At 44.4% G+C, this 120,867-nt stretch overlaps 1 protein-coding gene across 6 annotated transcripts; it reads left to right on the plus strand.

Annotated features, from left to right (window-relative positions):
* Window positions 1-55,804: 55,804 nt before the first annotated feature.
* PRDM11 (PR/SET domain 11) lies at window positions 55,805-108,448 on the plus strand. 6 transcript variants are annotated; one of them, XM_050955254.1, is made up of 8 exons: window positions 55,805-56,056; window positions 75,316-75,434; window positions 76,134-76,237; window positions 77,506-77,768; window positions 80,550-80,617; window positions 100,245-100,432; window positions 103,799-104,449; window positions 105,209-108,448. In XM_050955254.1, exons 2-8 carry the CDS (start codon window positions 75,319-75,321, stop codon window positions 107,371-107,373), a joined length of 3,555 nt encoding a protein of 1,184 aa, XP_050811211.1. In that variant the 5' UTR covers window positions 55,805-56,056; window positions 75,316-75,318; the 3' UTR covers window positions 107,374-108,448. The 6 variants fall into 6 exon arrangements, with proteins under 6 accessions (XP_050811211.1, XP_050811214.1, XP_050811217.1 ...); XM_050955255.1 differs by lacking the exon at window positions 55,805-56,056 and adding an exon at window positions 56,210-56,242; XM_050955257.1 differs by lacking the exon at window positions 103,799-104,449 and having other exon boundaries at window positions 55,806-56,056.
* The last annotated feature ends 12,419 nt before the right edge of the window (window positions 108,449-120,867 follow it).

The raw sequence follows: 120,867 nt of genomic DNA on the forward strand, positions 1-120,867 counted from the left end.
TGGAGGTCACACCCTCAGCCAAAGGAGAAAATGGGAACTCCTTGTACTACTCAATAGCAGTCCTTCTGGACAATTAATAAATGGAGCTGGCAGGTTGAAAGGAAGTTCTGACCAGTCCTTCTGGCTGGGGAGGATGAGAGATGGAAAGCAAAGCTTTAGGATTGGAAGTAAGGACAGGCAAGGAAGGGGAGATCTTGGTGGGGTGGTGAGCAGAGGCCAGTCCAGGGGGACAGTTCAAGACAGAAGGCAGCCATGGTGCCCACACACACTACATTAGGATTTTTTCGGTCTTTTGATTGCTTCTAATTGCAGCACTTGCACTCTCAAGCATCTCTGCCCTCTTATCTGCTTTGTGCATCAAAGCCTGGACGTGGGATCCAAAATCGCAGTGCTCAGCACAGGAAATAGAAGGCACAACACCAGGACCAGACTTCCAACAGCTCATTAGCAAAGAGTTTAGTGTAAAAACCCTGGCAGATCCCCATGAGCAGCTGGCTATATTGAGAGGCCCAGGATGTATCCTGCTATTACATGGGGAGCAAACACAGTATTGCTGCAGAGATAAAGAGCTCCTTGGCACTGACAGAAGGAGACATGTACAGTCGGGTTTCAGAGCTGAGCTGTTTCATCCAGCCAGAGAGCTGCTGTTCTCTTTGAGGGACCTGGTGACACAGGGGATGGCCGAGGGCAGCAAGGCTTTTGAGTGTATAATTGCTTTGGGTTCTCTCTGATGCCAAACTCTGTCACACTTACAGATAAGGCTCAGAGACAGACAGACACTCAGGTTGCACAGTAGGCCTGAGGGCTCCACTGCTAAGAGTATTAACTACAGTATTCTCTCTGTTCCTAGAGCCATATGTAAGGGAGGAACTCAGCTCTGCAATACATGCTCTCTCTATCCTCTGAGTGTACCCTCTGTGTAGACTGAGGTTATGTCCCTACATGCCCCTGGAAGGAAACTGTGAAAGCCAATGTTGCCTCCACAAAAGGCACAGTATGACCCCCTTGATGAAGAATATTTATCTATCTGGGTGCCAGGTAGCTGACTGTTCATACAGGCAGGAGTTGCCCATGTATGGGACAACATATGGACAGTTAGCAGGAGACTGCACCTGCAGGCCAGGTCTATGTCCCCACAACTGTGCGCAGGCTGAAGCCATCTGGCTCAGGGACATAGCCCAGGCCCCTGGTGGGAAGAACATTGCTCCAGAACAGTGCAGCAGAGTGACTGACCTTGCGTGAAAGCCAAGTAGCTCTTGATGCAGCAGAAGATACACACATTTTGGTGGCTGTCTTTATATGGCAGCAAGGAAGATGCAGAGATCAAATCTCAGGTTTGCTCCATCTCTGAGATAGCATTTTCCAGAGTGACGGATTCATGAGCGCTCAATTTGTGCATACAGCTCCGCCTGGAGTATCTATTTAATTGTTCAATATACCATAACACTCACTGGTTCCTGTGTTATCCACTCATCCCAGTACTGAAGCTGCCACCCTCCCAGAACAGTCTTTTCATTAAATGAATTTCCTTTCTCTGATTACCTCTTTACGCAATTAGTATTTTCTGTGCAGATCACAGAGCATTTTGCTACCACGATACCTAAAGGAATTAATAAGCCTCATCTGGCAGCAGTAGCAGACTGAGTCTGAAGAAAGGGATCTCATTGCTCAATCATTTCTCTTCTGTCACTGGCTAGCTGATCCTTCAGGCTACAGATACCGTCTCATCCACTCCCATCACTGTACTGCATCAGCAGCCATTACCCTACTGTGCATAAGGTTTGGCATACTGTATACCAGATGGGATTGGTTCCTCCTGGTCCCACCTCTTCCTGTGAAGGACAAGGATTTGAAACATAACATCATAGGATCATGGAAGAGAGAGATGAGAAAGATTGGTTGGATCGATGAGTCCACTCTACAGCGAGCATAGGGAGAAATTTTGATGATTTTTTCCCCTTCCTCTTTTCTCCCCTCTCTATTCCCACTATGGGGCAAAAAGAGAGTGAAACTCAGGCTGCATGGCAGCCCTGTCCCTGGTCTAGAAATGGAATGATTGTGCATTCTCACCAATGTGAGCTCTGTGGATAGGAAGAACCCACGCTTTGTGGAAAATGAAAAAAAAAAAAAAAACATTTTTGTTTGACCCTAAAAGAGCCAAGTATTTGCATTTCAATTCATTTAAATGAAAAAAATTCATGTAACCCTTTCAGGCCCTGAACAGCTTAGCTCTCAGATCTCCTGATCTCCATACACACAGCTTATGCCCCAATATTGACATCAGTATCACCACCCCATTTTTCCCACCGTCTGCCACTCTTCATGCTTTCCTCCAGGCTGCCCCCTGTGCATAGAATGAGCTTCCCATCTTAGTGTGCCAGATCCCCATCCTCATTCAGACCCACTAACCGATGTCAGCCAATTGGCCTCTGTACCCCAACATTAGGGTAACATAGCATAGAACGTTGGGTCAGAGCTAGACGAACACTCCAACAAGAGTGAAATGCAAACATCCAATGCAAGTGTAGGGCTCTCTTGAAGCTGGAGGGCTTGCAGACAGTTATCACCGAAGCTGTGTGACTCACGTTGTAGGTATTGAACATGAGCAACACCTGTGCCTTGACAGCTTTCAGAGAATGCCTGTTCCTGACTGTCAGAGGGCCCCTCTGCAAGTTTTGTCCTGAAACCAACAGTTCTGATTTAAAAGTGATATTCTCAAGTGCTGTCAAATGCACATGCACTATTTGAGATTAGAATTATTGTCAAGGAAATTAGCATTAATTAATTAAATAGAGGGAAGATTAAAGACACTAGTCTAGAAACTTGTAGATTCTATTCAACCTCTACATAGCTTTTACAGATCCCTGTCCCATAAAATACTGACAGTTGAGTGAAGTGAGGCACTACCAGCAATGGGGCTGCCATGTGCTCAGGACAGAATAGAAAATTTGAACACAGAGTGAATATCATACGATGAATGAATGAAGATTTGACTTCAACTTCTTCTTTATCATCACTAGTGGCACGACCCAATCTTTATGCTATGTTTCCTGGGATAAAAGAAGTAGGAATTCATCTCTTGCTACTCCCAGTCACAACTACAGTTGAGTGTTCTTTTTCATCGTTGAATAGAATTTTGTGTTCTGAAAGAAGTCACCTTCTGCCTGATCAGGTGAATGAACTAATGAGCATATCTATTGAAGGAATGGAAGTACTGGACACATGAGAAGCCACCAAAGATGAACGTGTTGCATTCAAGAAGTTCATTAACAGAGTGGTGCAAAATTATAACAAGAAACCAAGAAGGATGTAGATGTTGTGCTTCGTAGAATGTTTTAGTAGTCAACTTTAATTTGTGTGATGATTTCAAAACATGAATTTTGAATCTAAGAAAATCTAATAAAATGGTCATGAAACAGTTTTCAGTTTTTACTATGGTGCCATACAGCCCACCTTCACCCTCATGGTCTCACCCGTCATCAGCCCTGACACATACACACACACACCCCATAAATTCAAACACCCCCCCTAATTTCAATTCCTGGGGAAAACACTGCTGGGAACAGAGCACATCAGCACTGGAGGACCAAGGCATTCTGCCTACAAGAACACATGGGTCTTTCAGTTCTCTATATTGTGCCTGCTTGTGAACACTTCAGGACAAAGACTTCCTCTTGGACTGAGCATGCTTTGCCTGCTGTAAAGTGTCAGGATGGCTCCAGTGCTATACAAAGTCATCACATTTAGAGCTCAGCAGTCCCAGTGTCTTTGCACCAGCCACCAGCTCTTTGGCTTCATGTGTTGAGGGAATCAGAAGTGTGTTTCCATCCAGATTCCTGCTCTTATCACTTTGGGTTTGTGGATTTCTCCTGACAGCTGGAATGTCAGAGGATGAGAAGGGAGCCTTCGCCTCCTTGTCCTATAACTGGCAGTCTCCAGGTTTCCTGCAATATTCCATTGATTTAAAGCCTTGCTAAAGTTTCAGTCAATAAGCGGTTTGCTGCATGTGCTTCAATGTGTTACCAGTGAGGTTGAGAAAAAAAAGCCATGAGTTCCTCTGGCAGGCTGCTTGAGTTTTTAAATTGATCACAACGGCCCCAGACTATGTTAAGGGATTATCTGCATCGCCCAGTGTGAGTTGCTGATAGAGATAAGTGAAGCTGATGATACTGTAAATAGCCCAGACAGTGCAAGGGACAGGGAGTCTGTTCTCCCTGTGGAAGCTTGCAAGAGGAATACGATCACAGGGCTAACTTATGGCTTTAAGCAGCTGGCCGTATTGAAGGGGCTTAAAGTGAGCCATGCAACAGCCATAGTCTAAGAGGAATTCTAGCTGATTTTGGAGCTCTGACAACTTTTGACAAGTACAGCCATGTGGTGTGGTGTGGTGGGTGGGGGTGGTCATGGCACTCCCTTGCCCCCTTTGGGAGATCTAGCAGTGGCTCTAGCCTAGTATAATACAGTCCCTACTCTGCTGGCTCCTCTCCATGGGTATAAGGAGTAGAATCCTTTCACAGTCTTTCTACTCAACTCGCGCACCCACAGGGCCATCCGCCTTCTGGCCCTGAGTCTCAGTGATGGCATGAGATGCCAGGAGATTTGCTCTTTGCATGTAGGGCTGTTACAGGAAGTGACAGATGAACTAGTTTGGGATAGACTAAGTTCTTTCCTCTTTCCTGCTGAAATTAAATCAAACCTAAATCTGCAGTCATTGTTGGGGAGGGAAAATTTGGTCAATTTTGTTAATGTTTTCCCCGTCTCTGCATTGCCTGCTCCTGTCCAGGACCAGAAGCACCAGTGTGTTGAGAGAGGCTGCTGTTGCAGTATTTATCACCCAACAGGAAATACCAGAAGAGCCTCTTCTTGTGAGCCCAATTTTGCAGACCCACTAGTCTGAGACAGTCCACTGAAGGTTCTGAGATGTCTCTCTCAGAGTCTGGGCTACTCGATGTTCAGCCCTTACTAATTATAGGACTGATTCTCTTCCCCGAGCACCATCACACCCCATGCTTCCTGACTGAAAACCAGCTGCTTTAGTCCGGAGAGGTTGTCTTGTTTGGCTATCACTGCCCCAGCCAAGAGAGTCTTGCCTACAGTAGGGAGTACACTGTAGAAATAACCATAAGGCATAAGCCAATCTGCATTCTCAGTACTTGGATGTCATTCTCAGCCTCACTTTCAAGGAGCACTTCCTGGAGTGCTAAATAGTAATATGGTCTTACTCTAGATTCATAGACTTAAGGTCAGAAGGGATCATTATAGTCATCTAGTCTGACCTCCTGCCACAGAATCTCACCCACTCACTCCTGTAACAACCCCTAACCTATGTCTGAGTTACTGAAGTCCTTAAATTGTGGTTTGAAGTCCTCAAGGTGCAGAGAATTCTCCAGCAAGTGACCTGTGCCCCATGCTGCAGAGGAAGACAAAAAACCTCTGGGGCCTCTGACAATCTTCCCTGGAGGAAAATTCCTTCCTGACCCCAAATATGGTGATCAGTTAAACCCTGAGCATGTGGGCAAGACTCATCAGCCAGCACCCAGGAAAGAATTTTCTGTAGTATCTCAGATCCCACCCCATCTAACATCCCATCACAGACCACTGGGCATACTTACCTACTGATAATCAAAGATCAATTAATTGCCAAAATTAGGCTATCCCATCATACCATCCTCTCCATAAACTTATGACGCTTAGTCTTGAAGCCAGATATGTCGTTTGCCCCCACTACTCCCCTTGGAAGGCTGTTCCAGAACTTCACTCCTCTAATGGTTAGATACCTTCATCTAATTTCAAGTCTAAAGTTCCTAGTGTCCAGTTTATATCCATTTGTTCTTGTGTTCACATTGGTACTAAGCTTAAATAATTCCTCTCCCTCCCTGATATTTATCCCTCTGATATATTTATAAAGAGCAATCATATCTCCCCATAGCCTTCTTTTGGCTAGGCTAAACAAGACAGGCTCTTTCAGTCTCCTTTCATAAGACAGGTTTTCCATTCTTCGGATCATCTTAGTAGCCCTTCTCTGTACCTGTTCCAGTTTGAATTCATCCTTCTTAAACATGGGAGACCAGAACTGCACACAATATTCCAGATGAGATCTCACCAGTGCCTTGTATAACGATACTAACACCTCCTTATCTTTACTGGAAATACCTCAGCTGATGCATCCCAAGACCGCATTAGCTTTTTTAACAGCCATATCACATTGGCGGCTCATAGTCATCCTGTGATCAACCAATATTCCAATGTCCTTCTCATCCTCTGTTACTTCCAACTGATGTGTCCCCAGTTTATAACCAAAATTCTTGTTATTAATCCCTAAATGCATGACCCTGAACCATTTGTGTTGATGGCAAGCAAAGTAACACACAAGCCACTCTGGCTCCCAGGCTTGAGGATGTGGTTTCACCTCCCAACTTCTAGAAGTTGGTCCAATAAAAGATATTATCTAACCCAACTTGTCTCTCAGTGTATGGCTTTGCATTTCTGAGGATTCAGCTCTCTTGAATGGTGGAAAGGAGCTCCCACACATTACTGATATTTACCTACCCCCACCCCCATATGCCTCCTCTACCCTTACATCAGCTTCTCACATAAACTTCTCTGCCTCATCTTTCACACAGGGTCTTTTTGGTCAGTTGTATAAGGAAGTATCAAGATTTCTCTCTGTCCATGATTCAGAGATGGGGTCTCCTTTTACTGTGTAGTTCCATTCCTGACACTCATGATGCAGGGGTGAGATCCCTGAGCACAGTGAATTGCAACATCTTGACTTTGAGATGCAAGGTTAAGCTCATAATGCTACCCAAACTCTTCCCTCAAACACTCGCTCACACACCATCCCACTTAAATGGTCATTAAAGGCACCACCCAATGGCTAGTCATTGAATAGGTAAGATAGCAGCAGGGCCAGTGCAAGGATATTTTGCGCCCTAGGTGAAACTGCCATCTTGCGCGCCCCCTGCCCTTCCCGCCTGCACATCGGTTCATTGAGGAGCAAATCCCAATGAGCCTTTATAGATCCAGGGGCCAGCCATGCCCAGGAGCTGCTCCCCAGAACAGGTTCCTTCCTCCCTGCCCCCTAAATTCCCCTGGAGGGTGCACAGCTCCTCCACGAGCCCTTCCAACCCCACCCCGGCGGACCCCGCCCCGAGTCCACTCACTGTCTTTGCCAGGGTTGGGCCACTGCAGCAGCTCGGCAGGGAGGAGCTGCCATCCAGAGGCACTGGAGAGCCAGAGCATCCTGTTTGCGGCGGCAGCGAGCCCCAGCCATGGAGGAGCCAGTGCAGCACAGGGGGACAGCCGCCCTGCAAAGGGGGCAGCGCGGCTAGTGGGGAGCAACCGTGCCCCTTGGCTCTCCTGCCTAGGCTGTGGCACAGTGCCCCCACCCCGGGGGGCTCCTGCAGCTGCAGTGGAGGCATACAGGGGCCGGCCTCCCATATGCCCTCGGCTCCCCCCTCGCCACACTCAGGCTCTGTGGCTCCCGGGTGTGTGAGCTGCTGCTGGGGCGCAGGGCCCTGAGCCTGTTCCAGGAGGGGCAGTGGCGGCTCACAAGCCCAGGAGCTGCAGAACCCGAGAGCGGTGAGGGGAAAGCTGGGGAATGTGCCTGCCCAGGCTGCGACCCTCCCGGCTCCCCACCCCGGGGGGCTCCTGCAGTGGATGCATGTGGTTGGCAGTCCCATGTGCCCCCTGGCTCACCCCTGCCGCACTTGGGCTCTGCGGCTCCTGGGAGTGTGAGCCACCACCTCTGCTGCCCCTCCCAGAGCAGGCTCCGGGCCCCGCGCCCCGGTGGCAGCTCACATGCCTAGGAGCCACAGAGCCTAGGGGGAGCCAGGGGGCTCATGGGGCTGCCGCCTGCATGCATCTGCTGCAGCCTGCAGCAGCCCCCGGGGGGGCGCACTGGGCCACAACCTGGGCAAGGGGGAGGGGTTCGTGGCTTTTCCCTGCTAGCAGTGCCACTGCCTTTGCAGGGCTGCTGCCCCCCTGCGCCATGCCAGCTCCTTCATGGCTGGGGCTCGCCGCCCCTGCAAGTGGGACGCTCTGGCTCTCCAATGCCTCCGGAAGGCAGCTCCTCCCTTCCAAGCCAGGGCACCACTTTTTTAGGATTACCATATTTCAACAATCAAAAAAGAGGCTGGGGGGGAGTCCCTCCCAAGTCCTACCCCCATCCACTCCCTCCCACTTCCCACCCCCCTCAGGACACCGCCCCCACTCTTTGTCCCCTGACTGCCCCCTCCTGGGACTCCTGCCCCTAACTGCCCCCAGGACCCCACCCCCTACATAAGCCTCTCTGCTCCTTGTCCCCTGACTACCCCTTCCTGAGACACCCCCACCCTGACTGCCCCCCTAGAACCCTACCCCCTACCTGTCCCCTGGCTGCCCCAACCCTTATCCACACCCCCACCCCCAGACAGACCCCCGGGACTCCCATGTCCCATCCAACTACTCCCCACCCTCTAACAGACCCCCCCCCAGAACTCTCGATCCATCTAACTCCCCTGCTCCCTGTCCCCTGACTGCTCAGATCCCTTTCCACACACCCCGACAGTGCCCCCCCAGAACTCCCGACCTATCCAACCCTCCCCCTGCTCCCTGACTGCCCCCCGGGACTCCCCTTACCACGATGCTGCTCGAGCCGGAGGCTCCATGTGGAGCCAAACCAAACAAGCCGCGGAGCACACGGCCCCTCCCCCACAGAGTGCTGGCGATGCTATGCTGAGCCAGGGACAGGTGGAGTCAGGGGAGGGGCTTTGCCTGCTGGAGGCCAATGGGAGCAGCTAAATCAGACCCAGGCATCCAATCAGCCGTGCCACACTCTGCGTGATGGGAAAGGAGGGGAGGGAGGAAAAATCCCAGACGCCCCCAACCACTTGGCGTCCTAGGCGACCGCCTAGTTCGCCTAGTGGTTGCACCAGCCCCGGATAGCAGATGAAACAGATACTGATCAGAAGGCTCATTGTTACTGCCGGGTTGGAGGTAATTCTTGCACCTCTTACAATCCTGTTTTTGCAGATGGATTATCTGCCCAAATCAGAAACCACATGGAGGGACTGCTCACTGCTGCACCCAATAGCTTTGCACGCACAAGTTTTCTGCCTGATCACACCCAGGAAGACTCCAGTCCCTACTGGTAAATTAAAGCAGATTCACAAACTAATTGTAAGCAATAAAGGACCTTGTCTGCTGAGAATAAAATGTATAGAATGGACATTGCAGTTCACAGATCCAAACTTATTACACAATTACACAATTATTACAAAAAGGTAATGAGACATTTTATAGTAGTGGGCACATGGTGGACCTAGTGTACTGGATAAGAAACCTCCACAGAGCATTCAGGAACAAATCTCATTTCCGGGAATGTTACTGCTTTTCATAAGTATCTCACTGAACAATTTTCAGCCCATCATTTCTTTGCAACTGTTTGCTTCAGCTCTTCACTGTGATTGTTCATGTGTGATTGGCCAGCTAAATCAAAAGGTGGTGTTTCATCTCACTGAATGGATGTCTGAACCTTCTAGAACTACATATAATGACTTGCAGAGAGGTGAATATTTAATCTCACACTGGATATACATTTTCAGACACATAACTAACTATTCGATTTGTGCTGAATAGTGTGAAACTAGGCGTTTCTGAACATTTTCACCAAATTCAACTCAAAAGTAGAGCTGCCTGCAATTTTTTGAAGCTTCCAAATTTCAATGATTTTTTTTCATGAAAAATGAAAAACTTTCAGTAATTTTCAACCTGCCCTGTTCCAAAGGTTGGCTTGTTTAAAATCACCAACTTAAAGTGTTTTCAAACTTAACTGTAGCAGAAGCTTCCCAGAACCCTCTTCTCTCTATATGTGTGTGTGCATTTAGAGATAATGTGGGGAATGGGAAAGAGTGAGAGGATTAGCCAATAAGGGTTCTGGATCATGTGCAGAGATCCAGCACAACCACATAGCTCAGGACACATTCAGGACTTGGAGAAATATCTGCTTTCCTTAGAAGTCACTTGTTGTTACATTAGCCTTATGCCTCAAAACCCAGCCACAGTGGGTGCAAGGTGAGCTCTATAGAGACTAGGGCATGTAATCATATGCATAGGTGATGTGAGACCTTTCAGAGGAGACCCCTATAGAAACAGATCCCTGGAACAAAAGGCAGTTTCCTGTTATATGGAGCCTGTTCCCTAATATACCTCAGCAGTTTTGCCTGAAGGAAAGGTTACCAAGTTTCCCATGGCAACATATTAGCATTTAATAACATGCAGCAAGAGCACCAGCTGCTCTTGATAACTCCAGTGAAAGGTCAGGCTGGGAGGAAAGATCGGCTTGGCTCGTCATCGATCTGCTTCTCCTCGGTCTCCCGTTTGCTTTTACATCAGACTTTGGTCTGACTCTGTCTCTGGGTTCAGCTCCTCACCCCCGCCCTTCCCTCCCCAGGCTACCAAGGCTTGGGGTTCAATGGAATCAACCTGCTCAGTCCCCTGGGGAGGGCAGTATTTCTCAGTGCTCATCAGCAGCCCAAGCTGACAGGAGCTGGCCGAGCTGTAGAGCCATATCTTAGAGCAGAGGCTCCCAAACTGTGGTACACTTACCTCTGATGGTCCAGGAGCTTGTTGGAAGATCTAAAAAAGTCTCTCTGTTTCCAACAACCAGTTGTCACATGCACTGCAGTGTGCCAGAAAATGCCTGAGAAGCAAGATGTGCTCTCCTGGCCACTGTCGGCCATAATGGTGAAGGACATAATGGTGTTGTGCACTGTGGTTGTACAGTTGTATTTTCATCAGGTGCACAGCCAGATGGCTTTCTGCAAGGCCTAGCCTTCAGCCTTCACTGAGCCATATAGCTTGGGCACTGAGGGAACTCACCAAGTTCCATATCACTCCACCAGAGCTCCTCTCCTCTGAAAAGATACATGCATATGGGCTGGGTCACAGTGACTTCAAAACCTGCAGCCTCAGGGAGTCCTGAAACCAAAGCTCCCCCCAACCCCCTAAGAAGATGTTGCAGAGCAGAAACTCCCCCTGCACTCCCTGCTCCACTGTGGCTACATCCTGGCTCCTACAGGACCGAGAGGCAGGAGGCACCTAAGGAATTCTCTCCTGTATCTACATGGAAATTGGAGGGAGGGGGGCGGGGGGATCAGTTGGATCCAGTGAATAAAAGCCTGGCTATAGGGCTAAGGAGAACCACCTGGCCCTTCAGTAGCAGAGCAGTGACTGACTGCAATCCTAGCCTCTTCCCAGCTGGGGGGGATGACGGGCGGACCCTGTGTAACTGGCCCAGCATTACAACCATTCGGGGAATCTGCTTGGGAGAGGGACAGAGGTGCTGAGGAGCAAGAGGCCTCCTGTAGCTGAAGCTGCCTGATGCCCTGGTAAAAACCCCCACTTCCAGCCAAGGCTCCCACACCTCTCTACCATCCACTTCTGATCCTCTCTACAGTCCTTACACAGAGAGACATGCCCCAGAGCCTGCACTCATTAGAACTACTACCCTCCAGCCCCACATCCTCCTACCCATACTCCTCCAGCCAAGCTCCATTCTAATTTTCCCCACACAAATCTCCACCAGCCAGGCCACCTTTAGCCAGGCAGGCATATTCCCCGGATATGGCTCAGTCCTTGACTCAACACAAGGAGTATGTGTGTGCTCAGAAATCCTCATCCCCCTTCAGCCTGCTCATCTGAATACTTTGGTACCACTTGTTTCAGGTTGCACATGATTGTGAAAGTTCTGTATTTGTGAATGTAACTGTGAATTCAGCTACAGTAACTCCTCACTTAACGTCCTCCCGCTTAACGTTGTTTCGAAGTTATGTCGCTGCTCCATTAGGGAACATACTTGTTTAAAGTTGTGCAATGCTCCCTTATAACGTCGTTTGGCTGACTTTACAAGGGAGCATCGCACAAGTTCCTCTTCTCCGCCACCTCCTCCTCCCTTCTTCCCTCCCTCCCAGTGCTTCCCCCTGCCACCAAATAGCTGTTTGGCGGCGCTTAGGACTTTCTGGGAGGGAGGGAGGGAGGGAGTGAGCAGGGAAGCTGCACTCCTCCTCCCCCGACAGGCAAGGCCACCCAGAACGCAGGGGCTTTAGGGGCTGAAGGGCCCTGGGCTAAGGGGGCCCCAGGGCCCTGGCCTGCAGCTCTAAAGCCCCTTTCAGAATGTGGCCTTGCAAGCATGGGCCGGAAGACTCAGGAGGAGCAGTCACAGCCATGTAGCCAGTGGCCAGAGAGAAGCAGTGCTTTCCCCTTCAAAGCGTCGCTTCTCTCCAGCCGGCTTTGTAGGAGAAAGTGCCACTTCTCTCCGGCCGCTGGCTACGTGGCTGCCCCTGCTCCTTCTGAGTCTTCCGGCCCATGCTCCTAAGGCCGCATTCTGAAAGGGACTTTAGAGCTGCAGGCCAGGTCCCCGGGGCCCCCTTAGCCCGTGGCCCTGCAGTCCCTAAAGCCCCTGCATTCTGGGTGGCCCTGCCTACCCGGGGGTTGGGGGGGAGAATCGCGGCCATGGGGGCAGTGCTGCGCTGTGCAGAGCCACCTGCACACCCACTGCACCAAAAAGGAGCTGCCCCAGGTAAGTGCTCTGCACCTCCTGCCTGCCCCAGCCCTGAGCCTCCTCCCGCACCCCCACCCTGAGCACCCTCCCGCACCCTAACTCCCTCCCAGACAGTGCACCCCCAGCCCTGAGCCCCAGGGGTAAACCAGAGGCACCTCCCCACCACAGTACAGTACAGTACTGTACAGTATATAATGCCTTTTGTCTGCCCCAAAAAAATTTCCTTGGAACCTAACCCCCTTCATTTACATTAAATCTTATGGGGAAATTGGATTTGTTTAACATCGTTTCACTTAAAGTTGCATTTTTCCGGAACATAACTACAACGCTAAGTGAGGAGTTACTGTACAGATAAGTGGCTAACTAGGGGTAGCTTCAAAAGGAAACAGAGAAAAATGCAATGAAGACCTCTTGATGAAATATGCAGTAGTGTGAATCCTCTGCCATTGTGCAGCGGAAAGTAGCGTGGGCCAAGGGATGTGCTGGCTGCCGCTTCCCTCCATCGCCATTGGCCTGGAGCAGTGAACTGGGGCCAGTGGGAGCCACGATCGGCTGGACCTGTGGACACGGCAGGTAAACAAATTGGCCCAGCACACCAGGGTTCTTACCCTGGCAGGCCACATGCCAAAGGTTGCCAATCCCTGGCATAGATGAAAGTACTGATATCACAAATTTTGCTCAGCTTCACATATATATATAAGGATTGAATCAGAAATGACAGTTAAAGAAATGTTCTTGTTTTAGGAGGTTCTATCAAGGTGCACAATGGCAGAGGAAATTTTGAATGAGCTTATCTCAGCAAATTGTGTGGAGTGGCAAATCTGCATTGGTGTGAGCTCTGACAGATCATGCACAACGAAAGGGAAATGTGGAGGTGTTTTAGCAAAAATTTAAGTGGTGGTGGTGCCTAATGCTACATTCTCTCTCTGCAATATTCATTTCAAGGCATTGATTTAAAAAAAGAAGAAACCTATTAATCTAAACGTCATTCTGGATCAGACTATAGAGGTGGTCAGTTCTATTTAAGCACAAGCATTGAACTCAGGCTTGTTTTCCATTTTGTGCAATGAAATGGGCAGTGATCATCAAGCACTTTTTCTCCATGTAGAAGTGAGAAGGCAATCATGTGGGACAAGGGGTCATTTGTTATGGGACAAAGGGCAGTTGCCCCCCTCAGACTTTGGTTCCCCCTCACTGAGTTTTCATAGGTCTGCATGCTCCATTATGTCTTCTACATTTTCTGCTGCCTTTTCAGGGCATAATATAATCACATATAACATCCTATATGCTGACACATTTTCGCCCAACCCCCATATTTTTCTGAGATGACATCCCTGATGTGGGAAGGTGTTGACTTGTCTCTTTGAACAGCTGTTTTGAGGTACAAGTTTTCCTTAGTGATTTTAGTTTTGACAGTGCTGACTGCTTTGCGGGTGTGCTATGGTTGTCAAGACTAGCCTGTTTCGCTGATTTGTTCACACTTTTCAATGAACTGAATGTCGGTTTACAGGGACTGACAACTACACCTTTTAATGTTCTTGACAAAACAAGGGCAACGATAAAGAAACTGCAGTTTTGTAGCTCAGAAAGAAGAAAAGGGAAATTGCCAAATCACTCCCAACCTCAGAGTTTCCTCGCTGGAAATGAATTGAAAATTCATCTTGATCTCATTGCTGACATAAAAGAACATTGCCTGAATTTGGTTCCCTATTTTCCATAGAAGACACCCTGCCAAATGACTTCTCGGCAAAGGGAAAGGAAGAGGTGATTGAACTGTCATGTGATGGTGAAACCAAGTGTGAATTTGACAAAATGCAACTCTGTGACTTTTGGTTAAGAAAAGAGGAGTTTAGCCTAATACTGGACAGAGCTTTGAAATTTTTTGTGCCCTTCAGCACTACATACCTCGGCTAGACTGATTTTCCTGCCTTGATTGCCATTAGAAACAAATGGAATCATAGAAATGTAGGGCTGGAAAGCACCTCAACCGGTCATCTACTCCATCCCCCCACTCCGAGGAAGGATTAAATATACCTAGACCATCCCTGACAGGAGTCCTTTCAATGTCATTTCTAGTTTGAGGTCTGAGGAGGAAATCCATAGCTGGGTCTGTTGATCAGAGTTCCCTGCTGTTCACTGGATGGGGAGAAGGATGTCAGATTAGCAGCATTCACTTGGCAGGTAAAAGTTTTAGAAGATCTCATTACCTGAAGCTACTCCTGCAGGAGTGTCACAGGATGGCCGAACCCTTTAAATGGAGATCCAGTGCCCCTGTGCCAGAACAGATGCTCCCAAATTTGGACAATTAAGAAAGTGGGGCAGCCTGAGGTGATAAAGGAGCTTCTTGGTGGAAGGCAGAAGAGGGGTTTTCTGGCTGACCACCCCAAGCTGGAGGTCTGAAGGCAGGAGAGCAGCAAAGCAGTATTGGGAGTTTCCTGCTGACTTCCGAGCTGGAGCTGAGGGCTGGAAAGGGCTGAACGCCGGGGAGCAGCAGAAGGGAGGTAACACTGATGTCTCCATGCTGGTGAGCTGGAGCCAGAGGGCTGGAGAGGGCTAAGGGCCAGGAGAACAGTGAAAGGGCCAGGAGAATAGTGACCTGCCTGAGATGACAGCTGACAGAACAAGGGGAGTTATGGATGCTTCCCTAGTAAGGATGTTTCCTGCAGAGGGACTAGGGGGGTTCATGCTGAGAAGAGTGGGGTTAAATTCCAGGTGGAAGAGCTGGGGGTGGCTGTCCTAGCAGAAGGACAAGAAGAGGCCCTAAGAAGAGCCTGGATGTGGTAGAAGACACTAGAATGTGGTATCTGCTATGTCAATGTATGATATTTTAAAGGCTATATGCACTGGGGGTGACCAATGGACTATATTTTGGAACTCTTGTTATGGATTATTTGCACTTCGTTTTTGTAATAATCTGGCCACAAGGAGAGGTGTTAATGAGGTGGCCACTGACACATCCCCAGAATACTGGATATTATGCTACTCCCAGGAACAGCGTAGGCCCACCCTCACCTGCATGACCCCGCCAGCCCAACCTCCCATGCATCGTGTGCAGGAGGTCACACTGGTGGAGCAGTGCACTCTTCAAAATGGTGTCTTCCCTGTGTGATACTAGACAAAATGACGTCCGTTTGTGTCTTAATACCAGACAGGGGAAAAAATCACAGAAAGAGAGGACAGTTGGACTTAACACTGTATTAGTGAGGCAAGATAGCCTGTTGTGAAGTCCTTAGGGGCCTGAGAAGGGCAGTGGGATTGTAACCTTGGCAGTAGGGCACCCAGCTGCAAAAGGGTGCTCAGGGATGAGAAAGAATCATTCACAGGGAGACATGGGGAGGTTAAGAGATTGTGTACTGGTTGTGGGGCAGGAGGGCAGATTATGTATGGGTAGTAAAAGGGTGGCAGATTAATTGTGAGTATGGAGAGTGAAGCCAGAAAAGTATATAACTCATCCTGTGTCATTTCTTGCTGCTCCCGTACTTCCCATTTCTAATCAACACTTAATTATTGTTTTCATGTATCATCTATTTTTCTGCTAAAACCAAAACCCTGGGCTAACACTCTGACATTCAAACAACGACACAAGTTCCTGTGATTCTGTTCTCCAATCCAGATCCCCAGCATACTTTGCTAAGCACTGACAGTCCTAGCTGTAGCTAGATCTGCCTGCCATTCCTTCTTGCTGCAGAGGCAAGTTTTATTTCCACTCCATCTAACTGTGCTGGAACTTGTGCAGTGAGCATTTGTAAAAGGACAGACAGCTGCACACACACGCACATTCATCCCCTTTCCACTCTATCACTGGAAAACAGCAGCCACTCTATTTCTCAGTGAGCCACTGATGCAGACACCAAAGGTGGTAATGTGGATGTCAATGCACACAGAGAGGTGAGGGAGCAAGTAGCAGAGACCTGCTAGAAGTGGAGAAGCATCTTGTGATGGCTGTTAAATGATACTGGATAGATGTGTAATCACAGGCTCAGCAGGGTTCGATTTACCTTCATTAGCAGCCTGATTTTTTTTCCAAATCTCTTTCTGAAATTGCTAATCAATGCCCAGCCAGCACAGAATGAAATGCCACTGCCGCCACTGCCAGTCACACAAAAATGCTAATCAGATTTGAAAAAACAAAACCAGGCATGTTAAGGAACATTATTCAAAGGCTTTTTCCATTAACCACCTCCTCTTCCTCCTCCCTGAGCTGGAGGAGGTGCAGCCAGCCTTGGCACACAGTCTGAAAGCCATGTTTCCAGCCAGTGGGACTGGGTGGTTGGCTCTTATGGAAAGAGTACATCCTGTGAAAGGTGCAAACTCCACAGTGCATCCTGAGACCCCCGAGGGGATCTCAGCCTTTGGTTTCCAAAGAAAGGCTTTTCAAGGAAGTGGAAGGGTTATACTATGTAGAACTCTACTAAAGATTGATTGGTGTGAGACTGGGCTAGGATTGGAAATGGCTCATTCCAGCCCTTCGTTAGAGGAAGTCCCGCAGCTGCACCATACAATTTCCTCTGAATTGCATGTTTAAGCTAAAGCCATCCCTGGTTGAAAATCACAGATTCTAGCAATGGAAAAGCTTCTGTAGGTCCCTTCTGATCCATCTCACTGGCCACACCAGGGAGAGGATTGTCTCCTCCTGCACATTTTTCTAGTGCTTTGTCCAGTCTAATTTGGAATAGCAGCAGGGCTTCCATCCTTACCCCAAGAGACTATCCCACTGCCAAGAGGTTTTTCCTAAATTTCTCCCTTCTTAATTTCAAACCATCATCCCCTGCTATACATCCTCTCTACTTAGCTAAATGCTTTCCCTCTCTCCTTGGTGTTTGCAGACTGTTGTTATATCCTAACTTAGTCATCACTTAGACAAGCTCTTTAGCTTTCTTACTTTTCATCTAGCCTCTTAAGTCCATCTCTGAAATGTTTTTGTAGCTTTTCTCTGAACTCTCTCCAATTTGTCAATACCTTTCCGGTAATGAGGTGCCCAGAACTGAACAAAGTGGGTCTGCTTCTCCTTCCACCTACACCAGGGTAACTCTGTTGACTTCAAGGAGTTGCTCCTGATTTTCCCCAGTGCAAGGGAGAGGAGGATCTGTCCCAAAATTTTATGTGTGGTGGCAACAGGGACATATAGAATAGAGAGGAACTGGTTAATTGTTCTGATGTTGGTGGGGATATTATTGCGCTGCTGACAGCTGCCTGGGTCAATACAGCATGCAACTAACAAATCCTGTGATTAAAAAGATTAAAAGCAAAGGAGTTGAGATGGGAAAGAAATCCTTTCTAACACAAATGCAGTTCTGCTGCTTATGTGTGATCAGTACAAGAAGTTAGATGTGGGGTAGTATATATTGCATGTATCCCTCTATAGTGCCCTGATACACATACACACAGTTACAGCTTTGGGTACGAGACAAAGGTTTTGGAAGCAGTCTGTGTACGTGCATGTACACGCTTCCCACGGGGTGCTGCCTGTTAATTAGTTTTGTTAATTACTCAAATAAACCCCACAGCTGCGTATATTCAAGAGACTGATCAAGATTCTGGGATGAACAGCCTCAGTTGGTACGTGCTTGGAGATTAATCCAGCTACTGCAAGAAAGAATATATTTCAGTCTCTGAAGGACAGAAGACAGCAAGGGGGTAAACCCATAATGAGGTGGGGCTGGCCAGAGGTGCTCAGACATCAGTGAGGGGGAAACTTAGAAAAACAGAGAGAGAGGCTGGTGTATTAAGAAAGAAAAAAGTACAACGTGGCTGTTGGGGTTATAGCTGAAATGGCAGGAAGTGGGAGCTCAGAGGGTCAGGAAAAGGGAGCTTAGAGTCTTAGCGGGTGAGGCAGCTGAGAGGTCAGTGAAAGGGGGCTCTGTGGGATGCAGAGGATTCAGAAATGTGCAGCGAGGGATCTCCAGTTCCTACAGCATTCAGGCACTAGCTTGTTGCCTCTGGAGCTGTGAGTTCTAAGCCTGAAGTGAATGAATTTTCAATACTGCATAGGGCAAGACCAATGTGTGACTGAACCATGAATTGGACCCAGGTGCCAATGTGTGAGAGCCTAATGTATATTCCCTCTCTTGACCACATACACCAACTCAAAGCAGGTTATCACTGACTCGGGAAGTACAAAGGTAGCATCTGTGTACTGTGAGGGACCAAGGCCTCTCCTTGCATTGACAGGCCTGTCTTGTCAGTGGAATCCGGTGTCTCACTCAACCTCTCCCTAACATTAATATCTCAGGATGGCACAAGTGTTGGTTAATTAATGTGAAAGGTAACTATGTTCAATGTTGCCATCTGGATTCATTTCCATTTCAACAGGAGGTGGTTCCTCCCATCTGCCACTCCACTCTGAAACAATGTCCAGGCTGTTGCCAGCTGCCTGCCTGACAAAGGAAAATGACAGGACCATTTCCATGTGTATGTGATTCTCAGCCCTCAGACAGTATCTGTCATTGGGCAGCACTGCAATGTTTCATTCTATTAACCCTAAAGGAACAAGAGTAAAGGGGTTGAGGGAAGAGATGGAGGCATTTATAGAGGCAGAGAGGGTTCTATTTTCTCCACCTCTCTGCCCCTGGCAATAGCTGGGCACATAATTAATCATAAGCATTTGCCACCTTTGATCACATCACTGTGAGCCATGAGCCTGTCAGGTCTCACAAGCTAAGTAGAGTGAGACAGAGTCCACACTTAGATGGGAGACCTCTAAGGTGTGATTAGATGATACAGAAAGGGCTGTGTAGGTGACTGAGTAGGCATCGTTCCTCTGACTGAACCAACACATGGGAGGGCGATATCATGCTGGAGGTTCATCTTTCAGGTTAATTGTAAAATCTAGGACTGAGATTTTCACAGGAGTCCAGGAAATTTAGCTACACTTCTTGCAGTAGTTTTAATGGAAGATGTAGTGGCATACACACATTACACAAAGTGTGTACCATTGGCAGGAACACCAAGTCCAGGTAAGGCTGCCCAGAGAAGGAGGTAAAAGGGGCAGTTTGCCCTCAGCCCCATGTTTGAGAGGGCCCCATAACCTCTCAGCACCACTCAGGACAGGAGCTGAGCTGCTACTGCTGCATGGTGAGCGTGCCTAGCAGATGGAAGACTCCCTGCTACCGCCCCCTCCTGCTGGTTGTCCGGGAATTAGCTCCTTTCCAGCCCCGGAGCGCCCTCTGCTGGCCAGTGTCTTTCCTGCCTCAGGCTCCATGTCCCTCCCAGACCTCGTGCCCTTTACCTTGGGTTCTGCCCCAAGCAGTACCCCCACACTCTGGGTCTTCCCTCCCAAGGGAACCTCCTCCCCCTATGCCCACCTTGTCTCAGGGGCTACTGCCAGTTATCATCTAGCCCCTGTTCTCTGGGGCAGTCTGTAGTGGCCGCTCATCTCTAGCAAGGGGCTAGGACCAGCTGCTTCTGCCTATCCCCAGGCTACACCTCTTCAGCCCCAGTACCTCTTTAGGCCTTAAACAAGGACTCAGCCTGGGGAGTTGCTGGGTTGGAGCCCCCTAGCTCCTCTTGCCTTTCCTCAGAACTGCTTTTTGCCAGGCATAAGCACCGACTCCATGGGTGCTCCAGGGCTGCACCCACCAGCAGTCAAGCTCCCCTCCCCGCCCTGCCCTGCCCTGCCTCACCTCACTTCTGCCTCTGCCTCCTCCCCTGAGCATGCTGTATCCCTGCTTCTCCCTCTAAATCCCAGCAAGGCTGGAGAGTGAGAGAGAATGACCTCTGGCCCTGCAGTTCTTTTATAGGGCCTGGCTTGGCCCTGATTGGCTGCCTCCCAGCCTTTTCTTATTGGCTATGTCCTAGCCATCTCCAAGGGCTGGCCTTTTGACCCTTTCAGGGCCAGAGCGAGGTGACTGCCCCACTACAGTGTGGTTCAGTTGTGTGTACCATGGGCAAAATGTCTGGGAGTGCCCGTGGGCTGCTTTGAATATTTCAAGAAAGGTCTTGACCAATGAGTCATCAAAGACCTCATGGATTTATTTTTTGAAGCATTAGAATCCTGTCTTATTTCCAGCTCAGGGAATTGCATTCTGCTTCCACTTATAGTTTCAACTGCATACTGGATTCTTACTCACTTTCTGTTCTCAGCTATAGTTTAATGCTGTTGTGTACTGTTAAATTGCTGCTGCGTGCTGCTCCAAAGGGCTTGCATGTTAGCTGCAGCTGGTGAAATAAATTCCTATAAATCCTTTACCTGCATCTCAGAGCATCAAGACTTATTTAATTAAGGCCCAATTGTGCAACCCTCAATTCATGTTGGTAAACAGGTATTCACACATCTACTCCTGTTAGAGTCAATGAGACTACTTGTGTGGGTAAGGCTAGCACAGCTGAGCCCATAGTGAGTAAAGCACTCGGTGATCCATTGGGATGAAAGGTTCTCTGAGTGGGCAAAGCACATGGATATTCTCACTGCTATTATTTTCATCAGTTTTTGACTGCCTGCTTCCTAGTACCCGTGCTACTTTCAGCACCACAGACAGCACTACCTCTCTCCTCTTCCTCCCCACCCCCCAATTCTCACACAAAGACCCACCCAGCTCATGAGCACTAATGTCAGACTTATACCAACACTAAACCCTAGTACTTCTCAGGAGAGCAGTTAAAATCATATATGATCTCTCCGTGCATTCCTGAAACTGGACTGTATCATTGCTGACATGGTCCATCCCTGTTGTGCTTTTTTGAACCTCCTTGGCCCTGGATAGGCTCCTCATCCTATTTTTAAGGCTGGCCCCATGTTTAGTTCCTCTCCCCAGATGCATGTTATGTGACTACTCTTAGCCTAGGGCATAAGTTCAAGTATCATTATACCAAGTTCTTTTTAAAATCCAGCTATAGTGTTCGAGCCTCTGAGTACAAGTGTCATGTCGGAAATTTTTTTTGGGGGTGGAGCAAAGTTGTGTCAGAATGTAGAACATTATATGTGATTATATTATATCTTGAAAGTCAGGGGAGAAGAGAGAGTTGGACTTATACACCTACGAAAAGTCCAGGGGAGGGGAAAAGTCTGGATGGGGCAACTTCCCCGCCTTATCCCCTAGCAAATGACACCCCTGTTTATGACCCTCCCGTGAAGAGAATTGTACATGATAAGAGCATTTCTTGTTTTAATCAGCTATAAATTTTGATGAACAACCAGCAGGAAGAAATTGCTCTCTTTTTGTTATACCCTTCCTAATTTTCAATAATTCAGCCAGATTTTCTGGGCTCTGTCTTCTTTTCATGCGAAATAATCCCACTTTTTACAACTGTAACAAATCCATGGCCACATCAGAATTCTCCAGTTTCAATCTGCTTTGCAGCAGCAGCAACTCCAGTTCTCCTGCTCCAAAAGCAAAGGCACCCACCACTTGAGTAAAAGGAGAATCTCCTTTAACTGTCATCAGTAGAGCGTATGACATACAGGCGATCAAGTCTGATTCCATCCATTAGGTGGTAGCACATACGTGCAAGCATGCACACATAGCACGTTAGAAAGGATGGTCATGTAACACTGGACTAGGACTCAGTAGTTCTGGGATAAATTACCAGCTTAATCACTTAATCTCTTTGCCTCTGTTCCATATCTGTACAGTGGGGATAATAGCACTTCCCACCTTCACAGGGGGTTGTATAAATAAATGCATTAAATGTTTGCAAGGAGCTCAAATACTACAGAGATGGGGAGCCATAAAAGTAGGTAGAAAGATAGCTAGTTCACTTCTCATCATATGTATCTTCCATTCAAACCTGTAAGTACCTTCATTGCCATCCTCTGGACATTCAGCAGCATTGCTAACCATTTCACTGCACTCCATTTGAAATCAATCTATAGGTGATATTGTGCCTGTCTTTGTTCTCCACCCTTCCTAACCCAGGCCTTGTCCAATGCTGCTACCCCAACTGTACTGAGCATGTATGTTATCTCATGTTTTTGGCCTGGCTCAGCTAGTACTAACTCTACTGCACTGATTTTGAGGGCTGAGTGCTCAGAAGCAGTTGGAAGAGGATAGTAGGCTGAATAGCTCAGTTTCTTTTGGGAAAGATAGAATGGAGTCTTCTTTACAGCTGCAGAATAATAAAGGAACGTTCCTTTGAGGTCTGTGTCAGAATGTGTCTTGCTTTTTTAAAAAAAAAATCTGTAACAGGAAGCCAGGTAGGAGAGGAACAGGCAAAGGCTTTAGGACAGGTAGAAGCTCTGTTATCAAACAGAGAGCAAAGAGACAGAACAGTTTTAATGATAATAGTGTCCTTTGTCCTAATGAAATTCTTTGTTCGGTGTTAGAAAGTGCTTCGCTCTCTGTGGGTTGTCACCTTTGTCACAGGGCAGTCCCCATTTCGTGTTTACATCAACTTGCCACACGTACCACTGAAAAGCAAAAGGCTTTCTAGAGAATGAGGCAATTGTAAAACTCTTGGATTGAACTTGTCTCTTAGAGAGAAATTGATCTGCTTGCCTGCTCAGTGGAAGAACCATAAATATCAGTGAAGAAAACAGCCATTAAACACTAAGCTGCAATGGGTATAGCATTCCTATAGGGAAGCACAGGGATGATGGGAGAAGGACCAAGTCAACAACCAACATTTCTGATCTCAAGATGTCATGGACATACAGCTACAGGATTTCTTCTGCTGATGCCTGTCCTGGCATTCTTATAGAAACACCAGAATGGAGAGCCAACCACAACCACTGCACTGCCTCTCTGTAAGTCTGCCTGCTCTCCTATCCCAGTGGATGGTAGAATACAAATGTGTGCTATATGCAAGTTAACAAGTGACCTTTTTACAAACCCTGGAGATGTGAAATGAGATGGGGGTAGAGTGATGAACAGCTACATAAGGAGGGATGCATGGATGTGCAGTAACATGCAATCACACGTTTACAGGAATGTGTAGTGACATGTGGAAACACAATGATGTATGGAGATGAAGTGACACATGGACACACAGTGCCATGCAGTGACACACCAATGCACAGTGGTGTGCAGTGAAAATTTTAAAACATACAATGACATTTTAGATAAATTCTCACTATATACTAAATTAACCCCTAAAGTCTATGGAGCTGCTTCCCACAATCCAGCATCGCATTCTGTATTACCATAAAGCTACTGGGGCTGCTGCCACTTTCGCTATGTGCAGCAATGTCAGATGAATTCTGGAGTCCCTGGCCTAGGATGATGGCACTTTTGATTCATCCACCAAAAACACAGTGAAATAATGAACCTGTCACTAAGTCTCTTCATTCCTCTTTGAGAGAGAAAACTGAGCTAAAAATGGAAGAAAGTCCAGATGATAATGCTTCCTGATGCTGACACGCAGAGTGGCAGGTCCTAGAGTTTGGCTAAATCCTTCCCAAGAGAGAAATTTTTTAGCTGGCTCATTTCCTCTCTGGTGCTGGTTTAACAGGGGTGTCATAAACAGATAAGTAAGAGTTAATTGAACAAAACTGCTTCATATCTCTTTTGCCTGGAAAGGGTTAACAAGAACAGTGAGCTTGGCTGTCACCTGACCCAAGGACCAATCAGAGGACAGGATACTTTCAAATCTTGAGGGAGGGAAGTTTTTGTGTGTGCTGTTAGTTTTGGTTGTTGTTCACTCTGGGGGCTCAGAGGGAGCAGATGTGCAACCAGGTTTCTCTCCAATCTCTCCGATACAGGCTCTTATAAGGTCAGAATAGTAAGTACTAGGTAGATAAAGCGAGTTAGGCTTATGTTTGTTTTCTTTATTTGCAAATGTGTATTTGGCTGGGAGGAGTTCAAATTGGTATTTTGCTGAAAAGATTTTAATTTGTACTTGTATCCTTAGGCTGGGAGGGTATTCCCAGTGTCTATAGCTGAAAGACCCTGTACCTATTCCATTTTTTTTTAATTTACAAAGATAATTTTTACTGTTTTTTCTTTCTTTAATTAAAAGCTTTTCTTGTTTAAGAACCTGATTGTTTTTTATTCTGGTGAGACCCCAGGGGACTGGATCTGGACTCACCAGGGAATTGGTGGGGAGAAAGGAGGGAAGAGGGAGAGAGAGGCTGATTTCTCTCTGTGCCAGGATTACTTTCTCTCAGGAAGAGTCTGGGAGGGGGAAAAGAGAAGGAGGGAGGAAGGTGAATTGTCCTCTCTGTTTTGTGATTCAAGAAGTTTGAATCACACAGTGATCTTCCAGGGTAACCCAGGGAGGGGAAGCCTGGGAGAGGTAACGATGAGGGAAAGGGTTTACTTTCCTTGTGTTAAGATCCAGAGGGTCTGGGTCTTGGGGGTCCCCGGGCAAGGTTTTGTGGGGACCAGAGTGTACCAGGCACTGGAATTCCTGGTTGGTGGCAGCGCTACAGGTTCTAAGCTGGTAATTGAGCTTAGAGGAATTCATGCTGGTACCTCATCTTTTGGACGCTAAGGTTCAGAGTGGGGAATTGTACCATGACAAAGGGACAGGTGTTGCAAGAGCTCTTCTTTTTTTCTCCCACCCTTTGCAGTGAGCTCTGACCCTGGTCACATAACTGGAATTTAGTTTTCCACACAGAGGTCAGTGGGGTAGGCTCTGACTGTTTCTATCTGTCTATCTCACCTGGTCCCAGAGATAAAGGAATTCCTATACTTTGAAGCTAAATCTTATGGAAGCCAAGACAAAGAGAACATCCAGTTGTTTGCTGCAACTGTTTACATTTTGCCCTACTTGTGCGCACACACACAGAGAGACACAAAACAAAAAGAAAACAAAACACCATAGCAGTGAGTTTCAGAGACCGGGTCAACAAATGTGGGCTCATGTTAAAAATATCTGGAGCCCGAGCAGGAACGCTACACTGCTATTTTTAGCCCTATAGGATGAGCCCAAGTCTGTAGACCTTGGCTCTGAGACTCTGCCACAGGTGTTTTTTTGCAGTGTTACCCTACATGTTCAGACGTGAAAAGCTAAAGCATTAACTCACTGGTCCAACCAGACACTTCATCCTTTCATTGCACCCAATGTGGAGTAATTCAATATTAGACCTCAGTCTGGCAAATAAAAATGAACTGATCACTGAACTTAAAATTAGAGGCTCCTAAGTTACAAAAAATAAGCTGGTTATGTTCTTTAGGAGCAAATTCAGTATGCACACAATCAGTGAATACATATACTTGGTGATTTCAAAAGGGACAATTTCTCACAACTAAAAATAATTATGAGCAAAACTGATTGGGAGGAGGAAAAAATGGGAGTTATTTAAGAATACTTTATTAGATACCCCAAAAGCCACAATTCCTCAATCATGAAAGACTATTTGAGTTAAAAAATCATCCTGGTTAAGAAGGGATAGGAAATTTTTTTTTAAAGAAATATATACATCAAAAGGAGCAAAGGAGAGGCTGATGGCAATAAAGAAATGCAGGTAATTGATAAAGGATGCTAAAAGTTATAAAAGGAAATTCTATGGGTCGACAGAGTTAAGGAAAATAAATTGATTTTTAAAATAAGTATCAAGAACAAAAGGAAATCTAAACATATTACAGGTCTATTATTAAATGGAGATGGTAAAATTGTTCATAATGATACAGAAAAGGAAAAAATGTTCAATAAATATTTCTGTTCTATACAAATATCATGTGATGATGAAATACTTTCCATTAAAATATTAAGGAGGATGTTAAGCAGCATCTATTAAAATTAAAATTTTTTAAAATCTAGGTCCAGATAATGCTCAAAAAGTTTTAAGAGTTGTTTGAGGAATTTTTTAAAATAAATCTTGGACAACCTGGGAAGTCCCAGAAGACTGGAAGAAAGCATAGTATTGGTTAGTACTTTCAAAGTATAATTGAGGGTGATATAGGCAATTATAGGCCTATTAGTCTGACATCAATCCTGAGCAAAATAAAGGACCAGCCAGTACAAAATGAAGTCAATAAAGAACTCACAGATGGTAACATAATTCATACCAATCAGCATGGTTTCATACACCACTGTGATGTGATTTTTGGTGGCAAAAATGCCAAGTTTTGGTGGCAAAATAAAACCACCCCGATGAGAGACAAAATTTGTCAAAGTGCCAATGTAGATACCACACTTCATTTTATCATTTTAATTGGCCTCCAGGACTTGTCCCCAAATGCCCATCCTGATCACTCTGATCAGCAGTCTGAACACCACTGCTCTGCAGCCAGGAAAACAACCATCTGCCCCTCCCCCTTAGAAGCCCCAGGAATTTTCCTGTTGGCTCGGCATGAAGAAGTCTTAGTGCATCCTTCCAGGTGACCATGTTGGCTTATCTCAGCAAATGCTCTCCCACTTGGACCACTGCGGAGCTGCTGGATCTGCTCAGGATATGGGAAGAGGAGGCTGTGCAATCCCAGCCGTGCTTGAGCTATAGGAATTTTGATACCTACGGGCAGATTTCTCAAGGCTTGTGCGAAAAGGGCTATGATCAGGACACTCTGCAGTCCAGAGCAAAGATAACGGAGCTAAGGCAGGTGTACCATAAGGCAAGGGAAGTGCTGCATCTAAGACCTGCCAGTTCTATAAGGAGCTGGACTCTATCCTTGGTGGCAAACCCATTTCCACTGCTAACAGCCCATGGATACTTCGGCGGGCCTCGAGGCAGCAGAAAGAGGACTTCATTCTGAGGATGAAGTCATCGATGAAGAGGTGGAGTTAGACTAGATGGATCTTCCAGCGGGGTCACCTGGTGGGACAGGCAGCCCAAAACTATTCACTACTCCAGAGGTGTTTAGCCAGTTTCAGCAGTTGTTCTCCGGCAAGCAAGAAGCAGGAGAGGAGATGCCTGGTAAGTGGCTGTGAGTTTGGGTTCAGGGTATAGAAATTACAAGGCTGTGTTTCTGTGTGCTGGACAATTGCCTGTGCAGCTAATCAGTACAGCGGAACTGGGTGTTGATGCACGCCAAAATCTCTCAGGAATCCTCCAGAGAGATCTCCAGGAAAGTTTCATGGAGGTAATCAGTAATCCTCTGCTGAAGGTTCCTTGGCAGAGCAGCTTTGTTCCTTCCTCCATTGTAGGAAACTTTCCTGCACCATTTGGCAATCATTTGTGCAGGGACCAAAGCTGCACACAGGTGAGCAGCATAGGGACCATGGCAGAAGCCACAAGTGTGTAGTAGATGTACCCTCGTTTCCCTGCTCACCCTCAGCAGTGAGATATCTGCCACAATGATCCCTGCCTGTGGAAAAGTGTGGGAGAATTTTAGATTTTTTTCCCTAGTCAGCTACACTGCAATCCTTGCTGAATGCTCTTTTACCTCACGGAGAGCCCACAGCCAACACTCACCATGCTTTGGGTGTTCGCCCAGATGTATGCTTGCCAAGGCTCAGTAAGAAAGTGATTGTTAAATTCACACATAGCATGTATCAGAGGGGTAGCCATGTTAGTCTGGATCTGTAAAAGCAGCAAAGAATCCTGTGGCACCTTATAGACTAACAGACGTTTTGGAGCATGAGCTTTCGTGGGTGAATACTGCAAGACAAACCCAAGAAAGAAACCCAACAGGACTCCACTGGCCATCACATACAGTCCCCAGCTAAAACCCCTCCAACGCATCATCAGGGATCTACAGCCCATCCTGGATAACGATCCCACACTTTCACAGGCCTTGGGTGGCAGGCCAGTCCTCGCTCACAGGCAACCTGCCAATCTGAAACATATTCTCACCAGTAACTGCACACCGCACCATAGTAACTCTAGCTCAGGAACCAATCCATGCAACAAACCTCGATGCCAACTCTGTCCACATATCTACACCAGCGACACCATCACAGGACCTAACCAGATCAGCCCCACCATCACCAGTTCATTCACCTGCACGTCCACCAATGTAATATATGCCATCATATGCCAGCAATGCCCCTCTGCTATGTACATCGGCCAAACCAGACAGTCTCTACGGAAAAGGATAAACGGACACAAATCAGATATTAGGAATGGCAATATACAAAAACCTGTAGGAGAACACTTCAACCTCCCTGGCCACACTACAGCAGACCTTAAGGTGGCCATCCTGCAGCAAAAGAACTTCAGGACCAGACTTCAAAGAGAAACTGCTGAGCTTTAGTTCATCTGCAAATTTGACACCATCAGTTCAGGATTAAACAAAGACTGAATGGCTTGCCAACTACAAAACCAGTTTCTCCTCCCTTGGTTTTCACACCTCAACTGCTAGAACAGGGCCTCATCCTCCCTGACTGAACTAACCTCATTATCTCTAGCTTGCCTGCATATATATACCTGCCCCTGGAAATTTCCACTACATGCATCTGACGAAGTGGGTATTCACCCACGAAAGCTCATGCTCCAAAACGTCTGTTAGTATAAGGTGCCACAGGATTCTTTGCTGCTTTTACATAGCATGTAAACATTTCTGTAAAATACACCTCTGGTAATATAAGAAGCATGCTTCTGTGCATTGTTCCTTCTGCTTTGGCAGATGTGGCCTTGAGGAACACCCCACACACACCGGCCAACCATCTCCACCAGATCAGAAAGTGCTCTAGACAGAGCAAAGAAGACATGGTCTGGTAGGTACTGCACTTCTCCAATGCAGAGAAAAGGGCACACAAGGAGTGGAGGGAAGCCAAAAGGCAGGACAGAAAAGAAAATCAGGAGTGTGTTAAGGACGCCACTGAGCGGAAGATTAAACTCATGGAGGAGCAAATGAAGATGCTAAACTCCGTAATAATGCTGCAGACTGAGCAGATGCATGCCCGCACTCCCCTGCAGCACATTCAGAACTCTTTTTGGTGTTCCCCCAAAACTCTACCTGCACTGCCCTTTCTGCTTTCTGGGACTACCTGATTTCCCTTTCACTCCATCCCCTCTGACAACTTTCAGAATGATAGCTGGACCTACACACAGCTCTGAAAGTCTCCCCTTCCCTGGTATCGTCTTTCCCACCAAGCATCTTTGTGGGTGTGGATGTGGTTTCTTGTGCAATAAAAGCAAAGTTTTTGAACAGTAACTCATCTTTATTTGTTTCTACAAATTGAGATAGCAGGCACTACCAATAAATAGACAGGCAGTTTAATCATTTTCTTACTGGAATGTAAGGCCCAAAATTTCACCATTGCTTCCTAGGAAAACTATATGTAATGTAATAATTGTGCTGCAATCATAGAGATATACATTACTGGTTCTCATTTTCAGAGTGTTCCCTCAAAGCCTTTCTGATGTGAATTACCCTCCTCAAGGCCCCTCTGATAGCCCTGGTATTTGGTTGCTCAAAATCAGCAGCCAAGTGGTCTGCCTCAACTCTCCACCCCTGAGCAAACCTTTCACCTTTACCTTCACAAAGATTATGCAACATACAACGCGCAGCTGAGGTCTAACTTGCCATAAAGGCATCACCAGCGAGCCTTTAATCTGCCAAAGGCACATTCAACTGTCATACGGCACCTACTCATCCTGTTATTGAACCGCTCCTTACTGCTGTCCAGGTTTTCTGTGTAAGGTTTCATGAACCATGGCTGTAAGGGGTATGCTGGGTCTCCCAGGATCACTATGGGCATTTCAACACCCCTTACTCTAATTTTCTGGTCTGGAAAGAAAGTCCCCACTTGTAGCTTTCTATGCAGGCCAGTGTTCCTGAAGATGCATGAATCATGCACCTTTCCAGACCACCCCACATTGATGTCAGTGAAATGCCTGTGGTGATCCACAGGCACCTGCAACACCATTGAGAAGTACCCCTTCCTACTGATGTACTCAGTCACAAGCTGATCTGATGCCAAAATTGGAATGTGTGTGCCATCTATCGCTCCTCCACAGTTAGGGAAACCCATTTCTGCAAAGCTGTCCACTGTTTCATGCACATTTCCCAGAGTGACAGTCCTTCATAGAAGGATGTGATTAATTGCCCTGCACACTTGCATTAATGCAGCCCCAATGGTCAACTTCCCAACTCCAAATTGATTCGTGACCGACCACTGGCAGTCTGGAGTCGACAGCTTCCACACAGCAATTGTCACACAATTCTCTACCAGCTCTCATTCTGGTGTCCTTGTGTTGTAGTGCTGGGGCAAGCTCTGCACACAGTTCCAGGAAGGTGGCTTTCCACATCCGAAAGTTCTGTAGACACTTCTCGTCTTCCCAGAACTGCATGATGATAGGATCAGTGCTTGTTTCCCGGGCCCAAAAGCGATGGGCCACCATCTGCAGCTGTTCTGTGAATGCCAAAAGCAATCTAAAGTTGCTCCTATCCAGGAGCGGCGCCAGCGTTTCTGATGCCCTAGGCGGACGGCCATTTCGCCGCCCCCCGGGGCCCCGGTTGACCTACCACAGTAATGCCGGCAGACAGTCCGCTGCTGGAAAGACTCTGGTGGAGCTGCTGCAGTGATGCCAGCGGGTGGTCCGCTGGTCTAAAGGCTCTGGTGGACCTGCCGCAGGCATGCCTGCAGCAGGTCCACCAGAGCCTTTAGACCAGCGCACCGTTAGCTGAAATGACTGCGGCAGCTCCACCGAAGCCTTTCCAGCAGTGGACCGTCCGCCGGCATAACTGTGGTAAGTCCACCGGACCCACGTGCTGCCCCCGCCCGGCAAAATAGCACCCCCCAAAAAAATTCTGGCGCCGTAGGCCATTGCCTAGGTCGCCTAAATGGTAGCGCCGGCCTTGCTCCTATCCATATCACACAGCATGTCAGGCAACTGGGAGTTTTCTTCAGTTAAGAACTTCATGATTAACTGCACTGCCATCCATGAGGTCTTCATTACAGTGATCAGAGCATAGGAGAGCAGTGCGGGATCCATCCCTTCTCACAAAGATGCCGGGGTGCCCAGCAAACAAAGGCCATTGAAAAATACCATGAAAGAAAACCGGAAGCCCATGGAATGCTGGGACAGAAAGCAATGCATCATGGGACATTAAGCCTGGTCGCAAGATGTGCTGCAATCCACCTTCCCACTAGGTGTGTCACTAGGTGTCAAGCTGGACTGTGGGATAGGTACCCTCAATGCATTGCTCACACTGTCGATGATAGTGCCCCAACTGTGGACGTGTTCTGCCACCAGAGGGATCAAATGTGAACATGCAATACCAATTTTTATTATAACACTTTGAGTGTCGACTTAACATTTGTCAACAAAGCTCTGTAGTGTAGACAAGGCCTTAGTATTTGTACCTTTCCCCATCACATTTACTGCTCTCAGGTCCTCCACTGACTCCAGTCTTTGTGTCCCATTTGTTCCCTTCTCCCCTGAACATCTGTCCTCAAGCTTTCTTCCATGCCACATCTCCTGCCTGGAATACCTCCTGGATCTGATCCACAACCCTCCATCCCCTCTCTTCACTCAAGTTCCTCCACAAGACCCACCTCTGCCACAAGAGCTGCAACAAATTAGCTAACTAGTGCATCTATTTAGTCATGAAAAAGAAAAAGGCCCCTACTCTCATTATTCTACCATGCAGTGAAAAGCCCTTTCTGGGTAACCACATCAATTTGTTGAGAGCACTGATGTGTATGTACTCTCATACACATCAGTGTCAAAAGTGTTGATCCTGATGAGATGACAGCATTTTTCAGACATCAGAGAGGGATGCAGGTTAAATATTCTGTGCGAGTTACTATGAAAAGAGAATCCTTGCTTTCCTTATTTAGATGCTTTTGTTTCTTGCTCTTGTCAAGCTTTATATGCAGCTTTTCCTTTGAATGAAGTTTTCCATCTCTTACCTGGCCACAGATTATCTAACCATTAGATCAACTCTCCAGGCAGAGACAAATGGTCTTGGGGAAAATCTTTGCCAGCTTTTGATGAAAAGATTATATGGAAGCAGTTACTGAGCATTAGACAACAAATGCCCAGAATAACCAATTTCAGTGAGCAACAAAAATCCAGATTCTTGAAAAAAGAAAACCTCTGGCAAAGTTAGAAAGATAAGTAACTTTTAAGTAACTGTGACAATCAGCTTGATATGTGGGGAGATGAAGCTCATTCAGATATGAACCCCACTTTGTCACCATAACCCTTTCTTTGCACTGGATCTCCTCACTCAGCAATTGCTTTGGTAAATCACACATGTGGCCACAGCTCAGTAGGCTTTTGATTAAAGCCATTTCAACAGCTGGATCAGTAGGCATCTGTATGTCAGGTTGTCTCATAGTCCAGTGGCCAAGTGCTGGAGGACGGGGGGAAGAGGACAGAATGTATTCAGTATCCCCACAGATGATTAAGTCATTTAGCAGGTGGAGCCATTTCATGAAATTATTACAGTTGGATTGAGGGCAGAATCAATAGTTTCTGATAGGATATCATAGTAGGAGATTGCCACACATGTACATACAAAAAATGGTGTTCATCCCAGAGTTCTCCACTTCGGTTTCATGTGATTCAACAATTCTGATTTCAGTAATCCAAAAGAATTTTAACTGTACCCACAAAGTATGTTACTTCACTTGAGGACTCAGTTATCAGTTTATGCCACATTTTTATGACTAGCTGCCAACCTGATGCCAGCTCTCCTCCTTTTTCAACCCGACTCAGGACCAACTATGGCAGAGTGAGTGGATGAGTGGTGTAAGCAAGAAAGACCACATCAGGCCTGTGTATGTTAAAGTGTCACAGAGCGAGACTCACCATCGTGGGTCGTCCTGCTGGCCATTCTGGAATTAGCTCAAGTCCTTCCACAGGGCACCCTCTTCCGGTGGTGTCTCACTCACCATCACTCCCGCTTTGCTGTCTCCACCACTCTGTGACCTGTGTTGCTTCCCAGACCCCAGTGTCCTCTTCTGGGCATAGCCCTCCAGCTGTGCCCTGCACCACTGTCTCCCCCCCCTTTTGGGGGAACTGGCAGTCTACAGTCCAGCCACTCGCCTAAGTGGCCTGCTGCAGTCACTGGCCAGTTGAGTCCCTTGCTCCAGGGGCAAATTGCAGTCTGTGTTGGCCACTTCCTTCAGGGCATGTGGAGGCAGCCCTAGCACCTTATCTTCCCTTCCTCCAGGGCCTCAGTCTGGTAATGGTCAGCCTGAAGCTCCTTCTCTTCTACTACTCTGCCCAGCACTGGTCTAGCCAGGATACTCCTAGGCAGCCAGTCCTTCTTCCTAGCAGGCCAGGGAGGGTACGTCTACACTACAGGATAAATTCGAATTAGCTTAAACCGATTTTATAAAACAGATATTATAAAGTCGATTGTGCGCATCCACACTAGGCACATTAATTCGGTGGTGTGCGTCCATGGTCCGAGGCTAGCGTCGATTTCTGGAGCAGTGCACTGTGGGTAGGTACTGTAAAATAATGAGGCCAATAACATCGATTTGCGTCCACACTAACCCTAAATCAATATAGTAATATCCATTTTAGCGTTACTCCTCTCGTTTTGTAGGAGTACAGAAATCGATTTAAAGAGCCCTTTAAATCGATATAAAGAGCAGTGTAGTGTGGATGGGTGCAGCGTTAAATTGATTTAATGCTGTTAAAATCGGTTTAACAGCGTAGTGTGGACCAGGCCGGAGAAACTGCCCTCTGCATTATTGAGCAACCCTTTATATATGGCCTCTGATGGCCCTCATTGGTCACTGTATCAAGCCACCTCCCAACTGACTTGCTTAATGAGCCCTCCTCTAATTGGAGGGTTCTATGCATGCTTTAACCCTTCCTCCCTGTGTGGGGCAGCCACCTCACCACATAAAGGGCTTGTCTACATCAGAAAGTTGCAGCGCTGGTGAGGGAGTTACAGCGCTGCAACTTAGGAGGTGTACACATCTGCAGGGCACCACCAGCGCTGCAACTCCCTGTTTGCAGCGCTGGCCGTACTCCCGTTTTGTCTCGGGTGTAGAGGATCCAGCGCTGGTGATCCAGCGCTGGTAATCAAGTATAGACACTTACCAGCGCTTTTCTTGACCTCCGTGGAATAAGCAGGTATCCCAGCATACCTGAGGAAGCCTCTGGTAATCAAGCTGGTCTCCTTCCCCGTCTTGCTCTCGCGTTCCCCGAACCCCGAGCAAGCAGGTCTCCTTCCCTGAGGTTTGCTGGGTGGTTCCGGGAACGCAAGAGCAAACCGCGGCGAAGCTGGTCTCCTTCCCCGGTTTGCTCTCTCGTTCCCCGAACCCCGAGCAAGCAGGTCTTCCCTGCGGTTTGCAGGGTGGTTCGGGGAACGCGAGAGCAAACCGCGGCGAAGCTGGTCTCCTTTCCCGGTTTGCTCTCTCATTCCCCAAACCCCCGAGCAAGCAGGTCTCCTTCCCTGCGGTTTGCAGGGTGGTTCGGGGAACGCGAGAGCAAACCGCGGCGAAGCTGGTCTCCTTTCCCGGTTTGCTCTCGCGTTCCCCGAACCCCCCTTGAAGCCGCCCAACAGCGCTGCAGTGTGGCCACATCTAACACCATTTGCAGCGCTGGTTGCTGTAAGTGTGGCCACTCTGCAGCGCTGGCCCTATACAGCTGTACTAATACAGCTGTAACAACCAGCGCTGCAAAATTTTAGATGTAGACATGGCCAAAGACATGCTCAAAGTAACACCCCACAATGAAAATCCAAAGGCATGCAGGCTAAGATGGTTTGGCCATGTAAAGTGCAGTCCTGATAACTATGCAGGTAAGAGAAGCCAAAAGATCACGACTGAAGGAAAAGACAGAGAGGCTGACCCAAGAAGCGGTGGTGGGATGTCATAAAGAAAGACATGCTAGCATGCAGTGTGAGAGAGGATATAGAATTGAACAGAGCTCTTTAGGGGGAGGAAGACTTGTAGACTAGATCCATTTAGGGTGACCAGACAGCAAATGTGAAAAATCAGGATGGGGGTGGGCGGTAATAGGCGCCTATAGAAGAAAATGCCCCAAATATCGGGACTGTCCCTATAAAATAGGGACATCTGGTCACCCTAGATCCATTTCATGGGATTAGCACAAGGAAGAAGAAGGTACAATACATAGCTATGAAAACTGCAGTGCATCTTTTTCTAAGAACTCTGCATGAGTGCAGAGACAGCATACATTTAATCCTGAGAGTCACTCAGGATTAAACACATAACAGAGGACCCAGACACATACACTGTGCTTTCTGTCCTGGAGACTTAGCATTTGTTCTTTCTTGTGTTCTCCAGCCAAAATAAGTAATTTTAGATTGAAAGTGCAGGTTTTACTTTTGGGGCTGGGAACATAACAGTAAACAATGGGATGGCAAGTTTGTGTGGGACAGAGAGAAGGGTGAAATGAGGAAACCCCTTCCCTGTCATGAGAAAGGGCAGGTGAAGTTTATAGCTGGAGCCATTCATCAAGGCAGGCAGTGTGGTCTAATGCAGAGGTCCCCCAAAGTCTGGGGCACGCCAAATATGGCGGGGGGCAGCAAGGTCCGAGGGAGCACCACCCAGCTCCTCCCTGTCCCCAGCTCTGCTCCAGTTCTGCCCAAAGGCGCGTTCCCAGCTCCCGGCCCTGTGCCTGGCGCTGTCCACAGCCTTGCCACGGCTACACTGACAGCCCCATGCCAGCCCCCAGCCGTGGCTCCATTCCTAGCCCAGGTCCGAGGCTGGGGGCAAAGCCAGGAGTAGAGCCACACCTGTTGCAGGCCCAGCTGTTGGCCCTCGGCTGCGTCTCTGATCCCACCCCAGCCTCAGCCCCCGGCTGCGGCCCCACTCCCAGCCTTGGCACCCTTACCCCTGGCTGTGTCCTTCCTGGAGCTGCGGCCCCGCTCCCAGCTCTGGGAGGGAGGGGTGAAAACAGGGGTAAGCGGGGGGCACAATCCTCAAAAGTTTGGGGACCGCTGGTCTAATGGCTGGGGCACCAGATTGGGACTCAGGAAGAAGTCCCAGCTCTGCCACTGGCCTGCTGTGTAACTGTAGGCAAATCCCTTCACCTCTCTGTGCCTCTTTCCCCTCCACCCTTTGTCTGTCATGTCTTTTTAGGTGGTAAGTTCTTTGGAGCAGGGACTGTCTCTTACTAGGTGTTTGTACAGCTCCTGGCACAATGGTGCTACTGTAATAGAAATAACCTTCAGGAACTCTTCCTCCTTTCTCAGAATGTGTTTTGCTTCCATTATGGGAAGCAATATGTGGTGCAGAGGAGCCAGTTAGGAAAAGGCACAGTCATGCCAAGATCAGAGCAGAATTCACTCTGCCCAAAGAATGGGCACCCATTGACCACTTAGCTAAATATCTGTCATTCATGCCAAAAACTTTGCTCTCTGAAGTTTGCAGGGAATAGTGCATCTTGTTTGAAAAATAAACCAGACTACAAAGGAAGTTTCCTAGGTTTTGTGCAATTCAGCTGTTCCTTTCCCCCAATGTTTGCTGGTTCCCTTCCTTAGGGAGTACAAACTCTTAGACTCTATCTTGGATCAGAACTTTCCCAGGACTCCCTGTTATTCTCCCTATTCCCCCTACGTGAAGCTCCTCTAGAGAACACAGTGATTCTTGCACAGAGGCCCAAATTCCAGTAGTGATATAAATAGACACCTGCCAAGAAACCTGCAGTTAGCAGCAAGGATGCAGAGAAGAAATTTTCTGGCCTAATTCTGTCTCCTGGAGAATCTCAAGGATAGACCATTTTGCAGGTCCTCCACTACATGCATCACTGAAGGGATCGTAGTGCTTTTCTAAGTGGTCAGCTGGTAGCTTGCACATGCATATAATTTTCTGGTATCGGCCCCTGTATCTGTTGGGCTAAATTCATCCCTGATATAACACCACTAAAAGATCCACCCCTTAGAGTACAGAAGAAGACTGCATTTTGGACTGGTCTTGTTCAGAATATGGACACATCATATCATTGACAGCGGATATACTTGCCTGGTTGAGAGGGACTGTGGCTGTTTCCAGGTGTCTGATAGAAATCAGCCCATGGTGTGTAAAGTGAAATGAGAAATGATATAGAATCATATGTTACTTTATTGCTGGTGTTTGTAAAATTACATTGCACAGTGCACAGTTGTAGAAATCTAACATGTGAAACCATCACAAGCATCTGTGAGGGCTGTTTGTATTAACAGCAATGAAAATGTAACATTTATCTTTTTTCATTTACTCCAGATCTAAAAGCCATTTCTAGGCCAAATGGGGAGGAGCGGTTGTCCAGACAATAGTGGGTATTTATTTGATCCAAGCTGCTCACAATCACCTAGAACTGGGTACTCCTCTGAACCTCAAGAAACAGCCCTGCAAAGAATCAACGGAGCTATGAAAATGGTGAGGCAGCTATTTTCAACCAAAGGCCTCATAGACTCATAGACACCCTGCTCCTCCCTGCTCCCCAACCAAAGGCCTCCTATGCCCCTTGGTGGAGAAACAGTGCAATGATGATGCTACCAAGTCATAAATGTTGGTTCAGGACTGTGAGAAAGCAAAGTGTATCATGGGTGTATCATGGGTCTATACTCCAGTGGACAGGGGTCCTTTACTCGTAATGCATCACAAAGGACCATTTAAAATAGTATGGTCAAGGGAAAGACATCATTACTATACTTTGCCCATATGCGTTTGATGAAATACAGTATGTATTCTTAGATTTTAAAGCCAGAAGGAATCATTTATGATCATCTAGTCTGACCTGCATAATGCAGGCCATAGAGTTTCATCACACAGTTCCTGCATAGAACACGGTAACTGGGTAGAATGAGAGCACATTTTTTTAGAAAGACATCCGATCTTGGTTAGTAGTATCTGCATGTCAAACATGACAATATCAAATAATTACAGATGTAGCCGATTTCAATTATATGGTTGCCACAACTGAAGACAGATGTAGGTTCCTGGTTCACGTATTCATGGATTACTCAGAGTTTGTGTTAGTATCCATTAAAACTCAGTGAAATGTGGCAAGTCAGGTTTTCTTCACCTGGTTCTGTGTTACTTTGCTCCCTAACAGCATCCAATGCCCTCTTCATTCCCCTCTATTGCTTCTTTTCATGCTACACCGGGGTGGGCAAACTACGGCCCACGGGCCGAATCTGTCCCACAAGATTGTCACCACCATGGCACCGTGGGCCTCGCGTCACTCCCAGAAGCAGCCGGCACCACGTCCCTGCGGCTCCTGGGATTGGGGCGGGAGGAGGCAGAGGACTCCGTTCACTGCCTTGCCTGCAGGCACTGCTCCCCGCAGCCAGGGGCCTGCCCAGGCGGGGAGCCTGCCCTGGCCCCGGGGCACACCTCTGCCACCCCAGAGCCACTTCAGGTAAGCGGCACTGGCCAGGAGCCCGCACCTCAAACCCCTCCTGCACCCTAACCTCTTGCTCTGAGCCCCCAACTGGACCCCATGCCCCTCCTGTACCCGAGACCTCTGCCACACCCCAACCCCCTGCCCTGAGCCCCCTCCCACACTCCACACCCTCTCCTGCACCCCAATCCCATGCCCTGAGCCCCCTCCCGCACTCCTCCCTGCATCCCTGCCCTGAGCCCCCCTGCATTCTGCATCCCCTCCTGTACTCCAACCCCCTTCCCTGAGCCCCCTCATATGCTCCGCAACCCTCCTCTGCCCCAACTCCTTGCCCTGAGCTACTTTCTGTACACTGCACACTCTCCCACACCCCACACTTTCTCCTGCACCCCAACCCCTGCCCCAGCCCTACATTCATGGCCCTGATGCAATTTCCCCACTCAGATGTGGCCTTCGGGCCAAAAAGTTTGCCCATTCCTGTGCTACACCCTGCTCCTCCCTGCTCCCCAAGCTTCTCTCCCTTTTGTAATCTGTCCAAGCGCTTATACATTCTCCAAACTCCTGTCTCTGATGGCTCCTCCCTCTCCTCTTCAACTCGATACCTTCCTTGGCGTACAGTAAACTGAATTTAGCCTGTTGAGTAGAGCAGAGAGAGCTCCCTGCTTGGTCTGGCCACTTGTAAGGATTTATAATTAATCAGTGACCATATCTGCTGTTTAATCATCTGTACAAAAGAAGGTGTAATTAGTTGTGAGAAGACTATGCTCAGACACTACAGTGATGGGGCACCATGTAAGTGCTGAGGTAGATAAATCATAGAATCAGAAAAATGTAGGGCTGGAAGGGACCTCGAGAGACCATCTAGGCCAGGCCTCTGTGCTGAGGCAGGACAAGCACATCTCCTAGACTATCCCTGGCATGTGTTGAGAGGGGTTCTGCAGCCTCTCTTAGAAGCCTAGTCCAGAGTCTAACTAGCCTTATAGTTAGAAATGTCCTGATGTCTAACCTAAATCTTAACTTTGCCGCAGATTAAGTCCATTACTCCTTCTGCCTTCAGTGGTCATGGAGAACAATTGATCATCATTCTTAACAGCCCTTAGCATATTCGAAGACTGCTTTAGGTTTCCTCTCAGGGTATGGCTACACTTGAAACTTCAAAGCGCTGCCGCGGCAGCGCTGTGAAGTGCGAGTGTGGTCGCAGCGCCAGTGCTGGGAGAGCTCTCTCCCAGTACTGCATGTACTCCATCCACATCCTCATGTTAGCTTGCAGCGCTGGGAGCCGCGTTCCCAGTGCTGCAGCACTGTTTACACTGGCGCTTTACAGCGCTGTATCTTGCAGCGCTCAGGGGGGTGTTTTTTTCACACCCCTGAGCGAGAAAGTTGCAGCACTGTAAAGCGCCAGTGTAGCCAAGGCCTCAGTCCTCAATTCTCAGGACTAAACATGTCCAGTTTTTTTAACCTTTCCTCATAGCTCATGTTCTCTAAACCTTTGATCATTCTTGTGGCTCTCCTCTGGACTCTCCAGTTTGTCCACATCTTTCTTATCTCATCTTTTCAGCTGAGGCTTAGCCAGGATAAAGCTGGACAATTACTTCTTGTGTCTTACATATAGCACTCCTGTTAATAAACCCCACAATGATATTGTTGATTCATATTCAATTTAAGATCCACTAGAACCCCCAGATGCTTTTAGCAGCACCACCACTGTCTACCTGTTTGTCGTTGTGGATTTGATTTTTCCTTCCTAAGTATATTATGTTGCACTTGTCTTCATTGAATGTCATCTTCTTGATTCCATAGACTGATTATATTAGTGCTTTGACATGCTTTCTAAAGCCTGAAAATAGCCTATTTTATCCTGACTAGTCCTTTTCAATTTGGCAAACATGACTCCGGTTGTTTGCAATTTAATCTGTGTTCCTAATGGCACATACAGTAAGTGAACTTAGCTTTTAAAATTTCACTTCTTCCTTTATGATTTTCTGTCTGCAGCGATGGAAACAAAGTAATGCAAAGGGAATTGTTAACAAAGTTCTGCTCCTACTGCAACAGCACAAAACTAATTTCAATCTAGGTCTTGCATAAACAGTGGCTAATTAATTGTTCAATATTGTTTTATTTATTCATGCTTTTTCAATGTTAAAAGCAGCAGCATGTTTTTGAAACTGCAAATATATCAAATTTTAAAGACCAAGAGTATTCTACAAGGAATCAGTAGATTTTCCTTCTTGTCAGGTCCTTAAATAGTCAAAACACGTGTCCAGAAAATATACATGAAACAGGATTGAGGAGGAAAAGTGTAGGGGAGAAAAAGTACATCTAAATATGATGACTCACAACCCTGGCTACAAACAAACAATAATCCAAAAAGGAAATATTTAGAATCTGACAGAGATTCCTGTTCTATTAAATGTTTTAAGTCAGCAAATTTCTGAAGGTTGGGGGAGGGAGGTTGTGTCTAAGTTATTTGGTAGTATAATATGTTCCTTACATATCATAATAAGTATGTGCTAGAGATAAAGCACATCTGCAGTACAGCAGAAAAGCCACACACCCAAAATGCTGCCAGAGAATCAGAATTTTTCTCTGTGCAGTTCTGTCACAGACACACAAATGCAGAAATTAGAGAGAAATTGTGTCCATATTTTGAACCAAAAACCCCCAAACCATTCCCGTTATTTATGTAAGCTCCAACACTGTGCTGAGCATGGGACAATACAGAAGACTAACGTGTTAGAGCAGCTTCTTTGGCACAGTTCTCTGTGCCAAATGCTTGTTTGTGAAAGGCTCCTGGGATTCCCATGTGTGTTAATGGCATGTAGAGGTGAGATGCTTGTCAGGTTAACCCATTGGCTCTCCAAATAAACAAAAGCATTTATTGTATTATGAATTATGTCATAGAGATGGTAAAAGCTTGTTAGGTTGTCCTGTCCTCTTCCCATCAACCAGTGCAGTGCTTCCTTCACAAACAGGGAGACGCAGGGCCGGCGCTTCCATTTAGGCGACCGCACCAGGATTTGGGAGGGCGGCAGACTGCTCCGGTGGACCTCCCGCAGGCGTGCCTGCGGACGGTCCGCTGGTCCCGCGGCTCCGGTGGACCTCCCACAGGCACGCCTGCGGCAGGTGCACCGGAGCCACGGGACCAGCGAGCCGGCCCTGGGCCTAGGGCGCCAAAAACCCTGACACCGCTCCTGGGGAGACGTTCAAAAAGCTAGACAAATGAGAGGAGACTATATAAGCCTCAAACAGTGAGAATTATTATTCCTCATAAGAAAACATCCTGGAGATGGGCAAAGGCCCTGCAACTAATACTTTAAAAGTCAATGGATACTTGTCCAAGGACTGAGCCTCCCCCTTGAACTGATTTAGGCCTCCCTTTGCCTCCCATGCTTTGCTCTAAGTCCTACCCACAAAGCTGCTTTCAAGGAACACTCTTTGCTTGCCATTCCCCTCTGTTTTGCATGCTGGCACCTTCCCTGCATGCCAGCAGTGTAAACTATAATAACACAAATGTCCATGAGGGGAAGAAATCATTACATCCCATTGGAGTGCCTGGAATTCTGCCTATGCTCAGTTTGATTCCAACAAACATTTTGAATTTAAGCAAAGATGAACTTTCCCAAGAAACCTCATTTAAAACACACACCCTGCCCAGCATGGGCACATCTAAGGAAAGCTACAGAGAGATCCTTGGTGAAATGAGAGATGTACAACACTTGATCACAACATGCACAATGACCCAATCACACAAAGACACACCTGCAGAGGAAGTGGGAGCTTGATAACACAAAAGAGAGGCCTCGTGCCAGATGGTCAGATCCGAGGCAGAGATAAACTTAAATCAATCCCCCAGGCCCAATCATACCCCAGCTTTTGGAGTGTTTCAAATCAGGTCTGAATGCTGAGGCTTGAGCCCCTCTTGCAGGGAAGAGGAATGATATGATCTACCCAAAACCTTGAGGAAGAATTATCTGTACACTGGTACCTTTTCCTCCTGGCAGCTTGAAGAACAATCAGGGCCAGCTCCAGGCACATGTGGAGCAAGCACGTGCCTGGGGTGGCACATGCTAAGGGGTGGCATTCTGTCCATTCTTGGGGTGGCACAGTCCCAAGTGTCATTTTTGTTTTTGTTTTTTTTTTTTTTGCTTGAGGCGGCAAAGATGGTAGATCCAGCCCTGAGAACAATTGCTTCTAAGGGACATAGCCTTATATACCTGGAGTGATAAAGGGATTATCTATGGAAGAATTCACACTCTTAGGCCAGATCCTTATGTTAACATGGTTCTTGGTAGACCTATTCCTGGCCAGTAGAGTAGGCAGGGATTAACTCTGCTATAGATCGAGGATATCCTAGAGTTGGCTTACGCTAGCCATGTTTAATCAAGGACAAGGTTTTGGTTACTTCGAGCCCTGATCCTGCAACTGGGTCTGAACAGGTAGACTCTTGTGTCTGCACTGATCCCTATTGACTTGAATGGAGATTCATCCACTTGGATCTGTTTGCAAGATAGGGGCCACCGTTTGAACTCTAATGCAGAGAGGGCCTCTGTAGTTCAATGAAATATGGGAAGTTTAAATGCTAGAGAACCTCATACAGTTAAAAGAGTATAGTCAGTTTGAAATCTCCTCAGTTTTAAAAAGAGTCTAAAATAGTCCTGCACCTGCAAATGTCTGTGGTTTTGTGACCACATTTACTTATATCTTGTCACTATAATAAAAGACCTAGATGAACAGACTATACGGAGGAAACAGCAAAAATGGGTATTCGTAATGTGTTAACAAATGCACAATGTAAACTGAAAAAACATTTTTGCTCTGATTCTAGGGGTTATTTGTAAAAACATCAGACAAAAATTGTTCAGACAAGTCTGGACTTCAATTGGTGTTGCCATTTTAAAAAGAAACACAAAACATATGCAAGTATGGGGACCTTTTATTGAATCCACCACGCACTCTAAAGCAGTACCCTTTCTCCCTGGAACTGATTGGCAAATGAAAAACTATATGTGTGAAATATGTCCAAAATTTTGAAGATTTTTTTGTGCTCAAGTATTAAAAGTGAACATATTTTTCTTTTTTTCAAAACTTTTCATGAATTTTTCAATTATATTTTCAAAAAAGGTTATCAAAATGGCTATTGAAAACATTATCAGAATTTTTCATTGACCAAACACCTGGTTTTTGGTAAACAAACATTTTCAATATTTCCAATAACAAATATTTTTAAAAGCACTTTTTTTATGAAAAATTAAATAGTGCAATTTAAAGGACCATTTTTCAACCACAATACCTTTCATTTAAAAAAAATCAAATTTCTTTACCTCTTCCTCCTCTGAACATGTTTTTTGTTTGGTTTGGTTTTTGTTTTAAGATACAGGCAGACAGGGATGGCCCTAGACTAGCTGCCAGCATGTGGGGCCCTAGGCAAACCATGCAATCGGTGCCTCCACCCCCAAACACCAAGGGCAGATCTAAGCTGAGATTTTTGGTAAACTGGGAAACATTTTGCCCCTTTTTTCCTTTTAATTTTTTTTTTTTAAACAGAAGCTTAATTATTTGGTTTATCCATCCGTCCATCTGTCCAACCAATGTTTCTGAGATCAGATAAAATAGAGACACAAAATTTTCAGATTTGTACACAATAGCTAGATGATATTTCAGTCCAATTTCAAATAAAAATGCATTAAAATGTTAATTATAATTTTTATTACAAATCCAAAATCATCCATTACGCTATCCTGCTTTAACTGCCATTACCACGATATCAAATATAGAAAGAAATAAGAAAACTCTTCAATGAACTTTAACCTGTATTTACAAAACATGCCGAATAAAAAACACTCTGTGCTCTTAAAACATGACTTTTCTTGGTTTAAGTTTTGAAAATTCAGTCACTAGTTCTTTTAGATCCAGTTTTCCAGTTATTTCATGCTCTATTGACATTGTGGCAAGTCCAACAAGTCTCTCTTGCACCATGGTTGAATTCAGATATGTTTTTATCAGTTTTAACTTCGAGAAGCTATGTTCCCCACTAGCTACAGAAACTGGCAAAGTTAAAAAAATGCGTAGAGCTATAAAAATGTTTGTAAAACTGTCTGAGAGTTTATTTTCATAAACAAACTTCAGTACTTCTTCAGGAGTGGAATGTTTTTTAAGTCATCTTGAAAAAGCCTGACGCTCACTACACAAATCTGTAGCATCAATGTTTTGTGAATTTTCATGATTAAAGCCAACTCCAGTTTTATACAAAATTCTCTTATCTGTTTTGCTGTTTTCTTTTGCAAGCTGTGGAGATCATACAGAAAGCCAAATACTGACTCTAGCTGCTGCATCTGTTGAAATCTTTCGTCAACTGAGTGAATAGCAGTATCAAGGACTGCGAAGTAGAAATTCACCTTGAACCTTTGTTTTGGGTTCTGAATGGGTGTGTCTCATTCTTCATATGAAAACTGCTGTTTCTTTTGCTGAATGCGAACTGGCTCTGGTTCAAATTCTGTCAGAAAGTCTATTTCTTCAGCAAGCTCGAGAGAATCTACCAGTGTTCTTTCGAACCCTTCATCACTTCGGAATTCCTCCAGAATATTTTCAGTTTGCTGCAGTTTTTGAATAGCAGAATGTATGTTCAAGTTCTTTTCCTGAAGCTGCTTACTAGTAAGGTTAATCTCAAAAGGATATTATACCACAAAATGAGTGAAGTCACAAATTTGAACTTGGAAAGGTCATTTGCAAGAGCTTCTGCATCTGAACGTGCCGTATTGCCAGATGATCCAGTAAAGGTAGTATCATCAGAAATTTCAGTTAGGGGATCATAAATGTTTCCAAGTTCATAGCGAAGAGGCTTCAAAGCATCAGTGTGACTCTCCCATCTTGTCTGACTAACTGGTTTCACAGTTAGAGAATTCACACAGCAAGTCAGAATCTCCCAACAGCGTGTTGAGCCTGAGAAAAACACATAAACAGCTTGCACCGGGTCAAAGAAACTGCTTGCCTCCAGACAGCATCTAGCAGCATCACGGAAAACTAAATTCAGAGAATGCGCACTTCAAGGAATGAAAAAGGTCCTAGGATTGATTTCCATCATTCTCCTTTGTACAACACTGTCTTCACCCTTCATATTACTCTCATTATTATAGCCTTGGCCACATAAGTTTTCAACAGATAGTGACATTGTTTCAAGCTCTTGTAGAATAATTTCAGTAATAAATGCTCCAGTTGTCTCCTTCAGTGGTATGAAACCCAAAAAACGTTCCTTTATGAACACTTCAACATTATCTTCATCTGCAGACTTTTCCATATACACAAAATGAATGATCATTATCATTTGTTCAACATGACTCACATCTGGTGTACAGTCTAGTATTATTGAAAAGTACTTTGCAGAACGGGCAGCTTCTACATTTTCTTTTTAATGGCATTTGCTAGGATTTGAATCAGTTCATTCTGCATATTCTTACCTAAGTAATTAACCTGTGTTTCATGATCAGTTATTTTACACAGATGCTCCTTCATGACTGGATCAAACAAAGCTAGGTATTCAACAAATTTTAAAAAGTTTCCATTATTTGGAGTGTATAATTTTTCATTTCTACTGTGGCCGCAGAATGCCAAATTTTGCCCACCGAGAACTCTCGCTAAAGCAATCAGACGCTATAATATTTGTTGCCAGTATTCTTCTTTTTCCTTGATCACACGTAAATTTTCTTCATCGATAGTTTTTCCTTTTTTCTTTTTTGAATTGCAATTCAAGTTCTTTCCAATTTTGAAAACTTGTTTGTAACTTCCTCATCCTTTCTTCCTTCTACTTCACTTACTTCAATTTCTGCATGTGTCTCTGAAGGTGAATACATCTTCTCCACTTCCATATCAGTCTGATGCTGTGAGCTGCCTTCCTCTAGAAGTGAGCTTCCAAACTTCCTTCATCCGGATGCATCTTTGTTTGGATTAAAGAGAAGGTATTTCAGGAAGGATCCCTGCTGTTTTGCTCGGTCCTTTTCCTTCTCAGCCTTTCGTTTAGGATACTCAGCTCCTGAGGATTTTCTTTTTCCTCTTTCTGCCATGAGGCATTTGAATATTGTTATGTACCATGCTACCAACTGCAAGCATTATAGCATTAAGGATGGCTGACACACCCACCACGTGGTTGGCGATTTAAACCACATTGCAGCCATCCTAACACGTCTTTTCACTGCTTAAAGGTTCAATGATTAGTAATATACACTCTCTTGCCTATTAAAACAATTAGTTACAGCATTTACATGGAAACAAAATGACCTTTTTCAACGCTTTAACCCAACACTGGTTGTTTGGAAAGTAATCCCCTCCCTCACGCTTACCCACTTGGAGTGTGATGTCATCACTTTCGTAGTATATTAAGCATTAACGCTGTTACTTTTCTTTTATGGACCTTATTTATTACATGTGAACCAGTTATAACAAAGAAAAGTTCATAATTATACAGCCCGATAATAACACTAAGGTTTAATAATGCTTAAAGATACTCACATTTTGGATTTATAATGCTGAAAGACGTTATTCTTTATTCTTTGGCACCAGAAACACAATTTTCCACAGTATTTGCTCGATTCTTAACCACCTACCTGCAAAGTGTGTTAAAATGACCGTTTGACATGTATCTCCACTCTACATGAATTTCCGGCTATGCGACCTCGATGTATATTCAAGTTAGGTGTCACTAGCATTGCAGCTCTTGCTGCTGGTGGATGTGTTTCAAAATTGCGGAGTGTACATCGCAAATTGAAAAAAAAAAGTGCTAAAAAATTATTTTTTGCAGTAAATAAAATATTTGACATATTAATACATTCTCGGAAATGTAGAGAAATGAATTATAATTCATATTTCCTCCGTATGTGCATGAGAATTGAGATAATGACATCTTCGTTATTTTATTTGTATTTTTTCATCTTTTTCATTTTTTTATTTGATTTTTTTCTTTGAATTTGGCACTCCATTTAACTTAGCACCCTAGGTGACTGCCTCGTTCACCTATATGGATGGGCCACCTCTGCAGGCAGAGAATGCAGTACTGGCTTTAGGGAATAACACAAAAAACTTCAGGAGCTGTTTAATATTTAAGGCCTGGTGCAACTTTTACTCCCGGAGTTAGTCATATTATAAGCAGGTCAATGAATGGAACTACATGTATAAGTAGGTACTTACCATCTTGAGTAAGGGATTATACAAACAAGCTCTTCAGTGGTCATGGTTCTAAAGAAGTCAGTAGACTTTTTTAAAAATTCCTCAATAAATAATATAATATTAATAATAAATAATTTGTATTACCATAGTGCCCAGGAGCCCATTGTCCTCATGCTGTACACAGAACAAAATGACAGTCCCTGGCCCAAAGGGTTCACAATCTAAGTATAAGACAAAGTACTGCCACCTGCAAGAGTTCAAAAGTCAGGAGTCACACTCCAAAACGTCATGAAACTGGCTTTAAAATCATCACGTTTTAAAAATTAATAAAATATGAGATCTTTTCATGCGTCTTCTGGTTTCTGAGTCTTTAAGGTCAGTTAGTTTATGTTTTCAAGTTTTTCTCTGCAACTATCAGGGCTAGAAACTTTTTTTTTTTTTAAGTAAGAAAGAAAGCAATCAGAGGTGTTAGGAAAATATCAGATCTTACAAGGGTTGAGAACAGTGCATGATTTGTGTGCCCCTGTATTATTTTTAGGTCCTGCTTTTTTACTACAAAACAAAAAGTTGCAACTTCATAGTTATTTTTTGATACTGGAGTTGTAACTGTAGACTGCAAAAAAGACACTATTGCGTTAAAAAGCAACAACACTCCATACTCATGTCATTAACAACACCTGAGACTGATAAAAATTAAAGATTTTTAAACATCCAATTTTCTTTTCTCTACTTATTCAGGTTTACTTTTTATGTTTCTTTCAATGTGGACAATGAGATTAGACTAGCCAGGGGCAGCTCTAGATATTTTTCCACCCCAAGCACGGCAGGCAGGCTGCCTTCGGGGGCTTGCCTGCGGGAGGTCCCCAGTCCCGCGGATTCGGAGGCACGCCTGCGGGAGGTCCGCCGAAGCTGCGGGACCAGCGGACCCTCTGCAGGCAATGCCGCCAAAGGCAGCCTGCCTGCCGCCCTCGCGGTGACCGGCAGAGTGCCCCCCGCGGCTTGTTGCCCCCGGCACGTTCTTGGCGTGCTGGGGCCTGGAGCCACCCCTGAGACTAGCCAGTTTCCTGGTTGTTTATAATTAGCTTCTAGTTAATATCACTTCAGACTCTTATGCAGTAGTGCAATGTGGAGCTGTTTGGATTGCAAACATTACAGGAGAACATTTATTTACTTCTAAAATCTATTTCTGCTGGGATTTTCCCAATACATTAAAGCATATTTATTGGTTGTAGATTTGTTTGTTTGTTTTAAACAAAACCTAAATTCAGAGCTAAATTTGACCTACGTGTCTCTAATTTAGAAGAGACAATTCTGAGATTTTGATATCATGTGCTCATGATATAATGCTTGTAATTTAATACCCTTTGTAGAGCACTGTATGATTAGAGTTATCTGCGAAAACCTTCCAAAACTGGTTTTTCCTTCTTAGAGAATGTTTCAGCTCTCTAGCCTGCTCATGCAGTTAAATTAATCTCTCAGCATAAAAGTATCTGTTTTTAATTTATGTCTGAACTGAATGTATTGTATTAACACTTCTTGAGTACAAAACACACTTCAGAATAAAATGATATGTTGAGAACTGGCTTGTCCTTGGCTATATGTCTCCATCTGACATGTTAGAGATTTCTAGAAACAAACTGCCTGAAGCATCTTAATATTTAAGTAGTTGTGATTATAAGCATAACCACCTCAGAGCTTAGTGGCTAACTGTCGAGACCTTAAAAAGAAGTTTTGTTAATGAAACGTCTTACACAAACAGCAGCTAGAATTCTCTACTCGTGATATTTTGAGAAGAGTATGCACCTATTTTCATATGAGAATCACAGACCTCACCCAGTCCAAAAGCGAGTAAAAGGATTTAGATTTGACTATGAGCAGATCACTTTCGCCCAAATCCACAAAGCTATTTAGGCACCGACCTAAACCCCAGATTTAGACACCTAAATCTCAGTTTTAGGCTTCATTGCAATCTACAAAACCCACAGTTGGCTGCCACCGAAACCTTAGGCGCCTAAACTCTGTGATCAAATTTTTGCAATAAAAGTTCCCTAGGTACATAAGTTTCTGCCTCTGGCCATGGGCACTGCTTCCTCCCTCCAGCTGTCTGGATGCCTGTCTCCCAGCATCTGTAAAACTCTTTCAGGCCCTCACATAAAAGCTACTAATGTATAATTTTAAAGGGTTATTATTCATCTCTCATTTACAAAGAAAGACACTCAGTAATGGAGATAGACCAGAGTTACAGTATTACTGTATGGAAGGCCCTCACCAGTCCTATTATAAAATAATAAGAAGCGCACCTCCAGTCCCTGATACTTTGCTGTCCTTTTCTAAGAACTTTTTCCCAGAATGTCTTTTTGAGTCTGGCCTTTTAAATATAGCAGAGCCAAACAGCAACCTGCTCTTTTGTAGCCAGTTGAAAGTAGTAGCTTCCAGGTGTGTTTCTTTCTTTCTCAGCTGGTAAGAGCCTGTTATATTTTTCTTTCCTTAATGATGAGATGGTCCACTCTTACAATTTCTTAGTGGGAATTCTGTCAGATTGTCAAAGAGAAAATTGTACATTTTTGGTTCTTCCTGTCTTAACTGAGGTTTTGGTGGGCTTTATTGTCGTTACTTTTAAGAGTACTTCAGTATTTCTGAACATCAGAGTCACAGAGACTTCATTGTTAGTCAATTTCAAGCTGGTGAATAATGCCAACTTGATAGCAGTGAAGATTTTAATCTTCTCTTTGCACTCAGAATGGATATAGGCCAGGTAATGATGATACAATTTCTTCCCCATCCATAAGCTGGAGAGACCACTGTGTGAGAGAGAAAGGTGGTGATTCAGTCTTTGCCTTATTTGTGAATGCAGCAACCAATAGGGTTAACTTGTAAGTCTGTGCTGTGAACAAATATCCACTTGGATCTACACTACACTGAAAAGGTATATCAGCATTGGTCAGGCATGTGAAAAAACACGCCCTGACTGATGTAGTTATGCTGAAATAACCCCCAACAGCTATATACATGGAAGTAGGCTTCTGTCAACATAGCTATCCTCATTGAGGGAGGTGGTGATCTTGCATTGACAGAAAAATCCCTTCTGTTGGACATTCTGTTGGACAGCATAGTATCCATCGTGTGGACATACCCTGAGATCCCCCACTCCACCTCTGACCCCAACTTATTTCACAGTCACTACCATTTTGATGGCTTATCAGTAAATATCAGTCTAGTGCTTGATTTACACTGGTGACCTAGAAGTGAAAAACCTCTCAGCCATAACCAGCACCCTGAATTATTTCAGTTCTCCCAAATAATGCTGTTAGAAGGGAGAACAACCTCATTTATTCCCAATAGTGCATATAATTGGCATTCTAGCAAAGAATCAATGCAGGTTAACCTTATATCTGAACCTGTTTTCATTCAAGTCAGTGGAAATTCTACTATTGATTTTAGTTGGAGCAAGACTAGTCCCTTTATATACACAGAGATCACACCTACCATTGAGGTGCGGCCACCTTTAGGGAGGGACTGTTAAAGAGTTTACAACAATGCTTTCCAACAGTTCAGAGTGGGGAGTGAGGGTAATCTTTAGGTGGGTGCATAACTGGCTGGATAACCGTACTCAGAGAGTAGTTATTAATGGCTCCCAATCCTGCTGGAAAGGTATAACAAGTGGGGTTCCGCAGGGTTCTGTTTTGGGACCGGTTCTGTTCAATATCTTCATCAATGATTTAGATGTTGGCATAGAAAGTACGCTTATTAAGTTTGCGGACGATACCAAACTGGGAGGGATTGCAACTGCTTTGGAGGACAGGGTCAAAATTCAAAATGATCTGGACAAGTTGGAGAAATGGTCTGAGGTAAACAGGATGAAGTTCAATAAAGATAAATGCAAAGTGCTCCACTTAGGAAGAAACAATCAGTTTCACACATACAGAATGGGAAGAGACTGTCTAGGAAGGAGTATGGCAGAAAGAGATCTAGGGGTCATAGTGGACCACAAGCTTAATATGAGTCAACAGTGTGATACTGTTGCAAAAAAAGCAAACGTGATTCTGGGATGCATTAACAGGTGTGTTGTAAACAAGACACGAGAAGTCATTCTTCCGCTTTACTCTGCGCTGGTTAGGCCTCAACTGGAGTATTGTGTCCAGTTCTGGGCACCGCATTTCAAGAAAGATGTGGAGAAATTGGAGAGGGTCCAGAGAAGAGCAACAAGAATGATTAAAGGTCTTGAGAACATGACCTATGAAGGAAGGCTGAAGGAATTGGGTTTGTTTAGTTTGGAAAAGAGAAGACTGAGAGGGGACATGATAGCAGTTTTCAGGTATCTAAAAGGGTGTCATCAGGAGGAGGGAGAAAACTTGTTCACCTTAGCCTCCAATGATAGAACAAGAAGCAATGGGCTTAAACTGCAGCAAGGGAGATTTAGGTTGGACATTAGGAAAAAGTTCCTAACTGTCAGGGTAGTTAAACACTGGAATAGATTGCCTAGGGAAGTTGTGGAATCTCCATCTCTGGAGATATTTAAGAGTAGGTTAGATAAATGTCTATCAGGGATGGTCTAGACAGTATTTGGTCCTGCCATGAGGGCAGGGGACTGGACTCGATGACCTCTCGAGGTCCCTTCCAGTCCTACAGTCTATGAGTCTATGAGTAGAAGTAATCATCCAAACTGGACATGAGTCTTTTGGGGTTAGCACTGGTAATCTGGTTACAACCATTATAAGATCTTTAAATCTGTACTGAATCATGTATAAATAACATGTCTAAAACAGTCTCTAGGTGGAAATTTTATGAGCAGTGTACAATCGGTGTGAGTAAGCATGTCACAAAGTTGCCTAGGCTCTCATACCTCAGATGAATGCACCCTGCCATGCACACTCACTCATTAAAGTGATGCTTTTTTCTCTGTTTTCCATTTGGTACTTGATTCTGCTCCCACTGACCTCAGAGAAAATACGATCTATTCCTTTGTGTTCTGAAAGTTTGGGCCTTCAAGATACTGCCTAGCTTTTGAGAGGTAATGAGTGCCCTTAACCTGGACTTCATTCAGAGCTGAGAGTACTTGTCACCTTCCAGGTGAGGCCCTGAAAGCTATTCAAACATAATTGTTGTTAGGTTCTTCTGTGTTTACTTCAGTATACAAACTGTTTTCTCCTGAAGCCCCAAAGCTAAGTTTCAGTAAAAGAACCTTTTAATATCTAATACATCCTATGTTGGGAGACTGTCCTGCTCCTGCAGGACAATGGAGTTAATAATCTCATACTGAAAGGTCTTTTCCAGCTCTAGCTACCTGGATCCTATAGAGGGCTGTTGTTTGCAAAGCTTTCCTGAGAGCACAGAAGAAACAATGGCACTTGGAGTTATAGTGCAGCACTTCAGAACACTAGGGAATACATGGAGATTATGGGGAAGACTGCCTAGGGAATCATTTACAAAAAATTAACATGACTTAGTAATAAGTGAGGGGGAAATGGATTGGAAGAGGGGGCTTTCTCTTCAGTGGGGAGAGGAAGCTTTTTGCAGGTGTTGCTCAAATTTCCACTGCATTCCTCCTATAATGATTATTATTATGATTATTTTCTAGACAGGAGAGGAGACAAGATCTCTGCCACGAGGATTTTACAATCTGAACAGACAACACACAGGGAAAGGGGTAACGAGACAAGAAGCACAAAAATGGGCAGTGCCATTTAGCAGCAATCTTTATTAATTCCATATTTTGAGGGAAGTTTTTCATTATTCCTTTTTCCTTTCAGCTAATTTAATAGAATCCTAGAAAGGTAGGGCTGAAAAGGACCGCAAGAAGTCATCAAGTGCAGCTCCCTGTGCTGTTTGTTAATCATCTTTACAAGCCCAATATTGTATATGATGCAAATTGTATTCACACACACACACACACCACACCCCTCAACACAGAAACAGAAATTGCAAACCAGAGGCAGCCTACACTGGGACCTGATATATTTCTGAAGAGTGTGAAGATGCTGATAGCTCATGGTATTTCTTTCCCATGCTTATTTATGTAACTGCCTTGAAGTTATTTGTCATCAGAAGTTGGGGATAAAACTATACAGCAGAATTATCCTCTATGTGGGAGCCTATTCCTGAATGTCTGGAAATGGGGAGCACAAAGCCTACCCACAATCGGGGAGACCACAAAGTGACATACATTAGGACTTCAATATAGCAATTAGATCCGCGTAGGCCTTGTTTTGTAAATTAAGCTCCTTTTGGAACTCAGTTGATTACCTCCTGATCATATTGTCAGACAGCTGATCTTTTATACATTTGAGCAACATATTGGGGCGAATCTACCAACTATACACACCCTAAATTCCCGTTGAAATCAATGGGTGCAAAAGGTACAGGACTGTGCCTTTGTTTTTGTCGGAGTACATTTCTTTATTCCCTTTTTCCACACACTTTGTTTCTCAACTCAGCCCATCCTTTTTCCAACACACATCTGGGGATATTCCATAAAGGAAAAGAATCTCATTTATCAAGACAGCAAAAAGGGAGGTATGCCAGTGTTTGTATTGTCATCATAGCGCTGTTCACATACAAGCCTGTGGTCAACCCAGGAATTGGAAAACTAGTCATCTATCCTTCCCTTCATCCTCACTATGTCCCATTTGGCATAGCAGCAGGCAGTCTGCATTGTTTAGTTTAAAATTTAATGTTTGCAGATGGCCTTAGCTGGAATGTTCATTTTATTGACAAAATATGCTTCATGTGATTATTAAATTATGCCTAGTTGTCTTTCCTTTGTCATATTGTCCTTAATTTGTACACAGAGCTCCTGGCCATATAACACAGCAGTTCCTTTTTTTAAAATCAGCTTTGAATACCAACTATGCACTGCAATTTCACTATAAAGTTCATGTAAAAGCAGCAAAGAATCCTGTGGCACCTTATAGACTAACAGACGTTTTGGAGCATGAGCTTTCGTGGGTGAATACCCACTTCGTCATGCTCCAAAACGTCTGTTAGTCTATAAGGTGCCACAGGATTCTTTGCTGTTTTTACAGATCCAGACTAACAGGGCTACCCCTCTGAAATTATAAAGTTCATGTTTCCAAGCTGAAGAAGATTCCAAAGAATCATGGGAATTAGTGAGGGAATATATGTACACGTCCCAGGCTTGCTGAGTCTTGTTACTTGGAGGAAGATTCCTCAATTTTAAAATGGCTTCAAGGTGAATCCAAAAAATACTTCCTTTGGGTGACAAAGGATTTTCATATTTCAGTTAGACACTTAAAATCAACTTCTTCCAGATAGCTGGCTTGATAGCTCCCGTACCAGTCAGCATATGCTGCCCTAAGGGATGTTTCCTAGCGCTTTGTCCAGTTTTCTTTAAGAATGTCCAGAGTGTTGGAATTTCTACCAACTTTCCTTCAATAGCACTAAATAGGGCCCAGCTATGCAAATACCTTTACATATGTAAGGAGATCCAGTTTTAAAATCAATGGCCTCCATCCTCCAAACACACGGTTAATTTTATGCAAATAGTCCCAATGACTTCAATAAGCACTCTCAGTGCAGAAGGCTAAAGGCATCTCTTATAAGCCTTTGCAGGATCAGCACCTAAAACAATAAAGTGTAATGAAGGGGAGAGGGAGAGAATCTTTTTCTGAAGACTTTATTATTTGAAATAGTCACTGATCTAAGACACCACCCCCAAAAAGTCACATGTGATTATGAATATTTTTTAGAAGTCAAAAGTGGGATGAGTTTGCAAGGCAGCAGGCAACAGCAGAGATCAGGGGAGTAAATGAAATGTGGAGCCCGAGGGTGAAAGAAAGAAGCCAGAAAAAAAGTCCTGCAACTTGGCTTTGTAATTTTTTTCTTCTTTCCCCAAAGTTGCTTTTTCCACACACACAATTTGGGTGTTTTTAACCCTTTTTATGTCCTCCTCCTTTTCCTAGTTTTCATGCCCTTTTCGGCTGAAAGTGCATGATCAGAAAGGGGTGGCAATTAGGTTCTGGGCTGGGAGGCTATTCGAAGGAAAGGGGGGAGCGCAGGGGGACTTGGAGATCCCGGGTCCCGGCTGGCTGCGCCTCCCTCCCCCGGTTCGGGGGGTCCCCGGGCTCGGCCCCCGAACGCCCCTCTCTTCCGTTCTCCATGTCATTTCCTGTGCTAATAAGATGGTGGTCACGGCCGGGAGGGAGGGAGCCGTCGCCGCCTCCGCCGAGCCCGGCCCGGCCATGGGACCCGTCCTCGCCTGGGACTAGCGAGCCAGGCTGGCCGGGCCGGCGGGGAGGGACGGGGCAGGGAGCCGGGGGCCCCCAGGCGAAGCGGGCCCCCCCACGCCGAGGCGGGGCCCCCGAGCCCGCAGCGCCGAGGTGAGTCAGCCCCTTTGGTAGCCAAGGTGGCCACGAAAATGGCTGCGGAGCGCGGGGGCGGACGGGGGCGGGCTGCAGGGCCGGAGCTGCGCAGGGCGGGGAGCCGGGACTCCCTGCGGAAGGGGCGCTGGCGGGAAGGGGCCTCCCCCCACCCACCGGCCTGCCCCGGGGTCCGCGGGCGGGCAGGTAGGTGCCTCCCCCTCCCTTTTCCCCGGGTGGGCGCTGGGCTCGGCCCCCTTCTCCCCGCCCGCTCCGATGTTGCCTTTTTTCCTCCCCGCCCCTTCTTCCCCTAGTTGTTACATTGTATCCGGTGAGTGACGCTGTAGCGGGCCAATGGGCGATGGGCGAGGCGGCGAGCGTTCGAGATTGGAACGCGGGGGCGGAGCCGTGGGGCCGCTAAAGGAGGGGCGGGGCGGGGAGAGGAGGTGAGGTGCTGGTTTGGTGGGGGTTGGAATGGGAGGGTGTAGGGGCAGTAACTGTGTTGAGGGGATTTGGTTATGAGGGGAATGCTGAACATAGTTATATGTTGGGAAAGAGTGGGTGAGGCTGTGTGTTGGACGAGGGAGTGTGTTACACTCTCCCCCACTGCACTGGTACATGCGCTGGTTAATTTCTGTTCAGATTCTTATACTGTGCCCATCAGTGTCTTCCCCTAGTCCCCTTAAGCTAAAGGTGTAACTCAGAATAGTACTACTGGGTTAGCTTTTCATTTTCCTTGCTCGATAAGGACCTTTCTGTGCTGAGCCTGCCCATCCCCAAGATTCTGGGATGCTCCACTGGGAAGTGTCATGCCTTGCTAGCATTTCTCACCTGGTCTTGTCAGCTACTGCAGAATTTAAGATTTCATTAAATAATTATAGCTAGCACAGCAAAGCAAACCTCTGAACATGAGCAAACACTATCTTATGTAAGTGTAGCTACACTGACATAGCGAACTCAGAGAAGTGTGAAATGGTCCCATTTGTATAAAGATGTCATTAACTCTGAATCCTAAGGATGCCAGTTTAAATGTCAGCACTAATTATTCTATTGTTTATTGTTTTAACAAAAACTTCATGCTGGTCTGAGATTATAGGTGGGCCGTGAGTAGTGTACAATCACGTCTTTGTTCCCAAAATAACCACTGTTACAAATAGATAGCACAGAGAGAAATTCTCAAATAAAAAGTTAAGGTTTTGTTTTTGTTTTTGTGGAGTTATACATAGTATTCACGAGTATTCAGACAGCCACTGAAAATCCCAAGCTTTTTACAAATGATTATTCATCCAGCAATTGGCTAAACTATTTGCTATTGATCATTCATTTCTACTTCTGCTTAAACCATTTGTTGCCACTCAGGGAACAGACACAGTATCGTGTGGTTTGTGTGACGAACCACACATCATGCATAACCCAAGTTAGCCTCTCACAAACACCTCAGAGGCTGAAACTTGTTCTCATAAGTCACTAGTCAGATACTTCCAAATAACAGATTTGCAGGAATCACAGTTTGGTTGTGAATGATTTGAAGCCAGAATAAGTATGAAATCTTCAACAATAAAATAGTTGCAGTGAATAATTCAAGAAGGCCTAGCTACTTGCTTTTATATAGTGCCTGTTAGTGTGGCGCCTGGATTTAGCACTTAGAAATAATTTACATTTTCAAACCATTTTACAAAGTAAGCCTCACCACCCCATATCTTCAGTAGGTAATTAAGCACTATCCCCTATTAAGAGAAACACGTTTCAGAGGTGAAGTCATTAACTCGAGATCTCACAGCAAGTCCACGCTAGAGCTACCAGAATTAGAATTTGTTAGATCCTGGCTCCAAGTTCAGCCTGTTGGATTCTGATCCATATAGCATGACCAGATAACAAATGTGAAAAATTGGGATGAGGGACAATAGCTGCCTATATAAGAGAGAGCCCCAAATATTGGGACTGTCCCTATAAAATCGTCACCCTAGATCCATATATGTATAAAAAAACCTAGAAGTTATTTAAACGATGGTGGGCCAAAATACAAAGTTAAAAACTTTGAACTTGGTGATCCTGTAATGCATACAGGGGGAGAAAAAAGAGTGGCTTGAAGTCAGAATTGGAAGATGTGAAATATTGTTTAGGATTAAGAAGGTTTTTGGTAGTACTTAAAGTAAGAGTGGATGAGAGAAGACAAAGAGCTACGTAGTGCAATGTAATATTGTTTTTTTATATCAGCTGTATTTTTAAATCATTTAAACACCATAAATAATTTAACAAATAACTGACTCTTGCTAGAAGAATTGGGAGTTATGCTTTCATCTAGACAGATGAGCCCTCAAGGTTTGTAATATGATTGCTAAAAGCTAAGTCCATGTGGAGTACATTTCCTTGGGAGGAACTAAAACGTGTACTATCCAGGGATCTACTTATGTCAAAGAATAAGATCTGCATTTTCCATTTTGAGTCAAAGCTGGTCTCTGCATTTTCATTTACCCAGTATTAATGTTAATAAGGTTCACATTGTCTGGTTTTAAAATTAAAACTGAGAAACACTTTCTCCCCTGCCCTAGGTCCCCCACACAGTGGAAATTGAAATGTTGTTGCAGTGCTTTGCTGAAGTAATTTACCATGTAGAAAACTTTCACCTTCTTTGTTTGAGCTGAATGCTTGTTGTTGACATGAGCAGCGAAATTCCTTTTTTCTTATTAAATCCTTGATGCTTACTTCTGAACCCACCCCCAAGAAGTGAGGAATATGGCTTCTCGGGCTGGGAGGAAATCAATTCGTTTGATTCTTGAGGCATTCCGGTTGGGGAAGTGAGATAACTACATCAAACCATGGTAGAACCCTGGCTTGTTGAATTAGGAAAGCTTTAGTTCAGCCTCTACACAAAACTGTTGGGCCCTATGTTCCCTTCTCTTTTCACTGACTAGGATTTTATATAAATTGAAGAGAAAAAAGTACTGACTTTAAAAAAACAACCTAACACCTCTAACAGCAAACCATTGTTCCTCTAGCACTGTGAGGGCATAGAGTGTTTTACATTAGGTGTAGTGTACTTAAAAAAAAAAAAATTCATTCCTGCTCCCAAAAGCTTACAGTCTAAGGATCCAACCTGCTAAGCACTTCCTGGGAAGTAAAGAACAACTTCAACTCCCACTAGAGTCAGTAGAAGTTAAGGGTACTTGGCACCTGACAGAATTGGACCCTAAATGTTATCTTGGTATGGAGTGAAATGTTACAAACCAATGAAAAGAGGGAGGGAAGTGGCTCTATTTTTTAAGCTCTCTAATGACATATAAAAATTAGGACAGGACATTTTTGTTTTAAATTGAAGATTATGATCTGAAACAAAACATAGTATTAGGATGTATATTTATTTTCAGGCAAAGGACATTTCTGTCTAAGACATTATTCTCTACTGGCCTACAAACAACAGTCTAGCACAGTGGTCCTCAACCTTTTCGTCTGGCGGGCACCAGACAAAGGACCATGGCGTCGGGGGAGCACTCGCCGAAATGCTGCCAAATTTCTGCGGCATTTCAGCGGCGACGCCTCTCGATGACGTCACTTGTCAGCAGCAAGCAGCGTCATCGAGAGGCATCACCGCCAAAATGCTGCAGAAATTTGGCGGCATTTCGGCAGATGCTCCACCGCTGGCCAGGACGCAGGCGCATTTAGGTGCATGGTGCCTGCGGGCACCGTGTTGGGGACCCCTGGTCTAGCATTTCCCTGAAATATAGTTCACACACATGTATATCAAGCACGCTATTGTCTTGACATTTCATGGGTTGCTCTTTAGCTTTCTGGTTCTGAGTCACATTAGCTGCTCTAAGGCTGGCAACAATCACTTGCTTTTTGGATAGGTCAGTGGGAAGGATTTTGGTAACAGTGACTTTTGCATTGAAATCTAGTTTTAAGAAAACTTGATTTCCTGCAGTTAATTATTTTATTGCTTGCCCATTTAATGTAGTAATGCAAGGTTTTTTTTGTTGAGAATTTTTGCTTTTATTTGTTTTTTATCCCCAGCAATAAAATGAAGGAACTTCTTAAAATCTTCTCCAGAAGATTTGCCTGGAGAAGCTAAACATAGCCCCATATGCATCACATGAGGGCGCGCATGTACCTAACACAGAGAAAAATCTATTGTTTTCACAAGAGAAGCCAAAATAAGCAAAACGACATTTTGCTGAATATGTAGTGCAGCTCTTTGGAATCTTAAGAAGTTGATAGTCCCTTAGATTCTGTTTGCCATTTGTCTAGATATAATTCACATGCTTTCCCAGTGCAAAATTGGAGTTCTCTTTTCTCAAATACTTGCCGTTTGGTTAACGTCAAGCACAGTGAGTACAGGTTCTTCTGACTTCAGGTAAGTGAACTTCCAAAGGCACCTTATCTGTTATAAAAGCAGTCTGTGCATTCAGCAGCTGCCATTATTAGGCAAACCACAGAAACATTACCACATGGTAATATTTATTAGACTAGTGCCCCCTCATTTTGCTAAGCTCTGTACAGACACAAAATAAGAGAATTTGTCTGCCCCAAAGTGCTTACAAGCCAAGGGTATGGCTACACTTGAAATTTCAAAGCGCTGTCGCGGCAGCGCTTTGAAGTGTGAGTGTAGTCAGAGCGCCAGCGCTGGGAGAGAGCTGTCCCAGCGCTGCACGTAGACCACATCCCTTACGGGTGTAGCTTGCAGCGCTGATTACACTGAGGCTTTACAGCGCTGTATCTTGCAGCGCTCAGGGGGGTGTTTTTTCACACCCCTGAGCGCGAAAGTTGCAGCGCTGTAAAGTGCCAGTGTAGCCATGACCTAAGTCAACCTGACAGAAAAGGGCTTAGAGGAGAAACAGAGTCATAGAAAGGTGAAGTAAATTGCCTCAGTCGCACAGTAGGTCTGTGTTAGATCTGGGAATAGAATCCAGGTCATCTGACTCTCAGTCCAGTGCCCTATCTAGACTGTACTGGCTTTGGTTGGGTTGCTTAGCTTTTCTGCATCTAATCCCAGTCTACTCTCCTTCTCAATAAATTTACATTTGCAACACATTCCACCAACAAGGGCACTGATTAGTTTTTGCTTGAAAAATGAGAAGGTCACCTCTGCAGCCCTGGCTTTTGGAATGAGAAGCATAAGGTTTCATGAACCAATGACTCCTGCACAGTTGTAGGAGGTTGTAGCGTCTCCCTTAGCACTGGCCTTTTCCCTAGTAATGGGGCAAGCGGGTGCTCATTTTACAGGCTTTGGCTCTCTTCCCCATTTTCTCTCTGCTGCTGAAGGCTTTTTTTCCCCCCTAAGTGGAAAGGTTCCTTCTATACCAATGGTCCCATTTTAGCACAACATTGGCCTAGTGCAATGTTCTGTTTTAAGGATTCCCTGTTGGTTGAACTCAGGGAGGGAAAGTTAGGGGCTGGTCACTTGATTCACTGCCTAGAAAAAAAGTCAGAGAGGAGAACATGCTGGGAGAATCTTCAGAATAGAGGGGATCCCCAAGAGAGCAATCACACTGCAGACTGGAAAGGCCAAATAAAGAACACAGAAAAGCTCTACATGTAGCCTTTGGAGGGAAGGGGTGAGAACAGAGAGGTGGATGGGAGAAAAAGAGAAAAGCTTTCCAAGGCAGGGGGCATATGTTTTTGTTCTACAAAGTGCTTATTTCATGTCAAACACTTTATTAATAATAGGAAAGATTGGGTAGGTGAGAGAGTGGGAAAGGAAAAGGTGGTAATTCTGAGGTGCTGCATGGGCAAATATTTACCATTTGGAAATACTCTGTATATAATGTAAACTAATGGAAACTGGTCTGTGAACAGTTTTCACACTTTAGACTGCTCATTAAGTGATTCAGGTTACAGCAAGGGGCAGCGTGGGGGGAAAGAGAAGGTATTTGAATTCCCAACATCTCAAGTTATTTTGGCTGAAAGAGTGAGGCTGTTCAGAATGCTGATGCTTAAACTGATACCCTTAGGCTTCAGAGTCAACACCTCATTGAGAGGAATGGGACTCATAGACATTAAGGGCCCATCATGATTATCTAGTCTGACCTCTTGCACATGCGAGCCACAGAACCTTGCCCACCCAGTCCTGTAATCGGCCCATAACCTCTGGCTGAGTTACTGAAGTCCTGAAATCATGATTTAAAGAGGTCAAGTTACAGATAATCCAGCACTTACACTAGTTTAAACCAGCAAGTGACCTGTGCCCTATGCTGCAGAGGAAGACAAAAAACCTTTTAGGTCTCTGCCAGTCTCACACTTCACATTTCTCAGAACTATTGCTTAAAAGCTTTGTGTCTTCAGCCTCCAGAAGACAACATTCCAAGCGTTTCATGTTCAAAACATTTTCTTTGCATTCAGAAGGTGAAAACATTTTTTTTTTAAATGAAAGCTAAAGTCTTTGGAAACTGATGGTCTCCAAAGAAATGTCAATGAAATATACTACAGGCTACCATCTCAGTGCAACCCATAGGTCACAAATAGCTATCATTTTTATAATGTGCCCATCGCCAGGGTATCTAGATGCATTCGTCTAATAATTTAAGCACACTTCACACAAAAGGCATGCCTACACTGGAGCTGGGAGGTATGCTCCACAGCTCCTGTAGACATAAACGAGCTCGGCTGGAACTAGCATGCTAAAAATAATTGTGTAGTGTGGCAGTACAGGCAGTGACTCAGGTTAGCTGCCTGAGCACAATCCCACCTGATCCCTGGGGTCCCTGCTCGGGGAGCTAGCCTGAGCTTCCACTCTTGCTGCTGCTGCAGCCACGCCACTATTTTTAGCACACTAGCTTGAGCTGAATTAGAGTGTATGGGTCTGTGTGAGCTAGGAACCATACTTCTTAGCTGTTGTGTGGGCATACACAAAAGGACGAGCTTCTCCACCCCCTCTCATTATGCTGCTGTTTCTTAGATGACAATTTTACTTCAGTTGTCTGCCTTCATCAGCAACATAGCCCAGCCATTTTACAGCTATTAGGCAAACCACAGCATGCCCCATATGATGGTATTTATTTGTAATGTCAGTTTATACAGTGTGCCTGACAGAAATGTTGTAGGCTTTTGAACTCTTAATAAAAACATATCAATAAAGAAATTAAAGTTGGCCCAGTGTTAACCTACAGAGCTAAGATCTTCCCTGTCTCATTAAAAGCCTTGCTAAAAGACAATAGAGGCCTGGCAATGGATTGCCTGGGAAACCAATGGTTTGAAGTTGTGTTCGACCAAGATGGGAAGCAAATTCCAGAATCAAGGTTCTCTACCAAATACATCATGTCCCTGTCCCCTCTCTTCTCCAGTACCTCAGCTGGAGATATAACATGCCATTGTATAACGTGGAGAGAGAGGCAGGTTTCTTAGGGTATGTCTACACTAGGGATGTAAATGTGGTTTTTAAAAGTCCCATTTAAACTACTAAAATTATATCAGTTAACTATTTAATCGTTAACATGACAAGACAGAGTCGGGGACCGTTGCCTGGCCCCACACAGTGAGGTCTAGGGTCCATGCTGCTGCCAATCTGTTGTAAACATTAACTGCAATATATTAACGGTAAGCTAATACTTATTGGTTAACTGTTTAATCATTTAATACTTTACATCCCTAGTCTACACAGCAAAGAAAATCCCACAGTTGGCTGAGCCTGTGGACTCAGGCTCATGGCTGCAAGGCTGTAGACTTCCAGGCTCCTGCTGGAGCCCAAGTTCTGGTACCGTTTCACCTCACAGGGTCGTAGAGCCCACACACCAGCCCAAGCCCAGATGTTTACACAGCAGTGAAACAGCCTCACAGCCCAAGCCCTGCTCGCCCGAGTCGGCTGGCACAGGCCAGCTGCAGGTGTCTAGTTCCTATGTAGAAATACCCTATGATACAGAGGACCCAAATCATAACAGGCTTTATCAGTTAAACCAGCAGTTTGAATTACACCTCACATTTAACAGAAAGTCGGAATAGTTCATAGAGCACATGGCAGTCCCCCTGGCAAGATGCCCAGCTGAGCAAATGGAGAATCATATTCTGTGTTAACTAAAGCTTCAGAGTGGTCTTGACAGTTGGATTAGCCCTTGCAGCCACAATATTGTGACCACTTGGGTGCTAACTAATGTGCCAGGTATGTCACATATGAAGTGCTGATGTCCCAAATGGATTGGAGAGCAGAACTAAAATAGAAAGGCATGCTGTCTGTCATTACTTAGGGGCATCGTCAGAGGTGAGTGAAGGGAACCCAAGACTGGTATAGCAGGGGGTACTGTGGGTCAGAAATAACCTGCACTGGTAAAGCTGAGTGCCTGTAGTTTTGTGGAGCCTGATTTTGGGCAAGCCCCTGTGGTTGGCTTAGCTCTCAAATTAATTCTCAAAGTCAATGAAGGCTCATGTGTGTAACTGGGGTGATGCATGAGTATAAACTGGTGACAATGCATGAGCTGATGGAATGAAACACTATCTCATATTTAGGCATTTTTTCTTAACTTCCACTGAAAGCCGCACACATTTCTGTTTGTATTACACTAGCATAAAGCAAAGTGAACCTATTTATTTTCACTCCTATCCGAATTCATGAGCCAAGACACAGATATATGTTTGGGAATCCCACACTTGTGAACAATAAACAGGAGTGTTACAGACCTGAAACTTTTACAAGTTCCTGATGAGTCCTATTTCTAAGTTCACCCACTCAAGGTCAGTAATTGGAGCTATTATTGCTAGGAGACATCAAATGTTTCAATGCTGACAATTTAAGGCAACAGCTGAAACACTGTATAGCACATTCTCTTTCAGTACAACGAAACTTTATTTTGATCACCTTTCATAGAAACTGTATCCTAAACTGCTGTATTAAGTTAAATAAATATAGTTGCGAGTCAAATAATAACGAATAAGACAGGAATAAATAACTAATAAGAAGAAACTAATAAGAGAGGTATATGCAAGGGAGAAAATATGTTTTCAGTTGCAATTGTTTTAAGGATGAAAATTCTAAAATCATTTGTACCCTTCACTCTGGGTTCCCAAAATGCTCCTTTGATTGCTGGCTTCTCTTTTACACCCAGTCTGTGCAGCCTGTCTCCTTATTGTAGTCTGCTGTTTTCTTTGAAAGAGGAGACATTTTGCTTGGAAGGTACCAGAACAGATGTTAGATATGGCTGCAGTTAGTGACTGGCCTTTTAACCCACCTCAAGAAGCAATTACTGAACTCTGTCAATAAACTTGGAAAACTGACCTCAACAGAAATCAGTACTGGTGATTGATTTTACTCAGTCATCATAATACATTCTCATTTATAAAAATATATATTAGAGACTGCACATGCACTTGTCTCATGAGGGCTTGAAAAATCCACTTTCCTAGGCAAGTAGGAAGCATCTCTGAATAGGTACTATCAACTTTAGCAGAATCTAAGCTTCTGTTTTTTTACTTCTGAGTTTCTATCACTTACGGTTATAAAGAAAACTTCCATACGTGAATAGCATGTAACCCAATGCATTGACGTCTGCCTGAATTTTGATGGTACCCAGCTTCTGCTTCTTACAGGTTTTGGAGGGAAGATGGTGTGGCAGAGCAAAAGTAGCTTTCATAATCCTGGCTAGTAGGCAAAGTCCTTGGGCCATTGATAACTTATGAATTCTTCAAGCCTTGTGCATTCTTTAGCCCTCCAGAACCATCATTCATATATGGTTAAATATCCCTACGTGCATGGTGGGTTGCTTTGTTCCTTGAGAAATCTGTTCTGTACGCTGCAGAAATGTATCAGAAAAGAAACTGATAGGATTCCAGTGCTATAGGGTCTGCTCAATATGGAGCAATTGCAGGGGCTGTGCTTTCTTTATCTTGCACATCCAGAGGCTGTAACTACTTGCTGGATTGCTTTCTTTGTGGCATTGAGAGCGCCAAGGAAATCAATGCTATTTCCTTCGTGATTCCGTGGACTTTGCTGATATTTGTTGAGTAGGATTATTCTGTGACCATGTGTTTGAAAGGCTTTTTTGGATATTCTGGGCTAGCATGCGGGTTTCTGTGGTCAATGGGATAGTTTGTTCTTCTGAAGTATTGTAAGGTTTTTCATTAACTTTGCTATGAATTGGATTAAGCCTTTCCAGTCTTTGTTGTTGTTTGCATTAGTGTGTGTTCTTTAAATTTAGCTGCAGCTATTCTTGCATAAACTGCTTGCTTTGGGGATAGAATGCACCCTCAGAACAGAGATATGAGGAAATATAACTTCAGAAGTGCCCTGTCTCTGTGAGAGGCTCTGTGCAATTAGAGTAACTGGGTTAGGGAATGCAGTGCCCAAACTTCTCCATCTCTATATAGAAGGGAATGTGCAGATAGAATTATAGCATTGATGAATTCAGCACACGGATATCTGATTTCTTGGCAGATTTGATCCCAGGAGTATCTGACCTGCAGCCTACGCTGAGGAAAACGCGGTCAAAATGCCCACACTCAGGCAGCAAGGATGCAAGCTATGTAACTCCTAAGCTACAGGCAGATTTACCAGCTCTGAATAATGTCTGTTGTACTGTGAGATCTTATCTTCCTAATGGCCTGTAAGAAGGAACAAATGAGGAAGAACAAATATGGCTCTTGCTTTGGTTTCCATTTTATAGAACATTTTATTTGCTCTTGTTATAACTGGTGCTATTGTTATGCTTTTAAAGAGCTGAGTGAGTTTCTTAGAATTTTCAAAATTCATGTCAATTATGTCAGGAGTTTTGGTTACTTTCTCCCTCTTCCTTTCTAAAGCTAAACCTTCCCCATTCATTTGGAGAATGAAGCTAGGACCTGGTTAACACTAGAAAATTAGGTCAGTTTAACTATGTAGGTCATGAGTGTGAAGGCACTAGTTCAGGGGTCCTCAGACTGGGGGTCAGGACCCTTCAGGGGGTTATGAGGTTATTACATGGGGGATCATGAGCTGTCAAACTCCACTCCAACCCCACTTTGCCTCCAGCATTTATAATAATGTTAAATATGTTTAAAAGTTGTTTTTAATTTATAAGGGGGGTGAGTCGCACTCGGAGGCTTGCGATGTCAAGGGGGTCAGCAGTAGAAAAAACTTTGAGAAACATTGCACTAGTTTGACAGAAGAATTCTTCAGTCAATCTAGGTACCACCTCTCAGGGAGATGGATTACCTACACTGACAGGAGAATCCCTCCCATCAGCATAGGTAGTGTCTACACTGAAGCTACACAGCTGTGGTGCTGTAGCATTTTAAGTGTAGACAAGCCCTAAATCTCTGGAAAGGAGGCAGCTACGTGATATGTAACATCCTGTAATATTGATAGTGGTTTTTCTTTATAATAACTGTAAAGAGTTATTATAAAGTATCATCATCCTAGAAGTCAGAGATGAAAAAGCTCTGTTGGGTCCTACCCAGTCAATCTCTCTGGAGCCAGGACTGTTATTCAATATTTGTATTACAGTAGTGCCCAGAAGCCTGAATTGGATTGGGACCCTGCTGCATGAGGTGCTGTAGGAACAGAAGTAGAAATGGTCCCTGCTGCAAAAAATTTTAAATCTGAGAAGTTTTTCCTACAGTACACTTTTGATTTGTGTGTTTGAGAACTGCCCTTCTCTATATCTGTATGTCTATTGGTATGACTAACTCTGCAACTGTAGATGGTTGTGTAAGTGACCTGAGATCTCCTCCTACTCCCCCATCTTTTTAAGATGGAGGGCTTGAGGTTGCAATAGGTATATAATATAGTCTACCCTTAGAGACCTGATTTCACGTGAGGGTTGGATCATGAATGGAAGTTAGTTTTGTACTTAGTCTCTAGTGGGCATTTGTCCAAGTGGCAAACCACTAGACAGTCCGATAAGATCATCAATCTATTTAGGAGAAGCCAAAGTCTGAAAAAATAGGGCACACTCAGGGCTACGTGCATTTTCAGAATTATGTGGGATCCCAGCAGTGATACATCTGGGGAGGGTGTATTGAAGTACATTGTCGGAGCAGCAAGATGGATAGAGGTGATTGATCAAGCTCCATGTGGGAAGTTTTCACAGAATCTGCCAGTGCTTCACTTGTCTCTCACCTGTGCTCTGTCTACCCCTTTCATCAGCACTCAACACTCAACTAAATAAGGGAAAAGAAAATATTATTGGTAAAGTAATGAATGGTTTGAACATCTAGAAACAGAAAGAGTGAAAGGCTACCTCTTTGTAATACTGATATGCTCTTCAGAGGGACTAATACATATGAAACCTTGATCATTGGCTGAGTGTCCTTCTGATGGGCACTGGAGGTTGAGATGCCAGGCAGTGCTGGTACTGCGTGCAGTTCTGTCCATGACAGTTGGACCATATGAATTATCTTTGTGCTTTCTAGCTAATTCTTTCCTGTTGATTTTCATGAATCACTTCCCATCTCTGTGGGTAAGAAATTAAAATGGCAGTTTACCAGCTGAGATAGCCACATCTGCTGTTTAAAATTCCATCTCTGGGGTCTGCTTCCTGCCCACACTCTTTCTTTTGGGGTAGATGTTGAAATACATCAAGAACTGGTGTCACTTATCTAGGACATTTCACTGGCTAGCCAGAAAAAGTGCACACTGGGTGAATGTTTAGAACCTGCATGAAAATGCCTTTGAAATGCATTGGAGATTTCATTTGAGGGGCAGCGAAGCAGTTTGATCCTGGCCTGTAACTTGCTGAGTGTTATGTGGCAGGGTCCCAGATTCACAGCTAGGTTGGCTGATGGAACCTTTTGGACTTGACGTGTATGTTATAAAATGCTAAAGGCACTCGGTGCCCTCCCTTCCCCCCCAACACCTACTGTAAGAATCTAGACAAGAGAAATCCATTACTCTAGCCCAGGGTACCGGTACCAGGCATTCCCTGATTCTGGCCTCAGTCTCCCCTGCCCCACCTTCCGAAAACAAACACAAACCCCACAGGTGAGAATGCTGCTGATGCTAAGGAGCTTTGAGCCTTGACAATGGTTCCTAGGGGAGGTGGTCAGGAGAAAACTTTTAGCTTAGGACCAAAATGTAAAACCCATTCTGAAGACATTAAATTTTATGAGTGAGAACTGCCTGGACTCACCAAGATTAAAATTGGCAAGTGTTGCAGGAGGTATGTGGAGCAGTATAAAGACTAGTAGGACCAGATTTTCAAACCAGCTGAGCCTGTTGGATGCCAGCTCTTTTGAAAATCTGGCCCTTACAGACCCCAGACATAACTTCCCTTTGACTAATTGTGTGTATATTGCCATCTACAGGGGCTGTAATGTGTGTGGTAGCAGGAGTAAGGGAGGCATGTGTTGTTTTTCAGGAATTTGTAAAACAAAACGTGACACTATATAATAGTGTGGGTCCTACAGATAAACAAAGCTGTGTGCAGCTGTGCTCAGGACAGAGCATGCTCAGCCGCAGAAGCACTAGAAGCTCCCCAGAAGTCAGGGAGCCATTGGCACCCGAACTATGGCCCCACCCCACCTCTTCCCTATAAGGCTCCACCCTCACTCCGCCTCTTCCCCTGAGTTGTGCCCCCTGCTTGCTCCTCGCCACCTCTTGCTTGCCATTGAGGCAGATAAAAAGTGGGGAGGGCACCTTTGAGATACAGTGTGTGACTCATAGCTTAATAAAGTAATGAGACGAGATCAGTGTGTATAGGGCAGGATGGAATACACAAAGTGCTACAGTTTGCAGTTTGTGAGTTTGAGGTTTAAATTTAATAGTGGAAGGGCAAAAATATTTAAATCTCAATCCTATCATCTGCAATGAGCAGCTCTTTTCCATCTACAGAATATGGTACTACCTTAAAGGACTGTTCAGGTGGAGCTCAATCTTGTCTGCATCCCTGTGTTCTGTTTCAGTAGCTCAGGTCTATTGAAGGCCTATCTTAACTGTGAGCCTAACCAGTGGAAAGTAGGTAAAGGTCCATGAACTGTCACAATAACCTGTTCTATAAAGTTGTTTAAAAAATTAAATCCAAAGAGGAAACAAAAAACTGAACTAATTTAAACAAAGAAGATTTTCTAATATTATCCAACTAGGATGGTATTAAAATGATGACTGGTAAACAAAAGAAGTAAGGGATTGAAAATTAATAAACCAAAATTAGTGCTTTGAAAACTAGGCCTAAGTGGTAGACAGAGTAATAAGAGGACCGTTCCACCCATTATCCCTTTTTGGGGTTCTTAAAAAAAAAAAAGCCTGGCTGAGGGGAAGGGAAAGAACTTTTACCATCACCACAGCTGTGGAGGAAGGATTTTTGCTGTAACCTCAAACATCAATACACTAGTAGGAATACTTGACAATCATCATTGCACCAGCGATGATCCCAGCCTAATACACGTGAGATCCTGCTCTGTCTTCCCCTCCCTTGTGTGTCCCTTTCCATCCTCCACTATCTTCCTCTTTTCTCTCTCTCTCGGCTTTTCAGCTGCACTACATAGCACCAGCATAGTGAAATAAGACAGCCCATCCAACTCTGCTTGGGCTAAAAAGGACCAGGAAAGAAGAGGGACCTGACCAAACCAACCAAATGATGTTCCTGGCGCAGGAGGTAAGCCAGGGTGCAGAGCAACAGCTGCCATTGGCCAACTTGCCAGCCCAAAGCATCCATCCATGATTGTCAAGCTGCCCTGTATCCTGAAAACATCAACAAAAGTGGTATTTCTCCTGTCTTTACTGTCCTACCTCTTCTCTCCCTTCCGTGTCTGTTTTGTCAAAAGCAGGAAAGTGACTATTATTCTTAACTTAAACAACACAATAAACTCATCTTCCACATCAAGGGCAACTGTTTGACAAAAAAAGAGATTTTAAAGCAATATTCATCCTCCCAAAAAAACCCTCCAAACCCTGATTTTTTAACAATTTAATTGTTTGTTTTGCTTAATCACTCAATTTCAGTGGCAATGCTTTTTGCCTTATTTTTATTCTTTTCCTTTTGTATGTTTGGCATGAATTTCCTAATGTGTTTGCCACCGTGGTATGAAATAGTCTGAGGACTATGCCAAAACTTGCTTAAAACTGTTTAATGTTGGATATTTTCTGGGTCGTGTTAACACTTTGACTCTGTGCCTGTATAGTCCATCTAAAATTTAAATTCTAAGTGAATACAGCAGTGCAGTCGTGTTCTGACTCAACTCTTACTGTAGAAAAGCTGCACCATAATGCACTAAAAGTGAGATGTATAAAAAAAAATCCTGCTTGCAGGAGCCTATGTTCAGCCAGGAATTGGAGGGAAATGCTATGGGTCAGCAAGGATGTAGGATTTTGTACCAAATCCCATAAAGTCAACAGCACATGCAACTCAACCTAGAACCATCCTGGGTGTAATGAGAGAGATGCTTAAAAATTTGTTCAGGAATTATGTCATCCCCCCACTAAAATAAATCTAGCCCTGTGGTAGATGTGGCAGGTGCTCAGCAGCCAGGGTCGGCTCTAGACATTTCTCTGCCCCAAGCACGGCAGCATGCTGCGGGGGGCGCTCTGCCGGTCGCCGGTCCCTCGGCTCCAGTGGACCTCCCGCAGGTGTGCCTGCAGAGGGTCCGCTGGTCCGCGGCTCCACCGAAGCCGCGGGACCAGCGGACCCTCCTCAGGCATGCCTGCGGGAGGTCCGTTGGAGCCGCGGGACCAGTGGACCCTCCGCAGGCATGCCGCAGGAGGTGACCTGCCTGCTGCCCTCCCGGCAACCGGCAGAGCACCCCCCGTGGCATGCCGCCCCAAGCACGCGCTTGGCGTGCTGGGATCTGGAGCTGCCCCTGTCAGCAGCACAGCACAGTATATAACACTTTAGGACTGACAGTGAAGATGAACCTTGTATCCAGTTTTAACTACTAGAGGAATCTAAAGTTTGTAGAATGTGATTGACTGTGATGCCAGGACTAACACCAAGAAGGTGGCATGTTGGTGCAGTGGATGGAGCAAGTCTCAGGACTCCTAAGTTCTGTTCCTGCCTTCCCCACTTAAATCACTATGATTTTGGTCAAGTCTCCCAGTCTTCTCAACTGTCTCTAGCCAGCCCCTGAAAAACTGAGAGCCACTAAGGAAATGCCTAAACTAAAGGATATGAGTGGCAGTCCAGTGGCTTATATGAATAGCCGGTTATCTTTCCAGAGTCTGAACGCACCCATTGGAAGCCTGCAAAAACTTGAGACAGCTAACACGCAATGATACACCATGGGAATGGTCAGAGACCCAAGAACAGACGTTTGAAAGGGCAAAGAAAATCCTAAGCAAAGCATTAGTTCTAAAGTACCACAACCCCGCAGAGCAGCAAGAGCTATAGAGAGATGCCTCAGAAGGAGGCTTAGGAGCAGCACGGATGCAAAGCCAGCAGCTCACAACATTTGCTAGTAGAGCCCTGCCAGACACAGAATGGGAATATGCTCAGATAGAGCTATTGGCTGTGCTCTTTGGAATGGAACAATTTCACCATTGGGCACAAGGTGGATGTGCAGACTGATTGCAAGCCATTGGAAAGCAGCATGAAGAAGGTGCTGCTGAGTGCACCCAAGTGACTGCAACACGTTAACGAGGGCTAGTATACAGCACTTAATAGACAGCTGGCTTCCTCTGTTTACATGCCAGCTCTTCATGTAGTTATCCTGGATCTGAGAGGGAACTTCAAATGCTTCCTTGAAGCGGAAAAAAAAAAGACAAGACAATGGCTGTTAACATACCCACATATCTGCTCTGTCCATGAGAGCAGGCAGTCCGAAGTTTTTCCCGCTGAGGGACTTTGGAGTTGTGGGTGTGGGTGTTGACCTTTCCTCAGGGCTTTCTCTTGCATGCAATTGCTGGAAAGTTAAGCTGAATGTCTGCCCCAGTGCCAACAACAGCACATCCCTCCCCTCAGGGAGGCTTTGTGGGAAAGAGCTCCTCACAGCCCTCTGCTTCCTCCCCAATAGTTCTGCTTTTTCTTTTTGCTCTAATTAATTTCTAAAGTAAGCTCTCCAGGCAAAATATTTTCTTTTTCTCTGGAGAAGGCTGGTTCCCTCTGTCTTCAGCCCAGGTACCTAGAATTGGTTATTAGAATTCTTTCCCCTCTCTGTGTGTGGATGTGCAGACAGAGCTCTGAGCCCCAAGAAATACCCAAGCCCACTGAGGGCAGTGACGTGCAATGTTGTGCTTTCCCTGGAATTAGCTCAGAGGTCTTGAAGGAAGTTCTCTCTTTTGTTGGTTTGGGACTGGAAATGTTTTATAAAGAAACAAAAGTGTCTGTGCCTAAAGATGCATGTGTGCATTATAGCACTTACACTGTGGCTTCACCTTCAAAATCCACTGATTATTAACTGTTGAATTCTCATACGAAACAATGTTTCCTCCAGTTTAGATTGACAGGTGTGAAATTGAAGCTGAAAGATTGTGACTTCCTCAGAGTTACAAAGAATATGTTTTAAAGCTAGGAATACTATTATTTATTTGTATTGCAGTATCACACACAGACCCCAGTTTTAGACCAGAATCCTATTGTGCCGTGTTATGGACAAGAGTGTTACAATGTAAGAATCCAGAACCTAATCTTGAATAGGACCCAGGAATCTTGTTTCTGATTCTGTGCTCAAGCCATTGTTCCTAGGTGAGCATTTCTGAGAGAAGGGTTCTAATTGACAACTGAATATTCTGTGTGCAGATATCCAGTGTTCTGAGCCCTGCTTTACACTAATAAGGTTGACATTAGCCAGTTTATGTTGACCTAACTACATCAGTGTACACACTACAGCCTTGTCCTGTTGATGTACGTGCCCGACTACATCGACGTAACTCCACCTCCTGGAGAGGCATAGGGCTCATGTTGGTGTAGTTAGGGTGACACAGTGGCAATGTAGACACTGCATTACTTACATCAGCTGTTGGCTGTCTTGTCAATTTCACAGCTCTGCTGGAGCTGGGCTCCCCACCTACTGCCTGGTGACTTGCCCTGCCCCTTGGGGTCCTGGCTCCCCACTCCCAGCAGGGAGTGCAGCTGCACTGAGGCTCCTGGCCTGGAGCCCAGATCCTACCCCCCACCCCCGCCCGGGACTCTCAGTTCCCTGCAGGGAGCATGACCACCAGACTCCAGGGATGGATCTCCCTGCTGGAGGCGAGAAGCCCGGGGGGCAGCTGGGCTCCTGACGGGGAGCTGTGCAGAACTGAGAATTCTGGCTCTCAATCCCCTACACTGCCTCTCTTCAGTCGGTAGAAGAGCTCCTGGTGAGGATGTGCACCACTGACAGAAGGAGGGTAGTGTGGACATCAGCCACCACAGTAATTATTGCAGTGGCTGTAAGTCGACCTAACTTAGGTCGATTTAAGATAGTGTAGTGTAGACATGCCCTGAGTGTGGCATGACTGTGATGATATCAATCTGTGATGTAAAAGAATTGCCATGTTGGATCAGAACTGAGTTCTGTCTAATCCAGTCTCCTTTCTCTGATAGTGGCACGCACCAGATGTATCAGAAGAAAGTGTAAGAACCCCACAGTAGGCATATGTGGGGTAATCCTGATCCCTAATAGTTACAAACTGGCTGAAGTCCTGAAGCATGAAGTTTAATCCCCCTTCCAAAATTTTTATTAGCATTAATTATAACAACTCTGAATATTCTTGACATCAATATGTATATCCAATGTCTTTGTGAATCTTCCTCAGTGGGATCCTGTAATAATGGGCTGTGTGAAAAAGCATTTGAATTAGCCACCTTTTAATTTATTTGAATATTTCCATATTCTTGTGCTGAGACAGGGGAGCAGCATTTTAATTAAAACAGTACACCTCTAAGCGGATGGTGATAAGTGATCCCCGTTAATCACAAAGGGCAGAGAGAGAAGTGACTGCTAGGCATAATGCCATTCTACTGGATTCCTGCATGCCTTTGGCACTGAAGACATGTGATTTTGTGTCATAGTGCCCAAAGCATATGAAGACTTCAATGAGCCCATCTCCTCATTGAGCCCATATCCAACCTCTGTGGTACAGTGGGATATGGTGCATCCATACACCTAGATAAGTCATGGCTCATTGCCCCCCTATAGACTTCTGTTTCTAAGCATTATTTAAAAACAAGTCTTTGGTTATATAATCATACTCTGCACTACTGTAGTGTCTTCCATCTGATGATCTCAAAGCGTGTAGCCCGGTATTAGCTTTTTTTTTCCTGCAGATTTTGTGTAGTGTAGTCCTCCTGCCTTGTATTTTTATTCCCAATGTCCCATGTTATTCTCTGTATCTTGCACCTAGGCCTGACCTGCGATAGAATTACTATTGCCTCTTGGTCCAAGAAGGGATTTTTGTTTGTGCCCCAGATAGGTTTTTCTAGTGGCGAGATATATAATTCTCTCTCTGTTCCTATTTTTTCATTCTCTTTCAGAACATGAGTGAAAACCTGAAGGACTGTTTGATCCAGACCCACACTTCCTTAGGGGAGATGGTGACCATAAAGACTGAGGCCTGCTCTCCATGCCGAGACCAGGAGTATGGGCAACCCTGGTAAGAGACTGTACCTCTGCCTAATATGTTCCTTCATCTTGTCTCCATTTCAGTCATAGGTTTAAGGTGGGTTGGATTGATGGTGATCCCCCTGAGTCTCCCTGACCCGCAGCAGACATGGCAGGTTTCTGCCAGACATGATGGTTCTCCACCCAAAGCTCCCAGGCGATGTAAGCAGTGGGCACTTGATGCCATTGGAGCACCTTGTTCTGGCAGGACAGCCTGGGGCACTATGTATCAGCAACTTAGGTCTAGTCTGCACTGGGGGCGGAGGGGAGGGTGTCGATGTAAGATACGCAACTTCAGCTACGGGAATAGCGTAGCTGAAGTCGACATATCTTATTTCAACTTACCTCCTGTCCTCACAGCATGAGATCGACGGCCATGGCTCCTCCGTTGACTCCACTTCCGCCGCTCGCCTGGTGGAATTCCAGAGTCGACGGGAGCGTGTTCGGGGATTGATATATCGCGTCTAGATGAGACGCGATATATCGATCCCCGATAGCTTGATTGCTACCCATCGATCCAGCGGGTAGTCTGACCGTACCCTTAGATGGCAAAATCAAGCTTGACACTTTAGGTCTGGGGAAGCAGGGTATGGCTGTTCACACACCTTTTGTCTCATGGTCTGTTCCTTTCTATTCTTTCTCCAGCATATCACATTCTTAAGTTCTTTATTCTCTTGCTTTCTCTCCCCAGCTCTGGGAGGGCTGACTCTCAATCCATGGAAGTGGAGCCTAAGAAACTGAAAGGGAAGCGGGATTTGATCATGACCAAGAGCTTTCAGCAAGTGGATTTCTGGTGTAAGTGTCTTATCATTGGAGGGAATAGACACCTCCACCTAGACAGAATTCTCCTCCTCTCCCAGTCCACCTGCTTCCCCCTGGATAGGAAAGGAGGTTCTGAGACAGAATTTACTTGTAAACCCATCACTTTAGTTAAACTCCTGAGGACGCTGAAATACTTGGTGGTGAAGTTGACAGGCAGGTATTTCTGGCAGTCAGTCTCCAAAGTTCTGGATTTATAGTGGGGCTCTGTGGGGAAATAGATGGAAAATGTGCTAGGGGCTCTGAAGCATAAGGATTGGGTAACTGTGGAGTAGGCCTGGCAGCCCGATAGAGAGCCTACAAAGTCCAGATTTAGGAGTTTTGGAACCATCATTCTCAGGCAAGGGAGCACTGCATGGGTAACTCCTCTTTTCTTTCTCCACATCCCGGGAGGCAAAAGTGGCATACACTTGCACACCCTGAGTATTGTTAGCCTCCTAAGGAAGCTACAGTCCCTTCCTACCGCAGGAGAAGTATATGATGCTGTCTGTCGCTGAGGCATATGACGAAGGCAGTGGGATTATGTTGGCAAGCATATTTACTGGATGCGTACAATGGGTCATGTACCCAACAAGCAAATGAGAGTGCTGCCTCCAAGAGCTAGTAGTTTAAAGGAGACAGCACAGAATAGGTGGGATACAGGCCTCTATGGCTGACATGTTCTCAGGAACAGGTAGGCTTTCAAGAGGAACTTGCAGGATAAAATGGTTGGCAAACTGCTCTAGATGTAAGCTGTGATATGAGAGGAGCCACAAAAGGAACCATTGACAGGGAGCTTGGGAAGAGAAGGGATATAGGAGGGGATATGTGAAGAGACATAAGTGGGAGTAGAATTGTATACATCCTGGACTGGAAGGAGGATTAACTTGATACAGAAAGTGTGTGGAAGCTAGTGAAGGGCTTGAGGCAGTGTGGAGATGTGGTCAGAGCAGCAGGAGAAGAAGGCAGTCTTGTTCCTCTTTTAATGAACTGGCTTTTTGTGTGTGCATTAATGCATATGAACACATTTCTGCCCCCTGCTGAATGGAGACAAGACTGCTAGATGGTGTCATAATCCCCTATATTGCTCTGTATTGCTGAAAGATTCTCCTTTTCCTCAGTGGCCGGGTTCTTTGCTTTTGGAGTAGAAGAATCTGAGTTCTATCCTTATTGTTGAAGGTTGTATAAGCTAATAATTGCTTTCAGAGGTTGGCATTTCTGCCAGTGGAAGTTTCAACTCACAAGCCAATTCCTGTTTCCTCCAGTTTGTGAGTCCTGCCAGGAGTATTTCGTGGATGAATGTCCAAACCATGGTCCCCCCGTGTTTGTGTCAGACACTCCGGTACCCGTTGGGATCCCTGACCGGGCAGCACTGACCATCCCGCCTGGCATGGAAGTAGTGAAAGAACCCAGCGGGGAGAATGACGTACGTTGTGTGAACGAGGTTATCCCCAAAGGTCATGTCTTTGGGCCGTATGAGGGGCAGATTTCCAGCCAGGACAAGTCAGCAGGATTCTTCTCTTGGCTGGTGAGTGTCCTAACTGCCTCCCTAATTGTGACGATCCAACCACATGGCCTAGAGCAGCGAGTTGTGGGGTGATGGTGCTAGCTCTGCTAAAAGAATGGGTGCCTTTCTATTGATCTAAATGTGCAGCAGCTCCAGGTCCACCTATTGTAATTATTATTTTTTTAGGGATACAGATTAGAGAAGGGGGCTGGGAGTCAAGATTCCTGGATTGTATTCCCAGATCTGGAAGGGAATGTGGTCTAGTGCAGGACTTCTCAACTGATGGGGCAAAACCCACAAGTGGCCCACAAAGGGGTGCCTTCTGGATCACAGCCTACCAGCTGAGAAAGCTTCAAAATCTGATAGTCACTCGAACATAGAAGGAATGAATAAATAGCTTACTCCCTCTCCTCTGCCTCTTGCTGTTTTCTCTGGCATGCCTTGCAGCCAATCCGGAGGAAACTCCTCAATGTTTCTTCCTTGACTCTAAGAGTTGGGGACGATTACTTCTGCAGATTACAGAACTGTTTCCATGGCCTCTTGAAACAGCACTTCCCCCTCCCCTGAAGCAGAGCACTGTGAAGCGTGAAGGAGGGAGAAGTCCACCAACTAGGATTTAATAGTCCCAGCACCCCTTAAATCTGTCATCCACCGGGATGTTGACCTGAATTTTATGGGTTAGTTGTTATGACTCGCCACTGATCGCATCCAACCAGAAGATTTATAGGTTCTTGTCCAATTCAGACTACAGGGTCTGAGAACTCAGAGAATTTTATATCAGGAGAGGACTCTCCAGGTGCTTGGCAAAAACACTTACACTGAGGACAATACCAAATTGATAAAAACTTTGAGATTAAAAAAAGAATAATAAATGCTATGAAACTTATAAATGCAAAACAGTAGAAGAATTCCAAAACTCCTGGTGGTAACATTGCTATTGTAAGTGCCTTAACTTAACATACTCACACCCTTCCTTGAGGACCCGGTAGTAAGAGGTGAAGGACCAGCCTTACTCCTGGCATGCCTGAGAACACAATGATTGTGGTTTCCCCAATAGTTAAGAATGTCAAGTAGTTACGCTATACTGCACACACTGAGCTGATAGTGTGATAGAAGATAGAAGTCTATAGAATATAGGAGGACAAAGAAAAGAGAGAGCTAGAAGCCTCCTATGATATCCTTACAAGGTATTTTATAGGATCCTGACCCTATGCTATTCAGGCCCAACCTACTATACCCAAATCTTATTTCCGCACCCTAAGAAATTTATGGGTACTCTTATCCTATAGGTTACTGCAGGGGTAGGCAACCTGTGGCACACGTACCGAAGGCGGCACACAAGCTGATTTTCAGTGGCACTCACGCTGCCAGGGTCCTGGCCACCGGTCTGGGGGGCTCTGCATTTTAATTTAATTTTAAATGAAGTGTCTTAAACATTTTAAATACCTTATTTACTTTACATACAACAATAGTTTAGTTATATATTATAGACTTATAGACAGAGACCTTCTAAAAACATTAAAATGTATTACTGGCACGTGAAACCTTAAATTAGAGTGAATAAATGAAGACTCAGCACACCAATTCTGAAAAGTTGCCGATAATATGTAGAGAGTAATTGTCATAATCCACTAGCTATGGATTATGACAATAATATGTCTACATATTACATATTATCTCACTCCAAAACTGCCAACGTAGGCTCTTTTGGCGACTCCCAGGTTTGTGGTATACCCTGCGGTTACCAACCAGTTGCAGACGCCAGATTAACCCGTTCAGGGTTGTGTGTAGTTCCTCCCTTTGGTTCCCCAAAATTCAGGGACCATTCCTATCCGTGCCAAAGGTTGCCAGCTTTTATGCTGATTTACTCTTCACTGATTATACTTTTAGCTATTTAGCAGATCTTACTGGATACAGGCCGGTAGGCTTCTTGCATTTCAGCAAAACTTCATCTGTGTATAATTATTAGGAAATTTATATCATATGCCTCAACACATCCTAATTTCATAGGAATTAATACTGATAAAGAATATATAATATGATATAAAAATGAAATGGATTAATTCAGAAAGAGAAACATATTATTTGATACAGCTGGCTGGATTAGTAGGGTATAATAGTTAGCAAAATAATCCTATGGGCTACAGGGAGCAGTTCCACTACCACACACAGTCTTCAGCATTAAAAACCATCCTGCTATTATCCCAATCCCACAGCTCTTTTCAGCCGTAAAGAAACCACTAGGTGGATTTGAGGTAGTGGGTATGAAACGTTTGAGAACCGCTTGTGAGTGGTTAAAGCACAGAACTGGGAACCAGGACTTCCAAGTTCTGCTCACAGCTCTGCTGTTGATATGCTTCGTGACCTTGACCCAAGGTCCTTATCTCTGTGCCTCAGTCTAGCCACCTGCAAAGTGGGGATATGTCTCAGTTCTGAGGGAGAAGAGAAAGAGGGGAATTCAGTCTCTAGTATCGTAGCTGAGACTGTCAACAGTGCACAAAATAGTGCCAGCTGAAGTGATAGGTTTGTGATGTGGATATTTGTACACTGGGCAATGGACTGATACCACCAAGCTCATTTCACAGAGGGGACCGCAAACACATATCCAGTGGGAGCAAGCTAGACACTGTACTGGTCCAGGCTAGATTTGAAACCATGACCTAGGGGTAAAATGCTTTATATCCCAGGATGCCCTGACCAGGGGCTAGAATGGAAATATGATCTAGAGGTGAAGAGTTCTGTATTCCCTGATTCCCTCTGAGCCAGCCAGTCTTCCTGTTACTTTTATTTTATATTCTACAGATTGTTGATAAGAACAACCGCTACAAATCTATAGATGGGACAGATGAAACCAAAGCAAATTGGATGAGGTGAGTCCGACTTTCTTCTGACTACCCTGGAAGGGGCTTATGATCCAGAGAAAAGGCAGGATGCGCTTCTCATCCTTCTGTGTGACAGTTGCAAAGGGGCCCTTTTTTACAGGGTTCAACTCTTGTGTTCTTCCATTATGTGCTCTTGTGAGAGTCCTCTGTGGTCAGATTGAATGGTCAGATCTGACAGAGAGGTGTGTGCAGAGAATGGCTGTTCTTTGTGATGAGCAAGCACAGTAAAAATAGTGAACAGATATACGCTTCCCCCTTTTTACAAACATTAACAAGTCTCACTCTTGTTTTCTATGTTTCCTCCCCCCCATTTTATTTTCCAGTGTTTGCAAATAATCTTGCAGAAAATATTCCATGTTGATTTTATCCTTTCCCATTTTCCAGACATTGAGAGAGAGAGAGAGAAAGAGAAACTTTTTCCTTATGTTTCTAATGGAGCAAAATCTGCTATGGCGCTCTTCTGTTTGTTTTCTTGTTTGTGTCATTAGTCTGATTGATTATACAGGTACAGCACTTGTTATTGAATTCTACTGGCTGAGTGGCTTCATAGCATCAGAACACAGAGCAGTGTAGATACTGGACAAAAAGTGGATCTGGTTCTTGAATGGAACAGTAAGAAATGAAGATGTTTAGCATTTATACAGCACTCTTTAGTTTCAGAGTTCTTTACAAGTATTGATGTACTCTTTGCAGCCCCCTGTGACGTTATAAGCAGGTAGCATTTACCTTGTATAAATGGGGAAGCTCCTCCAAAGAGGTGAAGTGACTTGCCCAAGGCCACAGATGTATCAGTAGCAGAGTTAACAGAGGGCATGAGAACTTTTGGGTTTCTTGCTACTTCTGTGTTCTTACAAATCAATAACACTGCCTTCAGTGGTGGATTTTTGAAGAGCTAGATAGCTGGCGTCAGGAAAGCATTCCAGACAAGAACAAAATAACTTTGGGGTTAATTGGATTGTTGGCCCAAATGAACAGTTCCCTTATTAGCTTCACCAAGGAAAGAGGCATAGTGTGGAACATGTGTGGAGACACTACAAAGGCGGCCATATTCTGGTACTGCGCTTCCTTTTTTTCTGCTTGCATGAATGGAGGGTGTCCTGACACTTGTATCCAGGATGTTCAGCCAATGAGACAAGAAAGGTTGGAGTTCTTAATACTGTCATGTGGTCTTCTGTGTGTGAGAAACCTTTATTCCAGTAGGACTGGTCTCTAGTCTGGAGTTATGGAATTTATGGAAAAGAGAAGGGGTGAGAGGAGGAATGGATGGATATTTGGAGGTAGCCCTTACAGCAAAGATTTCAGAGATCAGAAGCCATAGTCGAGATTTTCATGGTCAGAAGCCATGCAGAGATTTTTCTGCTATTGTTACCTCTTCTCATAACCCAATCAGGGGCAAAAGTGGGAATAGAGAAAACATGGTCCCATGAAATGAGAGCCTTATAATAATATCTTCCTGGATTTGACTTGTATGGCCCTACCACTACCAATTTCATATTGGCCCTATGCAGAACCAGTTACCAGTACAGCACCATAGGACTGAATGATCTCACAGGAACCTTTTCATAAACCAGCATTTGCCTTGGTTATGTCCTGATGGAATGACCAAACCGTTCTGCTCAACCTGGTAGAGTGAGTAGACTATAAAAGGTTGGATGGAGAGAAACGGGACAACAGTGGAGATAAGGTGCAAGAGGGTCACCAGACTCCTTTAAGGGTTGTTTATCGGGAGACCCCAGACAGGTCATGCAGAAACTGAACTCCATGGAATGAAATATTTCTGATCCATCCACATACAGCCTGGAAATGTGCTTCCCAAAGTGTGGGGACTATGACTGGATTCATGCTAACAAACATGTTACTAGAAAGGATTGATGGGGAACATATTTGTGAATTCAGAAACTTTCAGATTGGGTAGGTATTCAGGGTCCTGCCTTAGTATCTTACCCCTCCTGGATATTATCCTCAAAAGCTATACTGCTAGGACTGCTGTAGCAGCACCTGAAAAAAGAGTAACTGTCTCCTTGCCATTGCAAAGCATTCTCTTTGGGAACAGAGTGGGTCTGCTCACTGGTATGGGGTCGTACAGGGACAGCAGCCTGAGCTGATTCACTTTGTATTGTGTTATGTGTCATTTTATGTGTGTTTGACCCACCAAATCTGGTCATCTTTATATTCCTCATGATCGAATTTGGCACCTTCCAGTTCTTACTCTTTGAGGAATCCAGATCCTCTTTAACTAGGGCAGTGGATAGGAGGAAGGGAAGAACACAAGACAGGGCAAGTGACAAGCAGCTGTCAGATGACACATATAGTGTTGTATTTTTCCTTCTCGTTGTGCTTTGTCTCTGAGAAGCTGTTGGAGCTGGCTGCATGTTGAGATGGCCACTGATCCAAGAACCAGTCACTGTAACAGTCTTCTCTTCGCATGAAGGGTTGTTGTCTCTAGTATTGAGTGGAACGTAGTGGTTTTGTTTGTAGGGATTTGTGTGAACGATTTCCTCAGTCTCACTTCACATAGGGACTCGCTTTGAACAAATGCCCTGACTCAAGTCAAACCTCAGTCAAAATCGCTATGTTGCCTCCAGCTTTAATAAAGACAACGTGAATCTACCCCGATCCCGAATCTTACAATGGCTCGCACAAAACCGAGAACCAGCCCCATTGTATTGAGTTACTTTTGGGATGTGGAGGAGACACTTCATACAGCTCTTGGTGACTCTTTGTCATAAGGGATGAGGCAGGGGATACGTCTGGAAAAGGGAACTACCTTTGAAATAGGGCAGGGAGCCCTTAGGACACCCTTCTGGGTGACTCACCATTGTCCTCACTGGAAGATGGTGAAGGGAAGATCTGGAGTTGTGGCAGTGTCTAAGGGGATTAGCCCAGTGTAGTGTCTCATATGTGAGAGTCCTAGAATTCCTGTGGCAGGTTACAGTTTCCAAGCTGTTGCTGGAAGAGAGCACTTGAATTCTCAAAAACGTATTACTAGTCCAAATCCCCAACCTTGGGATAGGAAAGTCTTAATTTCCCTCACCATGTGCACATATGTGCATGGAAATGTCTCTGTGTTTGCTTTTTTAAGGTTTGCATTGTTGGTGCAACTCCTTGGGAACATTTTCCTACCAGGTTTATGATGGCTGCATATGCACACGGTTGGGATGGGTTTGTAATAGCACTATCTTACTTTCTTTAGCCCTTTGGGCATGGCCGGGGATGGATACCTGGCTTCAGTGCCCATGCTCATTTAATTTAGTTGGGTGGCATACATCCATTTCTGTTAGCTGTCTGCATGTGGGTCCTGAGTGCTCCTATGAGTTTTCCTGTTTTAGTGAACTGCTGTGAAGGAGTAAAAAGTAATGTATAGCAGTATCACTCTGAAACTCTGACGGAGTCACGAGCTCCCTGCAAACAGCACTCTTGAGGCCATTGTGCATTTGCTCCTCAGAAGCAGAGTAGAGTGCAAGGTGGCTTTGTGTTCAGAACAGTTCTGTATATCACACATTAGCAAGTCTCAAATACTCCTTTGCAACTGAAAGTGAAGCTTGTACAGCTTTAAGCTGTCTCTGGGGACCTGCCCCTTCTGAGCTGAGGAGTGAATTCAAAACTATGGATGGGCTGTTATGGCTCCTGTGGGAAGGCCCTGGCAACATCCCACATTTCATTCTGTGTGGGCCACAACACTTGAAAGTTAAAAGCTTCTCCTTCCATTCACACAATAGGTGCCAAAACTAGAGGCCTGAAGAATCTCTAAAGGGCAAAACACTAGGTTTTAATACCAACCCAAAACTCATCCCAGGCTCCTGGTAACTATCACTACACCGTGCGAGCCTATCACAAGCCTGTGCAAACCATGGCTGCTGGGAACCTGACACTTGTTGGCTTCATGTTTTGTCTTAAAATCAGGCCAGACTTCCCAGTTTTGGTAGAGTTTTGTGTTTTTGGCATTCTCTTAAATGGCAAACTGAAAGGAAAATTCCACTTTGATGCACGGACTCAGAAGGAAAAATTGGTATGAGCCCTTAGGACCTGAAACTGCCACATCTCACTTTAGCTTGTGACTAAGTGCGTCTGTGCAATTCCCTGTACGGCATTAGCTGCAATGGCAAATTTGGGACCCATAATTCACCTCCGGTGCAGCTCCAACAATGATAAACGTTGTGGAAGCAGTAAATGTAGACAGGGCTCAGTCTTGTTAACACTGTCAGCTTACCTTGCTCAGAGCAACTCCCAAGCAAGTTCTCTGTTAAAATCTCACCTGCTTTCTCGTTATAGAGAGATTATCATACTGTTACCCCTTTTGACCAGAACAGTTAGCCAGTACTGGAAATCTTGCCAGTTGTTTCAGTTAGAAGGAGAAATTGATGATGTTGTCAGGTATCTGTTTGATACAATTCTGCTTATTTACAAAGAATGTGCATGAAGTCCAGTTTCTCTGAACACAGTAGGAATCATACAGGAGACAATTTCCTTGCAAATATTCCAATCCTCTTTTCCCAGCCAGCATTCTGCCCCCAAAGCGCTCTCTTAGCTTTCTGTTGGGGTCACGCTACATTGCTGCTCTGGCTGTCGGCTTTCTGCTGCCTTCTCTGAGTGCTTCTGAGGTGTTTCTGGAATCATCTGTGCACAGGCAGGTGTATACACACACACACAACTCCACCAGAGCAATATGCCACCCTCGGTATTTGCATTCAGCCTCCAGTAAAACCCCTCAGCCCACCTAGCCCAGCTCCTGACCAGCCTTTTATGTGGCCTGTGTTTTGGGCAGTGGCTCCTATTGTTTCAGATATCTGTTTCATAAAGGAGCTTAACTGCTTCTTACCTTGATCCTGAACAAGGGCCACTGTTGTGCCTTTAGTGAAGTTTCACCCCTCCCTCAACATAACAGTACAAAGGAAAACAAACAAATACACCTGAAAGGAGTCCACTTATTTTTCCATAAGTTTTTATCATAGTTTACATTTGTCTAGTTCCTTTCATGCCAATGTGTCCCAAAGCTCTCAACACTGGGAGGCAGCCCCCTGCTGATAACTAGTGCAGATTACAAAAATGGGACATATTACTACCCCTTAAAACGTGTCTTGGGATCTTTAGTGTCCATGCAGCGCAGACAGGACCTTTTGTTTAAGATCTCTTTCAACTAACACTCCCTCCCACCCAACTGCATGACATTAACTATAACTTCTGGTTGAACATGTAGTGACACCATGCAGTAATAATATAATTAGACATTTTAATGTGTGGTGCCAGATTAGATTAGATTAAACTGATTTTTAAAGACAAGTTAGATTTTTTTTCATTTCCCCCCTGCCACCACGGTGCTACTATGACACAGAGTTAAGGTGGTTTGGATGCTCTAACTGGATATTTCCATACTTAACATGTTTGGATTTCTTTTAATTTTTAGCATATGTCTGAATTTCTTGGGTTTGTAATTGTTGATTTTGGGGTTAGTTTCATCATCACTGATTTGTTTTTACCTTAAATTACAGATCTATACTTTCAAACTTTACTCCATCTTGATGTAGATTTTGTGTGAGAATTTCCTTTTTTAAATGATCAGAAACTTCATACATCAGTGCTAAACAGGAAATCCAGAGAGAACATTATCATATATTTTTAATGATTGGAAGATGTGTAGTATCATCCTTAAATCATATGTATTTGAAATTTTGGGGCCAGAGTCACCTATATGTTCTGACTGCTTTACTCTGCTCTGGAATAACACAAAGCACCCTGAACATACTGGTTAGGTCAGCTAGGTTTACAGGTGCTTTGCGTTCTCAGTACACACCTGTTTCCCCTGCCCCTCCAGTCTTCCATTTTCTTGCACCCACGAGGGCCAGATTAACTCATCACTGGGCCCTACGTAAACATACACTTCTGGGCCCCTCTCTGCACATGAATAGCAAACAGCTATAAAGTACACTTGCCATGGCTGGGTTGGCTATGTTGTGGATCTGCTAGAGCCTCTTCTCACAATGTTGCTGCTCACTATGGCAGAGGGGCAGCCGGGCCAAACTTGGATGAGTGGCATAGTGACCCAGCACTGCTCAGTGTACTGTATGGCTGTTTGGTGGAATTCTCTGAAGAATAGTATTCATTAACTACACCGAAGAAGAAACTTTCACTTAAGATAATAAGTAAAAAAATTACCATTAATCAGTTCTTAAATTTAAAAAGAGCATTCATATGGTAGCCTGTGGATAAGATTCCAGTGAGTTTTAACTTTAAGGGAAATTGAGTCTGCATTGTGTTCCCTTATTGAAATCATTTAGAACACACAAGTAAGGTCTGACACAGCATACTAAGGTTTTTTTTAAAAGGTGTCATTTTTAAGTTGTTAATTCATAAGCTAATTAGTGGACTTTGAGTAGTGAATGAATTTTGTGAGAATTTACAGTGTATTGGTGAGGATATGTTGAAATGTTCATACATAACAAAGGCTTTGAATCCCTGCTTTGAACTCAATTCAGCATTAATTGTGGAGCTCAAACTAGCCCCTCCATAAGAGTCCCAGTTTCAAGCTTGAAAGTTACCTTTTAAAAAACAAAATGGCCTCCCTTTTCTGTCTCAACTGAGAAATATTGAAAGCTTGTTGTGGGTGAGGGCAGAATTGGTCCCCACCAACTCCCTCTTGCTGGAGATGAGCCCCAGTGCAGCACTGGCCATGTGGTTGGATGTGGGGGGGGGGGTGGTGGTACTTGGCGCTGATTTCTTTTTACCCAATTGTGCTTTGTGGGATGTTCAACCCAAGGAATATGACTGAACGAAAGAGGAAGCCCAAGTTTTCCAAGGAAGAGCTGGACATTCTGGTCACTGAGGTGACCCGGAACGAAGCCAGGCTGTTTGGGAGGGAGACAATGCGTCTATCCCATGCTGACAGGGACAAGATCTGGGAAGGCATGGCCAGGAAAATCACATCAGTCAGCCAGGTCCCCAGGTCTGTAAAAGACATTAAGCACAGATGGGACGACATGAAGAGAAGGACCAAGGACAAACTGGCATTCATGCAGAGGTCGCTCTCCAGCCCTGGCAGCACAGGGCGGCCCTCGGCCATCGTCCTGACCGCCCACGAGAGAGCCATCGAGTCGACGCTGCATTCGTCACACCAGATGCACGGCTTCCGGAGAGCGGATCTGGACGTGGTTGACAGCCCATCAACGAGCTGTAAGTATCTCTACATTAACCTCTGTTTTATGCTCACCTATCTCAGTTTTGACACAACAGTGTCATTTGTGTATGATACGAGGTATTGTGTTGCTTTTCTGCTCACTGTGGTGTTGGTCGCAAATAGGTCTCTGTTGATCATGATGAAGTGAGATGGAAGTGAGTTTCCCCCATCCCAAATTAAAATTTTATTCTGCATCCACTTCTCCCAGCCTTTTGCCCTATTGTCTCTCGTCCCCCCATGATTGGACAGTAATAAGATTCTGCCTTTTTAAGGAGTGGACAGCAGCTATCAAAGCCTTAACCAAGCCAACCTGGTATGGGGAGCTAAATGCAACTACATCCAGTCAGTGGAAAGGCAGTTATGAAGGAAGGACTAGGGAGGGTTACCAAACATGCATCACAGTAGGGAGGAGATTTGCACCAAGTCTCATTACTAATGGATCCACTGCACTATAACTAGCTTCAACAAGGTCCTCTTTTTATGGTGACCACTGACTCTTGTGCTCAGGCCATTGTGGGCTTCTTATCTAGTGGTTTGAGTGTTCAGTGTAAGTAATATCAATAGAAAGGGCATGTTGATGATGATTTTTTTTCTTTCCTGAAACACAAGTTTAACTCTGCTTTTTAGTTACACTTCTTATAATGAAACTTACTAACCCCTTCCAGCTCTGTAGGGCTAAGCTCCTTTCTATTCTGTGTTGGGTTGGTTTGTTTTTTTGCCTTTACTTATGAATTTTTCTGTGTGGATGTGGAACTTGCTTTGCTGTATAAGCCTTTGGAGAGATGAAGTAGAGAAGGAGGGATATCTGTTATTCTGGAAAGTAGACTAAGTATAGTTTCACTCTTGGTCTTCTCCCACGTGTTGTGTCTCTTCCCTTAGTACTCTACCAGTTAACGTTGCAAGGACAGAATTCTACTAGCACTAGCAAAGTTGGGCTCAGTTAGGGTATGTCTATACTACAGAGAAAAACCCATGATGCCATATCTCAGAACCTGGGTCTAGTGACTCGGGCTCACAAGCCTCAGGCTGTGGGGCTAAAAATATCAGTGTAGACATTTCTGCTTGGGCTGGAGCTTGGGCTCTGAAACCCTGTGAGGGGGGATAATCTTTTTTTTTTTTGCAAGATAGACATTCCCTTAGATAACTCCTTGCGCCTACCTTTGGAAATAAGTAATTTATCTTTCAGAATCAGAAGGGTAATGTGCACATTTATACAGGGTTTCTAGTCTTTATCATCCAGAGATTCACATCTGAATTTATAGCCTTTTTCAAAATAGTTAACTATGTCTGTGTGAAGATATCAGTAAATAGCTAGGAGTATAAGGCATTATCATTATATTTGATGTACATATGCCCATGAACAGGATTATCACTAAATTGTAATAAAAATCAGTGTCATTATATTGAAATGGAGTTTTATTTGTGTGGCTTTTTTCCCCGGCATCAGTCTAGCATACCTAGTTAACTTGGGGTCCTGTTGTTTTAAAGCAGCATTACCAAATTACATCCCTTGGCACCAAACCAAAAATATTGCAATGCAAGTCAAATTTGGCAAGGACCAGGTGCCATTATATAAAATATAATGTAAACAATAGTACATGACCAGGTGTTTGTCATCAGATATCTGCACATCTCTGGTGAGTTTTGACACTAGCCTGAAGGCCAGCTGTCTTAATTTAACCAGAACATGCAATTTTTTTACTTAGCCATGCTTTTGGAGAAGGTAGGTCACCACTACATGTTCAAAATTATTTTACTTTCTGGTAACAAATCCTGACCCATGTGGTTATACCGGATACCCTCTCAGGTTGAATCCCTCCTCAGCTGATTGGGTTCCTTCAGTCTGAATGCCTGAATCACAACATTTCTTGCTCAGGTGCTAATATTTGCTTTACATGGGCAAGCATGTTTAAGTTATGCACCAAAAACTGTATCTGGAGGGTTGTCTGTAATGCTAGGATAATGAAGAGAAGGTTTTCCAGCTGCTCTAAGATCTCTTGAAACAAGTCACTGGAGAGAAAGTTTTGCCATAATAATTTGCACTTCTTGTTCTGTTTAAAGATGATGAAGATGAGGAAATGCCAGGGCCCTCGCAGGAGCAACACTTCTCATCGCTGCAGAGGGATGGTGAAGAAGCCAGCCAGCTCTCTGGGCCTTCTCTCCTCCGCACTTCTTCTTCATCTGATCAATCTGAAGCTACCAACCAAAGGCAGGAAGTGCAGCACTTGTCCCCACATGCCCAGTCATCCTACAAGCCCCCTCACCCACGTACCAGGAGCCCACCCCTTTCTAGCTTCGATCGGCAACTACTCCATTCCCACACCCAGCAGACAGACCTGTTCAGGCAGTTCTGCCAGGAGCTTGTGGCTATCCATAGAGACATGGCGGACAACATGCATGTGATTGGCCAGAGGATGGCTGACCTGACTGGGCAAGTCAGCCAGATGTGCCAGACCCTGACAGAAATCCGTGATGGGGTCCAGGCTTTTCATAGAGTGCAGGACCCTAATGCCACCTCGAGGACCGTCCTGCAGGCACCCTGCTCAAAGAACCCATCTGAGCCTCCTGCAGAGTCCAACCAAAGCCCCCCAAAGCAGACTGCTCCTGCACGGACTACCAGGTCACAAAAGAGAAAACACCATTTTTAATCTGCTTCATGTTAAATGAAAGAAGGGAGGCCCATCCTGAGCTGTTGGGAATTCATAGGGCCTCCACCTAAGGATCAGTATTACATGGGGAGGAGCAGCTGGCCCCCCTTACCTGTAAAGGAGTATGAGTTATGGCAGCTGAGTAGTAGGCTTGCCCGATAGACTGACAAACAGGTGTCTCAAGCCTTTTAGAACCTGGACTGCGGGGAAGTTAAACCTCAACTCTTTTTGTCATGTAGCTATTTCGAGCCATCATGACCCCCTGTAATTAAGTGCTCCAGAGGCTGAGAGATGCAATTAGATTGATTTCTTTGATCTTGGAGGATGCCTGTGAAACATTGTTAGGGCAACATATTTGCAAACTTCCTTTAAAAAACAAAACACAAAATATCCCAGCCTCTGTCCTCCCACCATTATCCTGCAAATTGGCATATGTGCCATGCAGATTCTTAACTAAGTGATGCATCATTATAGCTTTAAAGGCTGTAATTGCTCATTAGTTCATCTTGTGCTCTGCAATAATGGGCTTACTGTAATAATTATATGCAGCTTTGGGAATGGAGATATAAAAGCACAAATGCTGAGATGGGGAGAAAGTAGATGCAGAGAGAACCTCCCACCCACTGCAACTTGGAAGAGACTGTCCAAGCACTGTTTGACACAGAGGATGGTTCTCAGTGTCCACTGAGAGTAGGATAAGAAGTAATCCAGTGTAGTTTGCAGCAGAGAAAAATTTAGCTTACATATTAGGAAAAACTTCTTAACTATAAGGATAGCTAAGCACTTGAACAGGCTTCCAGGGGAGATTGTGGAATCCCCATCACTGGAGGTTTTTAAGAAAAGGTTGGATGAACACCTATCTGGGATGGCCTAGGTATACTTAATCCTTCCTTAGCATGTGAGGATGGACTTGGTGACAACTCTATCCTCCCTATTTTTCTATGATTCCATAAAACCCTCAAAGATGTGGGGTTGCACTTACCCAGAACCCTGCGGTATTGCACACACTTGCACTGCAGGGTCTAATCCATCTATTTCCTTGAGTGTATCTGAGGCTCTGTCTGCACGTCACAGTCAGGGTTAAACATGGCTAGTTTTTTGTAATATGATTGTGGCCAAACAGGGTTGTACTATGTTCTTTTCTGACGTGTTATAACCTCTGTTGTTTTTGTACACCAAAAAATGTGCTAGGTACTCTACAGAAACAAGTAAAGACATAGTGCCTGATTCTGATCTCATGTACACTAGTTTTACATCAGTGTAATTCTATTGACTTCAGTGGAGTTATTTACACTGGGGTATCTTAGGGCAGAATTTGAGGCATGGTCTTTGCCCTGAAGAGCTTACAGTCTAAATTTCCTAATAGATATCTAAGCTAAAACCTCAAACACTTTGTTTCTGTCCAAACAAGAGAGAACTATATTTCAGCATTTTAATCTTTGTTGTTGTCATAGGCTCCATCTGCCTTTACATGTATAATCTTGGTTTTGAAACTATGTTTTAAAACCCTCATCCGACCTGGCTACAGCACACATTGTTGAGTTGAATCTGCACAGCAGTTTTCTCACAACACCACTGGGTGTTACCCTGGTTTGCACATCCTCATCTGTCATGCCACCTTGAACTGTAGAAAAATCTGCGCAGTTGTCCCTGTGTGCCAAGAGGACATTCACACAGAGCAGCACCAGCAGCTTGTGAGCCTGTGCTCTCTGGGATGTCCTACTTTTCATAGAGCTGGGTAACAGGAGGATTATCCAAACTGGAGACACAAACAGAGTTGGGGGATTCACCTCTGTACACAAGTGTTACTACCTGGTTGCACAGAGACAGCACGTGTTATCCTAGATCTCTTGAAATGGTGACACAAAGTTAACTGCCCCAGTTACTAACCAAGTACTAACCATGTTGGCTATGTGAACACAAATCCGGTTTAGAGCCAGCCTTGTCACAAGCCAATTGCAAATTCAGCTAAAAGTTGTGTAGGCAAAGCCTTCAGCTAAAGGTTGGGTAGGCAAAGTCTTAGTGGACAGGGAACTCAGACAGCACAATATGTGAGACCTACTTTACTGTTCTGAATCTGTTAAGAGTGTTTTCTTCTTTCAACTGTTTGCCATTTCTCTTCTAAAATATACTGTGATAATTGTCTAACATACTTCAGTTCAGTGTTACTGCAGTGTTTGAGCCTTTCCTGGTGCGTATATTTTTATTTGACTGTCCTAATACAAATAGGTAAAATTTCAATTGCTTGAGAAAGGGCTCTAGTTCAAGAAAGCCAAGGTCTGGTGAGGAGAAAACCTCCTTTCTTCTAGGAATTAATCAACTTTGGATTCTCATAGAGGAATTTCCCCAGAGCATCAAGGCCAGAGCAGGGCAATGCTCACTTTCCTTTCTATTAGTCTGCCATTTTGCTTCAGTTGCAATATTTGTATTCTGTAGAAAAATACTCTTTTGGGGGTTTTTTGGTGGGGGAATGTATTTGATCAGAGGTTGGAGAAACTTTTCTAATGTGGCTTAAGGAGAAACTGAGAAATGGCAAATGTTTTAAAAAGCTTGTATGAGTAAATATGGTGCTACTGCTGGATATTATTAGTAACATTTTTAGTTTATATTTATTATAACATTTTGGTCCATGCTGATGTCTTGTTGATACAGCTACAAGATTAGCCCCCCAGTTATGTTGTCCTCAGAGAGCTGCCGTGGGAACTCTCAGAGCTAGACAATGGAGGCCTAACCACTGCAGCTGGTAAGCATCCACAGTTCCCAGTGGCTTTTATGGTCATTATGGATTCTCAGAATGTTTTAGGATTAAGCCCTTAATGTACAGAAGCACTTAAAGAGTGATGACCCTCGGAGGTGGTAGTCCTTTGGGGTACCTAAGCAAGAATAATTTAGGGGCCCTCCGTTACCCCTTACCCACTCCCTAAAAATACTAACTGCATTTTTTCTCATGTACCAACACAACACATACTAATATGCTTGTTAAAATCTCCACATTAAATAAGACGAATAGTATTTTTGGAGTAATACTAAATCGGGGGCCCTCTTGAGCTGCTTGGGGCCCTAAGCATCTGCTTAGTCTTTTTATGCCTGGAGCCACCACTGATGACCCTGTTTTCTGTTCTGCTAATGGGACAGCCTAAAGCGCAAACCCCTGAAACATCAGGGCTCGGGGGATTGGTGACAAGAAAGGACCATGTATTATAAAATCTAATGACTAGATGAAGTTTTATATACAGAATTTCCTCTGTGGGGTATTACAGATGGGGCCTGGTTCCCGGGGAGAATTGTCTGCCCTGTGTAGACCCTCAGTCAAATGGTTGCTTTGTACTGTCTTGCAAAGGGCACTTCCTCCTGTGCACATCACACTGACTGGTGACTGATGCCTGATAAACAAAGTGCCCATGTTGAAGCATACTGCTGTGCTTATGCCAGTATTTCCATTTCTTGTATATGCTGGAAAAATATTTCTTTAAAAGTATTTTGTTAAATAAATTACAATAAATATATAACATTTTTAACACACATGCTTGTTGGGTCATTTGTCCTTCCCACTCCATCTCAGCGTGGATTTGTGCCAGTTAAAGATCTAGCGTACGCAGCCGTCTCAGCAGCCACATCTATTTGCTGTCTGACATTCCCAGACATCCCAGGGCTGCCAAGTGTCACAAACCTGGAGTGACACACAAGCTTTTGGCAGTCCTGTCACTTGCGGCTGGGCTGCAGGCAGGCATCTCCTGTGGTCACTGGAATGGAGGCAGTAAGCTGCTGCTGTTCTTCCTGGGTCTGCTGTGGCACATGCCTTCAGGCAGCCAGGTGGACTTCTCTCTTTCCTCCCCTTGGCTTCTACTAGCATCAGACCAGGACAGAGCCCTGAGGGAGGAAATAGTTCAGGTAAATGGGGGCAGAAAAGGACAGAATTAGGGAGGCTGACGGGGAGAGGGGCAGAATGACTGAGGCTCCCCCATAACAAACCTTTTCCTTGGCTTCCCAACTGTCCCACAACACACACACACCCTGCCCTCCAGTGGCCTGTGGCTCTCTCCAATACTTGAATCTCCACTAGGTCCCCCCTTGTTCCCTCCAAATCTCCTTTACTTCTGAACTGTGAGAGAAATAGCTACACTAACTTCCTCTGAGCAGGGAGATGCTGAGAGCTTTGTGGTCACTGGGAGTCGTGAGTCAGCTGTAAGAGAGAAGCAGGGTAAAGGGAATACAGAACAGCATTCAGCCACTACATGGAAAGCACATACTGCAGGGCCAGCTTCTGCACAGCTAGGATCGCTGCTGGTGCCTACTGGCCTCTCCAACAGCTAAGGAATCAATTCCAGTCAATACACACTAGCAAGAGCAGCAGGCTCCCACGTCTTTGAGCAGTGTAATATCTGAACAGTGCTGTTGATCTGAGACCTGGCATTTCGTTGGGTTGGAACATACTGGGCAAAGTCCTTGTCTGCATTTGAAGAGGGATTTGCTATGACTTTGCACTTTGGCTTCTCTGTCCCAGGACATGGGACAGCTGGGAGACTTCATCATCCATGTGAGAGCTAAAATTCATTATTTTCACTTTACTCAGTAATCTGCAGGTACCTCTTCAGAATCCGAAACTATTGCAAATGGATGAGTTTGACTGAGTTACATGTCCATGGTCACCAGTATCTCTCTCCTTTTGGAACCTCACCTCACTTAGGAATATTGCTGGGAAACAGCCTTAAGGTCTTGTCAGAATTTGTACCAGTGTCTACGTTGTCACTAGGAATGCTGCAGCGCTACAGCTGCACTGCCATAGCACTTCAGTGTAGATGCTCACTACCATGACAAGAGTTCTCCCATCATTGTAGTTACTCCATCTCCCCAAGAGGTGTTAGCTAGATCAACACCGGGGATTAGGTTGGCTCAACTATGTCGCACAGAGGCATGAATTTTTCACACCTCTGAGCAATATAGCTGGGTCAACCTAACTTTTTAGTGTAGATATAGTTAAATTGCTTCAGCCCTTTCATGTAGACAGTCTTAAATTGATTTGAGCACCTTAGGCAGTGTCTACACCTGAAATGTAGGTTCACCATTTCGCATCACCCACAGATGTGAAAAAATTTGCCCCCATGAGAGATGTAGTTAAGCTAACTTAAGCCTTAGTGTAGACACCACTAGATTGATGGAAGAATTCTGTCAGCCTAGCTACCACCTAGCTACAGTGATGGAAATGTCTACAGTACAGTGCTACAGCTGCAGTGCTGTAGCTGTGCCACTGCAGTGTAGACGTAGCCTTACATCAGTTTTAAGATGATTCAATACTGTTAAAAAGTGCTTTTAAATTCAGAAATGCCTACACAATGGGATTGTACTGATCTTAACTACATCAGTTCCTAAACAGGTTGAATTACAACAGTGTAATTTGTATGTGTAGACCAGGCCAAAGACGCTGGCTAATTGCTAGGCGGTTAACGGTTGGGAACTAACCATTTTCCAGAGTAGGCGGGTGCCACTGTCTACAAAGGAACAGGGAAGGTTTTTGGCTGCTGGGAGATTGGCTTGGGAAAGGTCTTATGGGAATATGCAGATCACCTGGCCTTTCTTCTCAACTAGGAATTCTCTGATCATAGAAATGTAGGAATGGAAAGGAGCTCAAGAGGTTATCTAATTCAGTCCCCTGCATTGAGGAAGAACTAGATATTGTCTAGACGATCCCTGACGGGTGTTTGTCTGACTTGTTCTCAAAAACCTCCAATGATGGAGATTCCACAACCTCCCTAGGTAATTGGTTATAATGCTTAACTACCCTGACAGGAAGTTTTTTCTAATGTAAATCTCCCTTTCTGCGATATAAGCCCACTGCTTCTTGTCCTGTCCTCTCAGGGGATAAGGAGAATGATTTGTCACCTTCCTGTTTATAGTAACCTTTTACAGTACTTTTACATACTTGACTGTTATCATGTCTCTTCTCCAGACAAAACAAATCCAGTTTTTTCAATCTGTCCTTGTAGGCCATGTTTTTTAGACCTGTAATCGTTTTTGTTGCTCTCCTCTGAACTTTCTCCAGTTTGTCCACATCTTCCCCAAAGTGTGGTGCCCAGAACTCCAGTTGAGGGCTTATCACTCCTGAATAGAGTGGAGGAATTACTTCTCATGTCTTGCTTTCAACACTCCTGTAATACATCTCAGAAATATGTTTGGGTTTTTTTGGCAACAGTATTACATTGTTGAGTCTCATTTAGTTTGTGATCCACTAGAACCGCCAGATCCTTTTCTGAAGTACGCCTTCCTAGGCAGTCATTTCACATTTTGTATTTATGCAGTTGATTATTCCATCCTAAGTGTAGTACTTTGCATTTGTTCTTATTTAATTTCATCCTATTTATTTCAGACTGTTTCTCCTGGTTGATCATTGTGAATTCTAATCCTGTCCTCCAAAGCACTTGTAACCTCTCCCAGCTTGGTATCATTTGCAGACTTTATAACAGTACTCTCTATGCCACTATCCAAATCATTGATATTGAATAGAGCCAGACCCAAGACAGATCCTGCAGGACCCCACTGGATATGCCCTTCCAGCTTGACTGTGAACCATTGATAAATGCCGAGTATGGTTTTCCAAATAATTGTGCACCCATCTTATAGCAGATTCATCAAGGCTACATTTCCATAGTTTGCTTATGAGAAGATCATATGAGACAGTATCAAAAGCCTTACTGAAGTTGGGATATATCACATCTTCTGCTTCTCCCCCATCCACAAGGCTTGTTACCCTGTCAAAGAAGGATACTAGGTTGGTTTGACATCATTTATTCTTGACAAATCCATGTTGACTGTTACTTGCTAGGTACTTACAAATTGATTGTTTGATTATTCACTCCATTATTTTTCGGGAATCTGCCTTGCCATTTAAACATGCTCCCAGTTCCAGTGTTTCTCTCCCTTCCTCTCATGGTTCACACCTCAAGGGGACATTCAGTGACAATGTCATTTTAAACTGGTGAAAGGAAGTGCTTCTGTACAAAATGCATAATGAATCTATGGAACTAACTGCCACAGGATATTATTACCTAAAAGCTTGGTAGGATTTTAAAAGTTCAGTTATATGGATGAGAACATCCACATTTACATTAGATTGGAAAAATACAAAGGATACAAACCCTCCTGCTTTAGGGCATAAACCAACCACTAATTGCCCAAGGCTAGGAAGAAATTTACATATGGGCAGATTATCCCAGAACTGTCCATTATGGGGTTTCTTGCTCCTTCCTCTGAAGAATCCAGCACTGGCCACTGTCAGACAGCCTGAACTAGATCCACCACTAGTTGGATCCACAATAGCATTTGCTGCATTTCTCTGTATTTCACACATATACATCACTAGTTCCCGGTGTGATGGAAGGTCAGGAAGTGGCAGGCAAGGTAGGTTATATTGGAAGCTGTGGCTGGAAAGAAACAGTGTGCAGCCAGCACTGTACCTGGGAGGGGAAGCCAGGCTGGCAAAAGAAAAATGGGTGGGAATCATAAGGTGGGTATTTTGGGTCCCTTAGTGTATCTAAGGATCAGGCAGAAAATTGGAGAGGTTTGGAGAGTTGGTGGGCATAGTAAGCCATGTAACAGGAAAACGTGGCTTTAACATTATCTTGTTCTTGAGTGACCTAATAGAAAATGTTACCAGTTCACCCTCTCACAAAGATGAACCTTATTGAATTCTCAAAATCTCTATGGCAAATCTAGTTATTGGGCTCATACAAGATTTTCCTGCCCTACAAGGTACTATCCTATAAATATCAGTGTCATTGGCTGCTGGATTGAACCATACGCATTCTGTAAAGGACGAATGCCTTTGTGGAAGATATGAAATATCTAGATCGTGCTTATGTAGAGGAGCAGAATGATCTCAACGTTCCCATGGAACTGGGAGGCTGGGGATGAAGAGTAGCTGGAGAATCAGGTCTTAACTATCTCTGGAACGTTTCTGTAACTTTGCTTGTGCTGGGGCAAACATTCACTGCACCTACTTATGCTGCTCAGGTGGACTAACCACTGAACAGATCATAGCAAAGTAGCATATCTCCTGGGTGCTCTAGGCATTGTTTTTTGAATGCCTGAATAGGTCAACACAGAAGTGACATCTGATGCATGAGCACAATCTCTGGTAGTCTTCTTCCCAGTGGTATGTAGCTGTGAATGAGGGCTCAGTTTTTCTGACATTTATAAAAGGCTAGTTAAAAAGTCTTGTAGGCTGTTTGGATTATTTTGCTGGTGGGAGTGATAAAGGCTATTGTTTGCATAATTACTGATGACTATAGACCATTGAGGGTACTGTGTATAGCACAACAGTACATAAAACATACTGATTACAGTCAAACGGGCAGTTGGTTAACACTAAAACCAGAGCTGATTGAAGCTCATGCTGCCAGAGGGTTTCTTGTATTTGCAAAACTTGATCAAGTTTGTGAAATTTTTCCCCCTGCAATTTTGTGTGTGTGTGTGTGTAAGAGAGAGAGAATGTGAATTCAAGGAAAAATACACACATTTCTCTATCCAAAGAGAAGCTGTGCTTTGAAATAACAATGATTCATACAAGCCACAACAGTAGGAGACTGTAGAAGGAGGCATATTGGCTGCTCTCCCATACTGACATTGGGGTCATTGTGACATGGAGCCTTTAAAGCTGAAGAGAAGAGGAATGAAAAGGGGCGAAGATGTTGTAAATTATAAAATATATAATACCTAGTTTTCAAATAGCATCAACCAGTTTTATATGCACAGTTTTCGGGTTTTGCTTCTAGTCATATAGGACTACAAAAGGCGGTTAAGCAGCAATGGATAGGACCCTTATGGCTTACAGGATGCCTTTCTTTCCTCCTCCAAGACGAAGAAAAGGAGGCATTAGCCTATTATATGTCTACCTCTAAATCTGTATACTATCGAGATGCATGTAGAGGATTGGTTGACTAACAAGATTAATTTCCATGTTCCCACTGTGCTGCAATTGGGCTTCTTGAGAACAGGAAAAAAAAATCTCATTGTTGAACTTCAATCTTTCAATCAAAAGTCATTAGCAGGTCATTAGCCTGTGTTATTGGAGTTCAAGCATTTACAGTTTGTCTACACTGTTTTTTTGTACTGGATGCCAGTGAAACTGCACAAGTGCAAAAGCCACCAGTGTAGATGATCCCTTAATTTCCTACACTGCAGTTCAAAATGTTTGGCTCATGCACTCATCATCAGCTACCATGATCGTCCCCCTTTTGAATACCTAGGTACTGCTTAACCAGCAAGGAAGAGGCTAAGAAATACATCTCATCTTGAAGTGTCCAATGGTGTTTGAGCAGCTGTTGGTGAGAGGCCAGGATTGGTGGGAGGCCAGAAGGTTCTGTCATTTCCAGGAATGAGAGGGACTCCTGGGCGGTATCAGAGTCCAGGAAGTCACCTATTCTATTTAACACATTTTAGGCAAGAAAAACGTTAAAGGTGAATGTGTGCATCACAAGCACTGGCACTGATAGTCCTTCAGATGGCATGTATATTGCTACTGTAATAGAAGTAGTAACCTCCCTTCCCAGGCAGAAACAGTTACCACAGACCCAAGAACCTGTTTAATAGTCCTTAAAATCCCTGTTCGTGTTCTTGTATCTATACACTGGCATATCGTTGTTCATAATTCAATGCTATCCAATCTTGCTGTTTCTGTGGCTGTCTTTGAAGATCATTCTGACATGACTGTGGATATGTCTCAGTTGACTTTGATAAGAAAGGAAGGGGGAACACTCTCACTGAAGTTTGTGATTCAAGCCTGCCTTATCCTCACCCATAGGTATGTGGTCATATCCCGAGAGGAGAGGGAGCAGAACCTGTTGGCCTTTCAGCACAGTGAGAGGATTTACTTCCGAGCCTGTCAGGACATCCGGCCTGGGGAGAGGCTGAGAGTCTGGTACAGTGAGGATTACATGAAGCGGTTGCATAGTATGTCCCAGGAGACCATCAACAGAAACCTCACAAGAGGTGAGTTCTTTCCTTCCCATCATCCCTTTTTTCCCTTTCTGTGATCCAGCTTTGTGCACCAAGTGCTTTCGATCGAAGGCATAATAGAAATAAATAATACTCAACCTCTGTATGGAGTTCTGAATGTCTATAACAAAGCCCACTTAGTGCAGGGTCCTTACTGCCATGTTTCCCTGGGATAGATATGAGTAAAAAACCCACATCTTTTGGAATGAAGGATCACAGAAGGACGTTTTCACTTTATGTACTGTAAGAAATTGAAACAAAGCACTGGGATCTCAGAGCTTCTCCTCTACAAGGCTCTCTGTTCTGATGGCTGCTGAGCTGATGGCTTCCTGAAGACCATAGATTCCAAGATCAGAAGGGACCATTGTGATCATCTAGTATTTGGATGGTTCTGTGTGCATGTGAAAGGGATGTTTCCTTGGTGTGTTTTGTATATGTCTGGTCTCCTGACATAATTTCTCTCTGTCTTCAGTGAGTTAATTTGGGAATATCACTGCATTGGCTAGAGACTCATCAGACATACAGCTTTATATGGCTTGTAATGCATATGGCAGACTTTGTAATTGGCAGTGGAATCACATTGTTTTTTCCTTGGATTAGCATTGTTGTCTTCTTGCAGGAATAGCCACACTGAAACAAATCCCCCTGTCCTTTGGGCCAGCATTCAGTTGCCAGTAAGGGAAATTTAGAGGATGACAAAAACAAAACAAAACACAAAACCTCTTATGCACCTGATTGTCTGTACAATGCAATGACACAAAGGGGACCAAGGGAATTTCTTTGCAAGCCCAGCCACAGAATGGCAGGGCCTCTGAGAGGCAGCCAAACTAAATACAATTTTATAATTAAAAACCCTGTGTGTTTTATTGCACAGCTGCTGCCTTGACTTGGTAAAAGGTGTCTTCTGTTAAAACATGGTTAGGGCAGGACCTCCTGGAAGATCTGTTTATTCTGTCACCCTGGTTTTTACGCTTTGGAAATATGATATATCAATGATAATAGTTGGTAAATATGCACTTATTCCATGAACAATTATATTAATAATTGTACTGTATACAAGCTTTAGGGGATTTGCTTTATCCCACATATGCGCCAGTTGCGCAAATATTCTGAAACTTTCAGAAGATACTAAAGGGAAGGAATATGTCCTGGGTGTCCCACATATCAGCTGGCAGTTAAGTGGTATGCCCCAATGCTGGTCTGAGCTTGGTTCTGGAAATCACAGGTTCTGAAAATCAATAGCCCTGCCACACAAACACCACACTTGCATTTAGACCTTGGGTATGTATGAATTCAGAGATTAAGTCACAGTGCACATTGGACCAGAGTGAAGCTATATGTGTAGTGAAGAAACTGGGTCTGCGTCTCACTAGGACCAACAAAATCCTCCTGCGTGATCTTGTTTTAGGAGAAATTGAGATGGTTGAAAAGGCCTACCGAGAAACCTGCAGGTATCTCTGGGAGCCAGTTGCTCTCTGCAGTGTGCTCGGTATTGCAGAACAGAAATGGAGACGTTGCAAATACTGAGGTCTTGTCTACACTACAGGGGAAATTCGATCTAAGCTACGCAATCTGAGTTACGTGAATAGTGTAACTCAAATTGGCGTAGCTTAGATCTACTTACCGCAGGGTCCACACTACACGATGTCGACAGGACATGCTCCCCCATCGACTACCCCTACTCTTCTCAATCCAGTGGAGTACAGGAGTCGACAGGAGAGCAATCTGCAGTCAATGTAGCCGCTCTTCACTAGACCCACTAAATCAACCGCTGATGCATCAATCGCCATTCATCAATCCTCCGTTAAGTGTAGACAGGCCCTGAGCATCACTTGCAGATTTTGTTTAGAATTCCCAGATTTTACAGCATCTGCTCTGAGGGTGGCTCTGGAAGGTGCTTCATCTTGCTGATCAGTAGAAAATAGAAATCTGTTAAATAATATTATATTTAGACGCATACCCAAAGCATGCACAGCCTGCCAAGTAAAAAGACAGACTTTGTAAAGTCCCAATAAGTAACAAAGCTGCTATTATTTTTCATTTGGTTTTTATCATCAGAGTTTCTGCCTTAAGACCTATTATATAAGGGTTTTTAATGTGGTTTAATATCTTTATATGGGGCTGAACCATTTATTTAATTATAAAAGAAGTAGGATCAGTCTTAAGTCAGTTCCTTTATCCGTTGCTGCAGTCCTCCACTAAAGGGAAAAAAATAAGATAAAATATTCAAGCCCTTAGAAATGCCCTGGTGAAATGTGTTGAAACACAGGCTGTTGTTTTGGTTCATACAAGATGGCAAGTGGGGATACAACCCTATCCTAACAACCCAGCATGAAATTGGTTGTCCAGTCCAGCCCTCCATGTAGTGGCATACCCTGAGTGTTTTGAGTCTTGCATCTTTTCTGCATTCTTAGCATTGCTGTCCTCAGAAAGACCCTAGTAACTCCTACACTGTAACTTATGAAAGCATGAATATGTTTTAAAAACAAAAAATCAGCATAAAGCAACCTCTTGTTTGGGAAGTCACCAATGCGTGAAGTTATTTACAAGATAGAAGAAAGATGGAAATTGAACCAAACCTATCATCCTTTGAATATCCAGGTAAGGAAATCTGGCTATTCCCTTTGTTTTAAGCAATTACTCATTTGTATAATATTGCTTTTATTTTTTAATTTTGAAGAGTGGCCACATTATTAGAATCCATTGGGACAAGATAGCTGTCCCAACCTTGGAGGGCATTCACCAGCTCTAGCTGAGTTGGCAACATGTACCATAGGGATTAAGACTGCAGGTCTTTGATCTCTTTGCACTCTCATCTCTGAAAGAGCCTCCAAACTGAAACAGAATGAAAAGGCTTCCAAGCTTTCTGTTGTGAAATGGGCAGATTCTGGGGTTCTGATGGAAAATTCTGAATCTCAAGCTTCATGTGTGGTTCACCTGATACCTTTTACCAAGTCAAAGTATTCACTGTACTTCCAGAAGGGAAATAGGTATTTGGGCACAGGGCCCTGGGTTCCACTGTGATCAGTAATTAATTCTGTAGTCTCATTCCAGCACAGGTTGGTTATACCTGTTATGTTTGGCAACCTGCCTATAGTTTTTCTTCTCTTAAAAATGTATGGATCCTACTCCTATATGGCTACCTAGATACTGTCTCTCCATTTTGAAGGCTTGCCCATTAGTAGAGCTCCTCTTCTTCTGAGTCTTGATGTCCTCTGAATTCTTTTAGTTCCCTTATTTGTAATGCAGTAAACAAATATGCAGGGATTTGACCTGCTTTTTTCTTTTCTTTTTAGTTTTGGATTGAGGAATATTTCGTAGTTCTCTTTGATGATCCCCACCCCTCACTTTCCTTCCTAGGAGATAAAAAATTACAGAGGGAAAAGTCAGAAAAAAATGTGGAAAACCAAGAGGATATGAGAGGCCCCCTCCAGCTCACCACCTTAAAGCAAGGGAAGAGCCCCTACAAGCGCAGCTATGATGAGGGGGAATCCCACACCCAGATGAAGAAAAAGAAGATAGATCTCATCTTCAAAGATGTGCTGGAGGCTTCCCTAGAATCAGCAAGGCGGCAGGAGCACCAGCTAACAACAAGCACACCCCTTTCCATTAGAAAGGCATCCAAATACCAGGCAGAAGACATCTTTGAAAGGTGTGGAGCTGCCATTCAGCATAGTTCCCCAAACTTCAGCAGAAACCAAAATGAAGGTGAATGGAAGGTCCCCCATGGTTCCTCTTACAGTGCGGCCAAAGAGATGGGCCTCTTGGAAGATGAAGACGAAGAGCCTCTGTCACTCACAGCAGACAGCCCGACTGAGCTATCGCTAGCATCGACTCAAGGCAACTCACATGAAATCCCCACAACTTCCTTCTGTCCCAACTGCATACGGTTGAAGAAGAAGATCCGTGAGCTGCAGGCTGAGCTAGACATGTTGAGATCTGGAAAGTTACCTGAGCCACCTCTTGTACCACCTCAGGTACCCGAGCTCCAAGAGTTGTCTGACCCCACAGGTAAGTCATGCAGAATTAGAATGTTCTTCAAACCCTGCTTAAGGAGAGTAATGGAGTTACTATCTGCTGTGTATATCCAAAATGTTTTACCCTGAATATTCTGAGGAAGGCCTTGTTTTATGGAAGCCTGCTGACTAGGTTTTGCAGGAGGCAGAAGCAGTTGCTGTGAGTAGAATAGAAGACATGGTTTGGGGAAGATTCTGTAATGATGACATGCTCTGTTTGTTTCTATTGTAATCAATACACTGTCAATAAAAAAACAGAATTCCATTGCAGCTGGTTTGTTTGCTGTATTCTTGACGCATTCTTTTTTTTTTCAGCAGAAGCACCAGAAAGCTCTGCTTGAAAGTCTGAACGACTTGAAATGCTGAGTCTGAAATATACTAGTTCACTGCATGTGTGTAAAGCATAATGAATTCTTTGCCTCCTATGGAAGCATTCATTGTTCTCTCTACAGCCTTAATGGAAGCATATGTCCCTTTCTGAAGACGTTTCATTTCCTCCAGGAACTTAGTGACTTTCTCTTCCAAAGCAGTACATGGTTTACCTTATGCATTGTGCCAGTGGCCAAAATGTCATACTATTTTTTTTTTGTCCAAAGTGGCCTGATGTGTAAGATTTTTATGAGAATTATGTTGATTTGTGTGCAACCAATGAAGGGTAGAATTTGGGTCAGTTGTTTAGACAATATTCTGTGTTATGTTTTGAATGTTTGCTGCATCTCTGAACTTTGTAAATATCTTTTCTTTTTCTTTTAAGCTTCTGAAAGCATCATCTCTGTTCCCACAATCATGGAGGATGATGACCAAGAAGTGGACTCTGCTGATGAATCAGTTTCCAATGACATGATAGCGGCGACAGATGAGCCTTCAAAGATGTCTTCTGCGACTGGCAGGAGGATTCGACGCTTCAAGCAAGAGTGGCTTAAAAAGTTTTGGTTTCTTCGGTACTCCCCTACGTTGAATGAAATGTGGTGCCATGTCTGCAGGCAGTACACGGTGCAATCCTCTCGGACTTCAGCCTTCATCATTGGCTCTAAGCAGTTCAAGATACACACTATAAAGCTTCACAGCCAGAGCAACCTCCACAAGAAGTGCCTGCAGCTTTACAAGCTCAGAATGCATCCAGAGAAGACAGAAGAGATGTGCCGGAATATGACCCTGCTCTTCAACACAGCCTATCACTTGGCTCTGGAAGGCAGGCCCTACTTTGACTTTAGGCCTCTTGCAGAACTATTGAGAAAGTGTGAACTCAAAGTGGTGGATCAGTACATGAACGAGGGAGACTGCCAAATCTTAATCCATCATATCGCCCGGGCTCTGCGAGAGGATCTAGTAGAACGTATCAGGCAGTCTCCCTTTCTCAGCATCATTCTGGATGGGCAGAGTGACGACTTGCTTGCTGACACAGTAGCGGTTTATGTTCAGTACACAAGCAGCGATGGACCTCCAGCAACTGAATTCCTGTCTCTTCAAGAGCTTGGCTTTTGTACAACAGATAGTTACCTCCAAGCATTAGACAGGGCTTTTTCCAGTTTGGGAATAAGACTGCAGGATGAGAAACCAACTATCGGATTGGGAGTAGATGGTGCTAACATTACTGCCAGCCTGAGAGCCAACTTGTTCATGACAATCAGAAAGACTCTGCCTTGGTTGCTTTGCTTACCCTTTATGGTACATAGGCCCCACTTGGAAATTTTGGATGCCATCAGTGGGAAAGAGCTTCCATGTCTGGAGGAGCTAGAAAACAATTTGAAGCAATTGCTTAGCTTTTATCGTTACTCTCCCAGGCTGATGTGTGAGCTGAGAGTCACTGCTGCCACTCTTTGTGAAGAGACAGAATTCTTGGGAGACATCCGAGCAGTGAAGTGGATCATCGGGGAGCAGAATGTCCTCAATGCACTGATCAAGGATTACCTTGAAGTCGTGGCCCATCTCAAAGATGTCAGTGGTCAGACACAACGAGCAGATGCTTCTGCCATTGCCTTGGCTCTCTTGCAGTTCCTTATGGACTACCAGTCAATTAAACTGATCTACTTCTTGCTGGATGTGATTGCTGTGCTTTCGCGCCTCGCCTACATCTTCCAAGGTGAATACCTCCTTGTGTCACAAGTGGATGACAAAATAGAAGAGGCTATCCAGGAGATCAGTAGGCTGGCAGACTCGCCTGGAGAGTACTTGCAGGAATTTGAAGAGAACTTCCGTGAAAGCTTTAACGGAGTTGCTGTGAAAAACCTGCGGGTGGCTGAAGCCAAATTCCAGTCAATCAGAGAAAAGATCTGCCAGAAGACCCAGGTAATCCTGGCCCAAAGGTTTGATTCCCGTAGCCGAACATTTGTGAAAGCATGTCAGGTGTTTGATCTTGCAACTTGGCCCAGAAATACGGAGGAGCTCATGAACTATGGAAAGGAGGATATGGTACAAATATTTGAGCACCTGGAAGCTGTTCCGTCATTTTCAAGAGAAGTTTGCAGAGAGGGATTGGACACCAGAGGGAGTTTGCTGATGGAATGGAGAGAACTCAAAGTGGATTATTATACCAAAAATGGTTTTAAAGACTTAATCGGTCACATCTGTAAATACAAACAGAGATTCCCACTCTTAAATAAAATAGTTCAGATCCTCAAAGTCCTTCCCACCTCAACAGCCTGCTGCGAGAAGGGTCGCAATTCCCTGCAGAGAGTGCGCAAAAACAACCGCTCTCGGCTCACTCTGGAACAGCTCAGTGATCTTTTGACAATTGCCGTTAATGGGCCACCCATTGCCAACTTCGATGCCAAGAGGGCACTAGATAGTTGGTTTGAGGAGAAGTCAGGCAATAGTTATGCACTGTCAGCAGAAATGCTGAGCAGGATGTCCTCCCTTGATCAGAAGCCTATGTTGCAGAGCATGGACCACGGCTCTGAATTTTATCCCGATATTTAGGAAGGAATGCCTCAAATTCTGAAAGCTGTTGAATAATTTTTTTAGTCTGTACTCTAAACTTTGATATATTATATAAAATATATATATTATATATATTATTATTATATATATATATATATATATTAAAAAAACTCACACTGAAAATTAAAAAGTTAAGGCAATGTGCGTCTGGTAGAAGCTAAGTGAAATTTTAAGAAAAGGACAATATTTGAAATTTACTGATTTCTCCAAACATGGCAGCTGCAGCGTAGGTGGCAACATTTCATTTCTCAGAAGCATGTGCTGGGGCCACACTCTACATGTTCAAACCTAGCAATCAATCTATAAGCTAGATGACGGGTCTCTGTCAACCTCCTCCTCACAGTTGTTTTCCTTGTGTGTTTGTATGTGTGTGTGGTGGCAGTGGGGGCGAGGGCTACCCCCTGCCTTTCTTTTCATTGTTTAGTCTAGTTATGAGCCATTTGAGCCATTCACTGATGGCTGATTTCCAACAGAACGACTTGTGCATGTGTGTTGGGATCCCTCCCCAGCTCCCCAACTTCACCTTGTTTTCTTGTTTAGAAGTAGAAGCTTTATTCACTTATGCAAGTTGTTGGATATTTTTTCCCCTATTTTAAGAACAAATATATCAGCTAAACTGTGATGCCCATTTCTCAGTCCTCCCCACTGGTGGGCTGTAGAGTAAGGCAAAGCTTTCAGGTCCCCTTGTGATAACCCCATTACCGGTCAGACATAATATAACAGTGTCATATGCAGACTGTAAGATAGCATAATGGAGAAGGCATGGGGAGTTTTTTGCATTTATATTTTTATATTGTAGGAGATAAAAAAAATTATACAACTGTTCATTCAGAACCAGGGCTGCTGTGGAAGTGAGACAGCCAATGAGTCAAGACCCATCAGAGGGTGGAGATTTCAGGGCTTAAAAATTATATTCTGATTTACATTATTTATACTCTGTCTTTATAATCATAGATTGTTGTGGTTTTGGTTTTATTTTCTTGAATGAGTGAAAAAACACCTGCTCTAATTCCATGGCAGGGAATATCAATGCAAGATCTATCTTGGGTTATAATGGTGTGATGATGTATTTTTAAAGGTTCATGTATTCTCTTGTGACCAAGGTGACATGTTTCACAGCATGGCAGAATGGCGACAAAAGGAAGAAGAATGCTGTACTTCTTCCTGTGAAATATTTTGTCCCTCCTTGAAAGGGCGCGAAGTCCAGCAGAAATATGGAAGTAGCACTTTCACCTTGAATCACAAATGAGTTGGGTTTTTTTAACAGAATCATGCGTTCACACAATTATCGCTTCAGGTTAGAAAAGAAAAAAAAAGGTGCAAAAACTCCCCAGATGCCAGTGCCTTGCCTTGCTGATGTGTATGGGCAGCACCAATCTGACCAGAGCATCACGGGAGTTGAGACTGTGTTGTCCAAAAGAATCAGGCTGGCATATTCCCAATTCCCAGAGGGAAACGTCTTGTGCCAAGCTGTGTTGTTTGGAAACATGATGGCGGTGTCAGCAACACTGAACCTTTCCTTTCTACCGCTACCCTCTGCCCTTGGTCTTGGTGCTAAGATATCTCTAGAACCGTTGCTGCTAGTTGATAGTTTTTCATTTATATATAAAATATATATATATATATATATAATTATTTTATTTTTTAACTTTTTTTGTTTTAAATGGTGATGTAGCATGTTTTAAATCAATCTCTCTTGGAGTCACTTCTACTGCCAGGATTCGCTCACTGTCTTCCCCAACAAAACACACACCACTGCGTGGATCCCGCCGCACCCTCCAAACTAATCCGTGCTGAACAGCAGCACACAGGTCAAGTGGAGACATGTGGCTGAGCCACCACATTCCGGCTCAGCTCCTAAGCCCAAGGGAAACAGCGGAACTTGTATGTCTGATGGGTTTGAAAGTGCATCCTGTCTATCCATACAATACCCCTTATGGGGTGCGTTGAGGAGTGGAGCTGGATACTGTTTGAAGCATTAATTGTGATTACTTCCTATTTTCCTTACCCTAATCCTGCCACACATACTGTATAGCAAGGATGTTTAGCTAGTCACTTTTGAAAGGGTTACAATAGACCAAGGAGCCTCTGAATTCAAATAGTGTGGAAGGAAAGCAATACAGTTTGCAGCACTTAACTTCTTCCTTTCTGCCCCTGCCGTTCCCCATACAGTATATGGAATGAGTGTGCTAGTGCAGATGTGCCAGAGTGAGGTTGTCTAGTGTACATCAAAATCACCATTAAGAACCAGGAACTGGAATGTTTCCCCTGAAATCCCCTTAGAAATCAACAAGTGAGTCAGGTCATGACACTGTTCCATATCAGCACGGGGAAGGCAATGTAATACCTGGCAAGTGAATAATAGTAATAAACTGCTGAGATCCCCTTCACTCCCAGCAAAGCCTTGCATCAGGACGACCCATCCTCCCAGATGAGGAGAGCTCTAGACCAGAGGCCCAGTGGAATTGTGCAGATTCAAACAGTTCATTGCTTAGCCATAAGAGGGGAAGCTCTTGCTAGAGACCCAAGGTGTTCACAGCTCCTACTGACCTGGGAAGTAAAAAACTGCTTATTGCACTGTCACAATACCATCAGATCAATTTCCTTTGGGGAGCTGTTCTGCCACCTTTTTAAATTAAAATGTGAGAAGATAAAAATTGAAATCCCCAAAAGAACCACTGTGCCATTCCTGAACTCTGAGCTATAGCCAGACAATGTGAACTGGGATGCTACTGCGGGAGGATACTGGGCGAACTGCAGGGAATTTCTCTTTCTTATGACACACAGATATCTAGGAAATCTGCAGCAAAGTGAATCATAACAGTAGAAAAAGTGCTTGATATAGATGGCTCTGAGTGTGCGGGAGACTTTAAAGACAGCTTCCCCTCTCCCCTTTTTGTAGTTCTGTGCTCCTCTTTTTATGCTCAACATAAGAACTTGGAAGATCCGAGTGTTCCACACGCCTCGTCATGAAAAATCTGTATATTCTATTTGCAGTAGAATAAGTAATTTGGCACGTGGCCCTTTTTCAGGCTGGAGCTGCAAACCCCGTGGCCATTTTTCTGGAAAGGCCCATCCCCAAAATAGTTTTTAAATAGTAGAGCTCACCTGGTCCTTGTTCAAACCAGTGTTAAAGCCACAAAAAAGCCTGTTTACAACCTTGACATTGAGTACCACCAGAGACTGGCTCAAAAGTGACTCAAATACAACTCATCATTGGTGACATCTCTCATAACAAATTCTCAACAGTAGAATGAAATGTGTATAGGGTTACTTTCTCCCTATTCTGTCTGTAAAGCAGCGAGGGCTTCTCTTGCAAAAAATGCCCCACTTGTGTGTCAGTGATATGAGTGACTCCCAGTGGCTGGATCTGCTATTTCTGTCAACTGGAAAGGCAAGAAATGCCTAGTATTTAGCTGTTAAAAGCAAAAAGCATTCAGTCCAATAACTAGCTGAACCACACTTACGGAGATTTATTTCATTATCTTTTTAACTGTTAGTTTGCCAGTTTCTCTCACAGGCAAAAGAGGCTGAAATTTGTTGGGTTGTAGTGATAACTGAGGGACAGCAGAGGGTGCCAGTTCACAACATCGGTTGGGTTCCAGTGTAGCTGTAGCTGCATCACATAGTGTACTACCATTCAGAAATCTGATGGGGTAGATGTAGACATCTTGGACAGATTCCTCCTGAGATGGGGAGATGAATGGGATCCGGTTAAATTATTCCCTTCCTGCTCCATTTTAACCAACAGTCAATTGTTTTGAATGTGTTGCTCATGGTATCTCGAATGTCTTCAAGAGCAAAGAAATAATGGGTTTGTTATTCCTTGAATAAGCTTTGCCTTTTTTCTTTTCCGTCTTCTTTAAGGCAGCTGACCGTGAATAACATGCACTTCTTCAGACCCTTGGTTTTGTAGCGCTTGGGGTTTTTGGTTGCTGAAATCCTACCCTCTTTTTTCTCAGGCTCCTATACTCCTTATCCTGCTTGTTGGCAGATATCCACTAAGCACATGGATGTTTTCTTCTACAGAGCTTGCCAGTGGTTGCATGAAGTCTAGGCCTCCTGACCACTAGGCTGATCACAACCGGGACAATACTAAAGGTGCAGGAAATCAAAGCTCTTCCTGTACTAGCAAGAGTGTAAGGATTACATATTCATGCTACAAGGATCATGTACCAAATATGCAAGAGTGTCCCTAAGAAGGCATTGTCCTGGAATGTTCTTTGCATTAAACAATGAATTGATCTCTGTGGTATGCAGGTGTACTCCTTGCATGTTTGGTGGTATGGGTTCTCAGATGCTTTTCAGGTTCTAAATACATTTCTATCCCACAATGCAAACTCAGCCAGTTCGCCACTGGGGCTCTTTGAATTTACATTTCTTTCTTAACTTGTTAATATTGCTATTTGGGTGGCCAATGGACAGTTTCCTTGGCAAACATTCAGTAACATCTGCTTTAGCCAGATTCCTCTCTCAACCCCATAAAAAGAGGTTGTAAAAGTAAATAAATGGTACGTTGATCCCCCAACCATTGTACTGTCAATCCAGTAATGCCTATGCAATTCCTGTCTCCCTTGGAGACATGTATAACGTGTGTGCATGTAAGCTAGTGTATGTATACAGTACCTATGCATACAGTCTATATATTGTATATACGCACATCCCAGTACATTTTCACACAGCGTAAGAAATAAAAATCACATGCCTATATATCTATAAATAAAATCCTATATATTTATATATTTCTATGTTTTCAATAGATATAAACCTATAATATAGATATAGAATCAATTGCCCGTGTATAAACGTGGCCCTGGCCCTGTGTCCTAGTGAGAGGTATGTAATACAGAAGACCGAGGACTTCAGTACAGCTTTAATCTTATGCTGAGGGGGTCTACATTTGTGTGTATAAGGACTTTTCTGTGGTCGGGACAAGGGGGTTCTTTCCTTGTATGTTAAATAAGGTGCTGAATAAGGCTTGTGGAACTGTAGTATTGGGACTGTGTCTTGGTGATGGAGAAAGGTGAACACCCTTGTCTTCTTTTGGATAAGCGTACCATAGCTCCTGTGTACTCACACTTGGGCTGATACATATCTCACTCGTTTATGCACTTTTCTCTCTCTTCATGGAGAGGTTCGATGACCAGGGGTCTGAATGCAATGAAGATGTGGCTTTCTGCTTCACCTGGTTGGCATTCCTTGGTGGCCACCAACATGCAGTAAGTGGGAACCAGTACTCTGCAGTAACTAGTCCAGTGCAGTACAATAGAATTTGTTTATATGTAGTATATTTCGCACACAGCGTCAGCCAATGTTTTAGAGATGGGGTTAGAATAAAACAAGAGTGAGAGAAAATGCAGAGTTGGTGCAGTTGCTCTTGTACAATCAGAGATGGGAGCAATGATGTATGGAGAGGGAGAAGAACAAAAGAAAATGGACCGTGAGTTAGAAGTGATAAAGATGTGTGTGTTCATGCTGAACTGGGATTCACACCTGCAGTTCCACCAAATTGAGCCAAGAGGCCACTTCCCTTACAGTGGACCCAGTGAGTGCAATTGCACTGATGTTCCTCGACGAGTGCTGTGTTTCACAAAGGGCAGCTATTTCTCAGTTGTTAACTAGCCTGACTGATAATCTAGATGGTTTTCTTGGTGGAGAAGGGAATTATTTGGCTAACTGACGGACACTGTAAATGACACATGATGGACACTTAAGCTAATAGACAAGGTGCATTGATGTTGCTGAGTTGAGCCATTCAGGGGGCTCAGCACCTCCCTCTCTCCCTCCCTTGGAAAGAAAACTAAGATAAATATTTTTCTATGACGGGCAGTTCCAACTTGAGGACTTCTTGGTGGATCCAGGACACAGCTTCCATGGATTGACATTTACAGAGTGTGTGCTGATGTCTGCGCCTCTTTCCTTTCTTCCTCTCTCCTCACAAAATTGCTGCTGTGGACAGAGCTATACGGATTACACTGGCCTGCCTCCTCAGTGATGCTTTTCATGTGTGAGGCAGGACGGGATGACTAGAGTAGCTTTCCTTTCAAAGGTAATGGATTCATTGTTGCTCTTCCCTGAAAGAGAGCTGTTGTAACTCCAAAGGAGGGAAATGGAGATTTGGCTTTCCAGCTCCAGAGTCAGCCTAGCAACCACTTAACTTCTTATGTTTGTTTTAATTTTTCATTTGGGAGGAGGGAGAGTTCAGTGCATTTTAGCTCTGACTGTTGAGTGACTAGTTACACTGGTATTGCATTAGCACATGCTGTGCAGACTTCCCCTATGCAACCTCAATCCCCTGCTATCCTGGGCCTCTCCCTTCACACAACTCTGCTAATACGCCTCAGTCACAAACCTGCCTTTCTTAAGTCTCTCTGAACTATGACTGCCAACTGTGCTGAATGGCACCCAGTTAAACACATACAGCAGAGAGAAACTAGTACCAGTTCCTCATGAACCTCGTGGATGGTTTCCCCACCCCTCGCCTTCTCCTGAAAATGCCACTGACATTAAACTCAGCAAACCAACCCCCAGTCCACATGCTGCCAATAAGTATTTCCTGCCTGGCATTGAAATCCTTTATGCACTGCACCTCATGTACAGAATGCTCACTGGGCTGTGCAGGGGAACCATGTCCCATATGCTATACTACATTGTGATTGGAGGGCTATTAGGGTTCCTGTCATCCTCTGAGGCATCCTCAGAGACTCATCAACCATTTTAGACAATACATTTTTGTTTAACTTCCTACAGAAAACAAAGTCTCTACCTTCCCCCCACCCAAAGCACAGCCCTGCTGAATTGTTTGTTTCAACACCTCCCTCTCCACTCACACACACACACACACACACACACAAAATGAGAGAAAAATATCTAGAAGTCTATTATTACATATGTATTAATATGTTAATATCACATTTTCGGAGAAAGTTAAAATGTTATTACTTTGCAGACTATGCTTTATAGTACCTGTGTGAAAGGACCTAGGACACTGGATACGAATAGAGCTATGTTGATATATCATAGTATGTACACGAGAACTTTCCTTTTGTCATATTATCCTTGTAATGTAAGATGATTGTTAATAAAAACATTTAAATTTATCAGGTTGGGTTAGTTTCTCTTTATGTTATTATTCAAGGCTAATATAACTTAATTTCCTAAAGGGAGGGACACCTAAACTGCCCCAAAAAGGCCTATTTTGGCAACTTGCTAGGAGAGCACCAATAATTTGCATCCAATCTGTTGCTTCCTGAGGATGGTCAGCAAAGATGCTCCCTTCTGCCTCTGCCTCACTTCAGCTATCACAGTCTCTCTGTATTCCTTATATGGAGTGCCCCAGCCTTCCAATGTTTCTGCTACAGTTGCCTAAATTGTGAGACCTTTGTTTCAGTCACACTGGTGCTTTTCCTGTGTGTTTCCATACCCAGCTCAGCTGTCTCCACACATTCACAAAACATTGGTTGGGTTTGGCTTGCAGAACAGAATCCCATTTCGGACTCTCCTTGCTTCGAAGGTAGGGGAGACCAGACTCTCCCACCCTCAAAATAAGTTTTATTTCAGGATGCTTCTTCTTTTAAGTTGGTGTATTTTTTGCATGCAGTTTTCATTAAGGCCTAATCTACACACAAAGCAGCATGGGGTGAACTAAAGTTGTGATTTTAAGCCAGTTCAGTTAAACCAGAACTACTTTGTGTGTGGACATTCATATCAGTTAAAACAATTGCTCAAGTTTTTAAATCAATATAGATGCTTTCACACAGGTTTGTAATGGTTTAACTTAAATCACTTTTTAAACTAACTCTGTAGGGTAGACTAGGGACAAGTAAAAAGACCTAGACATCATTGTGAAGAGTTTAACAAAAAAGGCAGCAAAAAGGATGAACAAAGACCAGCTTAGAAATGATAATGCCATCATATAAATTAATAATACAACCTCACCCACAACGCTGCATTCTGTGTTGGTCACCCTGTCTCAGGATATATCTGAAAGAGTCCACAAATGGACCACTTCTTTACAAGAAGAGATTGGAACTATTTATTTTAGTGAGTAAACAAATAAAGATCATATAAAAAGTACCTGTATGGAGCAGGTAATTCATGCACTTGTATTTACCCCTTCTTATATAATATAAGACAAAAAGGGGCACTCAGATGGAGACAAAGGAGCAGCAAATGTAAAACTACTGAAAGGGGACACTTTCTTACACAACTGCCAGATCCTAGATTAGATGGACTGCTGCCCTGATTGATCTGGACCCGTTCTTTCTGAACATCTGTCTTAGGCTGTGTGTACACTACAGAGACTATCCTGGCATTGCTATGTTGGTGTAGCTATGCTGACATAGCCCTGTAGTATAGGTGCAGCCTACACTAACAAGAGCTTTTTCCCTTCATGTAGGAAAACCACCTCCCTGAACAAAGTTAGCTACATCGATAGAAACTATTCTTCTGTCAACAAAGCTATGTCTACACTGGAGGTGAGGTGGGCATAACTATGTCAGTAGGAGGGTAGTTTTTTATACCCCTGACTGTGACAGTTTTGTTGACTTTACTTTTAAGTGTAGAAGACGACAAATTTCTTACTCCCTGTGAATCAGCATCTTGGTGAATGGTGTCTTTAGAGAAAGGAAAGTTACTTATCTGAATGCTGCCTCAATAAAGATACTGTTCCAAGTGGATACCCACCTCCCCTCAGAGTTTGGGGATTATCTTCTTTTAAAGCGTATCAATGCTTGCATCTTGCTTTTGGGGGAGCGAGGGAGTTATTTTTTGTTTCTTGTTTTAGTCCTAGTTAATCATTTTGAATTGCCCTGTCGTCCTGGGAGCTTCATGTCCTGCACAGCAGAAGGAACTGACTAAAAGGTCCAAAGGGCAGCATTTATGCCCAAGGTGGGCCTGGATCACACTCTGCCCCATAACTGCCACCATCAGGGGGCTAAAATTCTTTGAGGAAATGCCACCAAATTCAGATGAAGGAGCAAGAATTGTGTGATACTATTTCCCCGATGATCGCATTCTGAAAGGTCAGTAGCTTTCCCATTGAACTTATCTAGTGCTTTATATTTTCAAAGCTCTATCCACATAAATAAATAAATGCCAAAATTTTCAAAAGTGTCTGCTGATTTGGGGTGCTGATTTTGCATACTCCAGTTTTGGAGTATGCAACATGAGACACTTTGGAGCCTGATTTTCAGAAGTCATCGGCCCCGCATAGTTCTAATTGAAATCAATGGGAGTTGCAGCTGCTGAACACCTGTGGAAATCAGGGCCAAAAGTGTCTCAAGCTTGGCACCCAGAATCATAAACATCCAAAATCAGTGGCTACTTTAGAATATTTTGGCATAAGTGACTTGCTCAAGGCCACCAAGCAACCCAAGTTTTACGTTAATTTGCCCTTCTTTGGAAACTTTCATCCTAGGCATCTCAAAGGATTTTTTAAACATTAATGAGCCACCCAGCACCTCTTTGAGGTAGGTAAATATTTATCTCCATTTTACAAATGGGAAAACAAAGACACAGAGAGCCTAAGTGACTTGTCCAAGGTCACGTGAATAGTCAGTGGAAGGGACAGTGATAGAACCCTGATCTCCAGAGTTCTTTTTGTACTGTGGAAGTGGTGCAGAACCAGTGCAATGCCCCATCTCAAACCAAGCTAATTAAACCAATCTGTGAAATGCAAGTACAGCATGTGAAATGAACTGCTGAGTTTCAGTTTAGTTCCTAGCAGCCAGGTGTCCATGGCACACAAAATCACCATCACAATTAGCTGTAATTGGATTCTATCTTGGGAGCTCAGGCCAAGGACTACATGGGCCATGGAAGCAGAGTACAGGGGATGAGACAGTATGTGAAAGGGAAGCTTGCACTGCTGGTTACCTGCTTTGTGACTAAAGGTAACTTCAGTCTCCAGGGCTGCTGATTTTAATGTCTTTAACAAACACCAAATGTACATGAAAATAGTGAAAGGGGGGAAAGAGGAAATAATTGTAATAGTTCTGTTAGCATTGAAGCCACTGGCAAACTCTCTCCTATTCCTGCTGGTGTCATTATCACTGTTCATCAAGATGGCTGCTGCTGGCAAGAGGCTCTGAAATGCTGGTATCTAACATCAGAAGAACAAACCTGCAGTTTCTTCCTGGTGAGGAATATTACATATGCCCATGAGGCCTATTGCAATCCCACACTGAGGGAAAGGGGTCATCTTGCTTTTAAATTGACCCAGTCATGCAGGGGAGGCTGTCAGCACTTTTCTGGGTCTATTGTTAACTGTTTCTTTTAATGTAGTAGGTGAAATGAAGGGAGCAGTATGTGCCTATGTGGGAGAGAGGCAGTTAATGGGTTAACACTTTTCTCTCAGCTCTTCCTTCCTTTAATAAACTTAGATTTCCCTAGTCAGCTCACTTGTTAATTTCCTTTTGATGTGACTATAATGCTGTAAGTTTCCTTAAATTCAGCAGGGTACCTCAGGACAGGCTCTGTATGAGGAGACTAATGAGTCTGCAATGATGTGTCTGATTCAATGAGTTAGCGGTTGAGGCTGAGAGAGAAGGAATCATGGTGTGACTTTCCTATTAATGAAGCAGATTGGTTTCTGTGGAGATGCCTTGCTCTCCTATCAGTCTCCATCTTCCCCTCCCCCTCCCAAGGTGTCTCAGGCAAGCAGCGGCTGGAAGGAAGGTTTTGCCAGCAGGCACACACCATGCCCAACACAGCTGTGTGCTCTGACCTGGCCCCAGTGGGCTCAATAAACACATCGCTCACCAAGGGTGTTAAATTGCAAGAGCAGCCTTCAGTGGGCTGTGCCACATGCCTGTCTCCTTATGGAGATACTGAGCTGTGGGCGAGAGCGAGCAGCAGATGCCAGTTTTTGCAGACAGAACAGTTGCCTCATGAATTGTGCTGCAGTTCATTTACAAGGGGGGTTGGGTGTCTAAAAATAGCAAATATCTGACAGAAAATCAAAGGCACAAGGCTGCTGTAGAACAGAATGTTGTGACTCAACTTTTCATCACGCTGAAGCCCATTCTAGTCCAAGTAAAAAAAGTAAGTTTGCTGACCTCAGGTGGTTGTCTGTATTCCTTACAGCTGCCTCAGATTTCTGAGTGATTGGGACACTCAGCAGAGTGGCCTTCAAAAAAGGAGCGGGAAAGGGCTACAAGTTAGGTCTGAAGTGATCCAGGACTGGCAATCATGTGGAGTGCTGCAGGTCAGGTTTGAGAGGCAGGCCAGAAGCAGAAGTGTGTGTATGAAGGGCTAGGCTTACTATAACAGAGTGTGATGCAGGTGAATATTGAAGTGCACTGGGTCCTGCGTTGGCCATTGACAGAGCTGTGGAAGAAGCTGAAGGACTAGAATAGCAGAGGTTGCTGCAGAGACCGGATTAAGGTGAGTCAGTAGAGCTGTACTGGAAAGCCTAGGATTGGAGAATCAGGTAGCCTGCAGGTCTGGGTTGTGGTGTACTAGCAGACCTATATCAATTCAAGAGCTTTGGAGAGACATTTCACAGCCCCTGTCTGGCTCTGGGCATTGCTATCGGTCCTCAGTTTTCACAACCACCAAGATTTAAATGAGAAAATGTGAAGTAACCTGGGCAAAATTTCCTAGGGATTGGGTGGGCAGAGAGGAGGAGTCTTCAATTTCCCAGGTTCTCTGAGGCAATATCTATGGCAAGGGCCCTGGATTCTGTTACGCTCTGGTGCAGCAGGCTGGGAATTCCATGACAGTTTAATTTTTTTTAAATAAGGAAGCTTTGAGTAAATTTTATCTGAAAATAAACACCACTGCAAATTGGTGAGAAGGAATTCCCAAAGACTAATTGCCTCAATCTTGTTTGGAAGTAAGGGTATCCTCAGAACCTCTCATCTTCCTCCTATCTTTAAAAAAGGATTAAGTAGAATTGGTGGCCTGATTGACCATCTGAGCCTTCTGCAGGTGGGAACGTTTTGCTGATCTCCTTTGAGACAGTAGCACTGGGGGGGAACCCCTATGAGACATACTATACCATTTTCACACCATGTTTTACAATTATCTTAATCAGAATGATGTCTCTACTGTTAATCGAGCTTTACAGCCTCCCCCACCTTCTCTCTCAAAGCTATTTCTTTGGCTCTTTTGCTCTTCTCCCTCAGTGACAGCTCATGCTAGTTACAACCTTGAACACCAGTTCTAAGTGGATGACTCAGAACTCAATCTCCTGTGTCTCAGTCTTCATGCTTTTGTCTCCCATCTCTCATTTTTGCTCTCTCCCTCTGAGATGCAAAGGACACATCCTGTGCTCTTAGGGACTTGGTATTTCACTGAAGTGCTAATGTTTGAGAGAAAGTCAGCACTGAAGGGATTAATTCTGGGGACAGGCCCAAACCAGAACCTCAAATCCACACCACTCTTGGCTGTTCTGGAAGGAGAAGATACTACATTGGAAATGCAGCTCCCCTAATCCCACGCACCAGTTAGGGTATTCAGATGGGAATTCAGATCCAAATTTACCTTTACAATTTTGATTCAGAGTCAGCTCCAAATATCATAAGAGGCCTAATTTCCAAATCCTATCTGTTCATCCCTTCTCATCTTTAAGTGTGAAGTAATATGCATTGGAAAACATAATCCCAACTATACATACAAAATGATGGGATCTAAATTAGCTGTTACCTCTCAAGAAAGACATCTTGCAGTCAGCGTGGATAGTTCTCTGAAAACATCCACTCAATTTGCAGCAGTTGTCATGAAATCTAACAATGCTGAGAACCATTAGGAAAGAGAGAGATAAGACAGAAAATATAGTAATGCCATTATATAAATCCAAGATATGCCCATAGCTTAAACACTGCATGCAGTTCTGTTCATCCCATCTCAAAAATGATATATTAGACTTGGAAAAGGTACTGAGAAGGGCAACAAAAATGATGAAGGGTGTGGAACAGCTGCTATATGAGGACAGTTTAAGAAGCCTAGGACTGTCCATCTTAAAAAAAAAAAAAGAGATGACTGTGGGGGATATGATAGAGGTCTATAAAATCATGATCCATGTGGAGAAAGTGAGTAGGGAAGTTTTGTTTATCCCTTTTGTATAACACAAACATGAGGGGTCACCCAATGAAACTAAAAGGCAGCCAGTTTAAAACAAACAAAAGGCAGTACTTCATACAAAATGCCCAGTTAACCAGTGGAACTCATTGCCAGAGAATGCTGTGACAGCCAAAAGTATAACTGAGTTCAAAAAAAATTAGATATGTTCATGGAGGATAGGTCCATAAGTAGTTATTAGCCAAGATGGTCGGGGTGCAACTCCATCTTTTGAGGGTCCCGAAATCTCTGACTGCTAGTTGGTACTGGATGATGGGATGAATCACTCAATAATTCCCTGTTCTGCCCTCTGAAGCATTTAGCACTGGCCACTTTTGGAAGACGGGTGACTGGGCTGGATGGACCATTGGTGTGACCCAATATGTCCGTTCTTATCTTCACAGCTTCATG

Source organism: Gopherus flavomarginatus, chromosome 5 (genome assembly GCF_025201925.1).
Source record: "Gopherus flavomarginatus isolate rGopFla2 chromosome 5, rGopFla2.mat.asm, whole genome shotgun sequence".
NCBI classification, from domain to species: Eukaryota; Metazoa; Chordata; order Testudines; family Testudinidae; genus Gopherus; species Gopherus flavomarginatus.

Coding starts and splice junctions, on each gene's coding strand:
- PRDM11 (XM_050955254.1), top strand. CDS start 75,319: ATGAGTGAAAACCTGAAGGACTGTTTGATCCAGACCCACACTTCCTTA. Junction 75,435..76,133: donor CAGGAGTATGGGCAACCCTG/GTAAGAGACTGT, acceptor TTCTCTCCCCAG/CTCTGGGAGGGCTGACTCTC. Junction 76,238..77,505: donor TCAGCAAGTGGATTTCTGGT/GTAAGTGTCTTA, acceptor TGTTTCCTCCAG/TTTGTGAGTCCTGCCAGGAG.